The following is a 116,781-nucleotide window of genomic DNA, read 5'->3' on the forward strand; positions in this document are numbered from 1 at the left end:
TGCCTGGCATCTCAACTCTTCCTTTGAAGTCTAAATTTAAGCCTCTGTGACTCTCCTGGACCCTGCATACCTACAAAACCACTTTCACATGGATGACCCCAAGGTCTGCAACCAGCTCAAGTAGTACCTACCCCTATCTTGAACTCCTTGCCCACTGAGTGCCTGACTAGCTGACAATAGAGAAATAAATTGTGGGCAACCAGCTTAGTAGGAGACCTCTGTGAGCAGAGTGCCTCAGATGGCTTTAGGGTTTCTGCAAATTTACACATTTTTACCCATGAGGCTGCAATAAATGGGGTCTCAATGATTCCTGAGATGACCTTGAGTCATTTTCCCTACTGATATAAAGTACTTGGCTTCTTTCTAATAATGTAATCTTTTAAATCCACTTTCTTTGATGCAACTCCTGTTTTAACCAAATCTTATTTCTAAGCATTTCTACTCTGTACTTCGCTTCTGATTCTTGCTAGAAATCTAACTAAAAGTGATGAGACCTAATTATGCAAACAGAATATTTGACTACATTAATTTTGTTCTACCAAATTAGCAAATTACTTTTTAATTCAGCCTCATACAAAATCTTAGGGCATGGGTAAGAACGTGGACAGGTGTGTCAGAAGGTGGAGTCTACCCACTTCCCAACAAGTTTCACTACCATCTGCAATGTTCTGAGCCTGACTTGACGGTCCACGCTCAAGTCTGTTCTGATCTTCCAAACTCCCATAGGACTTGCCCATTTAACTGCTTGCAGCATTCTAGGGCTACTCTAGCCTGCATTTCTGGTGTTTCCAAATTCCTTCTATACACCAGTTCCAAAGGCTTCTGATAACATCATTTGGCAAAGATAGAGCAGTGACCTTAGGACCAATTTTGTTAGTTTTCTTATTGGTGTAACAGAATACCTAATGTAACACCTTAAAGTGAGGGAGGCTCCCAGTTCCAGGACAGCCAGAGCGGCTACACAAAGGAACCCTGTCTTGAAAACAACCAATGAATAAATGAATAATGAGGGAGGGTCTATTTAGCCCATGATTCTAGATTTCAGCTCATCATGGTTGGGAACCCTGATGGGCAGCTCACATCATGGCAGGCAGAAAACAAAGCGAATACTGCAAGGGGCCAGAGTAAGATAAGCCCTCTAAGGATACACCACAAGGTCCTGTATTGGCTACACATTGTTACAACCAAAATGTTTCCGTGCCTACGGGAGGAATTACTTACATGTTAATTCTGGGCTCATGGTGAGACCAGAGAAAGGAGCATAGAGAAAAAAACTACTGACCTCATGGCCATGGGCAGTATATCTAGAGTTTTCCCCCGCCCCCAAAGAACAGTTTACATTGATTTGTCTCCTTGGTTCCCAACCTTTCCCATAGGACACAGAAGCACACATCTGTAGCTGCATTGTTGGGGTGTTAAATGGGCAGGATTAAATTAGTCCATGAGCCAGAGACTTGCCTGGACAACATAATGAGAAGCCCTGTTTCAAACACGCTAACAAATACCATAACCCCATGGTAATTTTCTAAGCTATATTGTCTACAACTTATTCAAACTCTATGGATGTTTATTATTAAAAATGTTTGTTGTGGAGATGGCACACTAAACACTCAGGAGGCAAAGGTAAATGTTTTCATGATAATTTTCTATCAAATTAGTGGTAAACTGAATAGAAAGCATATCTTTAAGTAAGGAAACAGCTTCAAACATACATTCTTCAGTACTTTGTTGTTTCTTGTGTAAAGCAACATGATATATATATATATATATGAATATGAGTGTGTATGTATTTGTATATACATATGTATATATGACATTATCTGATCTCAGGACTAGGGAAATAGCAGCTGAATTGGTTCAATTACTAATATAAAATATTTAATTTGTGGTTTGGAAAATGATTTAGGATTTTATGTTTATTGCTTTTAGTGTTTTAAAACAAATTAGAGGCCGATAAACTTGAGCCTATAGGTCAGATATATCCTACACCTGCTTTGATAAGTAAAGCTTTATTAGAACCGAGGCATAGTCATGTATTGTCTGTGGCTACGTAACAGGGTGTGAGACCCACAAAGTAAGAATATTTACTGTCTGGCACTCCACATAACAAGTTTGGAGGCCTATGAAAAGGTTTAGTGAGGAATAGTGATTGCTGCCAAGATTGACCATCTGATTTAGATCCCTGGAACCCATTGTGGAAGGAAAGAACCAAACCTTTCAAGTTTTCTTCTGACTCTGCAGCGTGGCAGGCACATCCACACCCACAAATAAAATATTAATAAAGACAATAAAAGACTCTAAATGCTTGAAGTCAATTATTTTTTCTAGAATAAAGTATCATGAGGACTTATTTGAAATTTCATTTCTTCCATATTTATTTATTTTTAAGTCAAACTATAATTCGATTTGTGTGAGTGTGCACCCCCTCAGTGAGACACCAGAGGCTGAGTTGACATTGGGTATCTTCCTGCATTGCTCTTTATGTTATTTTTTGAAGTGAAGGCTGTCAATGAATCTGGAGCTCACTAAATGACTAGACTGGCTGGCTAGTGAGCTCCCAGGGTCCTCCTGTTACTGACTCTCAGTGCTGAGATTCTGGGTGTGTCTTAGACACTGTTCTATTGCTGTGAAGCGACACCCTGACTAAGGCAACTCTTATAAAAGGAAGCATTTAATTGGGGGCTTGCTTACAATTTCAGAAGTTAGTCCATTATCATTGTTGAGGGGATCATGGTAACTTTGCAGGCAGACACGGTGCTGGAGAAGTAACTAGGAGTTCTATATCCTGATCCATAGGCAAAGATTGAGGGAGAGAGAGAGAGAGAAAGAGAGAGAGGAGGAGAGGAGAGGAGAGAGGAGAGAGGAGAGAGGAGAGAGACTGACATAGGTTTTTGAAACATTAAAACCCACCCCTAGTGATACTTCCTCCAACAAAATCACACCTCCTATCCTTCTAATCCTTTCAAATAATGTCACTTCTCCTCGTTGACTAAGCACGCAAACATATGGGTCTAAAGGAGCCCTTCTTACTCAATCCACCACACAGGTATGAGCCACCAAATGACTCTTTTTTTAAAAAGTGGGTGCTGAAGATCTGATCTCAGATCCTCATAATTGCATAGCAAGAACTTTACTTGCTAAAGCCATGTCTCTAGCCTGTCAAATTATAATTTTGCCAGAGCATATAACACTGTCAAAAGAATACAACCTAATACAGAAATAGGAGAAATACAACTCATAGTATTATAATCAAGCGTCCTTTTTATAGGGGTGCTAACTCCACTGAGGCCTCTACTTTTGTGATACAGTTACATCCCAAAGGTTCTGCCTCCTAAGTGGGATTTCAGCATACGACTTAAGAGATGAGGGTATCCAAACATTCAATCCATACTTCATTACATTTTGATAGATTTGATATGTATGAAAATTTCTAGATGTTAGAAAGAAAGTATGCTCACAAAACAGGTCATTTGAAAAAATGTCAGGTTATCTAAAATGACAGAGAGTAACCATGATAACATTTATCCTGCCTTAGTCAGGATTTCTACTGCTGTGACCAAACACCATGAGCTTGGGAGGAAAGAGTTTACTTGGCTTCACTTCCACAGCACTGTTCATCACCAAAGGAAGTCTGATGTGGGCTGCCCCTCTGCATGCTGTGAATATGTTTTATTACCGTTGGTTTGTAAGGAAGCTGATTTGGCCAAAGGTTGCTAAGGGATAGACACCACTTCTCAGAAAACATTCAAGTAGGAAAAGATAAACTCCACAGTTCCTTGGAGATTGTGTTTTCAGAGATGGATCCTTCTACCTCAAAGAATGTGGTGTCTATCCCTTAGCAAGTTTTGATTTTCTTCTTCTAAAGCCGTCGCTAGTCAGTGTTTATGAAGATCTTCAGTTTAATCTCAGGACCCTTTCCCCACTTAAAAAATCTTGTCACCAAGCAGTATGGCATTCTCCTGCAGTCCCAGGTATTTAAGAAAATGAGGGAAGAGGAGAAGATCACTTGAACCTAGGAGTTTGGAGACAGCCTGGGAAATATAGTGAGATCCTGTCCTTCAGAAAAATGTACATAAAGTTGATAACCCAAAGAGCTTTTGTTTATAATATATATAACTATGTATACAGTTGAGAAAGATTTTTTAAAGTTACTCAATACATTTTTAAAGTAACTTTAAAATGTAAAAAGTAGCCGAACATGTTATTCATGGGAATAACAATTTATGAAAAATAACTTTTGAAACAAAGCTTTAGCTTTTAGTAAGTGTGGTATTGTATATGTTTTCGAGTCTCTTAACATCTGGCTTAACCAGGAGACAGCTATATTTTGATATATGCTTTCCTCTGTCAGTATACGATATAAGTTCTATGAATTCTGGGAAACTCCAGTACACCAATGGGAAAAAAACAAAGAAGGCAAATGACAAGGCCTTCCTGGTATCTTCATGATGATGCTCAGTGCCAATTTGTGAGACAGACATGTCTGAGAATTGTATTTTGTGGCTGGTTACTGTGCATGCATCACAGAACACTTGCAGAGCTGGTTACCATCTCACCAGGGATACAGCCTTGTTTCACAGTTTAAGACTGCAGTTTTGTGCTCATGGGTTTCCTGAAGGGTCTCAGGTCCACTCTTCCACACTCTGAGAGTTGACGTTCTCGAATAGATAACAGACACTGATGAATGTTGAAATGGCTGGGCCTACTCTAGATCTGTTCTGTGCCTTAGAACTGATGGGATTCCTGATAGATAAACAAAGGAAACACTTCATTTATAAAATAGTAATTTATAAAAAAGATTTTTTTTTCCCTCAGGCCAGGTGGTGGTTGGTGCCTGCCTTTAATCCCAGCACTCAGAAGGCAGAGGCAGGCAGATCTTTGTGGGTTTGAGGCCAGCCTGGTCTACAGAATGCATTCCAGGACAGCCAGAACCCTGTCTCAAGAAACAACAAACAAACAAGCAATCTCAGTGTTGTGATCAAACCCAGAGCCTTGGATATATCAGACAAGCACTATGCTACCCAGCTATTGTCCTGCTCTCAGCCTCCTTTTCTAAATTTTCATTGAAACTTAGCAAGACCAAAACTATTCTTTAAATTCTACAGACACAAATTTTAATAAATGCTTTAAAGAAAAGATAGAGACAGAGTGCCTAAGCCGCCTCTCTGAAGAAGTATCATTTGAGTCCAAACCTAACTAATAAGAAGATAGCCAAATGCAAGGGGATAGAGTAGGGCCTTTAAACTGGAAAGTGACCTATTAGAGTGGTTTAGAGGGTTTATTAGAGCAGTGAGTGTTGGCTCACATCTGTGGTCCCAGCACACTAAGGAGGAAGCAAGAGGATCAGGAAGTCAAGGCGATTCTCCCATACAAAGCAAGTTTGAGTCCAGCCTCAGCTATGGGAGACCCTGTCCCCCAAATGACAATAGGGTTGCTAGCTTATTGTTCGTTCTTCCCACCAGGAAAGAGGCTCCAAGAGGACAGACGCTGTTTTCCTTTCTTGTCTAGCAGATGCCTGGCACATAGGAGATACACATGAAAATATTTTTGAATATGCCAATGACATTTGAATTGTATGTCTATTGTATTTGAATTGTATATGTATTGTGGTTGACTATGTACATAAAAATTTGAAAAACCATAGAACATAGTGGGTAAAGGGGAGAATGGTCCAAAGTAAGCGAGGAAAACAGACTTTTCAGGAGGTCTCAGGCACGGGAAGGTGTGCTGTGTGGGGAAGTTTTTAAAGCAGGAGGGCACGTGTTTCACTTTAGTTCCATGAGAGTGGCTGGAAGCGGAACAAAAGAAGAGGTCAAAGCAGTTAGTTAGGCTTCTTTGGCTGAGAAATGAAGATGTGGAGAAAGGCCACGGCGGTGGAAATGGAGAGGAGACAGGCAGTGTGCACCTCCTATTAGCACTGACATGACTTGCTCATGGAATTACAGAAAGACTTTTGGGCTCAATGGCTCTCCTTACAAGCTTCCAGATTTACAGTGATGTGAAAATGACAGTCATCCAATTCTCCCTCAGTGTACATGGCTAAAAACTGAACCCAGTTTAAGGCGGGCAAGAATGTTAAATAAAGTAAATCCTTGTTGCAAGCGTACCTTGTAAATTTGCTTTCACTAAGTGAGCTGTTGGCAGGGTTGGTTGGATTTTGACAATTGTCAGACCCTGCCTTTGAGTTCAATTGCTTGCTACACGGCCATATCAACTCACCAGAATCTCTTTGAGTGATCCAAACAGACCACGTCTCTCCGAGCGAGCCCATGTGCATTCAATTTTGAGATCCTGAGCTGTAGTGACTCGGAGAGAAAGAAAAAATAGGGCATGCTTGGGTTGAAGTGCTGAGGAACAGGGGTAGTAAAGAATCTATCGGTGCACACTAAGCCACACAGTACATTTTGCATTTTATAAAGCGCATGCCATGCCTCCGTGAAGAGACTCAAAGCACCCGACCTGGTTTGCAGCCTTTGGCACCAAAGCAGGTGTGGAACCAGCGAGGGGCGGGGCCTCATCAAGCTCCCGCCAACAGACCCGCCCCCTGCGGGCCGCGCACGCGCGGTGTCTCCAACGGCTGGGGTCGGCCTCCAGTGACGTCAGGACGCCTCGCTCCTTGCAGCCTCCCAGCTCCGGAGTCCCTCGCGAGCCGGGGCGGGGCGTCCGGCCAGCTGAGCTGCTGAGGCTGGCCGCGCCAGTTTGAATGAAAGCTCCGCAAGATGGCGGCGGCCGGAGCCGAGGCCCCGAGAGGTGAGGCTGGAGCGCAGTGTCACCGGCCGCCAGGTCCGCTCCCGAGGCCCAAGCCCAGCCGGACGGCGATGTGGGCGGGACGCCTCCGCGCGGACACCCCGAGCGCGGTACCCTCGCGGCCGGCTACGGACCCGGGACACGGCGGCTCCGTGCGAGCGTGGGTCCGAGTCCCGCGGGCCCGGGTCCTGGGTGGCGTGTGTGCACGCGCCGCCTCTTTCAAGGGTGAGCAGGAAAAGGACGCGCGCGCGCTGCCGCAGCGGTGGGAGCGGGGCTGAGGTGCGGTGCCCGCGTCCGGGCCGGCCTGCCTGGCATCGCTGTGAAGTGTCTCCGTGAGAAAGTGGGTGTGTGCAGACACAGCCCTGAGCTCCTGGAAACTTTGGGGGGCCCGGCTGGAATTTGCGGGTTATTTATGTGGATGCTGAAGCCGGGGACACACAGTGCGCGTGCGTGCGCCCGAGTCGCGCGCCCTTTGAAAGTCCCGGGTTTGTAAAGCAGCCTGGAATGAAAAGGTGGTTCTCCAGCTTTCTTTCCTCCGCCTCACTCAGATGGTGACACTTCATTATCCCCCGCAACTCTGCTTCCTTGAAGCGTGGCGGGGGTGGGGTGGTGGAAGGATTTTATAAGCGGGATGTCATAAAATAATCCGGACAATGAAACTTTATTTCCTCCATCGTTATAGGCTGTGGAATATTGTAAACCAAATGATTGCAGGTTAACAAAAAATACTCGGAAATGCTCAAAGTGTAGCATTTCTATTGAGAGGTGCCTTGTGTGATATTACACATAATGGTCTTCGTTATGACGTTTTCGTATTCAAAACCACCTTCCATTCATTGTAGGGCTGTGTTTTTGGATTCTCAGCTAGGGATAAAAAATTTCAAAACAACGAACACCTTGGGTACGACCAAGAGGATGCCCCTTTGCAGATGATTAGCATAAGGAGATTAGCCTTACACAAAACAAATTTAGGATATTTAGATGGAAGCGACTTATAAGACTTTTTATAGCTGTCTTACTCCCAAACCACCACACCTAAGCAATCAATGTATTCTTGCAAATTTGGGGAAAAGACTGCCTTTTGCTTGTGCCAGAAATAGTCTTTTGCAGTGACTGGAGCCGGGAAATGGCGCTTAACAGTTTTCTGCAATGAAGTTCTTATGTGTGTGTGTGGGGGGGGAGGGGGATGAGTAAGGGATGTGGGTAAGTTAGAGCAGCTGTGTTCTCCCTTCCTTGACCTTCACCTCAGTACAGAACTGCGGACAGCTTGATTGATGCCTTAGTGATACATTTTGTTTGGTCACCTCTGTTTTCACCACTTTTAATGGCTCTGTACCCAGAAAGATTGGGCCCTTGCTAACGTTAATTTCCGGATGGAGCCCAGTTCATTGCTGGCCTCTGTAAAGTTATTATTAGTATGTCTGACTTTTAAGTCTTGTTTATGGATTATTTACACTGAGTATTGTTTTGTATGCTGGTTTGAAAACAGAGCAGGAAATAAGCATTACTTACGGTGCTCTCCTTTTCAAGTAGATTTTTCTGGTTTATACATATCGATGATACATTTTACCATGGGCAAAATAAATGAAGCTCAGATTCCTCTTGTAGTATTCCAAAATGGAAAAGGTAGGGTATGGATTTAATTGCAGAACTATATTTCGGATTTAAAAGCTTACTTTGCTATTAAAAGAGATTGAAAGAAGAAAAGGTTACTTTTAAATTGTAATTGTTTTAGAATATATATTAGATATGTTTCTAAAAATATGTCATAGAGGATGTTTATTATTAAGAGAACAATTATATTCTGTGTAGAATATAATATAACAGTAAAAAAATTACTGCTTTTTACTTTTGCCTTTATATGTAGTCCTAAGAAAGCCTAGACATGAAATATTTTAAGTGGTCAAGCAAGAATTAGCCATTGTCAGTAAAACAGTAGGATAGAAGTCCAATTCACCAAAAATAGCTCCTTGTCATGTAACTTTTTCTTAAATACACATAATTGGCTTCTTGTTGTGTGCGTTTCTAGACTATTAAATTGTCAGTTGAGAGGTTTTGATGTTTTTGTTTCCTCCTAGTAGCTATTTTATTAGTAAAGAATTCTATTTTCTTATTGTAGCCTGGTGTGTGCCTTGCCTAGTTTCACTTGATACTCTTCAGGAATTATGTAGAAAAGAAAAGCTCACATGTAAATCGATTGGAATCACCAAAAGGAATCTAAACAATTATGAGGTGGAGTACTTGTGTGACTACAAGGTAGTAAAGGTAAGGCAATATCCAGCCCCTTGACAGAGACCTGTTCATACTCAACTATTTCATGTTTCCCTGACGTAAAAATAGCCTGAAAAATAAGCAAAGCTCTTCATACTGTTTAAGGTTGTAAGTCATAGATTTTTGTCAAATAACTCTGAAGGGATTTTGAAGTATAAGTGCTCTTACATTAGAGTATTTAGGGTATTTATATCATTTTACATCCAACTCTTGATTATCTCCTTATGGATTACCAGAGCAAATGTTTTATGTCAGATTGACTTTTCCTGTAATTCATGCTGTTCCTGGATCACATTTCCCATAATCACCTGGAAGGAACCTGAGGTTTCAAGCCAGCTGTAGAATTTACTGAATGTCCTCCAGAAGCATCCCCGTTTACATTTCCTGCCATCCTGTCAAACTGGGTTACAAGTTACGGCGTGATAGAATGGGCAGGCTTTCATGGTCATTTCAAGCCTTTATTTCATATCTTCAACTTCAGCAACTAATATAGTTGCTTTGTACTTCCCTTTATTCATCTTAAAATGTGTTATTCCAAGAAGCTCTTTGATCTAAACCCTGTAATTATATTTTTGGTAATTCTTTTGCTTGTAGCTTTCTGCTGGCCATTAATCTCAGTTCTTGCAGATAAACAATCAAGAATGTATTTAATGTGATTTTTCCATCTCTGCTGAGCCCCTTGGTAAGTCCATTTCTTCCTTTGAATGCCTGTCTTCCTGTGGTAGCATTGCCTTCCCCATGTAGGGATCTTAGTCAAGCTTCCATCTCTACCAGCACCCTCAGTACCCTACCACTGAAAGAGCCTAGCCATGTGCCATCTTGGTTTAGAAGCCCTAGCCTGATCAGCCTAGCTAGGCATATCATCTGATCATATGCAGTAGCTCCATTAGAACATACTTTGAAGCCATGCCTGGTGGCATAGACCTGTAATCCCAGCTGCTAGCAAGACTGAAACAGAAGGCTCACAGCGAGTTCAGGCCCATCCTGTACAACTTAGACTCTTTTCAGTCCATTTCTGAAAAGTTGTTAAAGGGAACTAAAGCTCAGTGCAGAGCATGTGCCTGGCATTCATAAAGCTCCAGCAGTCCCCCCACCCTGGGAAGAAATACCAAACAAACCAAACTTCTGCAGTTCTCATTGTTTAGTTCTACTTGACAAGATTTTTACATGCTTCTTTGTTTTCTTGTATCAGCGGTTTTCCCAATATTTAGTACTGTTTTGGACCTTTTCCTCTTCCCTTGCTTTCTCCTATTCAACTGAAGACTCCTCGCCTTCTGCCTCTATGAATTTAAGCCTTTAGCATTCGATCTTCGTTCACCATGAGTCATCTCTATCTTTGGTCTTTCAAAGGTGTCACCATGTTTTCCTGGTGATTCCCCCAGGACTTTACCTGAACTTGCGGTTTCTTTTTAATTAATTTAGACGGGTTTTCTATTTAGTCCCTTGAACTCACAGTCATCATGCTCTGGCCTCTTCAGTGCTGTATAAAATACATTTTCCAGCTTTGTGTCTTTTAAATATTAAGCTCTTCTTTGCACTCATTTGTGTCAGTAATATTCACATCTTTTCTAACCTTTGGCTTCCCCTCTCTACTCAAACAGGTATTTTCTTGTATATTCTTTCTTATTTCATTAAAAAACTTTTATTGCGATAAAATTTGCTTATTTAAAGTGTTCAGTTCAAATCTTAGTATACTCTCAGAGTTAGTTTTAGAACCTTTTTCATTAAATTTTTTCATCTTTATTTTTTATTACTGTTTAAATTTCAACTACCAGCCCTAAGCAACTGCCAAATCTATTTTCTTTTTCTGTTGAGTTATGTGCCCCCTCCTTCCTCCTCAAGGTCTGTGCACCAGAGAAGGACCTCAGATGTCCTGCTCTGCCACTGTTGGATTGCTTTAGACTGGGTCGCTAGCTAAACTTTGGGCTAGGCTGGTAGGCAGCAAGCCGCAGTGATGAGCTTGTTTCTGACCTCAGTAGCACTGGGGTTACAGGTGCATGTGGTTTTGACGGATGTTTTATGACTGCTGGTACTTGAACTCATCTCCTCCTTGTGGAGCAAGTGCTCTTACCTGTGATCCATCTCATCCCAGTTGTTTCCATCTGGGGGCTATTATAATTAATACTGTTATGTATGTTCGTATGCTAGTTTTTGTATGGACATCGTTTTCTTTTCTCTTGCAGTGGAATTCCTAGGTCATAAGATATTCTTGTTTAACCCTTTTGGGAACTGCCAAGCTTTTCCAGAACTCAGCACCATTTTACTTACATATCAGCAGAGTATAAAAGTTTTAGTTTCTATGTAGCTCTCCTTGTGAGAAGTGCATTTCATTGTGGGTTATATTTATATTTCTCTAGAGATTAATGATGTCCAACATCTTTTTATCATGCTCTTACTGGACATTTGTAACTGTTGTGGTGAACTAATTATTCAGATCCTTTACTCATTCTAAAAATACTCTATTTCTTTACTTATTTGTGTGTATGTGTGTGTGTGTGCGCATGCATGTGCATTGGTGTGTAGTGCCTGCACATGAGTGTGAATGCTTCTGTGGGCACATGTGGAAGCCAGAAAAGGTCTGTCCATCTTAGCCTTATTTTTTTAAGACAGAATCTCTTATTGAACCAGATACATTTTATTTAGGCTAAGGTGAGTGGTCATTGAACTCCCAGAGTCTGCCTCTCTGTTCTTCCAACACTAGAACTGCAGGTCCTTGCAGCAGTGCTCAGGTTTTGTTTTTGGGGAGGTGGGGGACGTACTGGGGATTTGAACTCAAGTCCTTATATTTTGCATACTAAGTGCTCTTACTTACTGAGCTGTCTCCCATCCCTTACTCAGTTTTTAAAGTTGTATTCTATTAAGTTTTTTAGTTATATATTATACCTACAAATCCCTTGTCAGATATATGATTTGTATTTATTTTATCCTGTTAATTTTCTTTTAACTTTTTGGCCCATTTTATTCCAATTTGTGTGTCCCTATCACTGACCACCTATTGTCAAGTTTGAAGACCTTAAAGTTTTCTGGACTAGTTTGTTACATTTACTGTGGTTGATTTTCTTCTTTAAGACTCTCTTGTCTATGGAAGACTGCCTAGATGTAATCTTTAGCAACTTAGCATCTCTGTCCTCCAGTTTCTTTATGAAATAAGGGTAGTGACAACAACACCAACAATTAATTATAGTGCATAATTAATATTGAATGGATTAATATTGATTTTTTTTTACAATAGATTTCGACCTTTAACAATTCAATGACATCAGTGTTTACGGTTAGAGCTATTTGTTTTTATGCTATGTACTTGTGCCCAAGTGTATGTATGTGCATGATCATGCAGGTGCCTATGGGAGGCAGAGGATGCCAGCTCTCTTGGAAGTGGAGTTCCATGTAGTTGTGAACCACTTGATCTGGGTTCCGGGAACTGAACCCAGATCTTCTGCAAGGGCAGCAAGTGCTCTTGATATATGAGCCATCTCTGTAGCTCCTCATTGTTATTCTTTTCACCAACCCCCCAATCTATTTTTCAATGTTCTTCATACTCTCTTTGCTTCTCATTTTTTTTTCTCTAATGTAGATTACTTCTTGGTCCTCTTCTCACTTAGAAGCTGCTCTCTAGGTAACCTTCTTTAGCGTTTTTTTATTGGGAATATGCTAACTCATAATTAGTGAGATGACTACTCAGGGCAGAGTACTAAGTTCCTGTGCAAAGTACTTAATTACAGTGAAGGTGAGTGTTGGCATAATAGAAGGACCTATTGGGCAGAGACTGGGCAGTTATCTATGGGAAACATGTTTTGAAATGAAAAGATAAGGGGGTGGGATCCTGATACAGAAGACAGCCCAACTCCTTCAAGGAATAGAAAATCTGGATAGAACATTGGCATAGTTAAGATGAGCTAGAAGGAGTGCAACTCTTTACAGGCAAAAGGACGTTAGGATTCATCTTGAGGGAAGCACAGAACCATGGAGTCTTTTAAAGTACAGAAATGGCATGACGAGAACGTTACTCTACTGTCAAGTCTTCAGTGGGTAGAGCAGTCAAAGCAAAACAGATGAAAAAGAGCACAAGGACTGGATGAAGAATCCTGAAGAGTAAGGCTTGTGCCATTAACTGGCAGGAAAGATAATAGGAAATCTGGAGGTGTGACTAACTGAAAGAGCTGAAAGAAGAGATAGTTAGTAAAAGAGCACTGAGCAGTTGATAAAAGAAAAATCTGTTAAGAATATACTGAAGTTAGCAGTCAAAGGGCTATTCATGCCCTGCAAGTGGTTTCTGTATTGCCATGAACAGAAGAGCCAAAAGAACAATGTGAAGAATAAGTAGGAGGGATAAAAACACAGAGTCAAGTAGTATGGACTCTCAAAGCAGCCTCCTGGAGAGAAAAAAAATGGTATAATGGCATTTATAGTTTTTTTTTAAATTTATTTATTTATTATGTATACAATATTCTGTCGGTGTGTATGTCTGCAGCCAGAAGAGGACACCAGACCTCATTCCAATGGTTGTGAGCCACCATGTGGTTGCCGGGAATTGAACTCAGGACCTTTGGAAGAGCAGGCAATGCTCTTAACCACTGAGCCATCTCTCCAGCCCGGCATTTATAGTTTTAAAGTTGTGTTAAAAATTGAGTCATAGTTGTATGCTTTAAAACTTTTTTAATGTTCTAAAGAGCTATAAGCTAAAATATACTCTATGACCTCAGAGATTCCTTAGCTATGCAAACATTTATATGTCCAAGGAAGCTTGGTTTTATGTTGCTTTTGAAAAATGGGAGGTGTTTAAATGTTACTTAGAACTAATAGTGAGGCAGAAACCAAAGAGTTGGACATTAAAGAATAATTGATAAAGTACATCTCTTCTATTATAGCTACATTGACTTACAGTTTAATATCTGTAGGATACTGGCAGTTAGGAACAAGGGCCATATGCTACTAAAAACGAAGTGGGATAGTAGACCTTGAACCTAAAACAATATGAAGTAACCAGCTTGAGAAATGGGAAAATGCTATCTGATGTCACTCAGTGGTATAGATGAACTCAATGTAGATTGTAGTTGTTATGATTGTTTGTACAAGCCATGCCTACTCCTTCCCCCATCCGCTGAGGGAGGCTGATCTTCAGCTTCCGGCCTGAGCTCACTCTCTTTTTACGTCTTCCTCTGGGAGAGACAGCTTTGCTTCTGCCTCTCTCCCCACTTCTCCGTTTCCCTCCCTTCTCTGTCTCTCTCTCTCTGTCTCTGTCTCTCTCTCTTTTTCCCTCTCCCCACTCACCTCCCCTTTTGCCTTCCCCTCCATAGCTCCCTGAATAAATATTTAACCTCATTCTACATGTCCTGTCTATCCATGTTTCTGTCTCCTGCCCACCATGTGTCTCCCTGCCTGGGACCAGCCACCCTTGGGGACCGGCAGCCGTCGCTGCCTGGTACTGGCTGCTTCCAGTGCCCGCTGCGTGCCGCCACATGGCCCGCTACCGCCATTTGGGACCTACAGCATTTCTGCTGCCTACTGCCGCTGGGGATCCTGCAGCATTTTAAAAAAAATCAGAACAATAGCCCCACTCCCAAGGATAGGCTTTGTCCCTTGGAAAACTTCTTAAGGTATATCAGTATCTCTGAATATCTAGAAGTACTAGTGTATTTACTACCTGGCTCAAACAGAATAGTCTGTATCTAACAGTAGATTAATATTTTTGAAAGACAGCACATCTGAAGTAATTTTTTAGAAATTAGAACAGCAGAAATCATTAAACTGCAACTACTATTTTTCCTCCCCACGACAGGGTTTCTCTGTAATAGCTCTGGTCGTCCTGGAACTCACTGTGTACCAGGCTGGTCTTGAACTCACAGAGATCTTTGCCTCCTGAGAACTGAAATTAAAGGCATGCACCAGCACTGCCCAGCAACCTCAGTTTTTTTTTATTATTTTGTGTATGTGAGTGTTCTGCCTGCATATATATCTGTACCACACATGTGCCTGGTGTCCAAGGAAGTGGTGAGTCACTATATATGGGTGTTGGGAATTGAATCCAGGTCCTTTGCAATAGCAATAAGTGCTCTTAACCACTGAGCCAACTCTCCAACCATATAATCCAAATTTTAAGGACTATAAAAGTAGAGCTTTCAGAAAGGACTTTCCTATGGTTGCATAGAATTTTTTTTTTCAAGTTTAGGATCTAACCAGGTGTCAGATTCATTTCAACCAACCACCCATCCATCCGTCCATCCATCCATCAATCATCTGATTTATGTTAAGTGTTTTGCCCCCATGTATGTAAGTGTGACATGTGTGTACAGTGCCTACAGAGGTCAGAAGAGGATGTTGTATCCCCTGAAGTTGGAGTTATAGGTAGTTGTGAGATGCTGTGTGGGTTCTGGGAACTGAACCTGAGTACTCTAGATGAGCAGCCAATGCTGTTAATTGCTGAGCCAACACTGGAGTTCCTTTTCTGTTAGTTGCTGGCATGAAACCCTTCTATAGACCTTCTGTTGATAATGCTGGTTCTCAACTATTTATATAATAACACTGGTGTTGTGGTATGATATGGACTATGATGGTTATCACAAAAAATGGCAGAAATAAGGAATAGAAATGTAGAAAATATTTTTCTGCTGGGCACATACCTTTAATCTCAGCACTCAGGAGGTAGAAGCAGAGGCAGGTAGATCTCTATGAGTTCAAAGTCAGCCTTTTCTATGGAGCCAAGGCTACACAGAGAAATCCTGTCTCGAAAAGCCAAAAAGAAAGAAAGAAAATATTATTTTCCTATATTTTCATGTATACGTAAAAGCTTAGATATTCATTATCATATGTTAGCTATAGTCAGTTAAAATTGATAAACATGCTGGGTGGTGGTGGCGCACACCTTTAATCTCAGCACTTGGGAGGCAGAGGCTGGTAGATCTCTGTGAGTTCAAGGCCAGCCTGGTGTACAAGAGCTAGTTCCAGAACAGGGCCTGTTTTACAGAGAAACCCTGTCTCAAAAAAAAAAAAAAAAAAAAAAAAACCAAACAAATGAACAAAACAAAAAACCATGACTGGTTCTCATTTTTTTGAAAGTTCATAATATTGTTTTTATTTTTTTTTTTTTTTTTTTTTTTTTTTTTTTTAAAGATTTATTTATTTATTATGTACACTGTGTTCAGCCTCCATGTATGCCCTCAGGCCAGAAGAGGGCACCAGATCTCATTACAGATGGTTGTCAGCCACCATGTGGTTGCTGGGAATCGAACTCAGGACCTCCGGAATAGCAGTCAGTGCTCTTAACCTCTGAGCCATCTCGCCAGCCCAATTGTTTTTATTTTTATATTGCATTAATTCTAGAAATTTTTGTTGCACATATAGAAGTATTCAAATTTTGATAGAAGTATTGTGCGTGTTTTGAGGCTATGAAAAAAAAATTCCGTCCCTTCTCATGAATTGCTCATAGTTTAACTTAGAAATGGAAGCATAGGCAAGTTAGTGCTCAGTTCTTGGGCAAGAGAGGCAGGAAAGATGCCACGAAAGAGTTGTTCTTTGAGCTATTTTAAAAGATGAATGGGGGTTTGGAGAGATGGCTCAGTGGTTAAGAGCACTAGTTGTTCTTGCAGAGCATGTGGATTGGGTTTGCTGCACTCGAATGATGACTCAAAACTGTATTACCAGTTTCAGGGGATCTGCTGCCTTCTTCTGGCCTGTAAGGGCACTCTACACACATGGTGCATATACATGAACATAGGCTTACACACATTCTCATTTTCTTTTAAGTGAAAAGGTTTCTCTACACATAAGATGAGATTAAAATAAATTCTCTAGGCAATTGTCTTATAGCATTCTAATCATGGAGAACTTCGTGAGCAAGCAGCAGAAAACTGGCTTTCAGGTGAGTTCAGTGTGGTTAGAGAGTAGTGAATGAATGGGTTTATAGTGGGATGTTACAGTGAGAGCTATCAGGAACCAATCTCAAGAAGGTTGTGTTATTGTTTTTTACATGTATTTATTTAGCATGCTGTGAGTGGGGAATGTACCCTGGCATGTATGCAGGGGTCAGAGAATAACTTTGAGTTGGTTCTCTCCTTGTACCATCTGAGTCCTGGAGATCAAGCTCAAAGAAAGCATTAGAGCTCAAGTTCCAGTGACCCAAAAAGTTGCCTATATGACATATAGATTCATAGCTTTTCTCAGATTCTCAAAAGGATAAACACCCATTTATATAAAAAGGGGCCAAGAAGCCATGCCAATAAAGAAAGTAGAAAAGATTAGAGAAAGTCATGCCTTGAGCGCTAAGGAATGTAAGGTCGTGACTACTGCTATAGAAGAGAGGTCAGATTAGCTGAGAACAGAAGACTCAGCTGGCTTGGTAGTTAGGTTGTAAAGTGGAGTTAAATGCATATGTACTTAAGCTTCACAAAGACCATGGCTTCTAAGAATTGTAAGAAGTATTGGAGTGCCCAACAGTAAATAGGGTTTACTGTTTAGTAAATAGGGTTTAGGGTTGCCCACAGTTACTTGTTAGCATTAGCATTGCAATTTTCCTCTCCCTTCAACATGACTGCAAACTGAACAGATCCATCTTGTAACTGGTTTTGTTTTTTTGATGCTTTATTACAAGCCACCACTTTTGCTTTCATCTTGCCTACTGTGTTCTATACATACACACAAAAAGGCAGCCTTTGATAGTAGTCTTTCTGCTTTCTTTGTTCTCTTTTCGAATTGTCTGACCCCTACTGATTACCATCTTTCTGTTTTAATAGTATTAGTTATGTTATTTTGGCATTTAAAATTGAATTGACCTCCACTGATATTTATTTCACATATTGTTTCACATATTGTTTGTTTATTTCATATATACATCTGAGGTATGCTAAAAGCCAAAAAGGTTTTTGGCTTTAATTTTGAATTATAGGTTATTGAATTAATTAAATTTGTCTTATAAGTCCGTGGTTTTTATAAAGTAATCTTATTTTTCAAAAATAAAGTCTTTTTTTAGATTTTAAAAATGAGATATGCTTATAAAAGACTACAAACCAGAAATAAAATATTAATATTTTCATACTGTTTTGCCAAAATCAATCTTGTTTTTAAAGTATATTTCCTGTACAGGAATTGATTAGTTACCAATGTGGTTGATATATGTATATAAAAACTTCAGTCATTTTAAATACAAGTGACTTATCTAAGATTAACCATTACAGTTATTTGGGAAGTGAACTTCAATGATGTTTCTTTTCATTTGAGTGGTAATTTAATCATGCAGCCTAGAGCCAGTACTTGTCTTTTATTATTTTCTGCAGTAAAAGTGTTGTGTTGCTTTCTTCTGCTATCAAAAGTCAAAACTTAAGAGTTATAGGGAATAGATGAGTTCAGAAAATGCTAGTTGGATCTCATAACTAGTTTTATGTAGGTAGATCTGGTATCAACAGTACTAAATTATCATTACTTGACTGAAGGAAAAAAATCTTTAGGCCTTAGGCCCAATTAGACACACTTTGGTGTATATCCAGGCTTCCTATTTCTCCTTTCTGTAATGACCATATATACATAACATACATACATACATGCATACATGTATTATGATCATATAGTTTGTGTACTATATATCATCAGATCATAATTAAATACATTTTAATAGAAAAAGCCCAAACATATTTTGAACAGTTTTCAAAATGAAACAGTTCTTTTAATTCATATGAATTATGATAGATGAATAGGACATAAAAAACTAAGGTACTGATAATGAGGATAAGATAAGCTCACTTGTGGGAGTGCAGTTGTTCTTGAACTGAGTTTGTACTTTAGCAGTATACCAAAGACCCTGAGTCATTTGTGTTGAAGTCATGGGCTAGGGATGGGGTTATAACATGGTGTAATGCTTGTCTGGCATGTGTCAGTCCAGAGTTTGAGCTCTAGTACTGTGTGTGTTTTGGGCAGGGGAATGATTAGTAGGTACTAAAACAACTATTATATTCATTCCTACTTAATAGTAAAAGTTAACTGAAATTTTCATAGGCAAATTTATTGCAATAAATAAGTAATTTTTTTAAATATCCACAAATTAAGAAAACACTGGACAGCAAGATGGCTTAGTGCGTAAAGGCACTTGCAATCAAGCTGGACAAGCTGAATTTAATCCTTGGGACCCACCTGGTGGAAGTAGAGAACCTACTCTTGCATGTTGTCATCATTCTGCACACATGTATTATGGTACATGTATATGTACTATACAAATATATACATATACACAAATATATATATATGTCGTGGGAACTCCTTTAACCAATAACATTTAAGATACTGGCCCACTTTGGGCATGGTCTATGTGTGGCCCTTTTTCTGCTACATTCAGTTCCAGTTCCCAGCACACACAGAGGACTATGGATCACTACTCTTACTGTTAGTTTATCCCCAAATAAGCCTTTGTTATACTCCATTCCAGGCTATTGTGGAACTCTTTGGTACAACTACAATTCAGGTCCCACATTGGGCGCCATTTTCAAAATGAAGACTGCCTTTGTTTCCTGACTGCCAAGACCCGAATAATCATACATAAACTATATTTATTACAGCCCTGCTTGCCCAGCATCTTAGGAGTATTCCTACCTAACTCTTATATCTTAAATTAACCCACTTATATTAATCTGTGTATCACCATTAGGCTATGGTTTACCATAAGGTTTCAGTGTCCTCCTTTTGCAGCTACATGGCATCTCCTTGACTCCACCTACTCTCTGTATCTCTGTTCTGATTTCCCACCTGGCCATATTCTGCCCTGCCATTGGCCAAAGCAGCTTCTTTATTAACTAGTGTAATAAAACATATTCACAGCATACAGAGAGAAATCCCATAGAAGATGTCATGTAAAAAAGTTAAAAATAACAAATGTTTAATCACCATAGTTATTTATTTTTTTAGTTTTATGTGTGTTGGTGTTTTGCCTATATCTATGTCTGTGTGAGGATGTCAAATAACTGGAGTTATAGGCAATTGTGAATTGCCATGTGGGTGCTAAAAATTGAACCCAGGTCCTCTGGAAGAAGAGCCCTTGCTCTTTAACTAGTGAGCCATCTCTCCAGCCTCCCATCCACCTTGATATTTTAGGAGCATTTCTGAGCTTACTTTACCTTAGGTTCCGTGGTTATGTGCTAGCTGTTCTAAGACGAAGAAATTACTGAAAGACATCACTTTAGAATTTACTATTATTGTACATGAACTGCCTTTAAATTAGGCCCTTAGCAGAGTCAGCTGACCTTAAGGAAAGAAACAGTCACTGTGTGTAAAAGAGACTTCAGAAACCATGGTGGCCAATAACATTCTAGGTGATAAGAAGTGGATCTTTGCTGTCCTTCATGCCTCCTACTTAAGCTACACAGGTTTCTCTAAATGAGGTCTGCATTTATTAAAAATGTTAATATCTGGTAGAAACTATGATGTGAACTGCAGTGTTATTTTAATTTCTTGGTAACCACATACAAAGTAGTAATTGGTTTCAATAATATATTTAATTCAATATCTGTAAAATGTTTCAACCTTACAGGCATATTTAAAGGTATATTTTGCACCTCCCATTCTTGAAATTCAGTGCAGTATTTATGCACAAAGAACATCATTTGAGTATAGCCACATTTCAGGTTCTCAGTAGCTACATGTGGCTTACAGTGATTATCCAGCTTATCTTTAGAACATCTAAGGGATGTGTGGCCATGACATTGAGGATATAAATTCCCACATATCCAGTGAACATTATTATAGCCCTTAGAGAATACATGGTACTATGCTGGCCATATGAGCCACTAGCCTAATGTTTGCTTTGGGACCATCTGTTTCCATGATCAAGGTAAATAATTTTTTGTTTGACCTAATACTGTTTGAAATCATAGGTTTCTGTGCCTTTATCTTTCTCTAGATAGGATGCTTTGGTCTCTTGTCAGATGTTACATCCCATTAAATAGTGTTTCAGATAGCACACAAAAGTTCTGTTTATCTGACTTACACTTTACTTGGCTCTTCATGTATTTTAAATTATTAAGAGAAATGCCACTATAGAGACTGTCATAATCTGAATTGTATTTTCTTTTCTATTTTAAGGATGTAGAATATTACCTTGTAAAATGGAAAGGATGGCCAGAGTCTACGAATACTTGGGAGCCCTTGAGCAACCTCAGGTGTCCACAACTGCTACAGCAGTTCTCCAGTGACAAGAATAGTTTCTTATCTCGGGTAAAGAAAGGGAAGGCAATCACTCCAAAAAACAGTAGGAAATCCTTGCCACCTGCTGTCGCTGAGTACATTGTAAAGAAAGCCAAGCAAAGAATAGCTCTCCAGAGATGGCAAGATTACCTCAACAGAAGAAAGAACCACAAAGGGATGATATTTGTTGAAAATACTGTTGACTTGGAGGGCCCACCCTTAGACTTTTACTACATTAATGAATACAGGCCAGCTCCAGGAATCACCATAAACAATGAAGCTACCTTCGGATGTTCATGTACAGACTGCTTCATGGGAAAGTGTTGTCCTGTTGAGGCCGGAGTTGTTTTGGCTTATAATAAGAACCAACAAATTAAAATCAAACCTGGCACTCCCATCTACGAATGTAACTCAAGGTGTCTATGTGGACCTGATTGTCCCAATAGGATTGTACAAAAAGGCACACAGTATTCACTGTGCATCTTTAGAACTAGCAATGGTTGCGGCTGGGGTGTAAAAACCCTTGTGAAGATTAAAAGAATGAGTTTTGTCATGGAATATGTTGGAGAGGTACATTAAATTTCTCCTATGGATATGAGCTTTATACTTTCAAAAAGTTACCTTTCTACCTTATTAATGTAAATACGTGATACGTTTTGATGTTATCATTTGCAGATATGTAGAAATTCATTTTCAGGTTTAGGAGAAAGGTTCACTGGTATAGTTAAAAATGTAGAACTTTTTATATGAGCAAATAGATAATAAAATAAGTTAATAGTTGGCATTCATTCATAACCACTGACTGAAGCATATTTTTTAAAATTTATATATATGTGTGTGTGTGTGTGTGTGTGTGTGTGTGTTTAGTTTTTCAAGACAGGGTTTCTCTGTGTAGCCCTGTCTGTCTGGAACTCACTCTGTAGACCAGGCTACCTTGAACTCCAGAGTGCAGAGTGCTGGGATTAAAGATGTGCACCACCACCACCTGGCGCCCATATTTTTAAAAATTAACTATATTTACACAGAAATCTTAAGAAGAAAGTCAGGCCTACCTACATAAATGCTGACATTGAAACTTTGAAGTTACATTTATTTCATTATTTGGTCCAGTATGATTAAATTTCTTTTCTGTTTTGTATCAGTATGAAGGACATTACTGAGCAGAAAATATTTTTAGTATTATCAAATATGTATAAAAGCATTTATTGCCAGGCGGTGGTGGTGCATGCCTTTAATCCCAGCACTCGGGAGGCAGAGACAGGTGGATTTCTGTGAGTTTGAGGCCAGCTTGGTCTACAAGAGCTAGTTCCAGGATAGGCTCAAAAGCTACAGAGTAACCCTGTCTCCAAAAACTTTTTTTAAAAAAGCATTTATTATAATAATAACTAAATAAACACTACCCTGAACTGCAGAGCATTCTCTGATTACCAAATCCTAGCATATTTCCTTTGATAACTATCATATGCATAAGTGTTAACATAGTACTCATCATGGGCCACAGCTAAGCACCTTAGTATATTAGCCCCCTAATCTTCAAGTTTCTGAAAGAGGACTTATCTCCACTATTACAAATGAAGAAACAGGCACAGAGAATTTTAGCTAAGAATATACATCACTTTGGCTAGTGTTGATGTCTTCAGCTGAACACTGACCAAGCTGTGACAGATTCCATGGTAACAGGGATGTTTGGAACCTAGCCAGTGCCTGATGCTTGAAGCTGAATTACATCCCCAGCCCTAGGCCATGATTTTGAGCTGAAGCTTCTGTACTGAAAAACAAAGCTTTCCAAATGGCTCATTGCATGTATAACATAAAGCCTGTTGTATAACAAGTTTCCATGTGTTATTCCTCATAGGACATTGGTTCTCAACCTGTGGGTCGCAACACTTTGGGGATCGCAAAGCAGATATTTACATTATAGTTCCTAGCTATAACAAAATTACAATTATGAAGTAGCAATGAAAATAATTTTATGGTTGGGGTGACCTCAGCATGAGGAACTGTATTAAAGGGTCGCAGCACCAGGAAGGTTGAGAGCCACGCTGGAGAGCCTTTTGAGAATGCATACTCTTGTGAAGGTAACCTTGTTCCTCTGTCCTGTCGAGCATAGGTGGGCAGCTCTTTGCACACAGGATTATAATGCAGGTAGTACAGAACCATATATCAGCTTATATCAGATTTCATTTTCAGTAGTCCTCTATACCATCACTTTCCCTCATTTCTATACTGTTTTTCTATCTAGTTTTTAGTTCATATGAATGTTTGTTTTGATGACACTTGAATTTCTTTTTAAATATTTGTATCAATGTTAGTAGCTTAATAATGCTTCTTTGGCTCCACAGTGGCTGTATAATATTCTGTGGTTTTACAGAGCACTGTGTCACCTGTAGTCCAAGCTATGCAAGAAATGGAGGTAGAAAGATCTTTGGAGTTTAGAAGTTTGAGAGAGCCTGTCACAAAAAGAAAAACAAAACTACAGTTCTGCTGTTTCTCCCCACCTTAGGTGATCACAAGTGAAGAGGCTGAGAAGCGTGGACAGTTATATGACAACCAAGGAATCACCTATCTTTTTGATCTGGACTATGAATCTGATGAATTCACAGTGGATGCAGCGCGATATGGAAATGTGTCCCATTTTGTGAATCATAGTGTAAGGAGCAGTAAGACAAATAGTTCAGTTTAGTGCTGTTTGGATGATTTCTCCTTAACTGGAAGATAACTTTTTATATAGCCATTCATAGTATTTTAATATGAGGGCTTCTATTAAGTCAGGACATTATTGCTATAATATAACATAGATATTGAGGTGTTTACCAATTACTATGTTCTCCTAGTCTTTATATCTCACTTCATTTAAACTTTCCAATAACTTTATAGGGTAGATAGGTAACTTCATAGCAGAAGAGAGCAATTAATAAGCAAAGGAGTTAAGCAAAAGTTTTGAAGACTGAACAAAGTTATCTTATAGAAGTTAATACTACTAAATTGTACTGTGTGCAGTAACCCTTTACCTTAGCCACATTTTATTCTCCATATTTTCAGTTTCCTACTTAACTGTAGTCCAGAAATACCCAGTGGGAATTCTAGAGATAATCCATTCTTAGTTTTAAGTTGTTTGCTATTCCTATAAGTAGGTGAAATCATCTGCTGGAGACTTGACCCATCCTTTTGTTCAGGGTATATACACTGTAGATGCTACCTCTCTGGGTTATCAGGTCAACCATTACAGTATTATTTGTGTTCAGGTGACATTATTTTACTCAGGAATTGCCCAGAAGCACAAGATTAGTAATGCTAGCAATTTGGATTTGCCCAAGTGTTTCCTTTAAGCCACAAGGCTAAAGTACAATAAGATATTTTCATAGAGACACAACAGTCATATAACTTAACATTGTTCCGTTTTTGTTATTTGTTAATCTCTTACTCTGTCTGGAAGTTATAAGTATATATGTATAGGACAAACCCCTACAATATAGGGTTTGGTACTATCACCAGTTTCAGTCATCTGAGGATAAGGAAGGACTACTGTGCAGTTTAAGGTAACAGAGTTGTTTTGAATGTCAGTGTGTTAATACTACATTAAAGCATTTAGGATTATTTCCCTAAATTATAAAGTAGTATTCTTTAATTTTTAGTTCATGTTTTAAAAAGTTAGATCTGCAGTCTTTTCAAGATTTTATTTGTGTATGTGTGTATATATGTGCATAGGTGCCTGTGGAGGTCAGAGGGGCAGGAATCAGACCCCCTGGAGCTGAAGTTACAGGTGTTTGTAAGCCTAATGGGGGTGCTCAAAACTGAACTCAGGTCCTCTGCAAGAGCAACAAGTGAGTGCTCTTAATTGCTGAGCCATCTGGCCAGACCCCTAGAACCACAATTCCAGAATCTTCTACTTTATAAAACTTGTTTCCAAAACTAAGGACAATAATAATTATTGGGCACGTTCTAAGTACCAGACAATAAACCCAGTGAGGTTAGTACTTTTGGCATTTTATATATACGTGGCAGATAATAAAAGAAGTATGTCTTAGATAGTATGACATGTAGCCAAGTTAAAATGTGTGGTGGATTGCTTACCAAGAATTGTATGTGAATCTCAGTGAAATGTAAGAGACTGTCTAGACTTCCTTTTTGGTTGCCTAATTTGTTTAAATGTTTGTAAAATAATTTCTTAATGACAAATTTGAGATTTAGCCATCCTCAGTATCTTAGGGGATTGATTAGTCATGAGACCCCCTGCAGGTGCCAAAATCCTTATTAGTTCCTTATGTTAAATTTGAGACATATATAATAACTCATAATCCTCTTTTATCCATTAAATCATATGTAGATTACTTCTAATGCCTATTAGAATATAAATAGTTGTATTCACAGACTGAGGACAAGATCACTCAGCCTGTACATATACAAGACTATGGTAGGATTTTTCTTTTCTAGTTGACTCTGCAGTTGGTTGAGTACAGACATGGAACCTATGAGTACAGAAGGCCACTCTACCACCAACATATACTTCCTCTTTGGGGAAGATTAAACACCAGTTTAAATTTCTTGGTTTGACTCCCTAGATCTTTCTTCTTGCATATTCTCTAGTTTAGTGTTCCCAAAATACTGAACAAGTTCAAATAAAAGTTTAAGCAATGAAACTATGTAATATAAAATTTGAGTTCCATGGTGCTGATTTTATTTTAAAATAGTTATTTAAAGTATCTATACACACATATTATTGAAATAGTTACAAGTAAAATGTTCATGTTATAGATGGATTAAAATTCTCCAGAAAAAAAAGCTATGACAAAAGTGACATATTGGATACTTGATTTACCTTTTTCTATGATTGAGAGCTTCTTATTTATGAAAAGTGTATTTTGAATGTGCATGCCATCGGGAGCGTTGTTGGCAGTTCAGTGGGCATGTGGGAGGCTAACTCACCCTGTGCTGTGGCGCGCAGACGGCACCGTTGTGCCAGTCTTACCTCAGCAGCTTTTCTTCTCTTCAGTGTGACCCGAACCTTCAGGTGTTCAGTGTCTTCATCGATAACCTTGATACTCGGCTTCCCAGGATAGCACTGTTTTCCACGAGAACCATAAAAGCTGGAGAGGAGCTGACTTTTGATTATCAAATGAAAGGTATGGTTTTCAAGAATAATTTCATTGGTATTGGTTTCAGTATGACAATGAAGGCAAGCCAAAACTAAGGTCGAAGGTAAAAAAAATCGGGCAGGGGGAGGACACACTAAATAAATATATGTGGAGAAGATGGAACACATTACTCTGTACTAATTTAGAAATCTTTAAAAATGAAAGTAATTGGTGTGTGTCTGTCATCTTAAGGTCCAAAGCCCATCTGACAACTAAAGCTGGCTCACAGTCTGTCCTCTACGTCACTGTACTGATTTTCTTAGGACTTCCATTTTGGAAGCTGATTTACAACACCTTTTCTCAATACTATTAATATTAGTAAAAATAAAAAGGTTTTCAATTTTTATTAATAGATAAATATTAACAAGATTGAAAGTATGATTTCAATTACATATGAATTCCTTCTTGAATATAGCTTTTTAAAGTATTTAATTATATTGCCTATATTGTGATTATGAATATTTTCTATGAACAATGTGCTTTACGTGCTATTCCTACTTGGCCTCACTGCCTGTGCTTTTCATGGTGTATAAAAAGAATAATTATATGGGGCTGGAGAGATGGCTCAGAGGTTAAGAGCATTGCCTGCTCTTCCAAAGGTCCTGAGTTCAATTCCCAGCAACCATACAGTGGCTCACAACCATCTGTAATGGGGTCTGGTGCCCTCTTCTTGCCTGTAGGCATACACACAGACAGAATATTGTATACATAATAAATAAATAAATACTAAACAAAAGAAAAAAATGATGCTGCAGGTTAACCTTTAAAAAAAAAGAAAGAATAATTGTACATTGGACTTTCTCTTACACTCTGGTTTCTCTTCGGATTGTATAAATCTTTCACCTTTTTTCACTGAACTTTCTCAGTGAATGTCATCATGGCAGATAATTCACATTAGCCTATCCCATTGTTTCAAGACAACTCAGAACAAATTGTCTTAGGATTTCACAGAAGTACAAAGCTATTTCCTTGAAAGTTAACCAATGCCTTGAGAAAGTAATCACCATTGCTAGCTTCAGGAAAACCAGGGTTACACAAAGAAACCCTGTCTCAAAAAACCAAAACCAAACAAAACAGAAGATTGAAAGTCTATTCTAAAGTATCTTTTATGGTTGGGACTGGATCTCACTATACAGCCCTGGCTAGTCTGGAACTCACTGTGTAGACCAGGCTGGCCTCAAACTCAGATCTACCTGCCTCTGCCTACCCAACCATGCCCAGCTAAAATATCTTTTTTAAAATAAAGATTTGTGTGGTGTGTTCATGTGAATATGGGTACCCAGAAGGGGGCATGGGATCCCCTGGAGCTGGAGTTTGAGGCAAAAGTAAGCTGCCTGACGTGGGTACCAGGAACTAAACGCTGGTCCTCTAGAAGAGGACTACTCTACCTGCTGAGCCATTTTCAAGCCCCTATTCTAAAATGTTTCCCTCTCTTGTGTTTTCAGGTTCTGGAGAATTGTCTTCAGATTCTGTGGACCACAGCCCTCCCAAAAAGAGGGTCAGAACTGAATGTAAATGTGGGGCTGAGACTTGCAGAGGTTACCTCAATTGAAACTTCAGGAAACGGAGCACAGGATTGTGTTTTGTTCTAAGAACTGAAAAAGTATTTTCTATTATCAAGGTTATATGTATGTTAATGTACAACTTGTGTCTCAAGATATTTGCAAAGTACATTACTGTTGCTTTTGAAGAGGACTGCAGGGGCTGGCCACATAAACAGAATATATTTGGTGGTTACATACTAAACATGGAAAGTGAACTACTTCTTAATAGGCAAGTATCCCCTTTAGTGTCTAAAAAGCAATGAGGCAATGGCTGTTGATATAAAACCTTTTACCATGACTCAGATAATTCAGTTTAGGCAAATGTACAAATTTTATTTTATTTTTTTACTATATTGTTCCTGCTTAATATTCACTGATCTTGTATTTGAGACAAGTAAGCGGCACTGAATTTTTTTACTGAATTTTCTACTTTTACATTAAAACATCGACATCTTAATGATATATTTCAGGTATAAAAAGAAATGTGAAAGATACTCTTTTAGCTTGATAACATTCTAAAGCAATAGAGACCATTACAAAGACTGTATGTCTGAACCTGAAAGTCTTAGATTTTTAATCCTGCTGAAGAAAAATCTCTAATCACCTTCTCTAGAAGTCCATAGTGGCTGGCCATTATGCTTCTTTGCAAGGACATAGCAGTGTGGCGAAGAGGACCCGCTGGGAGTGCCAGGCAGGGCAGATGAGTACAGAATGAGCCACAGCGTGAACCGAGGTCACACTAAGTAACTCTCATCTGAACAGAAGTGCAACAGCCTCGGAGAGCACTTGTCCCTAATGGCAGTGTAATTCACATCACATTACTTCCACTGCCTGGCAGTTTTAATAGTTCCTTTCCACTAAATTTAATTATTTTTGCATTTTCTGTATGTCCTTGAAAAATATCCTATATTTGAACAGATATTGTTTTATACAAGAATTTTTAAATGGATAATACTGAGTTTGGCCAAAGTTATGTCTTATTGAATTTTTATTAATCTGTGGGGATTAGATGGGATTTTCCCATGTATAAAACACAATAAAGAAAAAACTTACTTTCATCTTTTTGGGTCTGGGAATTCTAATCATGGTGTCCAGTGTGAAGACCAAAAAAGAAAAAAAAGAAAGAAATGGCAGCAAATAATCCTTTCAGTGTCCTGATTAAGATTTACCTAAGCTCACTGCTCTGGGCCTTAATAGGCTGTAATAAGCTCAAGTAAAATGAACTGAATCCAGGAATTCAGCACTTCCTTTATCTCCTCTTAACCTGTTTTGGGAGAAGCTACAATGTTATTCAGAATATTGCCTTCACAAGGCTACTTGTTCACAATACATAGAATACACTGTTTGCATATTTGAGATCTCATTCTATGTTTGCTACTCAGAATTTTCAGAATGTGTCAAGAAAATATATATATATATTTTTTAAATTGCATTTTTTTTTTTTTGGTTTTTCTTTGAGAATTTTAAAAGCATTCTAGGTGTGGTTTTCTTCTCCCCAGATACCAAACTCACTTTGAAGTATTCTCAGGCTTAAAGACCAGATTTTTAAAAAAAAAAAAAAATTCAGTGTTTTGATTTCCAAGATATTTGGTCTTATTTACATTCAGGTTAAAAGAAAAGAGAGGACAGAGGGGAAAGGATTATGTTTAATAAACATGTGGCTTTGTTTTGTCCTTACTAATAGAAATTTAATGGGTCCTGATTTTGTGGGTTGGGGGTAGGTCTTGAAGTAGGGTAGCGTGTGGCTCAGGCTAGCCCTGAATTTTCTGTGAAGCTAGAGATTATCTTGAACTATTACTCGCCTTCCTCTACCTCCTGCTGCTGAGAGTACAGGCATGTGCCACCATGCCCAGTTTAAGATTTTTACCTTTAAAAAAAAAGACAAAACAAGTACACAGAAGTTTCATTCTAAGTTCCACACGTGTAATGTACTGTGCTTCTATCCACACTGTTCCATTACCTCTTTACCCCCCATTCCTCCACTGCCTTCCTTTTATACCTTCACCTTGTGATAGCTGTTTATCTAAAGAGATGTGTGTATGTAGACACACTTGTGGCTGTGATAAAGGTCATCAGTTCATCTCCAGCTTGGTTCCTTCATTTCACATGTCCTGAGTGTATAGTGGCTTCAGCAACAGGAACTTGGAAATAGTCCTGACGGGAAGTTAAGCAGGAGCAGAGACTGAACTCTGCTTACTGGCTTTCTTACACAGCCCAGGCACATGGGCCTAGGGATGGGATTGCCCACAGCCTTTAAGAAAATCCTCCACATACCACAGGCCGATTTGATGGACACAGTTCCTTAATTGAGGTTCCCTCTTCCAAGGTGACCCCAGGTTTCTCAAGTTGACAGCTGAAGCAAACTATGATAATGTATTTTGCATATTTGACTCTTCACTAAAGTCAATGTGGCTAGCCACTAGATTTCTTGATGTATCTTGGCACTTTAAAGCTCTTTAACCTTCGATACTATATAACCTTTGAAAATGAAGTCAGCACCACACTTTTGTTTTGATGCTGTTGGTAATGAGGTCTCATCATACAGCATCATAGAATGCTCAAGAGCCCTGACACTGGAAGCCCCCGTTGCTAGTGTCTGAGTCCTGGCTTTATTTATTGCTTACTAGCTTTGTGAACTAATCTGTGTGCCTTAGTCTCATGTCTACCTCAAAGTGTGGCTTCACAGATTAAAGCTTTATAAAGTGGTTTTTATCACAGAATAAACACCATATATAAATGTTTCCTATTGTTATTCTGTATTCAAAACATAACCTGTAAAAACTGATCATGTAGATTGATCTAAATCTACTCTTTTGTTCTTAGCTCTCTAACTCCTTCAGCCAGTGTTTGTACCAGGCTTAAGTCCTAAAACATGAACATTACAGTTATAAAATATTAGACATACATTCAGAACAATGGTGGCATGTTTTGAATGCTTACTTTGGATCAGCCCAATTCTTGGGCTGAGATTTATGGCTCAGTTAAAAAACAAAACAAAAATAAAGTTAAAGTATTAGTGAATATATTCAAATGCATAGTTATATATACATATATTCTAAGTCATATACCCACTAGGTTGGGACTAGTAATTCCTGATCTAATTGCCATGTAGCACAGTGATGATCTGTGACATTCAGTTTAATCTGCACATTGTGAGATTCCATTTAAGCTTATTTTAAGTGGTATGCCTATATATATCTTTTTTCTTGACTTGTAAAATGTCAGCATAGTAAAGTGCTTATGAAGATGTTTATTAAGATTTATTAAATTCATATACATCAATACAAAAGCATTGTACTTTAAGGTAATTTCACAATTCACAGAGCATTTTCCTTTACATTGTAATTGTTGTAGTTTCAGTTGTATCATTGTATTGGTGGCCTTTGTATTTACTAAAACAGTTCTTGATAAGTTGCCCAGGCTTGACCTCCTGTCTCAGCCTCCAGAACAGTGAGAACACACCTTGCCTAGCTCACTGGTGATTTATAAGGTTTTTATTTTATGTGTGCTTTGCCTGCCTGTCTGTACACACACCTGGGTGTGCCTGGGTCCTCGGGATGGTCACAGACAATTGTGGGCCACCATGTACGTGCTGGAAATAGCAAGCGTTTTGCTGAGCCATCTCCCCAGCCCTGCCTCTGTGCTATCAGTTTACTCTAACAGGGCTGCCTTTTCTTCTAGACTGCTTGCCATGATTTAGGATACAGTGTATCTTGGTGGAATGGTCTGCACATACTTGAAGAGATGTATTCTGCTGTGAAGTAAAAGTTTTATCAGATCTAGTTATCTGGTGGTGGTCAGTTTTTGTATTTTGTATACTGATTTAATGTATATATACCATTTTCTCTAAGAGAAGCATGTTAAAATTTTTATATTTGTGTATTATCTGGTCTCTTTTTCTGGAGGGCAGTACTGGTGATTGAACCTAGGACTACATACATGCTAGGCAAGAGCTCTATCATTCCATTGTCTTGGTGAGTTAGACAATTTGTCTAGGACAGTATCTGCTCTTATTATAGTCTCTCTGGCTTCATACTTACATTGTCCTTTTACTTTTAACTTTACATCACTTGAATTGCGCTTTCTGTAAACAGCATAGTTGACTTAGATTTTTCCCTGAGTCTGTGTTTTTATGACTCTCTTTACATCATTTGCATTTATTGTGAGAATTAACGTGTTTAGATTTAGTTCTACAATCTCATGCAACACTGGTTTTGACCCTGTCATTTGAGCATACTTTAGTATTCCATTCTGATCCATTATTATACCAATGTATCGCTTTGTGTAGGTTTTTTAGTGGTTGCTCTAACAGGTGTGTCTAACCTGCAGGCCATATACATCCACAGCTATGAGTGTGGCCCAGAAATTTGTGTATGACATTGTGTTGCAGCATCAAAATTAGGGTTTTAATTCTTAAATATCTAAGAGTGAGCATTTTCTTTTCTCAACAACTATACTCTCACCTGTTGCCAGTTTTCCATATAAATACTGTAAATGCTCTGGTTTAGGAAGCTCAGCCTCTGGAGTTGAAGGGATTTCAAAATCAGAGGAGCTCTGTGAATCCGCATGTATGCTGGTTAGTAATGTTTTCTCCTCAGGTGGGGATTTCTTGCCACTCACAGTATCTGGTTCTCCAATGTGAGGACCTCCATTTACTTCATCTCTGCTTTTCGAATCACAGTAAGAATCCTGTGGACCATGTGCATTCTGTTCCATTTGAGAGGCGGAAATATTCTCTCTGCTTTTTGGTGTGTAGGCATCTCTGTTCAAAGATGTGCTATCCCCAGCACTTCTCTCTTGGGACGATAACAAAACAGTATCACCCTGACTGTCCCAGCCTTGACTTCCTTGATCTGTTATGTGTGTTGACTGAGATGAATTCTGGGAAGAGATGTGAGTGGATTCTCCATCAGAGTCAGTGAGGAGCCTTGGTGACTGAGATTCCCCCGTCTCTATGGAGGAAGGTAAATTTTCCAAACATTCATCTGTGACATCATCTTTTCTTTTGAAGAACACTTCCCACTGTGGTGTGTCTGCATCAGCATTTTGCTGGGGGACTGTTGCAGGGCCCAGACCTCCCTGCAGTGAAGGCGGGGTTTCTAACTCTTCTTCAGTGTCACTGTTAGATTCTTCACAGTCTATGAAGTTGGCCAGAGAAACCTTCTGCATACTGTCTGCTTTGTAGCACCCAGGGCTGTGTTTCAGTTCAGGCTGGTCTTGTGGCAATGCCTTCACTGGAAATACCTCAGGATGAAGAGTTAGCTGGTATGGAACTTTGTGCCTTAACGGTATTGGTAGAGGGTCATCAAAGAGATCATCTTCCTCCTCTGAAAAAAACAAAAACAGGCATGTAGGGAACAAGGGAATGAGACTCCTTCCTCAGTGAGAGTTGGAGCTGTACCATTTACCTGTTTCAAATCTTGGAATGGTATAAACACAGGTGCCAGTCTGCAAAGAGATAATAAAAGGCTGCCATCTGTTGAGAATATAGGTCAGTACTTCTCACACTTGAGGGACCACTTGACTCACAGGGTGACCTTTTTTTTTCTTAAAGGATTTTGTTTTCAGTTATATGTATGTGTATCTGTTTGAGTATGTGCCCATGAATGACGTGCCTGAAAACATCAGCAGTGTTAGATCCCTGAAGCTGGAGTTAGAGGCAGTTGTGAGCCAACTAATGTGGATGCTGATTTAATTCTCCTGTGTGTGGACTATCCATGGAACATTTTAAGAACTAAGGGATACAAAGGCTTGGTCAGCAAACTTACAGAAAATGATCTATAAGCCCCCAAATCTAATTCTACGCCTTCTGCCCTTGTGCTGTCTTTTGTCTGTGAGCCACCTTTCCTGAAAAGGGTAGCTACCACCCCTGAGCAAATAATCCTCTCTTTACAGAAAATGGAGGCCATCACAGAAAACCACAACTGGACGCAATGCAGAAATCAATGGATAATGTACATCATAGCTCCCGCCTCTATGGCTGAGGGAATACTGTGGAAGAGGCAACAGACTGGAAATAAGTCAAAATACCAAGAAGTCTCCTGTGAAAGTTGAATAATGACAATATCAATTGACACATTAATGTGAAAGGGTGCAATTTTCCAGGGTTACACCCCTAGACAACGTGACTACAGGCAACTAATGACTGCTGGGAGAATTAGCTTCTCCAGGGATGAGCCCCCTTATGAGTCATCAATGCAATGTTATCAGCCCTGATACCATATATACAAACAACAAAAACCAGCACATGTTTCTCTGTTTGTGCATATACATAATACATGTGTGTATGCATAATAATAAAAGGTTATCAACTTGAAGGGGGATGTGGAAAGGGCTGGAGGAAGGAAAAGGAGGGAAAGTGATGATCATATTTTAAAACCCACTCAATAAAACCAGTGACATGCATGGACTAAAATATGCATATTGCTTATAAAATAAATCATCCTTTAGTTCCAAGGCCTTCTGACTTTGGAGGGCACCAGCTACACATGTGCACAGATATACCTGAGAGCAAAACTCATATATACATAAAATCTCAAAAGTAATTTAAAATTAGATTCTAAATGAGTAGAAATATGGAAGCTAAAATGGAAAACAGACCTGAGTTCAAATCCTAGCCCTATCACTTCCTGCTAGACTTCAGGGGACTTTCTAAATTGTCTAAATTCCAGTGTTCTCTTTGGCAAAGTCAGACTGACACCACTTGGAAGTTTGTTTACATGTCTAGTTGTAGCGTGTAGAAGATGAGGACTTGCCCTGTAGAAGTGTTCAATACACAGAATCCTTCTCCAGTGAGAATTCACTTCTGGCACTTCACCAAAGGATGCAAATCTGAAGTCGTAACCACCAAGTATGGCTGCTATAAGCCAACAAACAAGGCTTTGCTCAGAATCTGAAGTTCTCATTTCTAGTCAGATCTTATCTATGTTCTTAATTACAAAACAAAATAGCAGTATAAGAAAGTAGAATGAGTGGAGAAGAACTGTTTGTGTAATACCCCTGCTCTGTCTGATCAGAACCAAAGGAAGCTAAGTCTCTTCAGCATCCTAGCAAAAATTCTCTGGGGTGACAACACAGCCCTCCTGTCACAGGTGCATTTTGGGAAGACTAGAACCATTCTTACCTGAGTCTACATAGATTGTTCTGGTTCTCTTCAGTTTTCCAAGTGGTTTGTACTTTGGTTCGGCACTTCGGGAAGATCGGCACAGAGGCTTTAAACTGATATAAATCAGAATATTTGACTTTTCCTTTTGGGAAAGTTGCTGAAGCATAAACATCACTTAGAGAGATTAGAACAAAGCCATAGGGCGATCAAGTGAGCATTTGTGGGAGATAAAGGCAATGTTTAATAAAGATCTACAACTTAATGAAGTGGCCAGTGGAAGCACTTACATACAACGTTAGTAGATACCAATCATGTACAGCGGGAACCGTCTTAACAGATTAAAGCCAAACTTGAATCTTTGCTCTTAATGAGCTCTATCCCAAGACAAGATAAGTCACCCATTGAAACCTAGCATCCGGAGAGTCTAGGAGAGGTGCTTCTTCTCTGTTTAATGGCATTTATTTACCTCTTGCAAGGATCCCACAAAGTTGATCTGATTCCAGAGTCACAAGCTGAAAGCCAGGTCACAGAAATAAGATCTGCAGGGGGTCCACCCTCACTGAGGGCTACACTACCTACTTTCCTTCTGCCAGCTTGCTCGAAGCCTTGAGGATCAGAGCCAACTCAGCAGATTGTGGCAGCCATGAAGCTCCCAACCTGACTACAGCCAGACTTCTATTTGTCATCTATGTTCTCATGTCTGTGATATTCCCTGGCTCAGTACCATGTGGCACCTCCAGAATCTGCTGTTACTGCTTCTCTCTGTAGCCATTTCATGCATTCTCTTTGGGTAACTTTTACCAAGTGAAGGTCACTCTCCACCCACCTACCCACAACAGATTGCCCAATAGAAATGCAAGCTAGGAGTACAAGATAGGATAACAAGCACTCCAAATGATTCTAAGTATATTCCCATTTAAATCTATAAGACAATCTTAAATCTCAGTGATCCGGATTAAGTTCTTAACTCTTGCCTTACTAGCCAGCATGTTGCTTTCTTGACACTACCATGCTTTCTGGCTTCTAACTAACATTTTTAGTCTACTAAAAATGGTGTCAGCTGGCACAAATAACCTTAATACCAAGATAATCTAGTTCCTGCACTAGGTCACTCTAAAAAGATTGTGTTTTTATTTCTGTATTCATGTGTCCATCACCGCACTAGGTCACTCTAAAAAGATTGTGTTTTTATTTCTGTATTCATGTGTCCATCACGTTTGAGGTGAATATGTTCCATGGAGGTTAGAAAGGGCATTGGGTCCGCTGGAGCTGGAATTAGAGCTAGTTGTGCAGCTTTGGATGTGGGTGCTGGGAACCACACTCAGGGCCTCTGGAGAGCTCTTAACCACTCAGCCATCTCTCTATCTTACCAGTTCACATCTTAAGAATTGGCCACTCAGGGAGGGTAGAGGGAGAGAGGAGGAAGGGAAAGGAGTGGAGAAAAATGTATAGCTCAATAAAAACAATAAAAAAGAATTGGCCACTCATAAGTAGATATTATATGTAAAGCAAAGGAAAACCAGACTACAATCCACAGGTCCACAGAAGCTAGGTAACAAGGAAGACCCTAAGAGGAACACATGGATCTCCCAGGGAAGGGGAGTTAGATGAGATTTCCTGGGTAAACTGGGGACAAGGAGGGTAAAGGGGAGGGGATGGGAAATGAGAACATGAGGGAATGATGGTCAAAGTGGGTAGGGAGAGCAGTGAAAGAGAGATCTTGATAGAGGGAACCACTATGGGGTTAGAGAAATTCCCAAGAATCCACAAGGATGACCACAGCTAAGTCTCCTGGCAACAGTGGAGAGAGAGCCCAAACTGGCCTTCCCCTGTAATCAGATTGGTGAATACCCCAACTATCATCATAGAGCCTTCATCTAGCAACTGATGGAACCAGATGCAGAGATCCACAACCAAGCACCAGGAATCCAATTAGAGAGAGGGAAGAGAATATATGAGCTAGGGAGGTCAAGATCATGATGGAGACATCTATAGAGGCAGCTGAACCAAGTTTGTGGAAATTCAGGAACTCTAGACTGACAGCTGTGGAGTCTCCATGGGACTGAACTAGGCCCCCCACATGTGGGAGACAGTGGTGAAGCTTGACTATCTGTAGGGCACCTGGCAGTAGGATCGGGATCTATCCCTGGTGTATGAGTTAGCCTACTGGAGCCCATTCCCTATGGTGGGACGCCCCAACTTAAAGTGCCAGACGTTTTGTTGACTTCCCATGGGAGCCCATACTCGTTGGGAGGAGGGTGGAGGGGGAGAACTGTGGATGGAATGTAAAATGAAATGAAATAATCAAAGAATCATTGCTTTGGAGTGAAGATGTTACAGTTGGAAAATGAATACAAAAGAAAATGTTTAATTACATGTGGGCTTCTAATAAAGCAGAAACAAAATTGGCCACCAGTAACTTCCACTTCCACTCCTCCCGCCATCAGAACATGTATCTTTCTCCCGTTTGCACGACTGAGCTCTTATTCCTCGTGCTTCCCTGGTGATTTTTGTCCTTGACAGCCTCCCACCTGTCTGGTCCCAAGAAATCTTTTTTCCCAAAGTCTGGCATTTGGACAAAACCCAGCATCCTCTCCGAGACTTGAGGAAGTAGCCTGTACCTGCTAAAAGGAAGCATTGTCCTTGTCTCTGGCACAAGGACCCTGGCTCTTCCGTTAACATACACCTGTGGTGCCTATGGCATATCAAGCTCCTAGACACATTCAATCCCTACACTTCAAAGACCTCCACCTCAGTTTCTATTCCCCTCCTCCCAGGTACCTGTTCCTTTGAAAACCCTGGGCAGTGGTGGCTCACCGCCTAGACTGCTCCATAGCCTGGAGCCTGTTTCCCACCTGTCTCTCAAAGCTTGGTGCTGTATGTGTTCATCAGTCTCAGGCAGATTTTCAAGCATAGCATTCCCATGCCTCCCAGCCAGAGCCACCAATAGCACACAAGACCCACAAACAGAAGCTACTCACACATCCATGACCTTATCCACGGTGAGGCCTACTGGAATGACGTTTGGATATGCATTCACTGGACAGATGTAGCTCAAAAAATCTTTAATCTAGAAGGAATATAAAATGCATCAGCTATCTCTGATGGGAAATTGAGGTGCCAGTCTATTCCCAGTTCCTAGTATACAGACCAGTTGAGAGGCCTCTCCATGGAAATAAATGAAGAGGGGACATACAGACACAATGGAGTTGTGTCCAGCCATAAGGAACAAACTATGTCATTTGCAGAAAAATGGATAAAAACTAGAGATCATTGTGTTAGGCAAAATAAGCCAACTCAGGCAGATAGCGCATTTTGTATCATGTGGATACACACATACATGGTACATGTACAGATACATGATAGGAAAGCGGGAGAGTAACTATGGGACAGGGACTATCAGGAGAGAAAGAGATAGTCTAGTCTGTTTTCTCTCATTTGTGGAAACTAGGTCTAACAATACATAATGGAAACAGATGGGGGACTGTTTCAGGAGAAGAAGGAGACCAGTGAGAGGGAGAGGAGAGACAAGGGAGGGTAATGGTGGGCAAAAATGAACAAAGTATGAAGATATATTTGTATGAAAATGTTATGATAAAATTCATTATTTTGTATGCTAACTAAAATATTAATTAAAAAAAGAAAACTGAGGGTGTCAGAAAAGAGAGGTATAGGAAAGGGCAGCAGAGCTTCCTTGTGACCCTGCTTCAGTGCTGGCTGCACATGGGGACCACCGAGGGACCTGCCAAACAAGACACACGCACTGGCAATGCCTTGGCCTCATTCCCCTAAACGCTCCCTGTGCTGCGCTACGTGGGAGTCTGGGAACTTGCACAGTTGAACTTTGTTCAGGTTTCTGCTCCACAGAAAGAGCTTGAGTTCCTAATTAATGGAATCTAAAAATGGTGCCTTTGTAAAATTTGACATTCATTTTTTAGTCCAAGGCCAGTTGCCTACACATTTGGCAAACCCTCTTCCATGTGAGTTAGAATACAGCTGAATATTGACCATAATAGATACAAGAAAAGAAGGTCTTGTACCTTTTTCTGCGTATAAATAGTCATTACCAGGGCAACTGCATCTTGGAGATCACTTGATTTGCTCTAATGCCTATTCTTATGGAATCAAATACCACGCAGTGGCTACCACCTTTGAAGACACCAAACTCTTCTGCCCATTACATCTTAGTTTGCAGTTACTAAAGTGAGCAATGCAGTCAAGCCTGAATGCAATAGCACTCAAGGAGTCCAGTATGACTGGGTCCAGTAGTGATCTCCGGTGGCCCAGGGCCTGCAGGTCTCTCCTAGTAGACAACTTAGGACAACCTGCTTCTGTGCACATTTCTCTAGTGCCAGAGAGAGGACCCCTTACTGATGTGGGATGCCCCTCTGTGTGCTGTGAATATGTTTTATTACTATTGGTTAATAAAGAAGCTGCTTTGGCCTATGACAGGGCAGAATAGTGCTAGGCGGGAAATCCAAGCAGAGATAGAGGGGGAAAGAAGGCAGAGTCTGAGAGACGCCAGCAGCTACCAGGGAAGCAAGCTGTGAGATGACAAGCCACAAGCTTTGTGGTAAAATGTAAACTAATAGAAATGGGTTATTTTAAGTTTTAAGAGCTAGTTAATAATAAGCCTGAGTTAACAAGCCAAACAGTATGTAACTAATATTAAGTCTCTGAGTGATTATTGTAAAAGTGGCTGCGGGACCAGGCGGGACAAGAAACCTCCAGTTATACCTTACCACAAAGTCTGAAACACTGGATGTAAGGTGTCTGAACGCTGTTCACATACAGGTGGATGTGGACAGGGAGTACACACAAGACCGAAGCAGAAGGTGTCCTGAGCAAAGCTGCTAGCCAGTGCAGGCTGCATGTACTCCGAGACACACAGCTCGGAGGAAGTGTTCCAGGCCCTTTGTGTGTGTATGACTCAAAAGACTGCACATACAAAGTCCTTTCATACCAATTCGAAACAATTACAGTTTAAAACATTCACAAGTATGTTGATATTTTTTTTTTTTTTGCCTCTTCAGAATATAAAACAGAAGAATTCTCCTTAAGAGTTCTACCAGGCAAATCTCACTTATTAGATATTGGTGAGCTGTGACCTCAGTAAGTTTAAGGCTCAGATTCTTCATCTACCGTATAAAGAAGATAACACCTGTGAAATGCTAGTGCCAGTACCCGCTGGCCAGTACCAGGTACCCGGTGAAACATCCGCTGCCATTATGCAGGACAGAGTTGGTAATGATAGTACAAAGACTTGGATCCCCTCTTTCCACAATGGATGGCCAGGGCACAAAGCAGTGAGCATCTAACTCTAACTCTAACGCAAAGGACCAAATGAGGACACAGAGCCCCAGGGATTTCCAGGAACTATGAAAATGGCTACTCTAAACTAAAGGACGCCTATTCTTTAGGAACTTTGCACAAACAACTTTTTTATACCTTTAGGGAGGCATGCACACAAAAACCATTACTTGCCCCTAAAGTGCCCACCTTGCATGTATGAGGATCTGAATTTGATGCCCAGAACCATGTAACAATGCTCGGTATAGTGGCGCACACTGGTAATCCCAGTGCCAGGAAAGCACAGGAGGACCCCTGCCAACGGCCAGCCAGCCTAACTGCTGAACTCCATGCTGATGAGAGACCTGGTGTGGAAGAGTATGACGGCCTTCCTGAGGACGACACCTGAAGCTGCCTTCTGGCCTCCACCCAGATACACATCTACACTCACCCCTTCCCACACGCATGCACACATATATGTACACCCCACAGACATATACCCTGCCCCGTGGTGACCAACCCCAAAGGCTGCAGTCAGCAGTAGGAGCTGGTGGATCCTCTTACCTCACTGTAGGAGGAGTGAAAAGAAAAGCATGCTCTGTATGAGCTCTCTCCTGTCCTAGGAAAAAACAGAACACAAAAGGACACTTAGCAAAACTAAGTGGTACTATAGGGTTGAACCCCACTTAGGCTGTTTGGGTGTGAAGCCACGTGGATGTGAGGAACTGCTTCTTGGGACAGGAGGCAACTTCTTCAGACACGGAAACCTTCTGTAGACATTCTAAATAGCCCAAATCAAGGAGGCGTTGCTAAGGTATTGAGGCCATTTGTGGAGCTGCCTCTACTGTACCGGTGCTTCTATTCTTTCCAATACCTGTCTGTATTGCAAAGCCCTCGGATGCCTTCACAGTTCAACCATCTTGTCTCTCACAGAGGAAGTCCCTAGATATATCAGCAAATGTACTGCCATAGTTTGAAAGCAACATCCCTTCGTTTTAAATAATGTTTAAATAAAAAACATAGTTCCTACAATTGTAACATCCTCTCCCTGGGCTCTTGCTGATCTGAGTTTAAACTTCATTAAACACAACACTTCCCCTCTGGGTTTCTGAAGACCAAGCCATCGGTCCCTTACCTCACTATCACGTTGGTTTTTCTGGTTCTCTCTCCGAACCACATGGTGGATGGTTTGATGCTGATGGTATGGAGCGCAGTTTTGTTTTTGGAAGTAATCCCACAGGGTAACTTATTCCATTGAAAATACTCCTCTGCCTGAAAACAAAACAGAAACACATTTGTTTTAAATCCTAGCTACATATTTTCAACAAGGCTATTGTAGACTGGCATTCAAAAGCAATTGCAGGTGAGTTTTTGGATATGAAGAAACTGCAGACGCAAGGAAGGAAACAAGTTATTTTAGAATAAATAACCTGGGTGCTCCAATAATGCTGGAAAGTAGGTTTGTACTTACAAAGAGGACTCCCTGGCTTAGTGAGGTGCCACATGGCTGGAAGATCATGAGTTTGAGCCCAGCCTGGACTCCAGCAGCCTAGCCCTATCTACAGTGAAGACTCTCACGAAAATCAAAAGCAAGCTACTCTTTGGGCTGTGGAGGTGGCATATGATGGCTGGGGAAACAAGCAGGAAGATGGCAAGTTTGAGCCTAGTCCATGCTACAACAGCCAGAATCAGGGCACAACGGGAGATCTCCCGGTTTATTATTACATTCTTTTCGCCATCCAAGAGTCTACTGGATGGGTAGCTGCGTATGATTAAATAAATGACAAGAATTAGACTATGTAGCCTACCTATCGCCAGTTATAGTCATGAGTTAGACTGTGTGGCTACCTATCGCCAGGAATAGTTTCTAACATGCAGCTTTCTTACTGAAAAAAAAAATTCTTTTTATTTGTCTGTATGTGGGTGTGCATGTGTGTGTATATGTGTGTGTGTGTGTGTGTGTGTGTACATATATATATGGGATGTCCAAGGAAGCCGAAAGAGGGCATTAGATCCCTGGAGTTGGATTTACAGGCAGTTGTGCGCTGGGAACCAAACGCAGGTCCTCTGAAAGAGCAGTAAGAACTCCTAGGCGTGGAGTTAATGTGCAGTTCTCTTGCAAAGGCTTCTATTAGAACATTACAGGTCGTTGATGAGAAAACGTATTTTCATGCATAGTTCTTAAGGGTTTAGGCACATGGAGCAGTGCTATTATGTTCTGCAACAGTGGTCTACATATATATGCATGTTGCTGAGGGTTCTATGCTCAGAGAGCTCAAATTTTAGGGGAAAATTATGATCAGGCACATAATTGTATTTGAAGGTAACTAATTCAATTGTCCTTTTTTTTTTTTTTTTTTTTTCAAGACAGTTTCTCAGTAGCTATAGAGTCAGTCCTGGAACTCACTCTGTAAACTAGGCTGGCCTCAAATTCACAGAAATCCGCCTGCCTCTGACTCCTGAGTGCTGAGATTAAAGCGCCACCACCACCTGACTCAGTTGTCTTAATTAAATGTCAAAGACAGTAGTTGAAGCTGGGCAGTGGTGGCACATGCCTTTAATCCCAGCACTCGGAGGCAGAAGCAGATGGATGAACTGTGAGTTCAAGATCAGCCTGATCTATAAAAGTTAGTTCCAGGACAGCTAAGGGTGTTACACAGAGAAACCCTGTCTCAAAAAAAAAAAAAAAAAAAAAAAGACATTAGTTGGGAAAAGGATGGAAATCAGGGGAAGGGGGAACAGAGAATATGAAGAGCAAATGTAACTAAAAATATATTGTATAGGGTTGGAGAGATGGCTCAGAGGTTAAGAGCACTGGCTTTTCTTACAGGGGTCCTGAGTTCAATTCCCAGCAACCACATGGTGGCTCACATCCATCTATAATGAGATCTGGTGCCCTCTTCTGGCATCCAAGCATACACACAGACAGACCACTGTGTATATAATAAATAGATAAATAAAGATTTATTTTTTAAAAATATATATTTTATAGATATAATGAGGTGCAGGGAAAAGATGTATTATCAAAGGAAAACAAACGTCAAAGGCAAACTCAAAATGGAAGGCTGGTAACTCAAGGGTTCACAGTAGAAGTACAAAGAAAAACTGTGACAGTGAGCAGCAAAGACACCTGAGGTGCTTCCTTGGGCTTCCACCACTATGGTATCGCCTTCAGAGTTGGAAGGAGGTTATACCTAGATATTTAAGTGAGTAGAAGAAAATTACAGTTTTTTAAAAAAGATTATTTAATTATGTATACAGCATTCTACCTTCATGTGTCCCTGTAGGCCAGAAGAGGGCACCAGATCTCATTACAGATGGCTGTGAGCCATCATGTGGTTGTTGGGATTTGAACTCAGAACCTCTGGAAGAACAATCAATGCTCTTAACCTCTGAGCCATCTCTCCAGCCCGAGAATTATAGTTTTCAAGCGTACACCTGTCTTAAGTCTCAGAAACAAGTAGTAATACACTGTGAACATGTTTACTTAAATTATAAGCTCGACATAGTATCATCCTGGCCTCCACATTGTATCTCTCTATCCACAGACCAGTACTGCTCTCAGACCTCATCAGAGAAGTTTCTGTGTGCAGTGGATGGTGGCGGACACAAAAACAGCTGGCCGAAATGCAGGGAGTAAGTGTGTGGGTGGTGCCCAGCCACGAGACGTCTCTAACACATTGCCACTCCTGAAGCTCAGAGGCCATCGTGGAAGAGGGCACAGAAAGACAGAAGAGCCAGAGGTTATGGGGACAGGAGCCAAACTGTCTTCTAGCCATGACAGAACTGCTGCACACATGAACACAGAGTGGGAAAGTTCCAGAGCAGACCCTGCTCCTGAGGAGCTATGGACAGATGATGCCTTCCCGAAGACAGGGAGTCAGTTTTCTTTAAGGGTGTGGCTTCTGGCAGGTCAGCTGTGTCCAGTGGATGGTCCCACACCCAGGAAAATATGGGCAGCACAAACTGAACTCTACGAGTTATTAAAATTGACAAAAATAACAGAGCACACGCAGGTGGATGAACAGGGAGAAGTGGGTAGATCTGGGAAGAATAGAGGGGACAAATATGACCAAAATTGATTGTATGCATTTTTCAAAGAATTAATATTTGCTTAAATTACAACTAGCACAGATTAATAACTTCATTACAAATAAATCTCCATCTTCATGTAGAAGAAGCAATTTTCTGTACGAATTTAAGAATCTGTGTGTGTTCCTCATTATGAGGTACGTGCTCATGGAATATAGGTATGTATAACTGCACGACCTCCAGCTAACAGCTTAGGATCATGGAGAGTTCCGAAAGGGAATTTCTGAGGTGCCTTCTTGATCTCAATCTCTCAGGTCCCACAAAGAACAGGACAGATGTTTCTCAGTACCTTTGGGTGGCGGCAGGCATGGATTTGGGTGTTTCGGTCCGTGGTGAGATGGTGGAGGATATCAGGCATGTTTCTAAACATATCCATCTTGTCCACATGAACCTGTGAAGAAGAGCAGGTAGAAGAAGCACATTGTTTGAAATGCAGTTATAAGAGGACACACATTCCAGGGGACACTGTCCGGTTAGTGGATGAATCTTTTCTCTGCAGTCTCGTTCTGAGCTGTGGTGTCCCTAGGCAAAGGACCCATCCCATAGATTGCCCCTGATTGTGTTAATACTGTCCTTCAAGAATCATTTGGTTCCTATTGAATATGCATCTCCAGGATGTCAAACAATTCTAAACTCTAGCACTACAGCAGACGCCAAAGCCAACAAAGACAACCAAGAAGCTCCCACTGCCTCTGCTGAGAATTCTCTGTTCAGTTCAGTGCCCCATTTTTTAATTGGGTTAATTAGCATTTTAAAGTCTAGTTTCTTGAGTTCTTTATATATTTTGGAGATCAGACCTTTGTCTGTTGTGGGGTTGGTGAAGATCTTCTCCCAATCAGTAGGTTGCCTTTGTGTCTTATTGACTATGTCCTTTGCTTTACAGAAGCTTCTCAGTTTAAGTAGGTCCCATTTATTCAATGTTGCCCTTAATGTCTGTGCTTCTGGGGTTAATGGCCAAAAGACACTTAAAGTCGTGCTCAACTTCCTTAGCAATCAGGGAAATGCAAATCAAAACAACTTTGAGATATCATCTTACACCTGTCAGAATGGCTAAAGTCAAAAACACCAAGGATAACCTTTGCTGGAGAGGCTGTGGAGGAACGGGTACCCTCATCCATTGCTGGTGGGAATGCAATCTTGTGCAACCACTGTGGAAGTCAGTGTTTCGGTTTCTCAGGAAATTCGGGATCAACTTACCCCTGGACCCAGCAATACCACTCCTGGGAATATACCCAAGAGATGCTCTATCATATGACAAAAGCATTTGTTCAACTATGTTCATAGCAGTATTATTTGTAATAGCCAGAACCTGGAAACAACCTAGATGCCCTTCAATGGAAGAATGGATGAAGAAAGTATGGAATATATACACGCTAGAGTACTACGCTGCGGTAAAAAACAATGACTTCTCGAATTTTGCATGCAAATGGATGGAAATAGAAAACACTATCCTGAGTGAGGTGTCCCAGACCCAAAAAGATGAACATGGGATGTACTCGCTCATAATTGGTTTCTAGCCATAAATTAGGGCCACGGAGTCTACAATAGGTGAACCTAAAGAAGCTAAGTAAGAAGGTGAACCCAAGGAAAAACATATAGTTATCCTCTTGGCTAAGGGAAGTAGACCAAATTGCCGGGGAGAAAATTAGGATCTTGGGGGTGGGGTGGGATGGGGGTAAGGGGAGATGGGGAGAGAAAAGGTAGAAGGGAAGGAGGGGGGACTTGGGGAATCAGGAGAATTGGGATAAAGGAAAGGTGGATAGGGGAGCACGGAACCACAATTCTTAGTTAAGGGAACCACTTTAGGGTGAGCAAGAGATTTGACCCTAGAGGGGCTCCCAAGTGCCCAACATGAGGTTCCCAGTTAGTTCCTTGGGCAGCTGAGGATTGGGAACCTGAAATGACCCTATCCTAGAGCAATACTGACGAATATCTTGCATATCATCATAGAACCTTCATCTGGTGATGGATGGAGACAGAGACAGAGACCCACACTGGAGCACTGGACTGAGCTCCCAAGGTCCCAATGAGGAGCAGAAGGAGGGAGAACATGAGCAAAGAAGTCGGGACCACGAGGCGTGCACCCACCCACTGAGACAGTGGAGCTGATCTACTGGGAGCTCACCAAGGCCAGCTGGACTGTGACCGAAAAAGCATGGGATAAAACCGGACTCTCTGAACATGGCGAACAATGAGGGCTGATGAGACGCCAAGGACAATGGCACGGGGTTTTGATCCTACTTAATGTGCTGGCTTTGTGGAAGCCTAGCCAGTTTGGATGTTCACCTTCCTAGATATGGACGGAGGGGGGAGGACCTAGGACTTACCACAGGGCAGGGAACCTGGACTGCTCTGTGGACTGGAGAGGGAGGGGGAGAGGAGTGGGGGGAGGGGGAGAAGGGTGGGAGGAGGGGGAGGGAAATGGGAGGCTGGGAGGAGGTGGAAACTTGTTTTTTGTTTATGTTTTTTTTCTTCTTTTCTTAATAAAAAAAATTATAAAAAAAAAAAAAAAGAAGCTCCCACTGGGCTGGTGAGATGGCTCAGTGGGGGCAAGTGTGGGCTAAAGAAGCTGTGGCCCTGAATTCCATCTCCAGAACCCACTTAGAGGAGGGAGAGAAGCAACTGTAACATGTTGTGTGTGGCATGCATGTTACATGTGTGGCAAACGACATGCCCCATAGGACAGCTGGTGTGGGGAAAAGAAAGTAGGACCCAGATTGTCCTGCCCCATAGAACTTCACATGGCAAAGAGGAGAGAAAGATCCAGAAGAACAAATACTCAAATGTGGCTGACCTGAAGAAATTTAAGGCTAGTAACAGTTTAAAGTATTAAAACCAATTATGTCACTTTTACTCCAAGCTTGTCTTCTGGGTCTTTCAAAGCAGATGATATTAGTGCCTAAACTGATATTAGGATCATGAAACAAAATTAAAATTGTAACACCCTCATGTTGGTGTGAGACTAACAAACACACAGAAATAATGTCAGTTACTGTGCTGGCTGCTGCTAAGGCAGGGTGCAGAAAGAACTTAGGCTCAACCGCTTACCCGACTGGCCTGTTGGACTCAGAGCTGATTTACTTATGACCATCGGAAGGAAAGATGAGAGATTGGGGAGGGGGCAGTCAGGAAACACTGATTTGCAGGCATAAGGAACTAAGTTTGATCCCCAGAACCATGAAAAAAATCTGGCTATGGCGGCCTGAGCTTGTGATCCCAATTGGGAGGTGGGATAGGAGGATCCCTGGGGCATACCTCTAGCCAGTCCACCTACTGGGTTCCAGTCCAATGAGAGACTGTCTTTAAACACAGAATCAGACCCATGCACACTGCACAGAGCCAATGAGAGACTGTCTTTAAACAAAGAATCAGACCCATGCACTGCACAGACACAGACACACAGAGAAAACGGAAGTCAGGTATAGTGATGCTTCTATTATCGTAGCACTCAGAAGACTGAGGCAGGAGGATCATGAGTTTGAAGCCAGTCTGGCTATAGTGTGAGTTTCAGACAGACCTGGGCAATGCACCCCTTTCTCCCAGGAAAGATGAAAGAAAATAAGGAAGAAAGAAAATAGTGAATGTGCCGTTCAGGCTCTCTGAGAAGGATGGGGAGGGCTAGAGTGAACCGTGGGAGAGAATCGGAATAGCGGTGACCGAGAAGGCAGCCGCAGATCATCCCTGAGGCACCTGAGTTGGAAACCTCACCACTTTTTCTTTGTAAACTCCTGATCTAGGATTATCCCCATCTCTGCCAAAGGGATGTAAGGAAACTCTAGGGCCACCATCAAAAGCTTCTCCCTGAAGCCTCCCTGCCCCCCACTTCTCCCTCCAGGGTTCAGAGCTGTGGCTTCCACTCTTTACATACCCCTGAAATTACACCCCAAATAACTGCCACCACTACACATCAGAGAGACAGAGTATGAAGAAGAATTTAAAAGACAGGTAATGTAAATGAGTCTGTGTGTGTGTGTGTGTGTGTGTGTGTGTGTGTATGCGCGCGCATACGTGTGAATATTATCACTACCATAATTTTATTTAAAAGCCCATTTTAATATCAAACACATAGGCAGAGTGACCCCAGATAAAACCAAATCTTTCTCAAAATGGATAATTAATGTCTTTACATCAAAATATTTGGTTAGAAGAACTTCCAGAAATAGACCTGGGAACTGGAAAGGAGAGACAGACATTTATAGAGAGTGAAGGTTAGAATTTTATAATTTCAAACAGAAAAACTAGATTCCCCCCACCCCCAGTGCTGGGGATAGAATCCAGGGCCTTGTGCATGCCAGGTGAGCGCTCCGCCACTGAGTCACATGCCCAGCAAAACCAGATCATTTTAACAATGCTGAAGTACACTGTGGGTCACGGTTAGGGCCTGGGCACAGATTTGTCATCGGGTGGATCTGTATTTAATAGCACACAACTACAAATGTCCACCTGGTCCCAATGTTTCATTTTGTTCAGTGATTATCTCAAATCCACCTTCTCTCAGGCACAAAAGTTCCAGACACTTTTGAGTGCCCTGGAGGAGGAGGTGCATGCTCAACAGCCACCACACATACCCCAGGCTCTTCTGCCCTGGGTCTGAGGGGCCAGCATCAAACATCTGGGAAAGAGTGGTCGAAATGGACAAGTGGAAACTCCCACCATGCCTAGCACTGACCCATTGACTAGCTCCAAGTCAATGTACTTCATGTGCTGTTGGCCATGAGTCAAAGCAGGAAATACGATTTCCATAGCAACCTGATCAGCACACAATCAAGGAGAAATCCATATTCATGTGTATATGTGTGTTTCCAATCAGTTAAGTAAATGTTCACTGTCAATACCTAAGCTGCAAGCAATACAGCCAGGTATCACTTGATATTACTGGGTTCAAATTTACTTTTGATATTGGTCAAAATTTATTTATTTTATAACCCACACCTTGGGAGAAAATACTTTGCCCCTGGGGCATATTTTTGAGATGTTTTGAGTCCTTTTGCGAGGATATGTACCTATAAAGATGAGGTGACTTCTAAGAGGCAGTTGTGTTTTGGCAAGATGCTCCAACCCCCCACACCCCATCTTCAGTTATTTGGGGAGGAGGAGGGAAAGGAGTAGGGGAAGGGAATAGGGAGGGGCAAGGCAAGGAAGGGGGGCTAGGAAAAAAGAGAGGTACCTGGACTCCCAGCTCCTCACTCAGGTTGGTGAACAAATACTCATAGCCATAAGCTGCTTTACAGTTCAGCCACACAGCGTGGTGTGGACTCCTAGTGATCCAGCTCCGAACCAGCTCCAAAATTCCCCTCAAGCACTCCTCCTAGATGGCCAAAGGGAAAAAAAAAGATACTTTGAAGGAACTCATTAACCTTTCTCCTCTTCAACATTCAGAGGCAATTGCTTCCCAAAGGGATAACTGCTGTAATAGCCTCCACCAGCCATTCCAACTAGACAGGTAGCTACATTCCCAGCTCACCACCCCAGGCAGCCCCATCACCCAAGGCAACCCCATCACCCCAGGCAGTCCCATCACCCCAAACAGTCCCGTCACCCCAGGCAGTCCAGTCACCCCAGGCAGCCCCATCACCCCAGGCAGCCCCATCATCCCAGGCAGTCCCATCACCCCAAACAGTCCCATCACCCCAAACAGTCCCGTCACACCAAGCAGTCCCGTCACCACAGGCAACCCCGTCACCCCAGGCAACCCCGTCACCCCAGGCAACCCCATCACCCCAGGCAAACATACACGACTTGGAATTTGATAAAACCTTGGGTCACAGAATGTGGTGTCTAAATATACACTTTGGATGTCTTTTACTCTGAGAAGAAGAAAAAAATACTGTTAGCTATTTCATGGGACATAATTGTGTATAAAATGATGTAGAACCTGAGTTATTTTCAAGTGTGTGCCACTCCACTTCCAAATCCATTGTCTATCAATTCCACTGGAACAATAATCATCCAATAAAATACATATTTATGAGCCAGTTGGTTTTGGCACATACTTGTAGTTCCAGCACTCTGGAGGCAGAGTCAGGTGGGTCTCTGTGAGTTCAAGGCCAGCCTGGTCTACAGAGCGAGTTCAGATTTTGGAGCAGAGAAACGACTCTTTGGGTAAAGACACCGATCACCAAGCCTGACAGCCTGGGTTCCATTGCCAGGACCCATGTGGTGAAACGGGACCCACTCCCACAAATTATCCTCTGACCTACACACACACATACACATAAACACACATACAAACACACACACTTATTCAACCTGCACAGACAAGAATTTTAGAAGGTCCTCTACCTGCCCCCAGAGTGCAAAAGCTCCATTCTAGAAGCTTCTCCTTTTGCCAGTCTGAAGTCTCCTGTGTATAAGACAGTTCCATTACTGCCCTGGAATAAAAACCTGAAAAATAAATGTATCTCAGTAACTTCCAAATCACAAAGTCCTAAGAAAGCTAACATGGCAGCAAAGGCCTCTTGCCAAACATATGCCTTACAAGGTAGTGTTAGAATTTTGGCAGTGCTAAGTCCTGGTGACTAGCACTTTTCCCCATGAGGAGCAAAAATAAATACGATAAAATACGATCAAACAGGATGGGAACATTACTGAATCTGTCCTAGGCATGGCCTGGAATATTCTAGCACTTCCTAATATACACTCAAATCATTGCATTCCAGAGAGAGAAACATCCCCATGATACGACAGAGCTGAGACACAGAGGAAATCCCAATTTAAGGCATGTACACCAAGAAAGCCACATTGCATGGGGTTTTCATCTCGGTTTCCGAAGCTCAATTCTGAAGGAAAGATTAAAGACACTGCCAGAAAAAGGAAATCTATCTCTGTACACACACTACCCTTTAAATGCTAAAAAGTTATCTCTACAAACATAATACATACTTATATAAGAAGAAATGGGAACAGAGGGGCCCCTTACATAACTGATCCTGGGCAGTGACCAGCTGGTAAGAGAGTCACAACAACCTCTTCCTTCTAAAAAAAAGAAAAAAAGAAAAAAGAAAAGAAAACAATAGTACAAAAGTCATCATGAGGAGCAGCCTAATTCATAATTCATAGCGTCGCCTCTTTCAGTCTCTCACTCTTCAAACTGTGGAAGAAGTGGACTTGTCCACTCCCTTACACAGAGCTATGACAGGACTCGGTTCCTTTTCTAGGTACACACACAAAAGAATGGCCGCAAGAGAAAATCTGTGCATGGACATTCATTGCATAAACACTCACACCAGCCCCAAAGTGGAAACACTTCATAATGCCTAGCAACGGATGAATGGATAAACAGCATGAGGTTTATCCACACCATGGGATACTATTTAGCCATAAAGATAAGATTCTATATATGCATGCCATCCACATACAGGGATGCCTATTGAAAAATGCTCAGAGAAAGAAGTCCCATGATGTATAATAATTCCACAGATAGGCAAGTCCAAAAAGATAGAAAGGAAAACAACAGCCACCAGGAGCTGTGACAGGAAGGGATGGGAGTGGCTGTAACAGGCACAGGGTTTCTGAGTGGTGAAAATATTCTAAAATTGACTACGGTGGTGTACGGATAGTTCTGTGAATGCATTAGAGCTATCAGGTCTTCAAGGGGGTGGATTGTGTGTTGATGAATACTGTAATAATGCTATTATTAACAGAAAAAAGGAGTGGGTGCAGCCCGGTCCCAGCTCATCACATGGCATTGTCCTTTTAAGACAGAGCCTGCTGGGCACCACTGACTCCCCAGCTCTCAAGAGGAGCGGGCAGAGCTCTGTCTGCAATGGTTCACTGCTCAGTAATAATTGCTCAGCCTCTTCTCACAGTACTCATCCTGCAGGCCCCTTTCAACGGGGGTCTCCAGGTTGGGGCTGGGGACACACTGCACAAAAGCCAGGTCACAGACAAGGCATGTAAGTGGCACAGCAAGACCCCAGCAAGAGCCTGCCCGGTGCTCAGTGCTGGGCGTGGAAGAAGCATCTGCAGTGGCAAGGCCAATGAGAACATCCCTCCCAGGTCATACTTGCAAAATTCAGGCTTGCTCTCCTTCCCTTATTCTCTCCCACTCCTTCCCTTCTTGTCCCCCCTGCTACCCAAACCTGGCTCTACCAGGATGAAACTGATGAAGAATACACCCTATGTTCTAGCATCTAAATGGTCACCTCCTGAGTTCCACACTGCAGAGCCACATATGATGATGTTATAACAGACTACAGAGCAAATACTAACTTGGCTGCCAGAATACAGGCAAATCCCCCTAGCCCTTGGTGTCATTTAGATTGGGCTTTGCTTTGTTTTAAGGCCTACAGTCTTATTTACTATTAAACAATACATCCATGAAGTACTAGCTCTAAATTTAAGGCTGAAAAGTAAACTTTATCACTTGGGCAGAGACTTTATTTGTAAATAAACAAAATTATTAAAAAAGAAGATAGCCATTGTACTTGAGTTTGCTTCAAAAATATTAACAAACCACTATTTTATATTCCAGATATAAGAAACAATAAATATGACAACATTGTGTACTATTAACAAATAACATTCTTGTCATAAACATGGAGAGAGATTTGGCAAAAATTAAAAAGAATAAATATACCATATTTAGTCCTTCTAATGTTTGAAATAATTCTAACAATCTATGACTGAATGTCTCCATTCCCTGAAGCTGGGGGTTCAAACAGTGACCCCTGGGAATTTGACTAAGAAGCTTTTGACAGGTGATTAGTTCTTGAAGTTAACCCCCAGAAAACAGATTAGTGCCCTTAAGGGGGAACTTTTACTTCTCCCTGTGTGAGAAATAATAGCTAAGACTCCACAAAGAGAGAATACCAGGCTACTGTGAGAGAACTGCAGCCCATAGTGAGAGAGCCCACCCCACAGTGAGACAACCTACCCCACAGTGAGAGACTGCACCCCACAGTGTGAGAACCCACCCCACAGTGAGACAACCCACCCCACAGTAAGACAACCCACCCACAGTGAGACAACCCACCCCACAGTGAGAGACTCCACCCAACAGTGTGAGAACCCACCCCACAGTGAGACAACCCACCCCACAGTGAGAGACTGCACCCCACAGTGTGAGACTCCACCCCACAGTGAGAGACTCCACCCCACGGTGAGAGACTCCACCCCACGGTGAGACAACCCACCCCACGGTGAGACAACCCACCCCACGGTGAGAGACTCCACCCCACAGTGTGAGAACCCACCCCACAGTGAGACAACCCACCCCACAGTGAGAGAACCCACCCCACAGTGAGAGAACCTACCCCACAGTGAGAGACTCCACCCCACAGTGAGACAACCTACCCCACAGTGAGACAACCTACCCCATAGTGAGACAACCTACCCCACAGTGAGACAACCTACCCCATAGTGAGACAACCTACCCCACAGTGAGAGAACCCACCCCACAGTGAGAGAACCCACCCCACAGTGAGAGATCCCATCCCACAGTGAGAGAACCCATCCCACAGTGAGAGAACCCTAATCTTCAGTCAGAGAACCCCAGCCCACAGCGAGAGAACCCCAGGCCATGGGTAGAGAACCCCAGGCCATGGGAGAGAACCCCAGGCCACGGGGAGAGAACCCCAGGCCACGGGGAGAGAACCCCAGGCCACGGGGAGAGAATCCCAGGCCATGGGGAGAGAACCCCAGCAAATAGGGATCAAAACACTCACAAATGTTGCGGTTGTTTTTCTAAAAATTTACTTTATTCATAAATTATTGTTTATGAATAAATGAGCATTCTAAATTAAAGAGAAATTTAAAGAATCATTTTAGCACAAAGAAAAAATACAAAATATGTATAGTTACCTCACCTGATGCCTCGTCAACTAAAGCTATCTGGGTAGGAGTTTCAATTTCAATTGCTATCTGGAAAGAGATTAAGTGAGGATGTTATAGACTCCACGTAACCATTTGTGATTTCAGTAAAATCAGTAGTTTAAGAAAATGGCATAACAAAACAAAAATACCTTTAATAGCTCAGTGTTACAGCACTTGCTTAGCGTGTATAGGCCTTAGGCTCCAGGCTCAGCACACACACACAGAGTACATAAACACACACTCAGCACATATACTAAGTACACACACACATACACTTAGTACATACACACACACAATATAGCGCAATACAGTAATCTCACATAGGCACACTCAGTACACACACACACACAGTAACTGGGGACAAATGTTAAAACATCCCATTTACAGATGAAGAGCATCAGCTCATTCTGCATCATGAAACCACTGGGCTGGAGACTGTTTTGAAGAGATTTTGGAGACCTTTCATTTTCTTCACTTTTCCTATCTGCGTGTGCATGGATGTGGGACATTAAGCATGCCACCGCTGAGCTGCAGCACCAGCTCTAGATAGATTTCCCTGTAGGGGACAAATGCATACAGCCATTGTATCTGGCATGAACAGTCTTGGGATTGTTTCTAGGTGAACCCGAGCCCTAAGGTCATCCTTTGTATTCAGTCAGTGATGGTTTTCAGAGACTTATGGTGTTTCTAAAGGAGCTCTACAGCCCCTGCAGTACTTTGGTCACAAGAGGGTCCTGGACGTCTTGCATTACTGTGCACATGATGAGGATTATGAAGCTGCAGGGGTGTGATATAAATATGCTTCTCCGTGGCTGTTTGAGGTTCAGTTCATCGAGGCTGAGCCTCCCTGCTGCCTCAGAGCCCCATTACATCCTGGAGTGACCCTCTTTCTTTGATCATCCTGGTCCTCAGAACAGCGACACCTCGTTGGTATGTATGTGTTCCTGTGAACATGCATGTGCGTATGGAAGCAGAGGCTGACGTCAGGTGTCTTCCTCCATGACCTTTTCCTTCTTCCAGACAGGGTCTCTCACTAAACCTGCAGTAGGCCAGTGAGCAGCAGCGATCCTCCTCTCTCCAATGCCCCAGCGCTGGGCTCACAGGGTTTATATACTCCCCTGAGTCAAGGGCCAATGTGACCGTAACTCACGCAGTACCAAAGCAGGCGGTCAGCACTAATCGAGGCTGCAAGGAGATGCTGACATGGCTTGGCTGCCCTCCCGGGCCCTAGATGCCTTTGTGAATTCCAGCTTATGTCTTTTCTTCCCCACTTCCTGACTGCCTCAGACTAAGGGCAGCGGTACAGCCTGGTCTAGAGGCGAAGGGAGAGCAGTGCAGCTGCTGCGACACATCTGCAGGGGACACTCAGCTGCCGCGACACATCTGCAGGGGACACTGACATCCTTCAGCGGGCAGGGGGATAGACAAGCATGATGAAAGGCTACTCCTAGCACGGGATCTTCTGGGTGCAGCACCCAAGCAGGGTGAAAGGGGCTGATGTGGCTTTAGAGGCAGCAGATGTTGGCAGCTGTTTTTATTGAATCATAATGTCCACACAGACTTATTGGGTACAGAACAATAATCTGGTTTGTATGTGTCGTGATCAAATTGAGTTATCAGAATTCCGTCCCCTTAACTATTCATCATCCCATTCTTTTTTTTTAATATTTATTTATTTATTATGTATACAATATTCTGTCTGTGTGTATGTCTGCAGGGCAGAAGAGGGCACCAGACCTCATTACAGATGGTTGTGAGCCACCATGTGGTTGCTGGGAATTGAACTCAGGACCTTTGGAAGAGCAGGCAATGCTCTTAACCACTGAGCCATCTCTCCAGCCCCCCATCATCCCATTCTTTGCGAATCACTGGATTCCTTATTATCACAGACTGTTGGAGGCTCAGTCTGTGCAAAGTTGTTCTTGTCTCGGTTCCTTTTTAAAAGATAATTGTTCACATTTAGTGGATTATTGTGGAGTGGAGGAGAAGTGAGCATACACGCAGAGGTCAGAAGCTTACTTGGAGTTCCATCTCTCCTTCCGCCTTCTGCCATAGAGGTCCCGGGGTCAAACTCGGGTCATTAGGCTTGCTGGCAAGTCCTTTCCCTCTGAGCCACCTCACAGGCTCTTGTCTCACGTTCTGTTTTGTAGCACTGGGGACCAAACACACTAGACATGCACCACCTCTGAGCTGCGCACCTGGCCGCTGTGGTAAAGAAGCTGGCCGGGGCTTGCTTTGATCTGGCCATTTTTGGCAGAGGCATGCCAGGTGTGGGGCAGGGAAGACAGAGGAGGCGGGGCTTGAAAGCTGTCACCTGTCAGACAAGACACTACCCTTTGTGCAGACGTCTGACAGTTACTTAAAGCCTGCCCTCCACAGCAATCCTAACCCCAACCCCACGCTCTACAGTGGACATGACAGATTCCAGCAGGCATCACTTTGAGCAAGAGGTATTTTGTTGACGGCATATATGTTCATGTCCTCTTGAGCTGCAGCTTCTCATCACAGCGGATGATCCTCCGTGGCTCTTTCGGTTCTCTGGCCTTTTGTTTGGCTGGCTTCTGTGGCCTTCAGTTCTACTCCATATGATGGAAAACCGCTACACTGGCACTTTGGGTTTCTGTTTGGTTTATGCTGTTCCTTCCCTTTCTTTTCTTTTTTCTTTTTAAAATCTATCCTTTTGCTTTATCTAGATCTAGGTTAGTATTGGCCTGTCTTTGAGCTTTCTTAATTTTTCTCACCTCCACTGAGAAATCTGCTCCTCCTTTAGATAATAAGGTTCATAACAGGACTTTGTCTGCCATGTTTACATTTATGTGTGCAGCATAAAATTTTCTTTTGACTACCTTCTGGAGGAGAGATCCATTTCATTTTTACAGAAGAAAAGTTATCCATTCTGGGTCAGGCATGGTGGCACATACATTTAATCCCAGCACTCAGGTGGCAGAGGCAGGTGGATCTCTGAGTTTGAGGTCTGCCTGGACTATATAGCAAATTCCAGACCAGTTAAAGTTACATAGCGAGATCCCGCCCCCCCCCCCGCCATTCTCTCTCTCTCTCAAATTATGCATTCTATATCTCATTCTTTTTTTGTCATGTAGGTCAAGTGTAAGACCTAAAGCACATTCTCGCGGAACAAGAAACCACCAGCTGCTGACTCCTAAACCGCTGAATTACACAGCAAATACCACTGTTCTAACTAATGGTGAATCTATAATGTGTGAAGAAAGGACTTTTGAATAATTCCAAAGAGTTTTTCAAAAGGATGCCTCTAAAATTACTCCCCAGGTCGACAACAAAGTAGTGCTATGCAAAAATTACAATTTAAAAATTACAAGCGACTTACAATTCGTTTTTCCCAGAATTTGTACTTTGTGCTAGTTAACAGCAGCTCCTTGGTAACTGGAGAACAGTACAGGAAAACCTTCAAACTGAAAGCAAAAAAAAACAAAACAGAATGGAAGAAAAGCTGTTTCAGCAGAATTCACAACAAGTCACCTTGGTGGGTCAGCGATGCATTTCATGGGCTATGATCTTTCTCCAGCAAATCACAATCAGTTAACAGGGAAAGTGTGACGGCAGTGGCTGCCATGACTTGGCTATAAAAGCCCCTCTAAAACCCACGTGCTAAGGCTTGGTGTCCAGGACAGTGTTCAGAAAGAGGCGGGGCTTTGAGGTATGGAAGGCCTCTGACCAAATGCATGGATAAACCCTGAGATGGAGTCATGAACCTATGTGACAGCATTACTGGAGGCGGGGCTAATGGGGGAGGACGTCCCCCGGGACACATCCTTGGCAGGTAGACCTTATCCCCGGTCCTCCCTGTCTCTTCCTTTCTGCTTCACGGCAGGAGGGACCAGCTTTCATCTGCCCTGTCTTTTGCCACGTTTTTGCCTTGCTGGGAGCCTAAGAGCGCAGGAGCCACCAGGAAGCAAAGTAGATCTTCCCTCAGGCGCCTCACCACAGCCACAAGCTGGCCAACAAAGTACCGGTATACCATCACCCATTTCAGTCCCGTCACCATGCAGGGTCCTCCCCTCCCTAAGAAGCGCATCGCTTCTCTTCTGTTGAAACCATGTGCTGGGGGCTTAATGTGTAGCCTAGCAAATGAGCCCCCATCATGAAAAGAGGAAAAAAAATAAAGCTTGTATGTGGTCAGGTACAACTAGGAAGGACACCACCAAATGTTAAGTTATTCTAGGAAACAGAAAGAGGGTGCTGGGAACAGAGGATTCTGCTTTTTGCTTCATATAAACCTACTTTTCTGTGTATGCTGAAGAGCAAAGCCAGAGCCTTGCATAGCCAGCCGCGCTCTACCCCTGAGCATCACCTCCAGCCCTTGTATTTACATTTCTAGTGAACAGATACTAATTTCTATGAAATTCTAAAAATGTCATGGTATAGATTGGCGATTAGGAATACACTCCATGCTGAATTATATTTCCACACACTGTATACTCCATCTGTTTGTATTCTTTGAGGTACATAAACCAGGGCTACATGGTGAGACTGTGTCTTGAACACACCTATCCACACCCACACATTTCCACCCTAACAGGAGCGGCTTATGAGCCCTCATTTTGAAATGGGCAGATCTCTGTAACTGCCTTGACTACAGAATATGATGGAAGTAATTGCAGGACTCTTTTTGTTTTTGTTTTAGTACAAAAGTATTTGTATTTAAAATACAAATACTGTATTTTTTTTTTAAATATAAAACCAGCACATGGTTTTAACATAAGAGAAGCGATGGGCTACTTAGGGAGGGGAGGACCCTGCATGTCCCCTCCTCCTCCTCAATGACAGGTCTGAAATGGCTGATGGTATACTGGTACTTTGTTAGCCAGCTTGTCGCTGTGGCAAGACACCTGAGAAAAACCACTTCAAAGGGGGAAGATCTACTTTGCTTAAAGTAGATTTTGTTTTAATACCACGATCTACGTTGAGACAGGGTTTCTCTGTGTAACAGCACTGGCTGTCCTGGAACTCACTATGTAGACCAGGCTGCTCTCAAACTCACATGAATCTGTCTGCCTCTGCCTCTCCAGTGCTGGAATTACAGAGGCATGTCACCACACCTGGCAACTACAAGATGGTTAAAGCGTGCTCTCCAGACAATATGCCTGCCTCCTGACTCTCCCTTGGGATTTGTTTTGTTTATTTTGACAGGGTGTTGCTATGTCATCCTGGCTAACCCGAAATTACTATGTAGACCAGACTGGCCTCAAACTCACAAAGATTTGTCTGTGCCTCTGCCTTGCGAGTGCTTGGACTAAAAGCCTACTTCACCGTAGCTCTCCCAGGATGCAAAAACTACCTATCCCGGGTTAAAGAAGCCTCTCAGAGACAGACAAGCTCAGAAAGCCAGCTATTCTAGGCTTTGTTGCTGTTACACGCTTCCTTCCAAGTTTCAGACACTCGAGTCTTCAGATTTCAGTCCCACCAGGCAGGCAGAAAGGAGCAATCCCCACTGTACACAATTCCGGATGCAGAGGAACTGAGAGACTGGTGTTATCTTAAAACACTCAGTTACAAGGTAATGCTACAAGGCCATAGATAGCTGATACGTAGGCTCTGACATCAGGCAGACCTGGATAAAAACCTGGTCCTGCCACTCACTGGACCTATGACACTGAGCAACTCATTTAATCTGTTCGGCTTCTTAGTATCCTCATCTGTAAATCAGGAATAACAATAGTACCTATTGAAAGGTTATCAAGAGGTTCTGATGAGTATAACGGCTCCACCTGGACAACTGCAGTCTCAATCTCCACCATACCTGGCCCATCACAGCAGCCGGGGCATCTTGTTAGTCTAGGATTCTCGAACAACCACTCATATACATAAACATACACACAAAAATGAAAGCAACGCAGATGGGCCACAGAAATACAATGTTAAGACAAAGTTGGAGCTGGAGAGTTGGCTCAGCAGTTGGGATAGTTGCTTTTCCAGAAGACCCAGGTTCAACTCCTAGCACTCACATAGCCACTACAAATGTCTGTTACCCTGGCACCTTCTGGCTTCTGTGGACACTGCACATATGTGGTATGCATATATACTATATACCCAGGCAAAAACAAGCATTTACATGAAACAAAAATAATGAAGTTTTGAAAAATGTTTAAGAAGAGTTTTTAATCTATAGAGTATATGATCCTATTTACTTATTTTTATTTGTTTTTGACAAGTTCTTACTATGTAACCCAGGCTGGCCTTGAACTCACAACCCTCTTGTTTCCTCAGTGTGGGGGTTACACCACCACGTCAAGTCTTCTACTTATATAAAATTCAAGAATAACCAAAGTTGAACCACCATAACAAAAGGTCAAAATAGGAATTAGTTCTGGGAGAAGGAGCAGCAGTGATAACACAGGGTTCCTGGGATATTGGTAGTAGTGTTCGATTTCTTATTGGTAGGGAAGCTAGATAGTGTTTATACAGGCTTATCAGGCTACCCCTTATGGTGGAAGTACTGTTCTGTCTAGGTGCTATCTCTTAGTTAAGATGGCTACTTATATGCAAATAAGTAACAAAAATCAATTACCTGCATTCCAGCCTTCTTTTCATGGAAGGAGCCCTCAATCCTTTCATGTGATCTACAAGGAAAATAATCAGAAATCATAAACACGTTTTGTTTCACTTTTTAAAAAGAGGATTCGTCAGCCCACGACAGCTGGGCTGTCTTTGTGGGCTTCCTATTGAGAGACATTACATAAGGCTCACTGTTATGAGAAAATTGATCCCACAGGTCAATGTTTCGGAGTACAGAGCAGGAACCACTAAAAGTTGTCCACCTGAGCAGATGAAAACAAGCCCCACATGGCTGAGGAGACCGAGGCAGGCAAGTGCTAGGAGGAGAACCTATGTGAACTGATTTGATGACACCAAGGATATGAGAACTTTGCCAGATAACCTAAAAAAGTGATATAAGAAGAAAAATGAGGGGCTGGAAAGATGGCTCAGAGGTTAAGAGCACTGGCTGCACTTCCAGAGGTCCTGAGTTCAATTCCCAGCAACCACCTGGTAGCTCACAACCATCTATGAGATCTGGTGCCCTCTTCTGGTGGGCAGGCATACATGCAGACAGAACATTATATACATAATAAATAAATTAAATTAAAAAATGCTGCGAAGAAGAAAAAAGAAGGAAGAAGAAGAAGAAGGAAGAAGAAGAAGAAGAAGAAGAAGAAGAGGAAAAGAAGAAGAAATGATAAACCGGGCGGTGGTGGTACATCCTTTAATCCCAGCACTCAGGAGGCAGAGGTAGGCGGATCTCTGTGAATTTGAGACCAGCCCCTGGTCTACAGAGTGAGCAGAGTGAGTTCCAGGATAGGATCCAATGCTACACAAAGAAACCCTGTCTCAAAAAAAAAAAAAAAACCAAAAAACCAAAAACAAACAAACAAACAAACAAAAAAAACCACCTGCCCAGGTTGTGTGTGTGTGTGTCGGAGAGAGATAGAGACAGAGAGAGACACACACACAAAGAAATAGAGAGATTAGTGTATGACATATTGTGAGAGAGAGAGAGAGAGAGAGAGAGAGAGAATGACAGATAGGCAGGCAGGCAGGCAGACACAGATAGATCTCAGGCTCTTACCTAACATCTCGGGGTGTAGAAGTTTTGAAACATATTTTCTTTACGCGTGACAAACGAGTTAGGGAGGTATGGGCAAGAGCTAACTAAACCTTACCAAACCTCTCTTAGGATAGCAACCAGCACTTCTAACAGCTTAGCCTTACCACAGGGTCCTGTCAGATTGCAACCGGAGTAAGGGTTACAGAGGTCGTACTGAACTCAATAAAGCAAAGGCGAGGCTAAGAGCAGACTGGGACCAGGGGTGCTTTCCAGTGCCTCGCTGGGTCCGCGGCCTGCTCTCCCCTTGACCAGGCCCCGACCTTTCGTACCATCTCCAGCCTCAGTGCCCTCGCAGTAGACAGCAAGAGGGGCTCACTCACCCTTGTGACAGTGCGAAAGGAAGTAGGCGCGGGCTTTCAGGTTCTCCCGGTCAAAGCGGTCAATAGAGATGGTTGGATATTCCACCATCTGTCCCTGGAAGGAGCTCATAGCGCCAGGAAGGCTAGCCCCTAAGCCCGCCGCGGAAGCCGAGCTGCACACTGATCCTGGGTGCCGCCACTTCCGGGAACCTGTGCACCGCCTCCCATAGGCCGGTCGAGCCCAGCCACGTCCAATCAAAGGAGCCTTGGGGCTGGGGGCAGAGCTAAAAACATCCAGTCCGGTCCCCGCGTCCCAGGACTCTCGGTTTAAATAACTGCAAGAGCTGTGCACTAGCTTAAGTAGAACCGTGAACAAGCACCAACAGACTCTATTAACGAAGAGTCAGAAGCCGTTTTCTCATCCTGCCCTCGTGGTTATCCTGTAAAATACAAACTGGGAGAAGAGGAAAAAAGGAAAAAGAACCCGATCTTCTGTTGACAAGAGGAAATGCAAGGCTCACTGAGCGTGTCGCTATCTCACAGCAGGTCACTGGAGAGTCGCGTTCCTGCCAGAAAGCAACAAAGGAAACCAAAAGTGTTTGGTGCACTGGTGCAGAGCTGCCCGCATCTGTGGAGTAATCGATGCAGGAAATAAAACATAGCTGGAAATAGTGGCCAGGGAGCTTCCCCTTTTCTAATAACACTGCCTTGCATTTCCTCTTGTCAACAGAAGATCGAGTTTTCCCCTTTTCCCCCCTCTTTTCCCAGTTTGTATCTTACAGGATAACCACGAGGGCTGGATGAGAAAACGACCTCTGACTCTCCGTTAATAGAGTCTGTTGGTGCTTGTTCACAGTGTGCATAAGCTAACTATGTCTTGAAGGCTACAATTCAGACGTAGATTCTTAGAGGAAAAGAAAAATAAAAGATCCTGTTGATCTGTTAGCCTCCAGTAATCATTGGAGCTGTATTTTTAGGAAGCCAGAAGGATGTCTATAAAGAAACGGAGGGAAGAGGACGATGTTTGGGAAAGTTCATGGAAACACTAATAAGATCCACCAAAGACTTTTGTCAGTGGTCTTTATTGTCTCTTTCCTAGCAAGTTCTTCTTAGATGCTGTTGTTCACAAACAACCGGAACCTCCAAATCTTGCTATGCTGAACACTTCGACAAGCCTTATGGAAGTGGGAAGGAAAATTCCCAAAAGGGCAGGGAGCTAATTACCTTATCTGGGGCTACTTCTCACCCTTGGAAATGGCCATTCCTTGTCCACCTCTGTGTTGGAATTAACCTCTTGTGACTGACAGATGAGAACCTTTTGGATCTATTAACCTAGTGGACCACTAGTTTCCACCAACCCAAAAGCTAAGAATGTTGTCAGACAGCACCTTGGGCCTATACAAGAGCTTCCCCGCCTTCTCTGTATCTGCCTCTCTGGTGTGTCCAGAATTTTTGTTGTTGTTGTTTTGTTTTGTTTTAAGAGATGGGTTCTCTGTGAAACCGTCCTGCTGTTCTGGAACTCACTTTGTAGATCAGGCTGTCCTTGAACTCACAGAGATCTGCCTGCCTACTGGGATCAAAGGTATGTACCACCACAGCCCGGCTCAGAAATGCATTTTAAACATGCCTTGATTTATGACTTTCTTTGTTATATAATACTTCACAAAGTTGTTTCCACATTGGAAAATAGAATTTAGGGTGACCTAAGTCTGTGTTCCTGGCCCATGGTCACTTAAAGGAACTCCAAATAAATGCTTCTTCCCTGTGAGATGAGAGCTACGGGTCGACAGCGGTTACAGCTGACTAAGATACGCCTTCAGAGTTCAGCACACTCGAAAAACCACGGAAGTGAAGAATATGCCAAACAGTATTTCCCAGAGAGAGAAGTGATCCTGGAATAATGCCAGGAATAAGTTATGAGGAGACAGGCCAGAATGACACGATCAGATAACATTTGCTTGCTCTTGCAGCCATAACAGTTCCATCCCCATACAGATTTTCATAAAGAGGAATTGGGGGGAAGAAGGAAGGCAGGCAGTGGAGGGAAGTAATCTAGACATAGTCACTGATGTACACATTTTACCACAGCAGAACTAACAAAGCCTTGGTTTTGTATAAGATGGTCTGTCTTAGGATAACGAGGACTATTGCTGTGGCTGGGTTGCCCATACAGAACAATAAATTCTGCATTGAGTCTGGTTATCTGCAGAATTGTTCCTAAGTTGAAACTCCTCAAGAGGAAAGGCAAAATAAGGTTCTTATTCTTGTTTATTTGTTCACTTCTTTCCTCTTTATCATGTATACAGTAGGAAATAATGGTGAGACTCAAGTTATCAATGTAAGTTATCAATGTAAGCAACATGTACACTTAGACTCTTACAGCTTAACTTTTCCACTCAAGAATCTTTCCTTTTACAAGTTTTTACACAACACCGAACACATATGACACAGGCAATCAAACCCAACATTCGCTTATAATAAATTATAAAGAGATCTATTTGAAAGCAATTCTTTGGTATGGCGTTGCGTGGCATGATAGCGTGTGTAATGCAGAGAGTGTGTGTTTTGTGTTTAAAATTGAGACTGCTGGGTATAGTGGCACAAAGCAGAGGCAGATGGATCTTTGTGTAATTGGAGCCGGCCTGGTCTCCATAGCAAGATCCAGGTCAGTCAGAACTACACAGTGAGACCCTGTCTCAAAACGACAACAAACTCTAGAACTGAGACTTCGGGAAATTAGGCAATTTGACACAGATGCACCTTGGTACAATCACCTGGAATTGATCATGTAATTGTTTTTGAGCTTATTTTCGGCCATCGTGGGCTCAGATTTTTTTCCTTTTTTTACAAAAACAAGGCAGGGAGAAAAGGCATGAAGGGTGGAAGTGAATTGCTGGGATGTCTGTGGAGCATGGGAGGAAGGGCTGGATGTGGATATAATCAAAATATGTTGTCCATGGCTGGAGGGACAGCTGAGACGTTGAGACTTCATACTGCTCCCGCAGGGAGATCAAGTTCAGTTCTCATGTCTCATATTGGGTGTCTCAAAAATCACCTGTCATTCTAATTCCAGGGGATCCAATGCCCCAGGCTTCCAGAAGTATCCACGTTCAGATACACACACACACACACACACACACACACACACAGAGAGAGAGAGAGAGAGAGAGAGAGAGAGAGAGAGAGAGAGAGAGACTTAAAAATACTGTTTACATGTACGAAATCTATATGAAATAATACACAGCTCTCAGGAAAGGAACCAAAGAAGCTACTGTCATATTCCAGGAAATCTGATGGTCAAAATTTATTCATTTCTTCAACAAACAGTGACTCACGCTCTATCATGTTACAGACCCTGAGCTAAACACTAAGGCACGGTGTTGGCAAGTAAAGTAGTCAAAAAAACCTTTGTTTGTAGACTGCAGTAGTTTATCACTGTCCCTTGTGTGGGTCCAGATGCCATCAGTCTTCTGTACTTCACTTTCACAGCAACCCTAGCAGAGAGGTTCATTTTTGTTATTTAAGGTTGTGGAAGTTGTTATGGAAATTGTACAAGGTCACGTTCTCAATAAGCAGAGTCCAGATTTACATTCAAGGCCACTGTGTTCTGAAGAACCTCCCGCATAACTCCCTTGTCATCCTGCTTCCTTCATTGCTTCAGAGCGGAACCAGCAGCAGTGCAGTGGTGAAATGCATGTATTCATCCTAAGCATCCTCTATTTGCATCTACTGCACGCTAGGAGCTGTTAGGCCATCTGTGATCCAGGACTACAGAGGAAGACAGCAAATCTGAATGGGTAATATGCAAATTCCTAAGTCTTTACTGGCCTTGTAAATCTCTGAGAGGTTTCTTGTTGTTTTGTTTTTACTGAGAATAAAATAGAAAGCTATTGCAGGGACCCAAACCAAGCCCAAGACTGACATAATCTGACTTAGGTTTTAAGTGGGTTGTGCTGACTATTGTGTTGAGTGGAGGTGAGGAGAGATGCTGGGAATTACTGTAATCACAAGAGAAACTGCGAAGATATGGCTTTTTGGACTTACATGGAGATCTCAAAGCCAACAGGTCTCAGTGATGGGTGGACTAAGAGAAACAGAGAGCACCGGGCAACAGCTATTCAAAGTGGAAGACGTGGAAGCAGCAGAATTTCCTTTGTTTTGGGGGAAGAGGTTGGCTCTGGATGTAGAGTACAAATTGTACAGATAAATCTAAAATTCAGAGATATATCTTGGCTAAGGAAATTAATCTGGGAGTTATAAACAGATCCTTTTTATTTTTAGTATTTAGTGACTCTTTAAAAAGAATTTTGCAGAATTTAACCCGTGGGGGGAAAAAAACAAGGCTTGTGTTTACCTGGCTCACAAAATTCTTACATTCTGGGAATTTTCAGTGAACTGGCTCTCACTCATCGTCCTTTTCCCTTTCACCCTCTACTTATTAGCAAATCATCATGGCTCTCCACTCAAAAATACCGACCTTGAATCACTTTTCACCGAAATAGGTGATATATTAAGTGTTAGTGAAGATGCTGTTGGGAAAATAAAGCTATAGATGTTAGTTAACTTTCATTTAGTCATTACCAGACACCATGGCGGATGGATTACTTGAATCTATACACACTGACAGTTATCTTTTATCAGGATCCAGAACCTCTGCGATCTCTACTCTCTCAAAGGCTTTCATATAACGCCTCTGAGTCTCCGCCTCATCGCAGCAGTGAACAGTTCCCAGCTGGTGCATTCCACTGTACAGAACACAGATGTCCTCGCCCAGTCTAGCCCTTAAAGTGCACACAAACCCCAAGAGCAGGGGGCGGGGCCTGAAGGAGCTGGGCGTGGCCTACGCGAGCGGGCGGGGTGGCGTCACTGCGTTGCTAGGAGACGAGCCGGCGGCAGCGGCCGCAACAGTTGGCCCCTGGCTGACTCAGCCCACAGATCCCGAGTAGAGAACGCGAGCACCGCAGCACCCTCCAGCGAGGCCGGCTGAACCAGGGTAACCGCGGATAGCGGGAGCCGGGCCTGAGCGGATGGGCAGCGAGGACCCGGGCCCTGACCATCGTGCCCCTGGCTCCGTCCTGCCCCGGGAGCGCAAGCCCCGCCCCTTCCGCCCGGCCACCCTGGTACCTGGGTTTTCTGTCTTTTAGGGCGGGTCTTTATTTGGCCCTTCCTACATCTTCGGATAGGCTCCCCAGCTAAACTCTTCTGCTTCCCGAGGCAGCTCATGTAATGGCTTTTCCATTTAATGCCCGGGTTCAGAGGACTGTGTCTAGCCCTGCTTCTTCTGGGCAAATTATACCTTACAGAAATCGTGATTTATGGCAAAAAGAAAGTGGTTTCTGGCAGACAGAACGCTAACTGTGGGAACGCTCTTAAGGGTGGCTTTATGCTCCACAATCGCTAATTTGCACACCTGGGCTGTGGATCGACCATTGGGGAGTGCTTGGGGTTGTGGGGCGGCACTTTGACTGGGTTCAGAAAATGGTGTTCTGTTTCGGACACAGTGTGAGAACTGGGTTCAGATTAACAGTCACGTTCATTATCTTGGCCAAGGTTTACGTATAGTTTAAAGGGATCCTCAGTTATATTCTCCCACCGGCTTGGAGCACAGATAATAAATTAATGTGAGGAGAGTTGGGGCCGTTAGATTAGGCATGTTGTCATGTTGTGTTATTAGCGTTAAGGGACAATAGCTTCAGCGACAGCAGGCAGGATCGATCCCTAAAACACTCATCAAAGAGACGCTCAACGTGAAAAGTAGAGCAAGATGTAATTAAGGTGGCACACGGCCAAGAGCGATAAGGAAAAAGGTCCTGGGACCCAGGTTTGTGACATAAGCTCTAGGGTTAAGGAGAGGAAGAAACTAAGTAGGTCATAAGAGGGGGATGCATAACAAACCGTCCCATTTAAGTTGTGGGTTTCCTGTTGTAGAACTTGCGGTGACTGGCTACATCACAGGTGTCTGCTTTTACATTAGAGCCTTCATTTCTCAGGGCCTTGAGTTTGGTGGCATGTTTTTCCCCTCCCAGTACACATATAGCCCTTAATAGTGCTTAATGAAATTCAGTTTCTAAAACGTAGACACTCAAGCATTGCCACTTCCTGTTTGTAGTGATACATATATGTATTATAGAAAATATGTATTATATAATATTTTTTCATTCACTATTTTAAAATGCTATGCATAGGTATTCTTATGTGAGCAAAACTAGAAAACGACTGTTTTTACACAGCCTTACAAAAACAGAAATATATATATATATTTGTTATTGTGGTAGTATCTTCACAGAGTAAAAATTAATGAAAAAGTATTCCTTTCACAAAAGACTGAGGATTCTTTTTTCCTGGCAACAAGTCTAATATTGAAGCATTGATATTTGTATATCCTTTACATCTGATGACATTGTTAGTCTTGCTTTGCAGTTATGAATTTTAAAACAACTTTGTGCTATTTCAAAGATTCACCCATTCTTTACGAAAGGCAGTAGAATAAAATGGACAAAAAAAAAACCCCAACATGCTTCACCAAAAATATTTGGGAGAATAGCCGTTTTTAAAGAAACATCAGGCCTGAACATCACCATTAATCAGGGGAGAAGACAGCTAAATAATATCCCCAATTTATTAGCACACATTTATAACAGCATTCCATAAAACTAGGTGTGATACAAATGCCTGAAATCCCATCTCTTGGGATGTGAAGCCAGGAGGATCAGAAGTTCAAGATCATCCTCAGGAGTTCGAGCCTGCCTTGGACAATATGAGATCCAGTGTCAAAGATAAAATAAGTGTCTTCTGGTTACAAACAAATTTATATACAAACCTCTTGCCTGGAATTTTACAAATCTCATCTCTAGCATAATAATAATGCCCACAGGTAAATTTCTCGCACTTCCATGTAGGCACTGTTTTCTCATTCTCCTTACTTCTGTGCACCCGGTTAGACTATGAGCTTAAGTTCCCCTGCATCAATCAATCCAAAAGTAACAGTGAGCATCCTTACCCAACAGAAGGTCCAGCAGCAGCGCCACATTTGGATTTGCTCGTGAGTCCCTGGCTGTTCCCAGGTCAGCTCTTTGCATGTTGACTTCCTTCATACTACTATGTACGGCTTTAGCAGGAGCTTGGGTCGCAGACTACAGGGATTCTGAGGTCATCTGCACTGCTCGTCAGCTGTGAGTTTCTTACTCATCTGTTCTTGCCTTGACAATGAAATATTTTGAAGGAACTCCAGAAGATTACACTGAACTTCCTCAAAAAAAGACCTGCTCAAAAAATACATTGATGGAGACTCTAAACCCTCTTCTTGAAGCGTTGAGTGTGGTGGGATGCAAACCGGTTATGCTGAATGCTTTTTTTTCCCAAGACTACCCAATGTAGACCTTGCTCTGTGGACCACGGTAAGGATCATAGACTATCCCATGGCCATCTTACTCATGTCCCTAACCCTCCAGGGCTGCATCCTGGTGTCTTTCTCAGGTTTTATCTGGAATGGTTGTGATATATTTTATTATCCGGACTTCAACAAGATGTACTTGTGTCCTAGCATGTTAAGTCTGGTCAGTAATTCCTCCAACAGTTTCTGTAGTTTTAACTGTTTCATGGAAGCTCGGGTTTGGCTCAATTGCTGGGGAAGAAGTTTCCTGTATGCTAAACTGCACTTCCATCTATGTTTCCTCCTTGGCCAAATAAGCTGCTTCTGGATCTAGCTATATATCTTTCCAGTAAACTTCATAATCAACCAAGGAACACTTGGCTGCCATAGTTTCTTCCACCTTCTGATTTGTTGATCTGTATGGGTTTGTTTACAAGTTCATTCGGGGCCCTCCCATCCCTCCTGGTCTTCTAGAAGCAGAAGTAAAGGCCTTCAGTTCAAGCCTTATCATGAACCCTTGCAACAAGTTCCTGACTGGACAGAAATACTTGCTGAATTGACGAAGAGAAACACCACAGCATTTCTTAAGAAGAGATGTGGAACTTTCTTTAGAAGTTGAGAAAAAGGGAAGAAAATCTGAAATCCCTATTACTAACCTAAAAGGTAAGGCTCCTTACTGGATAAATTGAATACTCCATGAGTACAAGGCTACATCTCCACAGGGGCAGGTACAAGGGAGCAACCACCGAGGGAGCAGGCCTGAGCCAGAGACCTCTTTGGGGCTGGGCCCAAGCCAAGGGCCTCCATGGGAGAAGGCCCGAGCCAGGGATATCTGTGGGAACACGTATGAGCTAGTAACCTCAGCCAGAGCAGGCTTGAGCCAGCCACATCAGCAGGAACAGCCTCAAGCAAGCAATTTCCACGGGAGCAGGCCAGAATGACCCTCGAAGAGCACAGAGACTGGGAACACCGAGTGACCTCTCGGGTGACTAGACCTGTGGCCTGACCTCTGGGGTGACTGGAACTGTGGCCCTGACTGCACCACAAGGAGCAACCATCTGAGTCTTGGATACCCTGGCTCTTGGAAGATTGATCACCAGAGACACAGGCCAACTTTATCAATTAGAGGAAAAGATTGATAGACAAGGTAGGAATATTCTCAAGACCACAAATAGCAACATGACACCAATGAAAACTAGTGACCCTACAACAGCAAGACTTGAACACCCCAATAAAGATGAAGCAGAAAAAAATGACCTAAAAATAACTTTAGAAGAATATTTGAGGCCCTTAAAGAGGAAATGACAAATCTTTCAAAGAAATGGAGGAAAAGACAAACAAACAATTGGAAGAAATCAACAAATCCATTAAAGAAAACCAAGAAAAAGCAATCAAACTGATGAAAGAAACTATTTAGGACTAGAAAACTGAAATAGAGACAATAAAGAAAATACAAACTGAGGGAATTATAGAAAGATAAATCATGAGAAAACGATCAGGAACCACAAATGCAAGCATGAACAACAGAATACAAGAGATGGAAGAGAGAATCTCAAGCACTGAAGATACAATAGAAGAAACAGACTCGTTGGTCAAAGAAAAAATTAAATCTAATAAAAGCTTAACACAAAATATGCAGGAAATATGATACATGAAGAAAAGACAGAGCCTAAGAATAATAAGGGATAGAAGGAGAAAAGTATAGCTCAAAAGTACAGAAAATATATTCAACAAAATCATAGAAGGAAACTTTCCTAACCTAAAGAAAGATAATGCATATGAAGATACAAGAAGATTACAGAACACCAAATAGACTGGATCAATAAAAAAAAAGCTCCCCTCACCACATAATAATCAACACACACTAAACATATAGATTAAAGAAAGAATATTAAGAGCAGCAATGGAAAAAGGCCAAGTACCATATAATTGCAGACCTATCAGAATTATACCTGACTTCTCAATAGAAACAATGAAAGCCAGAAGGTCCTGGTCAAGTGTTATGCAGACATTAAGAGACCAAGGATGCCAGCACAGACTACTATATCCAGCAAAACTTTCAATCACCATAGACAGACAAAACAAGGTATTCCATGGCAGAACCAGATTTAACCAATACCTAGACACAAACCCAGCCCTACACAACATACTAAAAGGAAAACTCCAACCCAAGAAAGTTGACTACATCCACAAAAACACAGACAATAGATGATCTCACAGCAGCAAATCCCAAAAATGGGAAACACACACACAATAACATCATCACCAACAAAAACTAAACAGGAACGAGCAATCAGTGGCCACTAATATCCCTTACTATGAATGGGCTCACTCACCTATAAAAAGACACAAGCTAACAGATTGCATACGAAAACAGAATCCATCTTTCTGCTACACACAAGAAACACATCTCAACCTCAAAAACAGACATCATCTCAGAGTAAAGGGTTAGAAAAAATGGACCAATCAAATGGACCTAAGAAACAAGCTGGTGTAGCTATCCTAATATCTAATAAAATAGATTTCAAACTAAAATCAACCAAAAGAGACAAAGAAGTACATTTCATATTAGTCATAGGAACAAATCTATCAAGAGGAAATCTCAATACTGAACATCTATGCCCCAAATACAAAGGCACACTCATATGTAAAAGAAACACTTCTAAAGCTAAATCACACATTAAAACCCACACACTAATAGTGGAAGACTTTAACACTCCCCTCTCACCACTGGACAGGTCAGTCAGACAAAAAATGAACAGAGAAATAAGGGAACTAACAGATGTTATGACACAAATGGACTTAACAGACATCTATAGAACATTCCATCCAAACATAAAAGAATATACCTTCTTTTCAGCACCTCATGGATCTTTCTCAAAAATTGACCACATACTCGGTAACAAAGCAAACCTCAACAGAAACAAAAACATTGGAACAACCCCATGTATCTTATCAGATCACCATGGCTTAAAATTAGAATTCAACATCTACACTAATTCCAGAAAACCCACAAACACATGGAAATTAAACAATGATCACCTGAATCATCAATGGGTCAAGGAAGAAATAAAGATTGAGGTGAAAGACTTCCTAAAATTCAGTGAAAATGATCATACAACATACCCAAAATTATGGGACACAATGAAAGCAGTGTTAAGAGGAAAGTTCACAGCACTAAATGCTTATCTAAAGAAGTTGGAAAAATCCCACATTAGTGAGTTAACAGAGCACCTGAAAACTCTAGAACAAAAAGAAGCAAACTCACCCAGGAGGACTAGATGACAGGAAACAATCAAAGTGAGAGCTGAAATCAACAAAAAGGAAACAAAGAAGACAATACAAAGAATCAATGAGACAAGGAGTTGATTCTTCGAGAAAAATCAACAAAATAGACAAACCTTTATCCAAACTAAACAAAAGGCAGAGAGGGAATATCCAAATTAAAAAAATTAGAAGTGAAAGGGGGACATAACAACAGACATGGAGGAAATCCAGAGAATCATTAGGTTATATTTCAAAAACCTGTACTCCACAAAATTGGAAAACTTAAAGGAAATGAGCAATTTTCTGGATAAAAATCACTTACCAAAATTAAATCAAGACCAGATAAGCAAATTAAGTAGAACTATACTGCTAAAGAAATAGAAACAGTCACCAAAGTCTCAAAACAAAAAAATCCAGAATCAGATAGTTTCAGTGAAGAATTATACAAAATTTTCAAGGAACTAATACCAATACTCCTCAAATGTTCCATGAAATAGAAACAGAAGGAACATTGTCAAACTCTTTTTATGAAGCTACAATTACTCTGATACCCAAACCACACAAAAACATTGCTAAGAAAAAGAATTACCAGACCAATCTCACTTATATACATTGATGGAAAATTACTCATTAAAATATTGGCAAACCAAGTCCAAGATCACATCAGAAAAATCATCCACCATGATCAAGTTGACTTCATCCCAGAGATGCAGGGATGCTTCAGCATGCGAACATCTGTCAATGTAATTCACCATATAAACACAGTGGAAAAAAATCCCACATGATCACCTCATTAGATGCTGAAAAAGCCTTCGACAAAATACAACATCCCTTCATGATAAAGGTGTTGGAGAGAGCAGGGATACAAGGGACATACCTAAACATAATAAAGGCAATATGCAGCCAACAGCCAACATCAAACTAATTGGAGAGGAACTCACAGTGATCCCACTGAAATCAGTAACAAAACAAAGTTTTCTACTCTCTCCATATCTATTCAATATAGTACTTCAGGTCCTAGCTAGACAATAAGACAACAAAAGGAGATCAAGGGTATACAAATTGGAAAAGAAGAAGTCAAACTCTCGCTGTTTGTTGATGATATGATAGTTTACATAACTGACCACAAAAATTGTATCAAGAAACTTCTACAACTCATAAACATCTTCAGTAATGTAGCAGGATACAAGATTAACTAAAAAAAATCAGTAGCCCTCCTGTACACAGATGATAAATAGGCTGAGAATGAAATCAGAGAAACATCACCCTTCACAATAGCCACAAATAGCATAAAATATCTTGGAGTAACTCTAACCAAACAAGTGGAAGACCTGAATTTTAAATCTTTGAAGAAAGAGATTGAAGAAGACACTAGAAATTGGAAAGACCTCCCATGCTCTTGGGTAAGTAGAATTAACATAGTAAAAATGGCAATCTTACCAAAAGCAACCTACGGATTCAATGCAATGCCCATCAAAATCCCAACAAAATTCTTCACAGACCTCAAAAGAACAATACTTAACTTCATATGGAAAAGCAAAAATCCCAGGATAGCCAAAACAATCTTGTGCAATAAAATAACTTCTGGAGGCATCACAATCCCCGACTTCAAGCTCTGCTACAGAGCTACAATACAGAAAACAGCTTGGTATTGGCATAAAAACAGACAGGAGGACCAATGGAACCGAGCTGAAGACCCGGATATCAGTCCACGAACCTATGAAAACCTGATTTTTCACAAAGAAGCAAAAAAATATACAATGGATAAAAAAAAGCATATTCAACAAATGGTGCTGGCATAACTAGATATCAACATGTAGAAGAATGAAAATAGATCCATATTTATCACCATGCACAAAAGTCAAGTCCAAATGGATCAAAGACCTCAACATAAAACCAACCACACTGAACCTCATAGAAGAGAAAATGGAAAGTATACTTGAACACGTTGGCACAGGATACCACTTCCTAAAACCTCAGTAGCACAGACACTGAGAAAAAAATTAATAAATGGGACCTCCTGAAACTAACTGAGAAGCTTCTGTAAAGCAAAGGACAGTCAACAAGACAAAACAGCAGCCTACAAAATGGGAGAAGATCTTCACCAACCCACATTGGACAGAGGGCTGATCTCCAAAATATACAAAGAACTCAAGAAAATGGAGTACAGACCTAAACAGAGAACTCTCAGCAGAGGAATCTAATATGGCTGAAAGACATTTAAGAAAATGCTCAACATCTTTAGCCATCAAAGAAATGTAAATCAAAACAACTCCAAGATCCCACCTTTCACCTGTAAGAATGACCACAATCAAAAACACTGATGACAACTTATGCTGGAGAGGTTGTGGGGGAAAGGGAACACTCCTGCATTGCTGGTTGGAGTGCAAACTGCTACAGCCACTTTGGATATCAGTATGGCAATTTCTCAGAAAATTAGGAAACAACCTTCCTCAAGACCCAGCAATACCACTTTTGGGTATATATCCAAAGGATGCTCAATCATACCACAAGGTCATGTGCTCAACTATGTTCATAGCAGCATTTTTTGTCATAGCCAGAACCTGTGAACAACCTAAATGTCCCTCGACTGAATAATGGAGAAGGATAATGGAGACAGCAGAAAAAAAATGACATCTTGAAATTTGTGGACAAATGGACGGATCTAGAGAACATCATACTGAGTGAGGTAACCCAGACCCAGAAAGACAAATATCATATGTACTCATTCATAAGTGACTTTTAGACATAAAGCAAAGAAAATACAGCCTACAATTCATAATCCCAGAGAACCTAGACAACAATGAGGACCCTAAGAGAGCCATACGTGCATCTATTCTACATGGGGAGCAGAAAAAGACAAGATCTTCTGAGTAAATTGGGAGCATGGGGACATTGGCAGAGGATAGAAGGGGAGGGGACAGGAAAGGAGGGGAGCAGAGAAAAATATATAGCTCAATAAAAACAAAACAAAAGGGTCACATATCTTTTTTTTAAATATCAAGTTCAGTCAGATGTGGGTTTTTCCACAATGTTTTTGTTTGTTTGTTTTTGTTTGTTTTCTGGGCACTTTGGTTTCTTGTTTCTCTCAGTTTAATGTCTACCAGCTTTTCTGATTTCCCTTTAGTCATGACTGAAGTTTTACAAAAGCCCTGTTCTCCTTTTCACTCCTGTTTGACTTCTTTCCCACCTAGAGATGTCAGGTCACAGTGTCTGAGACACTTCTTGTCAGTAAGACAAATGCATTTTTATTAGTCCCCCTGCCCCAATGGCCAAAGTAAAGCACTGCATTTTAAAGTCCCGAGTGTCACTATCAGAAGTAGCAATGGCATTGTATTTTCCCATAGTCACTGAAGTATTTAAGCAAGGAATGTCAAGTTCTTTGTGAATTTTAGTTTATCTCTTCAAAACGTAGCTCTCATTCCAAAGATAGTAAGGGATAGTTAATTCTAGATAAATGTGAGCGTGGACATGGCATGAGAACATGGATTCAGGTTACTCTGCTTGCTATCTTCCACCACGGAAGAGAATAAATGAAGTTTGTTACGATAGAGCAAAAGTCAGGCGAAAAAATAATGCATTTGTCAATTACATTGACGTAATTACGGACATAAGAGAAGCAGGTTGGAACAGAGCAAGGGAATAGCTTCTGTCGATTTTTGTTATTATAAAATTCTTACCTAGTGGTCTGCTAAGTAACAGATCTGTTTTCCTCACAGTCATAGATACGTTAGCTCAGAGCCAGAGGTTGAAAGTAAATGCTGTTCAGCACCCGAGGAAGTTCCTGCTGATGTTGTTTGAACTGCAGCACCTGCTCTGGGCAGGTGGTCTGTCTGTGCGATCCTGAGCACAGAATGCTTCACAGAGCTTCACGAGGCTCACTTTCCGTTTGCTTTTTCCTAAACTAGACACGAAATAGTCTCGTTCTGTTATGATGAAATTGGCGTTACATTTCCAGATGTCTGATAGATAATGTCTTTAAGATGGGCATTCCCGCTGAGAAAAACTTCCCTTCCTGAAGCTTTGCCTGGGTGTGGCACCCTTTTCCTCCTCCCGTAGCCTGCAGAAGTTTCATGTGTGTTGCTTACACTGAAAGTGGCAAAAGACGTGGCACTCAGGAAAATATCTTTTTATCTTCAAGGATATTACTTTTAATTAAGAATTTTTAAATACAATATTTTCTTATTTTACATCTATCCCTGTTCCCACTCCCTCCCCTCCTCCTGCTCCACCCCCATCCACTCCTCAGAAAGGGTAAGGCTTCCCATGGGGAGTCAACAAAAGTGTATGATTCTTGCTTAAGGCAAATATTTTTGAATGATACAAGCAGATCAAAGCTTCCTATTGTCAAACAGCTAAGCCTAGAGTAAAAATGATGGGGAAACAAAACCAACCCCAAACCACAAACCTAAGAAAACAAGATTTGGCTCTATCGGCGGCGGCGTGTGAGGAGAGATGTCTCACAGGAAATTCTCTGCTCCCAGGCATGGGTCCTTGGGCTTCTTGCCGCGGAAGCGCAGCAGCAGGCATCGTGGGAAAGTGAAGAGCTTCCCCAAGGATGACCCTTCCAAGCCTGTTCACCTCACAGCCTTTCTAGGCTACAAGGCTGGCATGCCCCACATTGTCCGAGAGGTTGACAGAACAGGATCCAAGGTAAACAAGAAAGAAGTCGTGGAGGCTGTAACCATTGTGGAAACACCACCTATGGTAGTTGTGGGCATCGTGGGATACGTCGAAACCCCACGAGGTCTCCGCACCTTCAAGACAGTATTTGCTGAGCACATCAGTGATGAGTGTAAAAGGCGGTTCTACAAGAACTGGCACAAATCTAAGAAGAAGGCCTTCACCAAATACTGTAAGAAATGGCAGGATGACATGGGCAAGAAACAGCTGGAGAAGGACTTCAACAGCATGAAGAAGTACTGCCAGGTCATCCGCATAATTGCCCACACTCAGATGCGTCTGCTTCCTCTGCGCCAGAAGAAGGCACACTTGATGGAGATCCAGCTAAATGGGGGCACTGTGGCTGAGAAGCTAGACTGGGCCCGGGAGAGGCTGGAGCAGCAGGTTCCTGTGAACCAGGTGTTTGGGCAGGATGAGATGATTGATGTCATTGGAGTGACAAAAGGCAAAGGCTACAAAGGGGTGACCAGTCGTTGTCATACAAAGAAACTGCCCCGCAAGACCCATCGAGGGTTGCGCAAGGTTGCCTGTATTGGCGCTTGGCACCCTGCCCGAGTGGCCTTCTCTGTGGCTCGGGCTGGGCAGAAAGGCTACCATCATCGGACAGAAATCAACAAGAAGATTTACAAGATTGGTCAGGGCTACCTTATCAAGGATGGCAAGCTGATCAAGAACAATGCATCTACCGACTATGACCTTTCTGACAAGAGCATCAACCCACTGGGTGGCTTTGTCCATTATGGTGAGGTAACCAATGACTTCATCATGCTCAAAGGCTGTGTGGTGGGAACCAAGAAGCGAGTGCTCACACTCCGCAAGTCCTTGCTGGTGCAGACCAAACGGCGGGCTCTGGAGAAGATTGACCTGAAATTCATTGACACCACCTCCAAGTTTGGCCACGGTCGTTTCCAGACCATGGAGGAGAAGAAAGCATTCATGGGACCACTCAAGAAAGACCGCATTGCCAAGGAGGAAGGTGCTTAATGCCAGAATTTGCTTGACTGGTGTGGCTGGTCTCAATAAAAACTTTTCCAGTGAAAAAAAAAAAAAAAAAAAAGAAAACAAGATTTGTCTATAGAACAGTAAAGTGATTCAGCCACTAACTTCATAGAAAATATGACTAATTTTGAATATTTTAAAAGTTTTTTTATTATTTTAGAATTATTTTTATGACATGTATTCATGTCTTAAGAAGCCGTGTACACATGGGTGCAGTGCCCATGGAGGCCAGTAGAGGGTGCTGATGGGCCTCCTAGGGGTTGGAGGTTCTGGTGGCTGTGCGTGCTTGAGTTGGTGCTGAGATTAAACTTGAGAAGCTGTAGCCACTGCGCAATCTCTCTAGCCACTCGAGTGGGTTTACTTTGTTTGTTTGTTGTCTGAGACTGTCTCGCTGTGTAGCTTTGGCTGTCCTGGAACAAGCAGCTGGTCTCCAACTCACAGAAACTCAATTGTCTCTGCATGGATTAAACATGCGCACCACTACACCTGGCTTGAATGTATCTTTAATAAATGAATTCACATTTTTCCCTCTCTTGATTCTTCAAATCATATTTGTGTGTGTGTGTGTGTGTGTGTGTGTGTGTCAGCTCCCCTACACGAGTGGACTGCCAAGCTCTGCTACATCTTTTCAACTCACTTGTTAGTCATCGCTAGTGAATGGTGCCTTGGGGATGTAATGAACTTCACAGTGAAATTAATGGAATTATAAAATAAGAAACCTTTTTGCTTTGTCAGGCTTTCCCTATTTTAAAAAGACTCTCACAATACTGTAACAATGAAGTCAATAAGAGGCAGCATGAACCTAAATCTAAAAACGCACACTCTAACAAAGGCCTAATCTTTTCTAGTCTAACCAACGTGCATGTCAGTTTGCACACTGGAAAAAAATGCACAAAGCAGTCCTGATTCTTTATCCAGTGTGTGGTTGCTATTTTCATCAGAATTAGAGCTATACTAGTCCAGTGATTTCATTTACATTAGTTTAACTCTGGAGCTAAACCGAACAAAGGTGGGACTGTGATTTCCAAAGAGAATGTAAACAGCCTTCTCTTTAGAATGTGATAATGTAAGCAATGGGGCAAAAAATCTAGAGGATGCAGGGGGAGCGTAGACAAGCTCCTCTCTGTCCCAGGCCAGCCCCTTAGTACTCAAACCAGAAACTAAACCAAGGCCTCAGTCTCCTGATAGCCTCCCTTTTACTAACCATGAGAAGAGACTTGAAGGCTACATTTTCCACACTGAGGAAATAGTCAAGGAAATCCAGCAAGTCTGTCTTTCCCTTTTCCTGCTTTTCTCTCTTTAAAGCTAAATGTATTCCATTTGTAAAGGCATTTGTTGTGAGTCTGCTCATATGCTCCTGATTCATCCTATGTTTGGGATGCTGTTCACCCAGTGGCAAGGAGGGATATCTCTAATTGATATGAGGATAGTTTTTCCTTTCCTATCATTGTACTTTAATGTGTTTCTTGGCCTTTAAAATAATAACCTAATGAGAATTTGTTGCAGTGATCAAAAATACATAAATTCCCTTAAGGATCTTCTTTATGAATTATGTCAATGAATTTTAGACAAAATAAATTTTTTTAATAGAATGGATTCAAGGAATCATGGTGAAAATTTTGGGTACTTTGTGTCAGCTAAATAATCTTTTGTAACAAAGTAAGTATTTGAGAAAAACAAATACAAGACAATGCCTTTGAAAAACTGACTGCGGTGTTGGGGTGTGTAGCTCAGTGGTAGAATGCTTGCCTAGGACTCATGAGGTCCTGAGTTCAGTCCCAGTAACTGGGGAAAAGCTCAGCAATAGAAGTTTGCTATATAGACAGTTAATATGAATCAAGCTTGGATAGCTGAATGACCAGTAGTAACCCTGGAAGCCGTAGCATGGAATTGGTCCAGTTGTCTTCCCACGCTAGTCTACCAGAGGGCGGTGTGACACTGTGACCCAAGAAGATAGATTACGATGTCTTCAGAAATTAATGGAAGGTGCATCTCGGGAACAAGAAGGGGAGAGAAAGCAGAGTGATTTGTAGGCAGCGCGGAGTGGCCTCACCCCAGGTCCTCCTGCCTTGGCCTCCCAAGTCCGTCACCGTGCCTTGCTAAGAATGATTGTCCTGAGGTTCCTTTTTTAAAAGAGGGAGGAGAGGAAGAGAGCGAGACTATAAATTAATGGAATAGTGGTGGGATATTTTGATGATATATTGAGCAGATACAACTGACAGTGTGTTTTCGTAAATGTACACTATCTAGTGTCCAGAAACCAAGAATGGCTATTTTGGAACATTACTTAGCAACTCCAAATACAATCTTGATGGTGAAATTAGTTATTCTCTGCATGTCTTCCAGGGCTTAAGAGTATTTTGGGTGCATTGTTTTGTTTTCCCAAAAATAACAGTCTTGGAAATGAATGTTAAAGTGTGAAATTTTACTGAGGTATTTTGTTTTATTTTATTATTATTTTTTTGAGAAAGGGTTTCTCTGTAACTTTGGTGCCTGTCCTGGAATTAGCTCTTGTAGACCAGATTGGTCTTTAACTCACAGAGATCCGCCTGTCTTCGCCTCCCAAGTGCTGGGATTAAAGGCGTGTGCCACCACCGCCCAGCAAGGTTCTCTTTTTTTTTTTCTTGTTATTGTTCATTCTAAATGTTTTGAAAGTTGCAGTCAGCATGTTACCTACTAAATTGTTCTAACCTCTTTCAGAAATAATTGCTAGGAAGGCCTCTGTAGCCATGGCGAGTTCTGACGTGAAACCGAAATCCATAAGTCGCGCCAAGAAATGGTCAGAAGAGGTAGAGAACCTGTACAGATTCCAGCAAGCAGGGTATCGGGACGAGATCGAGTACAGACAGGTGAAGCAAGGCGCTATGGTAAGATTGATGGCTCTTCCAGCTTGCTAAAAACCAGCTTCACGGAGGGGGAAAAGCATCTTAATAACAGAGTACCAAAACACCACTGAAAGGAATTCTCTGAAACTCCCGTCTCGAGAGAGGGAGACAAAAGTCCCTGAAGGTGGTCTATAAGTTGGGGGCCAGTGTGCTCCTTTGGCTAGGCACATTCACTTTCTGAACTACTGCGCTCTCTAATACAGGAGTCTTCAAACGGTCATTTTCCTTACTCTGGTAACTCTATTATCATATATTCAGTTGTGGTCAAACATTATTTCCCCTCTGCTTATTTTGACAGTAAATTAGAAAGGAGTTGTATATATTGGCTTCTTCTTTTCTTGTTTTTTTTTTTTCTTGAGATAAGATCTCACTCGAAACTAGGCTGACCTTGAATTCACTGTGTGCTGAGCACTTCAGATAAGCATCAATCCTCCTACTAGTGCTTCCCAGGCTCTGGGATTACAGGAGCAAACATCACATCTGTGTAGCTACACTCTACAATTAACAACTAATTTAACATTAATGGATAGCAAGCTAGATAACTCACATCATTGGGTGCCTCCCGATTTGACCATTTACCTGACCATGGAGTTTTCCCTCCTGCAATTCTTATAGTTGATGCTGACAGAGCTACCTGGAGTTCTCTGAAGAGCCAATAGGTGTGTATACACTAACAAGGGTGTCTTTGGAACCTGGTGAAGGGATAAGAATCTGTCCCAGCATCTTGGGAACACCCCCTTTCCCTGTTGGTGGCAGCTCTGACTTAAGCCTTAGAAACAAGCTTTGTAGCTATTTTCCTACAAAGCAAATGCAGCTGGACCTGCCACGCTGACCAGATGTGTGGGGTCTGTTTCTACTGTCACATAATCAAAGCAGGCAAGAGAAGACACAAGGTCCGGGCATTGTGACACATGCCTGAGATCCCAGATCTCAGAAGACTCGGGATCTTAAGCTTGGGCTACATTGGGAGAGTTTGTCTCAAGCAAAAGCAGGTGAAAGAGTTGGAAAGGAAAAGTGGGCAAATTTACCAGAAAATAGTAGACACGGTTCACCAAATAGTGCACTCATTTTTCCTTCCAGTTGCAGGCTGTGATTTATAGGAGGGCTGGGAAAGGGAAGGGCTGCCTGTATTGGCATGTATCTCCAATCTTGGCCGTGGTGTACACGCTGAAACCTCAAAACTGGCCTGTAAAGAGAAGCATATTTCAGTGTTGTGTCCTCCAGAGTAAGGCCAGAAACTAACGTTTGCTTCATGTGAGCACACAGTGCTCTCCCCAAAAGCAGAAGGATCTTAAAACTTTACCTCAGCCTTTAATTGATCATTTATTTATTGTCTATCCAGTGTTCTGCCTGCCTACATGCCTGCACAGCACACAGATCTCATTAGGGGGTGATTGTAAGCCACCATGTGGCTGCTGGGAATTGAACTCAGGACCTCTGGAAGAGCAACCAGTGCTCTTAACCTCTGAGCCATCTCCCCAACCCCCAGACTTTAATTTTTGATACAAGTTGTTTGATGGTAAAATGATATGAAATAAAACTGGCGTGACCACATTCTCATTCTCGCCCTTCCTGTGCAGGTAGACCGCTGGCCAGAGACAGGCTACGTGAAGAAGCTTCAACGGAGGGACAATACTTTCTACTACTACGACAAGCAGAGGGAGTGCGAGGACAAGGAAGTCCATAAAGTGAAAGTTTACGCCTACTGACCTTCTCATTCCTTTGGCTTGTCAATCTTATTTTAAGAATTCATTGTTAACACTTTCCATCATGTAAATGTCATTTTACAAAACAATGCAAAATGCTGTCTTTAATTCAGTGTCTTACAACATAAACACCGTGGAACCTGGTACTGTCCAGACTGGTCATCCTTGCTGGTTCTGAACAGTTCTGCAGTTGCCCCTCTTACCTCCTTCTGAGCATTTTAGTGGCTCCATTGGGAATCCAACCCTTTGGAAGCTGCTCCAAGGGTTAGACTATCCTTACAGCAGATCAATACTTCACTTAGAGCTTGCTCCTAGCCTTTCTCTGTCTACAATAGCACTTGCATTTTCTAACCTGAGGGTTTTGTTTTTTCCTCTTGCATCTTTTGCCTCTTGCAGAACATAGTGGAAATACAAAGTATGATACCTACCCTGGAGGAGCCCTCCACAAATGTAGAAACGTGCAAATGTAGCCATGTATCTAACGTGCATGTGACTGTATGTAGGGTTAGTCCAGCAACACAAGAAGAGCGAGAACACACACACACACACACACACACACACACACACACAGAGGGAAGGAGGGAAAGACAGAGGAAGAGGGAGGGACCCTGAGAAATTACGCATCAGGCCTGTAATCTAGAAGGAGGAAGATTTTTTTCTGGCTCATAGTTTCCAAGATTTTGGTTTGATGTTAAATGGCTTCGTTGCTTCTGGGCATGAATGTCATGATGGGAATTGCATGTTGGAACAACACAGCTCACCTCATGACAGCCAGAACACAGACAGGAGCCAAGGACAAGGTAGCTCCCCCAAAGGCAGACTTCCTCCAACAAGTCCCCCCGCCCTTTTTATTCATCTTCCCATAATGCCATATTACAAATCTATCATGGGATTAATTCATTGATTAGGACAGAGCCTTCAGGACCCGGTTACTTCTGGAAGTCCAGCAGACAACCAAACCCCTTGCATATGGACCTGTGAGGGATGTTTCACATTCAAGCCATATTGTGCATCTAGTGATGCCAGGGGATGTGACAATGGTTTGGTGGCTTTCTCACCCCACATCTAACCCATCAGTGGGAATGATAACCCTTCTCTTACCCAGTTATCGCAGGTTTTTGTATGTCACAGCAACTGATTTAATTATGCGGACCATATGTCGAGTGGGAATTACCCCCTGTGGGCCCCGGTATTTGCATACTTGATTCTCAGCTGGAGGTCCTGTTTGGGAGATTAGAAAGCCTACTTCTGCTTTGTGTGTGTTTTTGAAGATGTGAGCTCCTAGTTTCCTGCTGTGGTCTCTTGTTGGCATGCCTTCCCCATCATTATGGACCACTTCCTTCCTCCTTGAACCAAAAGCCAAAATAGGCTCTTCTGTAAGTTCCTCTTGGCTATGATATTTTACCACAACAATGGAAAAGTAAATCATACAGATCACCGCACATTGGTGCATGGATTCAACTCCTGATCTGACATTCGAATCACTCAGGCAGCCTTTAACGAGGATAGCCATCTCCTCTCTGTTTACCAGTCAACCTCCTAGGCCTCGCCTAAATCCATTAAAACACTAATCCCGCTTTCCCTCCCTCTCTCCCTATCTTTCTGGCCTGCTGGATTTTTGTTTTGTTTTGTTTTCCACACTGATAGTCAATTCAAGGAAAGTTTTGCTTTTGTTTCTCGCATGATGGATCTATTGGTTAGTGATTCCACTGCTTGCTCTGCCAGTGCGTGCTTTTTGCTGCTTGCTACACAGTTCTGTTGCTGACATTATGATCATCCCATTCAGCTTGGGTGGAGTGCCAGCTCCACGGCAAAAGGGACCACAACTTCATTGTGACCCAGTGTCCTTAAGAGCTCTCAACAAAAGTGCTTGTCAGAGGCTTCCACCCACTTCTTGAAGTATGTCACAATACATCGGTGCCTCTCCCAGAAAATGCTGGGAATCAATGGGCCCCTTTGTCACTGGAAAAAAGTCGAGTCAGGAGAATAAGTTCAGTCAGGTGACTTGAAGGTCTCCCGCCCAACTTGCATCCAGATCACAGAATCCATGCCTGTGCCTTCTCCTATTATTCCTAATTGTCTGCCATCTGCCTGGCTAGCTATCATTTAAATATTCAAAGACTTCAGAAAGATACCAAAGAAAGAGCTAGGGAGTCTCTACGGGGTTTGGACAGTTTACTTAGTGCTTGGCTATGGACACTCGATAGACAAGGACATGCATGAGCAGGATGGAAGGGTGGAGTGCTAGCGCCCAGAGTCATATTAACTAGTTCCAAATGGGTCTTCTCTGCTTGTCCGTTAGAGGTTATCCTCCTATGTTTCACCAGCTTCATAGAAAAGAAGTGGATGGGAATGCGCTTCCCATGCTAGCATCTATTATTCCAGTTGCTGACTTCATAGGACAAGGCCCCTGTGACTTCAGACCCTGACATGTTTCCCATGTTCCCCTTCAAAGGCGGAGGCCTTTCTTGTGCCTTCTGTTCTTACCTTACTCTGAATCTTCCGTATGTCCCTGAGACAAAGCACCAGGCACTGTATCTGGTTGCTACAGCAGCGCTATAACTCATCACCCAAGAAAAGTACGGTTAAATTTATTAGGGGAAAGGGAAAGGATACCATAGGGAGGTGTCACTGTCACATTATTATAAATGTCTCTTTAGGAATGATTCCCTCCCAAATGCCTGAACCTCGCTAGACCATGTTCACAACATGTAAATGTCTAACCTGGTCCTCCCCTCGTGGAGCTGATACTGTGAACTATCCATGGCTGGTTCAGGCTTCCCAGGGCCACATCAGGCATCGGTGTCTACTGTTCTATTGGCTGTATCCGTACACGACGAATCGCTGTCATGTCCCTGCTCTGGCTTGACGGGTCTGTCCATTCGAATTCGTAGTTCCAGAGCAGGGAGCTGCAGGTGGCTGACTGTGGCATCGCTACTAGCTTGTCTTTCTGAAGCGTTTCTATGGAGACTTCTCAAGCCATAGTCCCCCTTACATAGAGTAGGAGTGGGTCTGTAAAACCTGCAGTGATTCTCCCCTGGGTGAGTCCTGCAGGTAGAAGGTCTGTAGTATGTCTCGGTCATTTATTAGCTCTTTGTTACCCTTTGTGACTTGTGAAGTGTAGGGACTTTGGTCACTTTCTACCATTTTAGCCTAGTAAGTTCTGGTTTTGTCATCTTCTAGGTGGCGCTTTACTGGGAAAATCATGGCAAGGATTTGACATCTGGTGGCAGGGTCACGTCGGCATCTGCCAAAGCACACCAGGTTTTCCTGAGCTTGGTACAGGACTGGCGTGGTTTCTCTGCCACCTCCGAAAGGGTGGATTCCCTCTCCCAATGGCACTCTCTGCAACCCCCAGGCACTTTGGGTACTCCTGAGCACACATTGCTGGCAAGAGCATGTGATGTCTATCACCCTGATGTGAATCCCTGATGCAGAACGTCAGCCCACGTGGTTCTCTAGCTTCTGTGGTATAGTCAGCTTTACAGCGAGGAGGCTACATCTTCAGGTAGGATTCTTCAGACCATTTGATCTTGGCAACTTGATCAACTTCGTCGCTTTTAGGGGACTAAGGATTGGTAAGCCACAGAACACCAAGTGTTTCCACACATCCCGCCCCACCCATCGTTGAGTCTGCCACTGAGGAAGCTACAGTGTAGGGCTCTTGGAAATGACCCACTGTCAATGCATTGAATTAGGATTTTCTGCCCTTGTTATTAAGATTCGTATTGATAGGAATTTGGCCCCTGACTGCTGGAACCTTAGCTCTTATCATTGCAGACATTCCCTGTCTTTGGAAGGTAGGTTAATGCTCTCTACTGCAAAGGTTTTTTTTTTTTTTTTTTTTTTTTTTTTTTTTTTTTTTACCTACCCATCAATGTACAGTGCTTCCTTGAGGATCAGGGGCTCCCCTTTCTTCACCGGTGTGTACAGCCTGGCAGTTCATGGAGAAAACAACCCCATCTTCTGCCTCATATGTAATAGGACCCAAAGTATTACAGCTCTCTACCCATCATTGTCAAAGATACTTTATTGGACCAAGGTACTCATCTGAGCAGTGCCTATCCATGGATGAGTTTGCAGTTGCTGTATCTAGCCTTCGAGAGAGAGTCAGGTCCTTCTCATTCCCATAAAAGTTGCACACTGGAACTGGGCAGAGAAACTTTTTCAAGTATCTATGAATGGGCCAGTTCCATTCAAATTAGGAAAATAGAAACTTTTTTTTAAAAAAGTAAGTTCATGTGGCCTTCTGACTTGAAGATGTGTCCTAAGGGAGCAGCCTTCCAGTTGGATCATTCCATCTGGGACCACCTCTCATCACATTTATAAGGTTCTCTTTATATAGGGTCTATATAGGGTCTATTTAAGAACTCCATATGAGGTCGTAGTGTGGACAATTTCCCACACAACATTGGAAGACTCTCAGGGGTAGTTATCCCTTGTGAAGCTGATGCAACTTAAGAAAAAGTTAACAATTAGAGGATTTGGTAGGATTTAAACAGGTCAACACCCTGTTTAAGGTGGGAGCCAGCAGATGCTTATTCCTCAAAAGAGCAAAGAAGAGAACCTTCGTCCAATGACAGATGGAGATAGAGATAGAGACCCACATGGGAGCACTAGACGGGGCTCCCAAGGTCCAGATGAAGAGCAGAAGAAGGGAGAATATGAACAAGAAAGTCAGCACCATGAGGGGTTGATCCACCCACTGAGACAGTGTGCCTGAGCTAATGGGAACTCACCAAATCCAGCTGGACTGGGACCGAATGAACATGTGATCAAACTGGACCCTCTGAATGTGACTGACAATTGGGGCAAACTGAGAAGCCAATGATAATGGCACTGGGACTTGTCTCTACTGCATGTACTGACTTTTTTGGATCTTATTCTATTTGGATGCACACCTTCCTAAGCCTGGATGGAGGGGGGAGGGCCTTGGACTTCCCACAGGGCAGCACACCCTGCCCTCTCTTAGGACTGGTGGGGGAGGGGGAAGGGGAGTGGAGGAGCAGGAGGGAAGTGGGAGGAAAGGAGGAAGTGGAAATTTTCAATGGTATTATTTAAAAAGCAATAAAAAATTATTAGAAAAAAAGAGTAAAGAAGACAAAAGCAGGAGAAACATCATTATGGGTGATGTTTTGCTTTGAGGAGAAAAGGTTCCATTCTGCCGTGAGCACACAACTCTCCATGCTTAAGTGCAGGACTCTGGTTCCAGGAGAAAGAAACAGGAAGAGCCAGAGCAGGACAGGTTTCAGAACAGCCGCAGCCAACAGTCATCAGGATGTTACATTGTTTTGTCAAGGGAAGTTCAAGAGCTTTCAGGGGTGCACAGGTGTAGCTGTTCTCTTGTGGGTCTTCACGTGTAGGGTATCATTTGGCTCTACTCTGGAGGGGTTTGAACACATCTGTCAATTGCCAGCAGTTTGGTAACTATGGAGGGTACTTAGGACCTCTTGGAAGGGCCCATTCCATTGAGGACTCAAATGTTCTGCGGGTCCATCTTTCTAGGTTTTAAGGAGGAACCCAGTCTCCAGGGTTCATAGTCTTTCAGGTTCCACCCTTTGGTTTGAGTATAACCTTGTTTCCATTTTTGTATAGGGCTTGTTGGGTTTGCCTTAGGTCTATTCTGTACCTGGTCATATGAGAAAGGGTCTACTCTACAGTAACTCTAGGATCTGATCCCAGCATTAGACATTGGAGCTGTTTTAACTCTCATGAGGGTGATAGGTAATCCTCAGAGGATTCCTGGCAAGGCTTTCCTAGAACATAGTTAATGGTTTGGTTAGTCATTTCAGTTTTGCCTGAAGGCAGAACTCTCTGAGCAGTGTGTAGATAATATTTTTTTCCCAGAGCTCTAGATATAGACTGAGTCCCCTGTGAAGTAAATGATGATCCCCTGTCACCCTGGGATAAGTGGGTGAGGTCAGACCCCGGTATAATTCCTTTTAGGGTAGCCCTTGCCACTGTGGTCATCTTCTCAGCCTGCATCCAACCAGTAACGGTGTCTACCAACACCAACTTGAAGCTGGCACAAGAGGGCATATGAATAAAATCCTCATGCGGCAAGGGGCCTTTCCTCTGAACTGGCTCAAGACTTGGTGAAGGAGTAGGGTAACTGGAGCTGTTCTGAATGCAGGGTATACAGGCGACATACATTTTTCACTGTGCCAGTCAATCTTGTTGGAAGAACAGTTGAGATATTACTTAGAGTGACGTCTTTTCCCATGTGAAATGAGTAGTGTATTCCTTAATTATTCTCCTCCATTGTAGAGCTTGGGATTGCAAGTGTTACAGCTCTTGAGGGAAAGCTGTCCTGACTGATGGAAGTTGGGCCATTCCTACAGCTGTGAAGGGAAGGTATCCTGAATACCTACAGCTGTGAAGGGAAGGTATCCTGAATACCTACAGCTGTGAAGAGAAAGAAGTCCTGACTGCTACATGTCAGACTATACCTACAGCTGTGAAGGGAAGGTATCCTGAATACCTACAGCTGTGAAGAGAAAGAAGTCCTGACTGCTACATGTCAGACTATACCTACAGCTGTGAAGGGAAGGTATCCTGAATACCTACAGCTGTGAAGAGAAAGAAGTCCTGACTGCTACATGTCAGACTATACCTACAGCTGTGAAGGGAGGTTTCTTGGATACCTACAGCTCTATACCTGACTGCTTCATGTCAGACTATACCTACAGCTGTTAGAGAAAAGTTTCCTGTTGGGGAGTCAGACTATACCTATAGCTGTGCTTCAGTGTGTGTGGGGGGGGTGCTCTCCCTGCAGGATGTGGCAATCCTGCTCCTCTCTTAGACAGCCTTTACAGCTCAGCTCTGCTCCACTCTGCTAAGAATGTTTCCCAGCAGAGATGTCTGTTGCTTCTCTGCTCTTCTCTGGCAAAAGAAGATCTCCACCCAAAATTCATTCAAGAGATTTATTGGGAGGGAGGAATCCAAGGGAATGAATGGCTGCCTCTGCCAGGGAAGAAAAGGGCAGCTGCCAACTGAACAGGCACAGGGTTTATATAGGGCTTCTTAGGGGCAGAGTTTTTTCAGGTCAGATTTCAGTCCCTGAGCTTAGATAAGCTCAGAAATTGCCTGGTTTTCCTACTCAGGGACTGGTTGGTTTTGTGCTCAGTTGATCAAGGGCAGAGTGTGTTTCTTTGGTTCTGGTTTCAGGACCAAAGTGTGTTTATTTCAGTGGCCTTTTTTTTTTTTTAACTTTTGCCTCTAGTTTCAGGGCTAGGGTGCATTCCTTTCACTGGCTCTGGTTTCAGAGTCAATGTATATTTCTTTGGCTCTGGTTTTAGGGTAAGGGTGTGTTTCTTTGGCTGGCTCTAGTTCTAGGTCAGGGTGTGTTTCTTTGGCTGGCCATTTTACCCTACAGGGGTAATAGTACTTTATTATTAACAAAGACTGATGATCATCTTTGGTTGGATGTCCCCTTGATCTTGAGCCCATTCCTTCTCCAGGAGTAAAGAGTCAAAGGACTTGTAGAACTTCATTTTATTTTTTTGAGACAGGGTCTCACTATGTAATTCTGGCTGTCCTAGAACTCTCTATGTAGACTAGGTTGACCTTGAATTCACAGATCTGTTAGCCTCCTATTCCCAAGTGTTTATCCCAGCTAACACTGCTTTTTTTTTTTCTGTTTCTCTGTCTGCAGGTGGTGGTGCATACCTTTAATTCTAGCACTTGGGAGGCAGAGGCAGAGGCAGGCGGATCTCTGTGAGTTCTAGGCTAGCCTGGTCTAAAAAGTGAGTTCCAGGATAGCTAAGGCTACACAGAACACTGCCCACGGCCTAAGTGCCAAACTGCCAATTGGGATGCAAGGTATAGTCAGGCTGTGACAATGTCCTCCCTCTGCATCAGGTCTAGCTAACTTTTCTCTCCTGCTATGCTCTGTTTCCTTAGACCACCTATCCTAATTGATTGTAAATTCTTCCCATTTGTTCATTGCAGTCCCATTCCTGAGAGTATGAATTTAGTTCTCCAGATAATGAGACTGTACTAATGAGGTGAGCAGGCCTGCTTTTCGTCCCACCTGGCTCCTGCACAGCTAGCTTTATACTTGAAATAACAACACACAAAATTGTATTCATTTAAACACTGCCTGGCCCATTAGCTCTAGCTTCTTACTGGCTAACTTCACATCTTGATTAACCCATTTCTATTAATGTGTATCGGCACTTGACTGTGGCTTACCAGCATGAGTCTAACCACTGTCCATCCTGGGTAGGAGAAACATGGCGTCTGCCTGACTCTGCTTTCTTCTTCCCAGAATTCTGTTTGGTCTCCTCCACCCACCTAAGGGCTAGCCTATCAAAAGGCTAGGGCAGCTTCTTTATTAACCAATGAAAGTAACACATAAACAGATGACCCTCCTACATCATGAGATACTCTTGAGCATGAATTCCAGAAAACGAGAAAGCAAATAATAAAACCATTCACCCACATACACTTTTAACCTGAATGACAATCTAAACAAAGGCTAGAACCATTCATACTTCATCTGAACTAACCAACCTGAAATTTTGAACATCTTTTTTTCTTTTAAGGAGAGGTCTTATCCCACACAAACAGAAGCAATAACCTCAGAGATGCTCATAGCAGATACTTGCATCTCAATATTGTGGGACTTAGTCCTGAGAGGACAGCAACTTGAGCTGAAAAGTTTACCTTCAGTTCCCTTGGACGCTGCTGCAGTGTACCCTCAAGAACGGGAACAAGTCCAGTCCAGGAACCTAAGAAAGATGCCAGAGTTCTATTGCAACACAGTCTGGCTTCAGTATAATCTGGATGATGACTTTTGGTCAAAAGCTGAAAGGCGCCTTATGCAGCTGGACTTAGCTTGTAAGAGTCAGAGGAAATGGTCTGCAGTACCTCATGCGCAGGCCTTCATGGCCGCCTACAAGGACAGGATACAGAACAAAGACGAAAGGGAGCAGCTCTGACGTCTTGGATGATCCCTGTTTGTAGTCCTGATTTATAAACAACAACAACAAACACCAAGACTCAGATGAAGTATCCTTTCCTGCTACGGAACTCCATGCTACCTCCATAGTCTCTCATTTTCTCAGGCTAGCAGAGGAAAGTCCTTAGCAGGCTGCATACATTCTGCCCAGCACCTGAGGATCTGTGTGAGTTTCCCTGCTCAATGCAGATGTTCCAGCTGCTGGTGCACAGGCTTCTTTGCCCCAGCACAAGGCCAGACCTGAGCTGAGCAAGGCAGGTCAAAGTATCTATTGCCATAGGGCACCCTTAGCTGAGGAGGTAAGAGGGGGAGGAAGGCACAGCTTGGGTCTGGGGCCCAAATGCTAAATCTGGCTTCCTGTTGTGTTTAGATTTCTGTTGCTGTGATAAAACGCCCTAGCAAAACAACTTAAGTGGTGGGGGGAGGGTTTATCTGGCTGCCATTTTCAGGTCACAGTCCATCGTCGAAGAAAGTCAGAGCAAGCAGTCATGCAAGAACTTGAGGAGCGATGCCTGCTGGCTCACTCTCTGGCTTTCTTTTGGACATACTAGATATTATATAGAAGACCACTTGCCTCAGGGAAGGGTGCCAATCACAGTGAGATGGGTGCTCCTGTATTAACTAATAATCAACAACCCCCACACACGTGCGCACAAGTAGACAGACATGCAGGCTCATCTGATCCGGGCAATTCTTCAATAGAATGTAGTATCAAATGACTCTAGGTTTAAAGCCAATTAGGACACCTTCCTGGGAGCTCATCCACCGTTCACAACAGCCCTGGGAGAAAATGAAAGGAGGGGGAGAAGGAAAAGAAGAAATGGATTGGCTGGTGATATGGGTGCCTTTCTTAAGGAAGATGGAGAAGTTTGAAAGCATTTCCTACTCCCCTGCAACTTGTTCTTAAGAGATTACAGATGTAAGTCTTCCCACATGGCGGGCACCTTGGCCACTGCTATAAGCATGGATCTGAGTTTGGAAGGCACCTGCAGTGATTGCAAGAGTCTTGAGTCCTGGAATAAAAATATGGACAGAGACACATGGTTAGTAACAGGGAAGGAGACAGTTTATTAGGGAAAGGATGCCTGAGCTTCAGAATGGGCCAGAATTGGAGACAGGTCAAGGCTTCCAAAAGAATAAGCCTGGGGCTCTGAAACCGTTTTGTGAGTCATTTAAATATGTGAACATTTTTGCACGTGTTCTATTTTATTACATGTTGTGGTGATGGAGGTGGTGTTGTTGGTGGAGGAGGAGATGGTGGTGTCAAGTTGGGAGCGTAGGCCCCAGCCCCTCACATCTATCCCAGCCCCCAGGCCTGGTCTGGATTCCAAATCCCAGCAGGCCGGGTCAGGACCACTTTCCCCAGGGTATTTAAATGAGTTCCCAAAAAAAAGGAACACTTGGTCCCTTTTCCTTTCTCCTAGGGATCACGTTTGCGGGCCACCTGAGAGCACAGAACTCCCATTAAACCTGGATATTTCTTAATTTGGCTTGTTTTGATTTGGCTTGATTGGGAATTGTGCGTCCGCAGGGAGCTCGTGTTAGGAAATATTCCTAACAGGTGGTGGAAGAGGAGAAAGAGGAGGTGGTGGTGTTGGTGGAAGAGGAGGAAGTGGAGCTGGTGGTGGTGGAAAAGGAGGTGGTGGTGAGGGAGGTGGTGGTGATGGTGGAGATGATGGCAGAGGGAGTAGGGATGGAGGTGGCAGCAATGGCAGTGGTGTGGTGGGGGGTTGGGTGTTTAATTAGGACCATCTTTCTCTGCCATCAGTTTCTTTCATATGTTAATCACGATGCCTCTGGAATCTCACTATTCAATTTATTCCCTTACATTAATATTACCTTGTTTTTTATATTTTATGTATTTCTGTATGGTCTTTGTGCATCTGCCAGAGAGACAGCTCTGGTGACTCTCTTGGGGAGACCTCCTCCCCCTCCTCCTCCTTCTTCTTGATACCTGTTTTGTTTTTTATTTATTTATTTATTTATTTATTCATACTGTTGAACATACTTTATTCATCTGTTTCCTTATTAAAACAGTTGTCAAAAGTCTGTGTCTTCATACTTATGGTCTCCTTTAAATGTTGATGTAAGATCTTGAAAATCCCAACTTTTTTACTGATTTTTATTGAGTTCTACATTTTTCTCTGTTCCCCTCCCTGCTTCTTCTTTCCCCTTTAACCCTCTCCCAAGGTCCCCATGATCCCAATCTACTCAGGGGATCTTTTCTTTTTCTACTTCCCATGTAGATTAGATCCATATATGTCTCTCTTAGTGTCCTCTTTGTTGTCTAGGTTCTCTGGGATTGCGCTTTGTAGGCTGGTTTTCTTTGCTTTATATCTAAAAACCACTTATGAGTGAGTACATATGATATTGTCTTTCTGGGTCTGGGTTACCTCACTAAAAATGATGTTTTCTAGCTCAACACATTGGCCTGCAAATTTCAAGATGTTATTATTTTTTTCGGCTGTGTAGTACTTTATTGTGTAAATACACCACATTTTCCCTATTCATTCTTTAGTCGAGGGGCATTTAGGTTGTTTCCAGGTTCTAGCTATGACAAACAATGCTGCTATGAACATAGTCGAACATATGTCCTTGTGGCATGGCTGAGCCTCCTTTGGATATATACCCAAAAGGTATTTCTGGGTCTTTAGGAAGGTTGTTTTCTAATTTTCTGAGAGATCAGTAAACTGATTTCCAAATGGGCTGTGCCAGCTTGCACTCCCAAGAGCAATGGAAGAGTGTTCCATTTACCCCACATCCTCTCCAGCATAAGTTATCATCAGTGTGGTTTTGATCATGGCCATTCTTACAGGTGTAAGATGGAATCTCAGAGATGTTTTGATTTACATTTCTCTGATGACTAAGGATGTTGAGCATTTCCTTAAGTGTCTTTCAACCATTTTAGATTCCTCTGTTGAGAGTTCTCTGTTTAGGTCTGTACTCCATTTTTTTTTATTGGATTATTTGTTCTTTTGATGAGCAATTTCTTGAGTTCTTTGTATATTTTGGAGATCAGCCGTCTGTCTGATGTAGGGCTGGTGAAGATCTTTTTCCATTCTGTAGGCTGCTGTTTGGTCTTGTTGACCGTGTCCTTTGCTTTACAGAATCTTTTCAGTTTCAGGAGGTCCCATTTATTAATTGTTTCTCTCAGTGTCTGTGCTGCTGGGGTTAAATTTAAAAAGTGGTCTCCTGTGCCAATGTGTTTAAGTGTACTTCCCACTTTCTCTTCTATGAGGATCATTGTGGCTGGCTTTATGTTGAGGTCTTTGATCCATTTGGACTTGAGTTTTGTGCATGGTGATAGATATGGGTCTATTTTCATTCTCCTAATGTTGATATCAAGTTATGCCAGAACCATCTGTTAAATATGCTTTCTTTTTTTCCATTTGATATTTTTTTACTTCTTTGTCAAAATTCATGTGTTCAAAAGTATATGGATTAATATTCGGGTCTTCCATTTGGTTCCATTTGTCCCCCTGTCTGTTTTTATGCTAATACCAGACTGTTTTCAGTACTGTAGCTCTGTAGTAGAGTTTGAAGTCAGGGATTGTGATGCCTCCAGAAGTTCCTTTATTGTACGGGATTGTTTGGTCTATCCTGGGTTTTTTGCTTTTCCATATAAAGTTGAGTACCATTCTTTCGAGGTCTGTGAAGAATTTTTCTGGAATTTTGATGGGCATTGCATTGAATCTGTAGATTGCTTTTGGTAAGATTGCCATTTTTATATGTTAGTTCTACCTACCCAAGATCAAGGGAGATCTTTCCACTTTATGGTATCTTCTTCAATTTTTTTCTTCAAAGATTTAAAGTTCTTGTCATACAAGTCTTCCACTTGTTTGGTTAGAGTTACTCCAAGATATTTTATGCTATTTGTGGCTATTGTGAAAGGTGATGTTTCTCTGATTTCTTTCTTATCATCTGTGTAAAAGAAGGCTAGTGATTTTTTTTTTTTAGTTAATCTTGTATCCTGCTATATTACTGAAAGTGTTTATGAGTTGTAAAAGTTGCTTGGTAGAATTTTTGGAGTAGCTTATGTAAAGTGTCATATCATCACCAATTAGTGAGAGTTTGCCTTCTTTTCTGATTTGTATCCCCTTTATCTTCTTTTGTTGTCTTGTTGCTCTAGCTAGGACCTCAAGAACTATATTGAATAGATATGGAGAGAGTGGATAACCTTGTCTTATTCCTGATTTCAGTGTAATTGCTGTGAGTTTCTCTCCATTTAGTTTGATGTTGGTCATTGGCTTGCGGTATATTGCCTTAATTATACTTAGGTATGTTCCTTGTATCCCTGCTCTCTCCAAGACCTTTATCATGAAGGGATTCCTGAAGAATCAACTCTTTGTCTCATTGATTTTTTTTGTTTCTATTTTGTTGATTTCAGCTCTCAATTTGATTATTTCCTGTCGTCTCTTGGGTGAGTTTGCTTCTTTTTGTTCTAAAGTTTTCAAATGTTCTGTTAATTCACTAGTGTGGGATTTTTCCAGCTGCTTTATGTAAGCATTTAGTGCTATGAACTTTCTTAACACTGCCTTCATTGTGTCCCACAAATTTGGGTATGTTGTGTGGTCATTTTCACTGAATTTTAGGAAGTCTTTAATATCTTCTGTTATTTCTTCCTTGACCCATTGATGACTCAGGTAAGCATTGCTTAATTTCCATGTATTTGTGGGCTTTCTGGAATTAGTAATGCTGTTGAATTTTAGTGTTAAGTCATGGTGATCTGATAAGATTCACGGGGTTATTCCAAATTTTTCTATCTGTTGAGATTTGCTTTGTTATGTTACTGAGTATGTGGTCAATTTTTGAGAAGGTTCCATGGGGTGTTGAGAAGAAGGTATATTCTTTTATGTTTGAATGGGATGTTCTATAGATGTCTGTTAAGTCCATTTGAGTCATAACATCTGTTAGTTCCCTTATTTCTCTGTTCATTTTTTTTTTTTGTCTGACTGACCTTTCCAGTGGTGAGAGTGGAGTGTTGAAGTCTCCCACTAATAGTGTGAGGGGTTTAATGTGTGATTTAAACTTTAGAAGTTTTTCTTTTATATATGAGGGTATCCTTGTTTTGGGGCACAGATGTTCAGTATTGAGATTTCCTCTTGATGGATTTTTCCTGTAACTAATATGAAATGTCCTTCTTTGTCTTTTTTGATTGATTTTTGTTTGAAGCCTATTTTGTTAGATATTAGGGTAGCTACACAAGCTTGTTTCTTAGGTCCATTTGATTGGAAATTTTCCCACCCCTTTACTCTGAGGTAATGTCTGTCTTTGAGGTTGAGGTGTGTTTCCTGTGTGCAGCAGGATAGATTCTGTTTCCGTATCCAATCTGTTAGCCTGTGTCTTTTTATAGGTGAGTTGAGTCCATTTATATTAAGGGATATTAATGACCGGTGATTGCTATCTCCTATTAATTTAGTTTTTATTGTTAGTGATGTTAATTTCTGTGTTTCCCCCTTTTTTGGGATTTGTTGCTATGAGATCATCAATTGTCTGTGTTTTTGTGGATGTAGCCAACTTTCTTGGGTTGGAGTTTTTCTTCTAGTACTTTGTGTAGGCCTGGGTTTGTGGTTAAATCTGATTTTGTCATGGAATATCTTGTTTTGTTTTCGGGACCTTCTTACTAAATAGCCAGGTCTTTCAGAACTCAGTGCCCAGTGTTACCTGAGAGTGGACAAACTACTTCTGGATGGGGCTTCTATCTCTCTCCTTCCTCAAACTAGAGAGTCACACCTGGGGCTGTGTTAGTGTGTGTGTTTTCAATGCTGTAGATTGAACATAGGCCCTCACACATGCAAGACAATAGCTCTACCACTGAGCTAAAGTTCCCTAGTTACTCAGGCTGTCCTTAAACTCATAATTTTTCTACCTCAGCCTCCCATGAAGCAGGCAGGAATCACTGTCCTGTCCTGACAGACTTTGCTATGCTTATTCCCTACCAATGCCGTTCTGTTTTTCTGCACGTTTCAGCTATTGGAATTTCTGGTAATCTTGTCTGTCTTTAGAATAGTATCCATTTGTGATCTTGGCTCTTCCCACTCTTGGTGTCACACAGAATCAGATTCTGATCTGCAAGACGCACATACGAAACCTGAATTCCTATCCAGAACTCACAGATTGCCTTGAAGCTACCACCCAGTGCTCCTCGCTTTGAGAGGAAAGCAGACACAATTGCTGCTGGAAACTTTCAGAGAAATTGTTCTGTGTTTACCTCTGGTTAGAAGAGATGTCAGCAGGAAACATGTGACACTCATGGTGGAGATTAGGGGGAAGGTCTGTCCTCCCACGGTGAAGGACTTTTAAAATTCATCCTCTGATAAGTTCCCGCACAGGAACAACACATTCTGATCTTCTCACCACCCTCTTCCCCTCTCTGGTCTTCCTAGGTCCCCCTCCCAACTTCATACCCTCTAAGTCCCATCACTGTTGCCCTTCAGTTCATAGTTGTGGGGCCATCAGCAGGAGCACAGGCGCCCTAACAGGAGCCACTTCCTTTAAGAACCTGACTGTCCCTATACCAGAAGCCCCAAGTTTGCAAAAACTTCTCAGCTAGTCATGGAACTCTAAAATTCCCTGAGGCAGGGCAAGAGCACAAGCACAAGCAAGCTCCGGCTGCAGATCAAAAGCACGGTAACTAATGACGCATACTCCTAGCCAATCACAACATGCCAGCAATGACTGCTAGTTTCAAAAGGACCAATCAGTATCGTTCCTGCAGCAGCTTAATTTCCCTAACCCCATAAAATCTCCCAACCTGTTTACAATAAAGAGCTTCTGTACTGGAATTCCTGGACTATGCCACTGCCTCCAAGTCTCTTACCCCCACCCAGGAAACTGGGACCACACAACAGGCAGCAGCAACAAGCCCACAAAAACTACAATTCTCTCTCCCTTCTGTGCTGGCAGTGTTGACTGGCTTGATATTGTGTAGGTCTTGTGTAGACAACCACAGCCACCATGACTTCACTAGCACAATGGTCTGGATTTGTTCAGAAGACAGTGTTTTGCATCAATCCTCTTCAACTTCCAGCTCTTAAATTCTTTGTCTCCTCTTCCTCAGGGTTCTCTGAGCCAATGAGGAAGGAGTATAATATCCATGGCTCACTTAGGGCTGCTCACAATTATTCACCGACAAGGACATTTTTATGAAAGTCAAATAATATCATAGGAGAAGACTCTGTTCTATATGAATTTCACCATCTTTGTAGTTTTTCTGATGATCAAGAAAAGAAACCAAGGAACTCCAAAAGGAAAGGCAGTAGAAGAGAAGACTAAAACCCTACTAACCTTGGTTTTATAGTAGGGTACTACTGATGGTGAGAGAAGTCTAACTATATGTAGGTTGTGATGAAGGTGGCAGCTATCTTGTTTTAGCACATATATTCCAGAATAAACTAAAGAATAATTACCTTAGGAGCCCACACTTTTGCAAAAATCAGAGTATATCCTAACCAAACCATAAAGAAGCAACTGAGTATAGGTTTGGTCTTCCAAAATGAACTATCAGGAATGTAAAAGATGATGAGGGTGAGAGCTAGTGATATTGCTCAGTGGGTAAAGGCCTCTGCTGCTGAGCCTGACAACCTGGCTGTGATGTCCAGGACACCACGAGGATAGAAAACCCAACTCCTGCAAGCTCCATCCCTCCTCCAACTAAATTCAAATGTAATAAAATATTCTTAAAGATGATGGGGATGAGAACTGTTAGCTGTACCTCCTAGGAGAGAAAGCAGGTGTACAGTAGAAACATGGGAAAAACAAAGCTAGAGAAAAGGAGAGCACAAAATAGAGAAAGGAGGTGAACTTTGAGCTGTGGCATTCACAATCCTTGGGATACTACAAAGAGCATCGTGTCCCTTGTCTTAGCTGTAATTTTGAGCAAAGAGCTTCTCATACTTTCTGATTTGTTTCATTGAAATGCCATGAAGAGACACAGAGGAAAGACTCCTACTCTCATGAATGCTGTGGTTTAAGTGAAAACAGTTTCCATAGACCCATAAGGAGGGACACTATTGGGAGGTGTGGTCTTGTTGAAGGAATTGAGCCTCCGGAGGTAGGCTTTGAGGTTTCAGAAGCTCAAGCCAGGCCCAGCGTCACTCTCTCTTCCTACTGCCTGCTGGTCCAAATGTAGAACACTCAGCTACTTCTCCAGCACCATGTCTGCCTGCATGCTGCCATGCTCCTGCCATGATGGTAATGGACTAAACCCCTGAAGTGTGAGCCATCCCCAATGAAATGCTTTCCTTTATAGGAGTTGCTGTGGCCATGGTGTCTCTTCACAGCAATAGAAATCCTGAGACAGGAGTTGGTACTATGATACAAATTTTGTCCCTCACCAAATAAAAAGTGCAAAAAATATTTGCCCCTTGCTAGAATTATCAGCCATAAAACAGATAGAAATGACTGTTCTCTATCAAGGATTTGAAAGACCCACAAGACAAGGGGAGAATGATGGACCAACCTGTCTCCATCTTAAGATTAAAAGCCATCTTGTTACAAGGTCAAAGTAAGTCCATTCCTGTTTTACATAAAACTCAGGTTTGATCATGTCTTTCTTTTGGTAATTTATTTATTTATTTTACAGCCTGGTCAGTTTCCCCCCCTCCCCTCCCAGTCCCTCTCTCCCACCTGCCTCTGTTCCCAACCCCCAATCCACTCCTCACTTTCTGATTAGAAAAAGGAAAGTCTCCCATGAATATCAACAAAACATAGCAAGCATATCAAGTTGCAGTAAAACTAAGCACATCCCCATTATGAAGGCTGAGCAAGGAGACCCAGTATGAGGAGCAAGGTCCCAAAAGCCAGTAAAAGAGTCAAAGACAGCTCCTGTTCCCACTTTTAGGAGTCCCAAAGAGGACCAAGCTACACAACTGTTAATGTGTATGCAGAGTGCCTACTTAGGTCAGTCCCATGCAGATTCCCTGGTTGTCAGTTCAGTCTCTGTGAGCACCTATGAGCCCTGGTTAGTTGATTCTGTGAATTTTCTTGTTGTGTCCTTGACCCCTCTGGCTCCTACAATCCCTTTCCCCCATCTTCTGAAGGATCCCCCAAGCTCTGCCTGATATTTAGTTGTGGCTCTGAATCTATTTCCGTCCATGCTGGATGAAACATTTCTGATGACAATTGGGTTAGGCACCAATCCAAACACATCCCATAGTTAGGACAGACTGTAGGTCAAAGGTTATGTGACTGGATTGATTTCCCACTTCCTCCACTTGAAGACTTGCCTGGTCACCTGTTTTCTGGAATTTGACATGTCCCACATCCTATAGGATAGATTTAGGGCCTATATCCTGACCTCTACCCTGATAACATATTCTGCCAAATAATGTTCTGCCAAATTCCTTTGTGACCAAAAACCCTTGCCTTGCAGGTTTTTTTGTTTGTTTTTGTTTTGGATGACAGTTAAGAGACTGCCATGAATCACAAAAAAGACTTTGAACTTTTGACTTTTAAACAGAGTTGAAACTGATAGACTGTGGGAATTTTGACTGAATGCTTTTTTCATTATTATTATATGGCTACAAGCCCATGAGGTCCAGGTAGTGGAATGTTGTGTTTTGAATGAAAATGTACCCCATAGGATCATAAGGAGTGACACTATTGGGAGGTGTGGCCTTGCTGAAGTGGGTATGACCTTACTGGAGTAATGTGGCCTTGTTGGAGGAAGTGTATCACTGGGGGTAGACTTTTAGGTTTCAAAAGCTCAAACCAGGCCCAGCATCTCTCTTTTCCTGCTGCCTGGTGATCCAAATGTAGAGCTCTCAGCTGCCTCTCCAGTACCGTGTCTGTCTGTACGCTGCCATGCTTCCTGCCACGAGGATAATGGACTGAACTTCTGAACTATAAATGAGCCAATGAGCCACCACAATGAAATATTTTTTTTATATATAAAAGTGGCCTTGGTGTCTCTTCACATAGAAACCCTAACCAAGACAAGGAAGGGGAACAAAAGAATGATATGCCATTTCCCAACTTAGAAGGTCACTAACCACATTGTATAACGTACATCTCATAGCTTTTGTGGCCTGACACCCTTTGGCCTAACACTAATCCTGGAAGGAAGTTCTGAAGCTGACGTGATTTGGCCTTTTAAATGATGGAGTCATGCTAGAAGCCGACCCAGCATCCTTCTGTCCTGCACAGTGCTGTCTGTCTGCAGAAAAAACTCCACATGGGCTAAGGGAATCCTTATCCCAAAGCCAAAGTGGACATGGAAATCATCCATTGCCTTTACATTACATTATGATCACAACTGTTCCCTGGGAAGTTGAGTCCTCTGTGACTTTTTAAAAGATTTGTCCTTACTTTTAATTATGTTTAGCTAAAAGTGGGGCTGTACACAGGTGTGCAGGCACCTTCAGAGGTCAGGAATGTTGAATCCAGCCAGAGCTAGAATTACAGATGCTTGTGAGCAGCTCAACATGAGAGCTGGGCTCCAAACTCGGGTTTCCTTTAAGGACAGTGTGTGCTTTTAACCAATGATCCATCTCTCCCCACCCCACCATGATTCTTTGATAGGAAGAAGTGTTAGTTACTCATTGAAAATACAACTACTGGGGCCAGGGCCCATATATACTCAGTGTCTTCCTAGATTGTACCCAGCCTCTGTCTTGAGTGACAGTGTCTGAGAAGGCCAGGGCATGTATGAGAAATCCTGCGTTGACTGTAGCACCTTGATACAAATGCCCTACATTTGGGACATAGAGGGCATTGGACCAAATGGTCTCATCATTGGACACCACTCTTCATATCTTTGGGGAAGAACTCTGACCCAGAAACAAATAGAGCAGAATGTTTCTGTGTTGGCACAACAGAAAGTCGAAGGCTAGGCATTTCGCCAGATGGATCAGGAAAATCATTGTCAGAGTCTTGGGCAACTGGAGAGATGTAGGAGATATCAGGAGTAAAGGTGGGGCGTGTTAAAACTCACAGGGAGGAATGTGGGAAACTGAGCCAGTGGAGGTTCTATGACCATTCACAATTCACGGGGTGGTAAAACAATTGTCTTAAATTCTGGGATTAACTTCAACATCCGATTAATGGCGACTTATTAAAAAAAAAGCTGAATTTTCTCTTGTCCCCATAAAGATAAAGATTGAAATAATGAACCGGCTGTCTTTCCATTGTCCTTCATCACAGAGCACAAAGTCAAGGACCTTCCCTCCGGTTCCAGTGAAATTGGACTTCTTTTTTTTTTTTGATGAATTTTTTAATATTTATTAATTTATTATACAATCTTCTGTCTGTATGCCTATAGGCCAGAAGAGGGCGCTAGACCCCCATTACAGATGGTTGTGAGCCACCATGTGGTTGCTGGGAATTGAACTCAGGACCTTTGGAAGAGCAGGCAATGCTCTTAACCACTGAGCCATCTCTCCAGCCCCCGAAATTGGACTTCTAAACTTACACATCGATCATTTTCAAAGTAAGGACTTAGTGAGATCATTGGCATTAGTAGATCGATCAGGCCGACTCCAGAGAAACCCGCGGTGACCTATGATTGTTCCGCTTTGCCACATTCTGCCTTTCTATGATGCTGAGAGAAACCTTTCCAGACAAACAAGCTAAAGAAGCCTCTATTCTTCATAAGTTACTCAACCCGGTAAGTTAGTGTGAGAGACAACGCCTAAAGTGGGAGGCGCCACGTCTGCAGTGAGCAGACACAGTCTTACAACTCGGTTTGCACTGAGTTGTAAGCAGAAGGGCGGTATCCTTCAGTATGCCGTGTTTAGCAGAATTGCCCCTTAGCTCTGGAGAAACCTCAGTGTTTTAAGTGTCGTCTGTTGTCTTTAGCTCACTTTGATCAACCCATAAACTTCCAAAGCTTCATAAGGTACCAGCTTTGATCACTATTTAGTGGGATCTCACCTCTGAGTCTAAAATCTGAGATTTTATCTTTTTCTTGCAGGTGCCTCAAGACAGCTTCTTTGCCCTTCTGTCCTTCCTACCCACCTTCCTTCCAACCGAAACTTGCTGTCTTTTCCATGACAGGCTCCAGATGACACCTTCCAGTCTCGCTGTTATACGTCCTCTCTAGTACTTGCCGCGGTCTTCTGTCCTCACAGGGCATCCTTAATTCTTGCTCCTCTTTGGCTCTCTGACCTTCCTACCGCCAGTTTTCAGGCTCAGACACATGCTCCATGGCTTCCTACAGGCGCTCTAGAAACCTGATCAGTTGGAAAAGATTCAACCCTGTAATCCTAGGGTATTGGTGACTCTGAGCTCTATTAGCCCTCCTCAAGGAAGAATGTTAGGAAAAGAGAAAAATTTAGGGGACCTGAAAAGGTCAAGAAGTTTCTTCCTTTATTTGGTTACCTCCCAAATTGGCTGGAAACCAAGGAAAGCAGTTTAAGAACCTGTCTTGAGTGTAGCTTGGTGTGGGATTTTAGCCAGCACGTGTAAGGCCTTTGGTTGAATGCTCCGTACTTTTTAAAAAAATCTTCAACACAATTGCTAAGATAAATAAAGATTTCCTACCTAAGGTCAATGTTTATTTTTCTAAAGACAATTAAGGATGATAAAGAGGGCAAACGGGCCTGGCGAGATAGGTCAGTTGGTAAATGTATTTGTTGTACAAGCCTGGTGACCCGAGTTCCATCCCTGGGACCCATGTAAAGATAAGAGGAGAGACTGATTTCATAGAGGTGCTCTTCATCGCCCCCCCCCCCCCGTGTCTTTATACACGCGCATGTGCGCGCGCGCGCGCACACACACACACACACACACACACTAAATAAACAAATAAAACAAACAATTCTCCAATGGTGCCGCCACAGGTAAATTGCCTATATTCCAGTAAATAATCTCCCACCCATGTCTTCCAAGCAACTCTTATTAAACTCAGTGTCCACCCACCCCCACACACGCATGCACATACACACACACATGCATGCATCCAAAAACTAAACTAAAACAAACTAAGGACATGAAAGCAGGAAGGGGCTGGTTGAGGAGAAGAGGGATTCAGTGGAGGTAGAAGGGGGTAAAAGGGTAATGGGGACATAAAATGACAAAAACACACTGTACACATGTATGTCAATGAGTTACAAAAAGAAACCAGAAACAAACAAACTATGCTTACTTAGGGACAGAATATGTATGACCTTTGATCCATTCTTCTTGTATCCCTGAACGATGTACTTCCTAAAACTACCTGACAGTCATATTTAGAAAAAGAAATTATTTAGGGGAAGAGAAATTAGTAAACTAGTATGTATATTCTATGCTTATTTTTAAGTTATTCTTGTACCTTTATTTTTTATTAATAAGTTTTTCTTTTAACCTGATTGTAAATTGTAGCACGACTAATAAAAACCCAGAGACAGATATTGGGTTTCCACCTGAAGGTCAGAAAAGCAAAACAGCCAGCCACCAGCTCTTTTCTTCCTCAGTCTGAAATGGCGATCCTAACGCCAGGAATCCTCGGAATATGATTGAGTCTGAGAATTGTCTCCTCCTGTCTTATATTCTTCTCTAGTGCTGGGATTAAAGGCATGCACTGCCCGGTTTCTATGGCAAACTAGTGTGGCTACTGGGATTAAAGGTGTGTCACCACTGCCTGGTCTGTGAGGCTGATCAGTGTGGCTGTTTTACTCTCTGACCTTCAGGCAAACTTTATTTATTAAAATACAAATGAAATACCATGACAGTAAATTATATTCTTTAAGTGGTGTAACTTCAAAAGCCCCAAAGTTGTGTAGAAAGCTCTCGCTAAGTCGTATAAGGTGTGACCCTTTTTCTCTTGATTAACCCATACCCATGCTGTGGATGTACACTGTGTGCCCTTTCTTAATGTGTTCTTTCTGTCTCTCTCTGTCTCTTTCTCTCTCTTACACACACACACACACACACACACACACAAACACAAACAAATCTAAAACACAACTTTATCCCCTGTCTCGCTCTGAAAACTCATTAACTTGGCTTCAGTTGAATGTAACATGAAGTTCTTTTCTGTGTTGTAGTCCAGGGCCTGGCTTTACCTGATCAGTCTCTAAGGTGGGAACTCTCCAGGTACAGGTAGCAACACCTTGCCACTGAAGCTGTTGTTAACATCCCTTACTCATTGTAAACGTCCACCTCTTTACAGCTCCTGTGCTTTCTTCAGCTTCACTTTCTTTTCTCCAACCTCAAAATGTATGCTTTCCATTTTCCCTTCTTCTTCTTCTTCTTCTTCTTCTTCTTCTTCTTCTTCTTCTTCTTCTTCTTCTCCTCCTCCTCCTCCTCCTCCTCCTCCTCCTCCTCCTTCTCCTTCTTCTTTTCTTCTTCTATGGTTTTTTTGAGACAGGGTTTCTCTGTAGCTTTTGGAGCCTGTCCTGAAACTAGCTCTTGTAGACCAGGCTAGCCTCAAACTCACAGAGATCCACCTGACTCTGTTTCCCGAGTGCTGGGATTAAAGGTGTGTGCCATCGCCCTGCTCCTTCTTTCTTTTCTTAGAGAAGTAGACATCTGTGCACTTCTCATGACAACTGTGAAGGCTACTTCCTAACCTACTTTTCATTGTTCATTCAATTAATCGCACAACTCCATGGTAGAAGGCAGTGAAGAATACCATGGGAAGTATAGTAATAGAGACTACAAAATTCTCCCTTTATTCAGGGACTTTCCTTCATCGATTAATTCCTCTTGGTCTCAAACCATGTTTTTTTTTTTTGTTTTTTGTTTTTTGTTTTTTTTTTTAATCCTGCCTCCTCCTTAAATACCATCTCCTTCCATGGGTCATCAATTGACTGTAGGCTTCTTTTACTTGATCACCTAGCATCTGATATATTTTTCTTAGCCTCCTAACGTGTTCCATTTAGACACAGTAAGCCATATTGGTTCTCTACCCAAACTCCTCACTTTCCATGTACGTATGTGAGATGAGGGTGTTCTTGGGGACCAGGCCTTCAGGTTACTGGAGCAAAAGATTAGTCCCTAAAACCCACTTCATTTTTTTTAATCAGCAACACAATGGAGCACTTTCAATTCTTGCTGTCTTTGAAAAATTTTAAATGAACATTCCAGGAGGCCATTGTTTTAAATTAGGCTCCTAACTGACTGAATTAAAGGTTAAATCAGAGTCACTCGTGCTATGGCTCCAAGTTATCAAATGAAAGTCAATTTGTTATCTCTCTCTCTCTCTCTCTCCAGGATCTTTTGTAACCCAGGCTAGCCTTGAAGTTGAGAACACCCCAATGCTGAGATCATAGGTGTACACCCCTCTGTATGATCTCACAGGTCAGCTTCAGTGAGGCAATCATGAAGTTCCTTCACTCTAATGTTTTCTTTATGGTTGGGTGAAGTCCCATTGTGTGTGTGTGTGTGTGTGTGTGTGTGTGTGTGTGTGTGTGAGTGTGTGTGAGTGTGTACATATTACTTTTCATTAATGAACACCTAGGTTAATTCCATAATTGACTATCATGAATAGTTCCATAAACATGGATATGCAGGTATCTCTGACTTTTTATTCTTTTGGTTGTGTACCCAAAAGTAATATGGATGATCATACAAAGATTCCATTTTAACTTTCTGGGGATCCTCCACAGTGTCTGTACTCTTCCATTTCCCCCAAGAGTATATAAGGGTTCCTTTCCCTCAATATCCTCACCAACATTTGTTATTTATTTGTTTATTTTTATTTCTTGATGACAATCATTCTCAGTGGGATGACATGGACCTAACTAAGCATAACTTTGATTTACATTTCTATGCTGTCCAAAGATATTAAATGTTTTTTAAATGATTTGGAACTCCTATTAGATTCTTTATTGTTGATATGACAAAGCACTGGGAACAAATCCACTGAAGTCAAGGAGGAAAGGGTTATTTTGGGCTCGCCGTTTGAAGGTGCAGCCCATCCCACCAGGAAAGGCATGACAGCCTAGGTGTGGGGTGACTGAGACATTATGTCTGAGTCAGGAAACAAAGAGAGATAAACTCCAGTACTGAGCATAATTTCTCCTGTTTATTCCATCTAGTACCCCCCTCATGGAATAGCACACCCCCATATTTAGGGTTTATCTTATTAGCACTGTAAAATCTTTCTGTAATTACAAATCCTATCAAACTGACAATCAAGATTAACCATCACAAGTCCACCCCCTGTCAACTTGACATCCATAGGTTCACAGCCATCCCATAATGCAAAAATATAGTCAGCCCGACTTCAGAAGTCCCCCAAGTCTTTCAATAGTCTCCAAACTGTTCACATTCAATAGTCCATAGTCTCTTCTGAGACTCACAGCAAACTCCTTGCTGTGAGCGTCTATAAAAAGAAAACCAAGTTATACATGTCTACTACATAAGGGCATAGAATAATCATTCCCATTCCAAAAGGAAGGAATAGAAAAATATTAAGGAAAGGTCAAACCAAAGAAATACTGAAACCCAGCAGGGCAAACAAAATTCCACGAGGCTCCATATCCAGCATTAAGGACTTATGCTGGAATTATTAGAGCTTTATCGGCCGTGTAGACCATTTTATAGCTCATAGTTTACTCTCTCTTGACACTACCTAGTGTCCTCTAAGTGACCTCATGGTTGGTCTCCTGGCAGCTTGTCTCACGTTCGTTTTCTACCTTATATTCACTCTCTGGAACCAGAAACCCTAAAATCTTCAGGAAGTCTCACAATAACATCGATTGTGGCTCTTTCCTCCTGAAATGGGTCATGGGCTTGGTATGCGAGGTTTCCAGTTCTTGTTGCCTGTCATCTAGAGGAGACTAGATGATGCATGGGTCCTGTTTTTAAAAGGTGTGTGGCAGCAGCAGACAGTGGCCGATACCTCAAAGTCACCACCATCTGCATTTTTATAGCCTAGAGTCTAGAAGACATCATTTAACAATGGTTAGAGTGTGGGTCCCATAAATAGTGAGAGGATCGGGAATGGGAACTCTTGCAATGGGAATAACCATGGCAACCAGAACTTTCATCCCAAGGAAGCTTGAGTTGCTTTTTTTTTTTTTAAGAGATAAAAACTATTCTGTGAGTCATGTCCATGGAGGCTGAGGGATCACACTCTGGACTGAGGTTGCAGGTGCTGCGACTTGAGTGTAGGTGTCGTTGATCCATGCTACCATGCAGGCCATGAGCAAGAGGAAGCTGCAGCCCATGCGAATGGTGCTCACGCTGATCCCTTCAGATAAAACAACAGAAGCCAACCTTCATGAAGTCATTGATGTAAGTCCCAAGTACCTGCAAGATCTTTTGTGATTTTCTTCTAATATGCAGGGCAGATTGAGTGCTAAACTCATCTTTTGGGGGTGGCTAATCCTTCTTCAGAGGACTCTGGTATCAAATATGTGTGCTTCTGGAAATTTCTCCTTGTGTTTATCTTGGCAGGTAATGGTGTGTTCAGTGAGTCCTTGTTCAATGGTAGACAATTAGTCTAATTGATAGGCTTAACTATCAGTTCTAATTCTCCTGATCAGAGGGACAATCTGTCCTCAAAATCCCAATCAGGACTCATGACATTGACACCCACAGGTCTGGAAGGGTAGTCACCTTTTGATACAGGTCAAGGATCTATGAATTCTCTGTGATTCTATCTCTCATTCTGAGTAACGGCCTGCCCAAGTACTGTATGAAGGTCTGCTCAGGAGAGTTCAAAAGTCCAAGTTATTTGTTAGAATTCATCTTTATATTTTTATTAGTCATCAGAAAAAGTCCCTGAGTCTTCTTATTTCCTTTAAATCTTACAGGGAAAACTTCTCCCCATCAGTGTTCATCTTCTTAGGGAAGCAAGCCTACGAGAGGCTTCCACAGTCTAACGGTGGACTCAGGATAAGGTGGCAGCTTGGGCAGTGACTACAGATACAGCTGGAGCAGGTAGAGGAGGGAGAAAAGGGTAACTGGAGAAGTGGAAGACATATTTATTTGCTCCCCACGGGATACCTTAAGAGAAGCAAGCTTCTCCCAAGCGTTAAGGGGAGTGTCTGGGACAGTATCTACTGAGGCTACAATGGAAAGCTCCACTTTGTATTTCCTAGAACCATCCTTGTTGTCCCTTTAAAAAAAGAAGTATTCTGTGTGGAGGACTTCATACCATTTTCCATATCACTTATAGAAAAGATCTCACTGGAGAACAGTGTTATTGTCTGGGTTGCCTTTAGGGGAAGCCACTTCACTGTCCTCTAGATGCTATAGAGCACTCAGGTGTCACAAAAGAAAAGTAAAATGTTTGGGGGTATGGGGGTTGAGGATCAAATAGGTCTGAATTTCTTGGGATGCTTTCTAAAGCTGATTTCCCTTTGGAAGGACATAAAGGATAAAGATCACAGCTACCCTTGACTGCCATATCTGTCCTTCTGGTTACCTACAGTTCCTGCTGTGCTTTGGGCTTCTCCAGAACAAACTGTAATAACTGAGATGCCCGTGAGATCCCAGAGATTAGGAGTTATTCATTTGCCTGGTACCTAATTCCTTCCTGTACCTCCTTAGTGACTTTTAGAAGATTCATGTGGCTTGGAAGCCACTTCAGGTTCTGTGTGATTCAGCATCTGGAGTTCGGGCAGCTCTCACACCCATCCTCAAGTAAATCTTCTTAATCATGTACTTAAACCAAGGGAGGAGACTGACTGGGAAACAGAATTCCAATCTGAGGGTTTTTAAATGAGCTGCCAGAATTCTCCTCTTGGTGCCCCTCCTACTCTCAGGAGTTCTTTCTTACTTCTCCTTAATAAATCTACAGTCATTCTGATGAACAAATGAATAAGTAAATGATAAAAGAGAATAGTAAATAAAATCACAGAGGAGGGAAGGATAGGTGAACCTACGATGCAGTTCCCACGGCAAGTAGTTTCCTCATTTTTTCTGCTAATATGGACAAACAGGGGTTTTCCCTTTAATTTAGTATTAATTTGGTTGGTATTCTGGTCTCATTGGGACATCTTCAGGTTAAACAAGGACATTCCAGAGATTGGAACAAAGTCAAATCAAGTGTCCCTAAGGTTTCTAAAATTAATATGACCAAGTCTTACAGGCTCATGGGACACCCCATAGCAAAAGGGTAAGCAGAGGGAAGCCTGTTCCTATGAATAGTGTGTGCCCCCCAAAGATGTTTCACAAAGCAAAACAGTTCCATTTTAACTTCAAAAGGAAAGAAAATAGTCAAAATTTCTCTCACACACTTGGGGCAGAGTTAGCTTTAGAAGAAAAGGAGGCACCCACAAAGCAGGAGTTGACCTTGATGGGAATTGAGTGAACAGAAAGAGCCCAAGGCTGGAGAGATGTAGGCTAAGTGGAGGATAAAGAGGAGAATATGGGGAGAACAGTTGTAAGAGGCAGTCTGGGCTACCATCTCAGTCACAAACAGGGGTAGAAAAGGCAGAAAACGCCAACTAATGATAAAGGAACAGCAGAAGCAGAAACATCATCCCTTGGCTTTAAAGCCAAGAATGTCTTGCCTGTGGCCCTCACTAGACACTAAAAGGGTTTCAACTAGAGAGGCAAAACTAATGAAGAGAAAGAGGTTAAAAAAAAAAGATTATTGAGCTAGAAAAAGAAAGAGGATAAGAGAAAAAGGAGAAAGCGAACTTTAGTTCAAGCAGCATACAGACATACTCAGCTCATGAAAGGGAGGGTGGCTTCTAAGTGATTTGAGTCGTGGCACCAGCGTGTCGTGGAATGCCTCGATGCCTGGATATCCAACAAGATACAAAAAAAGAAAAGAGAAGAAAAAAGAAAAGAAAAAGAAGAGAGTCTGTCTAAGGCAGGATTGGCCCCCAGGGTCCTGAGTTCAATTGTTTTATCTACTCTACCTGCTCTTGCTTACATCCTTCTCTTTCTGTCTCCTAATAGACAGACTTGAAATATACTTTCTCTCCCATGTTTACTTAGAATAAATTTGAACTGGGAATTGTTTGCTCCTTTCGGAGTCTGGTCATGGTCTTGTGACCGACCTTGTGGATAAACTCATGCCCATCCTCGGCTTATTTAAACCTCAGTGCCTGCCCACGCTCACCTATTTTACAGGAGAGCAGCAATTGGTTGTGTGTGATAGCTCACCAGCTTGAAATTTCATTCTTCAGATCAAATCCAGACCCCTTAATGTTAAAGGAGGAGAATGTGGCAGAGTGAGATCTAGAGAGCTTTGTGTAAAGCTGTACGCAGTTAGTGCATGAAAAAAAAATCAGGTTAGCCAAGAGGAAGAAGAGGAAACATGACACCTACCCACTCAAGGCCAACTGTGCAGACCGTGATGTAGATTAAAGATGCTTAAGAGCCATGTGATGCATGAAATTTTGTGCAGAACTCCTACTTGTAACAGAGCTTGCACAGGAAAAAAAAAGCATGTTATGCAATGGAGACAAAAAATTCATGTTGTACAAATGAGCCAAAAACTTATGCTGCGGTAGCTTCAAAGTCCTAGTTCTTTGTCCCCCAAGGACATCTTGAGCTCCCAACCCTACTCTTTGTTATGGTCTATTGCCTCACTGGGGAGCGCATTTTTCCCCCAGTGGATTGTCCTTGTTTCTACTATAACTATGTGGCTCTACTCAGCTTTTTAATTCTAGAATTCAAGAACCTGGAAGCCTTCCAGAAGCTCACACTCTACCATCACATCAGCCAATATGAACACTAAGTACTTACCAAGTTATTACCAGGATCCGGATTGACATATCGATAGCCATCTTGAGTCCAAAACATGCCTACTTTGGAGTTACTGGTAGCTTTCCCCTCCCTCGTTTCATAGCACGTTATGATAAAATCATCAACATGAGATGTGGAGCTTCTTGACCCTCATGAGTTCTCTGTGGTAGAAACATAAATGGGTATTTTTGCATCTTTCCAAAATGTCAGAATTTATTGAGTAACAACAAATTCAAATTCAAAGCTACATTGTTTTCGTTAGCTGCAGTTTGCCAAGAAGTCCTGATCTCTCTGCCAAATGGCTGTTTGCAGTGACGCTATCACAATGGCTAATATTAATTCTTCCCCTACACACGTAAGGGATTACGCTCATTCCAGAAGCCAAATAGAAAGATCAATGCCAGCTATAGAATACTTCCCTCAAGCTGTTGGCGAGGTGTCCAGAGAACATTAAAACCAATGCAGGCTGGTGCCACTGCTGTGCTAAAAAAGGCAGACTGCTGCCTTCACGATTCAGCGCAGCTCTGGTCTCCATAAAACCTGCACAAGATCAACCCCCTCCCACCCCTGACATTTGAGAAAGCAATGGAAAGAAGCTCAAGAGCCCCCAGTCCTCAGTGAGGCTCTACAGGCAGCTGACAGCTTCTGGGAGGAGGGGAGTCAGTATTGGCTATGAGTAAAACAATTTTAACTCTTGGACTACTCAATGCTCAACACAGCGATATGTGTGACTAATGTAGGTCACAGAACGGCTACAAACGGGTTAAGACGGCCACGGCAGAGTTAAAGGAGGCTTTACTAGAGCAGAGGGAGAGAGCTGAGACAGATGCAGGGACTAGTTAGGAGGCTGACAAACCCAGCTGGAAAGTCGCTGAGGCGCTACTAGAGAGTCAAGTCAGCAGGTGACAAGTTAGACCTGAGCATCACGGTTGAACTGAGCTGGAAAGACAAGGTGTTCTTGGACTTCACAGGTGCGGAGTGCAGGTCCGTGGACATGATGTGCAGGATTGTATCCAGACAGAGAACATGTGGCAGTTTGAGGAGACCATATTAAAAATGGGGACCAAGCTAAAGGGAAGCCCACAAATGCTGTGGCCCTTGCACACACACTCCCCCACACCAAAACACCCCCACAAAAATAAATATTTGTAATTAAAAACAATTTAAATGAGTGGGAGAGGTGCCTCACTCTGATATTAGCTTCTTTTAATTTTCTATTTTGCTTATTATTATTGTGCATGCCACGAACGGAATGCAGGCTCTTGTGTGCCACGGTGGTCATGCAGGGGCTAACTTTGTGAAGTCTCTTACTTTTACATGGGTTCCGGGGGCAGAACTCAGGTTTAAACTTGACCTTGGCTTGGGCTTTCTCTCTCTTATATCCACTCTACGTTCCTTCTTCCTATCCTTTTAGACTGACTGAATATTTTTCTCTTCCACGTTTGGTGACTGGTTGTTTTTGTTGTTGTTAAGGCCTTGCTTTAGAAGTGGAAATCTACAAACTTACCAAAGTCTAAATATTAGCTAATGTAGGGAGGGCTCTTTCGTCACAGATTGCTGACTTATGTGTTAGGTCTGACACTTGAAATGCAGATTAGACTCAGCGCACATTACAGTTATACTTAGGCTGCCATTGTCCCTGTTCGCTCTGTCACACACTGTTCACCCCTCCCATTTCCTCACACGTCCCACATCTTCCCAGCGAGTGGCTTTGCCTCCTGACCAGTCTGCTGCTTAGCGATAGTCTAATTTCCACCACTGTGTAAGTGTTTTTACATTGGCTGGTTTATTTTATTTTATTTGTTTGTTTGTTTGTTTGTTTATCCTTTTCATAAACGAACGTAATTTTCTTTTTTGATTCCCCGGCCTACTGCTCTGTTACATTTGCAGCTTATTTTCAATACTTTACAATTTCTTCTAAACTACAAGGAAAGTTGTAAATAATAATTTAATTAGCATTAATTTGTGTAGACAATGGTTTATTCTTCCATGTGCTTATTTAAATTTTTGTTATTGAAATTCTCATATAGATATACAATGAAATATGACCACATCTGCCCTTCACCATTTTTCCCTCTCCAACTCTCCCCATATCCCGACATGTCCTTCTCCCGACTTCATGTCCTTTTTTATGCTAACCCACTAAGTCTTGTTAGTGTTCCAACATGTACATGGCTGTGGGACCAGTTGCTCAGGTTTTTAAGACATTTTTTTCTGGGTCTGAGAATCTCATGCTGTCCGAGGTGCTTTTGTAGCAGAGTGCTAAAGGACATACTTAACATTTGCAAGGTTCACCACAGACACACATACACACCGTGTGCTTCTTTCCTTTGCTTGGGAATAAATTCTACTGTGTTTCATTTCTGGGGCTCTTCTACCTACATTGTTAGCTGCTCAACTGTTGCTCCTCGAAGATAGCATCTGCATCCTGCGTCCTCACTCTCGACGGCTCTGTTCACTTTACCCGTTGCTTGTTTTTCTTTTGCCTTCAGTTTCGCTGCTGCACATGTGAAAGCAGGTTTCTCTGTTGTCTGTCTTTCTCCGCATCTGCTGGGCATGTTTCACTTTTAGCCTGGTGTCATGTCTCAGTCCTGGTAAACTCTGACCTCTTGCTTCTTCAATATCATCCATCTGCCTTCGTTCCTCTGCTTCAACAGCAAACCCAAGTTTCCTGTGTTTCTCTTGGAGAGAATCCTTACCGCTTTACCTTTGGATCCTGATACTATTGAGAAAAGATGTAGATGATCTTGATGATCTTGACTTTGAGGAAATACTTGTTGAATAATAAATTTGGGCCCTAAGTAACGCTTGATCTCCTCCAGCATAACTGATCACAGGCTCTTCTGTTTGGTTTTATTCTTTCATTTTGATTTACTTTCTCTCTTGCTCTGGCTAATCTCCAGCTTCTCATCACCATGATCCAGCTTCCTGTGTGCTGGAATCGCAAGCAGGCAACACCATGACAAGCTGCATTTGGGATTGTTTTTTAAGAAGCAAAACCTTCCTCACAGAGTCAAGGACCGCCTAGTAAATTATCAAGGTGAGTCACCTGAGTGGTTAGGATGACTCTGAGTTCTTAGGGATAAAAGGCCAGCTCTCCACCCTCTGTGAGCAGGCGCCCTGTTTCTCTCAGTGCGGGGGCCATTCTGTTGTAAGGGAGCATAGTTGAAGGTCGAGCCTCAGCTCTCCCCAACACTCCTGAGATCCACCACCGAGGCTGTGAATGAAATCATAGTTTTACATGACTGCCAGGGATTCAGGGGACTCCTAGGCGGTAAGTGGGTTAAGAATCCTTATAAATTATGTGTCATTTATACATTTATGAACTACAGTAATTTTTATATTCTTTAACTGAATGTTGGAAACTTACAAGATTAGAAGTTTGATATTCTTAACACTAGTGTTACTGGAGTCTAAGGGTAAAACCCTGGGTTTCAGCGGCCCAAACACTTTAGGCTGTACTATCAATCTGACGGTGCCAATTAAAGTGACAATGAAAGGCAGAGGAGGGAAGATTCCATTCACGTGGACTGAAAGGGTCCAGTGACCCCCATGTCCCCCTCCAGGGTACCGATAAGAGTAAGGAGTTTAAACAAAGGGAGAATAGGGGTGCAGGGGAGAGACGTGATAATGAGGAGTTCTGGCCTGAGGGGTCTGCTTGACCATGGTCTCCATTCTGGTTCTTCCAGACAGCTCCACAGAGTTGCAATCACTGCAATCGGCTGAGAAGTGTGAGCTGGCTTCGGATGATGGCATCTGCTTCACAGTGATGCTCACTGGCATGGAGTCCTGCTTGCTTGGCCAGCTTTCTGTTCTGTGGGCCTTTGCTGGCTTTGATCCCACAGTTACTGCTGCTTTCAAGCAATGACTCTTGATGCCTTTAACCTAGGTTAGCTGCAGATTGTAAATGAATGCTCTGAATGTTTAATACAGTTAAATGCTTTGGACAGGTAGGATTAGGACCCAAAGTAAAAGAGGTAGACAGAAAGAGGAGTCAGAGATGCCAGGTATTCTGTTGTTGTGTTTTTCTTTTCTTTTTTTGTTTTTTGATTTTTGTTTTTGTTTTTAGAGACTGGGTTTTCGTATGTAGCTTTAGCTGTACTGGAACTCATTCTATAGACCAGGCTCAAACTCACAGAGATCCACCTGCCTCTGCCTCCCGAGTGCTGGGATTAAAAGTGTGCGCCACCACCACCTGGCTGTTGTCTTCTTTTTGTTTAATTTAACTTTTAGT

The 116,781-nt window shown here is 42.2% G+C and overlaps 4 protein-coding genes across 6 annotated transcripts; 3 read left to right on the forward strand and 1 right to left on the reverse strand.

Moving 5' to 3' along the window:
- The first annotated feature begins 6,663 nt into the window (after positions 1–6,663).
- Suv39h2 (suppressor of variegation 3-9 homolog 2) lies at positions 6,664–30,578 on the forward strand. Of its 2 annotated transcripts, none has more exons than XM_041630706.1 (6): positions 6,664–6,972; positions 8,867–9,012; positions 21,079–21,750; positions 23,684–23,830; positions 26,174–26,303; positions 27,761–30,578. In XM_041630706.1, the coding sequence occupies exons 1-6, from the start codon at positions 6,720–6,722 to the stop codon at positions 27,865–27,867; spliced, it is 1,455 nt and encodes a 484-aa protein (XP_041486640.1). In that variant the 5' UTR covers positions 6,664–6,719; the 3' UTR covers positions 27,868–30,578. The 2 variants fall into 2 exon arrangements, with proteins under 2 accessions (XP_041486640.1, XP_041486641.1); XM_041630707.1 differs by having other exon boundaries at positions 6,664–6,750.
- Positions 30,579–31,015: 437 nt separating this feature from the next.
- On the reverse strand, positions 31,016–62,282 carry Dclre1c (DNA cross-link repair 1C). 2 transcript variants are annotated; one of them, XM_041630704.1, is made up of 14 exons: positions 62,121–62,282; positions 60,706–60,757; positions 57,505–57,589; positions 54,147–54,206; positions 51,265–51,320; positions 50,628–50,729; positions 50,080–50,152; positions 49,513–49,653; positions 44,635–44,736; positions 41,389–41,525; positions 40,818–40,872; positions 37,946–38,034; positions 34,983–35,077; positions 31,016–33,186 (listed from the first exon to the last, which is right to left on the reverse strand). In XM_041630704.1, the coding sequence occupies exons 1-14, from the start codon at positions 62,227–62,229 to the stop codon at positions 32,273–32,275; spliced, it is 2,070 nt and encodes a 689-aa protein (XP_041486638.1). In that variant the 5' UTR covers positions 62,230–62,282; the 3' UTR covers positions 31,016–32,272. The 2 variants fall into 2 exon arrangements, with proteins under 2 accessions (XP_041486638.1, XP_041486639.1); XM_041630705.1 differs by lacking the exons at positions 57,505–57,589; positions 60,706–60,757; positions 62,121–62,282 and having other exon boundaries at positions 31,018–33,186; positions 54,152–54,206.
- Positions 62,283–67,155: 4,873 nt separating this feature from the next.
- Positions 67,156–83,066, forward strand: Meig1 (meiosis/spermiogenesis associated 1). Its single transcript, XM_041630525.1, has 3 exons — positions 67,156–67,219; positions 81,121–81,287; positions 82,886–83,066. The coding sequence occupies exons 2-3, from the start codon at positions 81,150–81,152 to the stop codon at positions 83,012–83,014; spliced, it is 267 nt and encodes an 88-aa protein (XP_041486459.1). The 5' UTR covers positions 67,156–67,219; positions 81,121–81,149; the 3' UTR covers positions 83,015–83,066.
- LOC121432541 (60S ribosomal protein L3-like) lies at positions 77,171–78,467 on the forward strand. The gene has a single exon (XM_041630524.1). It carries the CDS (start codon positions 77,194–77,196, stop codon positions 78,403–78,405), a length of 1,212 nt encoding a protein of 403 aa, XP_041486458.1. The 5' UTR covers positions 77,171–77,193; the 3' UTR covers positions 78,406–78,467.
- Positions 83,067–116,781: the final 33,715 nt, after the last annotated feature.

The sequence above is a fragment of the Microtus oregoni genome, unplaced genomic scaffold, assembly GCF_018167655.1.
Source record: "Microtus oregoni isolate MIOR12 unplaced genomic scaffold, Mior012 000035F_ref0000213, whole genome shotgun sequence".
NCBI lineage: Eukaryota > Metazoa > Chordata > Mammalia > Rodentia > Cricetidae > Microtus > Microtus oregoni.

What these genes read in the sequence shown, in the direction of transcription:
- Suv39h2 (XM_041630706.1), top strand. Translation starts at nt 6,720, where the DNA reads ATGGCGGCGGCCGGAGCCGAGGCCCCGAGAGGTGAGGCTGGAGCGCAG. An exon ending in ACGCGCCGCCTCTTTCAAGG is followed by an intron (nt 6,973 to 8,866) that starts GTGAGCAGGAAA and finishes TTCTTATTGTAG; the next exon opens with CCTGGTGTGTGCCTTGCCTA. An exon ending in GTGACTACAAGGTAGTAAAG is followed by an intron (nt 9,013 to 21,078) that starts GTAAGGCAATAT and finishes TTCTATTTTAAG; the next exon opens with GATGTAGAATATTACCTTGT.
- Dclre1c (XM_041630704.1), bottom strand. Translation starts at nt 62,229, where the DNA reads ATGAGCTCCTTCCAGGGACAGATGGTGGAATATCCAACCATCTCTATT. An exon ending in CACTGCCCAGGATCAGTTAT is followed by an intron (nt 50,730 to 51,264) that starts GTAAGGGGCCCC and finishes TTTATTTTTCAG; the next exon opens with GTTTTTATTCCAGGGCAGTA. An exon ending in GTGGATAAGGTCATGGATGT is followed by an intron (nt 35,078 to 37,945) that starts GTGAGTAGCTTC and finishes GATTTATATCAG; the next exon opens with TTTAAAGCCTCTGTGCCGAT.
- LOC121432541 (XM_041630524.1), top strand. Translation starts at nt 77,194, where the DNA reads ATGTCTCACAGGAAATTCTCTGCTCCCAGGCATGGGTCCTTGGGCTTC.
- Meig1 (XM_041630525.1), top strand. Translation starts at nt 81,150, where the DNA reads ATGGCGAGTTCTGACGTGAAACCGAAATCCATAAGTCGCGCCAAGAAA. An exon ending in AGGTGAAGCAAGGCGCTATG is followed by an intron (nt 81,288 to 82,885) that starts GTAAGATTGATG and finishes CTTCCTGTGCAG; the next exon opens with GTAGACCGCTGGCCAGAGAC.